Source organism: Petromyzon marinus, chromosome 28 (genome assembly GCF_048934315.1).
Source record: "Petromyzon marinus isolate PM22_M1 ecotype Great Lakes invasive population chromosome 28, UKy_Petmar_22M1.pri1.0, whole genome shotgun sequence".
Lineage (NCBI taxonomy): Eukaryota > Metazoa > Chordata > Hyperoartia > Petromyzontiformes > Petromyzontidae > Petromyzon > Petromyzon marinus.
Genome location: NC_133694.1, coordinates 1,129,619 through 1,273,030, shown reverse-complemented (window position 1 = coordinate 1,273,030; position 143,412 = coordinate 1,129,619). Strand labels below are relative to the sequence as shown.

Sequence of the window (143,412 nt, the reverse complement as noted above, 5' to 3'; positions counted from 1 at the left end):
CCCGTTATTATAATGTTGATGATAATAACATCGTAACAGGACGGCATCGTGGCTTTGTGAGAATTTTTTTTAAACATAAAATAGTGTAATGTCTTGCTTGAATGAGGCTAGACGAAGCAATGGGGTTCTCTCGGACACACCACGGCGCGGCTTTCACGTTCCCTCAGTCACCTCCGTGCCATATTATAAAATAGACCACTTCGACTCGGCATTCAAAGCAGGACGCTCCTGGAGATATAAGACTCGGCCGAGAACTCCATCGACGCTCTCCGGGCCTATCGCGCTATCGTGACAAGACAGCGCGCTACTGTGTGGGGGGACCGCGGGGAAGTTTTCAATCCCAAAGCCTCACCCCCCCCCCCACCACTCATCACTCCGAATCCACAGCGACCGCCGCAGCCCGCCCCCGGGTCTGCCTGCGAGGTTGTCGACCGCCTCGTCGATGCCCAATCGCCGGTGTTGTCGACGATGACTAGCAACATCGACATTCCGTCACGAGGGTTCATCCACGCGCGCGCGCCTCCCTCCCTCCCCTCGCCATTGCGTGGCGAATGAAGCAGGCGGCGGGGACGGCGCATTTATGAATGAATATCACTGCCTCGTCCTGAAATGACCCCGCGTGGAGCCGGAGCTGAGTCATGGTCCCCACGCGCCTTCCCAGCCAACCAGAGCAACCACCCCGCACAGGAAACCAGACGGGTTTCTTGTGAGTCACTGTGAAATAGCAGCGAGACATTTTTATATCTGTGGTTGCTGTTTGTTGTTGTTGTTGTTCTAATAAAGGCCTTCACTGTTCTTGGATACGAACAACACGTGACGCGGTCCACCTGGGTCCGTACCCCAACAACGCTCTAATGGCTCTGGGTGGGGGGGGGGGGCGGAGGGAGTAAAGTCGCGACAGCGATCAGGGGGCTCACGGTGGCTGTGTCACAGAGACGCGGTCGGAACGTGTCCCGAGCAGGGCACGTGGGAGAAAGCAGCGCACCTGGGCTGGGTGGACGAGGTGCCACCTGAAGCACGCTCTTCACGTAACTTGGTTTTAATCTTTCGCGGGTAGAACCCACTGAGCTATGTGCGAGCTCTTCTTCGAAGGCGACGAGGCCGCAACATTAAAGATTAATTATCATCGAAGTGGCTTTATGATCATCATCATCATCACACGTGGTAATTTATAGTCGCAGTCAAATCATCTCAACGCATGTTTTTTATCCCGTGAAATATCCCACGTGACCATGGAGAGAGAGAGAGAGAGCACGTCAACTCCTGCATAGCAGGCGAGGAGAGATGACTTCTCGTCACGTGGCGCCCCGTATCAGAATCTTTATTTGGACTACAGGCGGAGGAACCGGACAAGCTATGAAGCTCTTTGTCAAAGATGTCCAGTGGAGGCGGGTCAGAAAGTTACAACAACAATAAAAATGAAAACAGAGTAAGAGTGCAACAATAGAGAAAAGGTAAGCAGCTCACAAAAAATAAATAAAGGATGTACGCACAAATTGCATAAGTAAATACATTCCTGCCAATTTTCAACACTAAATACAAACTGGGGCAAGGCATCAAAACAACAACAAGAACAGCCCCAGACCACCCCAAGGCAACTTCACACAGTCCCTCAATAAAATATCACATTAAAAATGGACTTTAAAAGATCCCTTTAAATATATAAAAACATCGATTTAACGGAACAGAGCAAGTATGATCATAAATGCACATCAGGGCAACTGTCTGAATTTGTAACAACAGATGTTGGTGCTTAGCTGTTCACATTAAATACAAAGTTCCCCTGTGTAGCCTTGAGCGGGATTTAACGACACAAAACCCTCTATTATGCTTGAGCAGACTGTGTTGGGGCAATTCCTGTGAGCGAGCAGCACCACATTGCTCTCCCAGGCACGAGCACAGCGACTAGCGTATTGACCGTCTTTGCCTTTCACTACACTGACGAGTGACCTAGAAAGCACGAAACAATACCCGCTCCTTGCGCTCGTGACGCAAAGACATCTGATAGCGGGCGCCACGGGCACGGGGAGAGAGGCAGGGCGAGAGAGGCAGGGAGAGAGGCAGGGAGAGAGGCAGGAGAGAGAGGCAAGGAGAGAGAGGCAAGGAGAGAGTCGTGAGAGGAGATAGAAAACAGGCGGACCATAGACATGGATTAGGGAGAGAGCCAGCTATGGCTCTAGGGTTTGGTGTTACATGTTATTTCTGCAGTTTATTATTAAAAATTCGGTCACAGTCCCTATGATCACTGTTACATTGCATTTATGGCTTTATGTTGGTGATTTCGAAACGTTTTTTGGTTTGGCCATGTTTTTCTTTATTGTAGTATGGAGTTAGACTGATGGCCTTAATCTTAGTTGTCTTGTGGTTGTTGTTGTTGTTTGACTTGCATCCCACTGGGATTTTTGCACACAGCGTTGGTGTACGGTGCTATTTCAGGAATTATTTGATGTTTTTTTTCCTGGATTTTCTGTTTGCACAGTCACAAAGTCACTTTAAGATGTTTTCTTGTTCATGTTTTTGTTTTTTGTTTGTTGCGGTTGCACTCGATTCAAGAGCCGAATGGCTCACAGGGCTATACCAAATAAATGGAATAAATGGAACTATGAAATGGGTGAGAGAGAGAGAGAGGGAAGGGGTAAGAAGGAGGAGAGCAGAGCGTGAAATCTTTCATTTAAAAAGGGAGTGGGGGGGGGGCACATAAAGCAAACCATTAGAAAAAACCGAAATGATGAACAAAACAAAGTGCCAACTACACCGGGCATCTTCTTGTTTCCTCTGATCGTAAAAAAAAAGAGACAGGCAAGAGAGATAGGCAGGGAGAGAGAGGCAGGGAGATTGCACAAATCTCGTCCTGGCGATTACTTGATGTCGTTTCAATTGAAACGTTTTTTTCCAAATTTGCTGAATTCGGTTTTGAGAATTGTTATTTAGCTTGCCCGTGAGCTGAAACAATAACCATCGGCGCCTTAAACGCGTGCACATGCGGCAACTGTTTGACTCTGCCGGGTGGCTGAGGGTCTTGACGACACAAAGCCGCTGTTACCAAAGCTCCCACCCGCAGACCCCAGCGCCGAGAATGACCACCTTGGTCCTGTCCGCTACTCCCGCAGTGAGACACAGCTCACAAGGTGCTGTCCGCTACTCCCGCAGTGAGACACAGCTCAGAGTCACCTCGTGGGGATCGCTCTGCCTTGCGATATTCGGAAGCCACTGGAGCTATGCACTTTGAAATCATCATCATCTAGATGGACAAACTCGTTTGTTTAGAACCGTGTTTTGCGTGTGTTTAGTTCGTTGTCCTTCCCCGCACCTCCGATTAGCACGGTTGGCTACGCACATTGAGAGGGATGTTCCTAAGCTGGTCGCTGGATCGTTGGATAGCGTTCATCTCCGCGGGAGAGCGAGTACTCGTGGCCGGCTGGCTGGTTGGTCAGGGTTAGGGTTAGACGTAGAGGCAGTTTATCATTGGTTCATACGCTTCCTCCGCTCTCCCATTGCCGTATTCGGCCCTTTGTACGGCTCGTTCGCCTCTCGATTGTTGGGCGTCAAACGGCACGGAAACGCGTGGCCGGCTGTCGATGTCCCACAACGTCAATGGCAAATTCACCGGGGCACGGGCCTCGAAGTGCCCTGTGCCAGAGAAACGAGGCGCGCGATGAAACAAGAACGCCACTGGCTCCACTTCCAGGACCGCTTGGGCAGAGGGAGCCACTCAACGTGTGTCGGAAGCACAGGGTCTGCATTTTCCGAATTCGAAAAAACCAACCCTCAAAGTCACTAATTTGAGAAGATGCATAGCAATCATTGCACCCTGCCATTTGCACGAGGCAGGAGTCTCCAATAAAGACCCAGTGAGGTTGTACCGATCATCAAGCGTGAAGCTGCATGGGAAAGTGCACGTCTGGAATGACACCGAGAGACACGAAGCGCGACACGAGAATCAGAGATCATGCGCAAGTTTTGACCACGTTGACGACAAATAAAGGTGACGTGGGCTTAGCAGCCCGCGTGGATAGAAGGGACGATGGCCGGTGGTTTAAGACCAACAGCGAGCAAGTGGCACTCAAAGCAGAGAACATGTCGGAGAGGACGTACGCTGGGGAGACGGAGCGATGAAGCCGGCTCGTGTGATGAAGAGCTCGATTGTTGATATTTTCAAGACAGCGAAAGATTTGTGACGGTTTGGGGAGGCCTTTATCCAGCCGAGGATAGATCATGGATGGTGAACGACAGCGTTAAGAATTGACTGTGTCCCATCATACGAATGAGGAATTTCCACCACTGGCTCTCGGGACGTGATGGAGATGAGCGATGGCTGACAACCGTTTGGGAGAGATCCGACCTCGACCATCACCGTGTCCCTGTGCCAGGTGGTGGAATGAAAGCGGCCATTCAGCTCATATCACGTCCTTGCAAACGCATCAATTGGAATGAAAATGTTTTATAGAAGCCGAGTTAGAATCTCGCGTTTATTTCATGCCACGACGAGCGATCACTCGAGGGGATGACGAGACACGGGGCTTGGCTCTGCGTGTGTGAATCCTCTGCGAAGGTGACCTACTTCCACACGGCACACAACAACACCACCACGTTTATAAATATCTACACCTCCCATGCCCCTCCCCCTCCTCCCCCCCGGCTTTTGCCGTGCAGATTGAACGTGCAAGCAAATCGTTGGCATTGATCCGTAGGCTTACGGAATTCCTTTCTGTGCCGTCGTCACCGTTATTAACGCAATTAAAGAGACGCGCTCCGGCCACCTACCAATTTCGCAGCGACCGCAAGCCTGTGCCTGCCTGCCTGTGTCTGCCTGCTTTGCCCGCTGAGCTCGTCGCTATGGGTTAATTCTCGCGGTAAATACACGCGCGGAAGGAGCTTTGTTGAACGGTTTGTGAACATCCTGGGAGGTCATCTCCTCTAAAACCCTGGCGGGTGCTGCAATTAGAGATGAGTGGCTTGGTGACATCACACGCGTACATACCCGTTCGAGTCGGTATCGACAGTCTGGTAGACAAGAGAGATCAGCAAGGAGGCTTTGGACAGTTTGATGGGGTTGAAAATCAGGCGGGCATGGATTTCTGAAAAAGGAAATGTTTATTTGAAAACGGATTTACGGAACGGGGCGATTTGGGAGAGGGGATTTATAAGCATAACAAGGGAGACATCCGTGCAGATGTTTGTGAAGCTGTGAGTCACAAGGAAAGAGACCTTGGGTCTCTGAGTGTGCGGAGGCTGTCAGGCATCTCAAGCGCGTGCGTTTATTCTGGGTGTGCCTCTGGCTTCCTACCACACGTCACGCGTGTATAAAACTCATCTATGGAGTTGGACAAACATCCCGAAATTATACTTACAGAGCTCGGGCAATTGTTCGCGCCGGTTCTGGCTTCCTTCCGCTCCCGTCTGGACATCTGTGAAATAGAGCTTTATAGCTCATCGGATTCCTCCAATATTAATACATATTCTCAATCTGCGGTTTCTTATGCCTCCGAATCGTTATTTCTCTCTCTGAGAGTGAACGAAGCCCCAGCGCGCGTTACCAACTCGTCTCATTATATTTATCTTATTTCTGAGGAATTGTGGAGCCGGCGAGCGTACAGCGCTGCGAACGCAGTTGCTTGAACATCCTTGGGCAAAAGCCAACCCCCCCCCCCCCCGAGGAGGAATCTTGCCAACCTCACAAGGTCACGCGACGTGGCGAGCGTCGTTAATGCAACGCAGCTGAGGGCGCCCACCGTCGCTGCCGGCCTAATTGGTTTTGCGGAGGACAACACTGAAAGGCTACACCGAGGTCCGTGCGCAGTCGCCCTGGTGACGCCTGCGTCACGTGCGCACGCGGACGCACGCGCGCGCACGTGAGCCGAGAGCCCACGTGAGCGCACGCGCGCGCACGCACGCGCATGCGTACGTCGGCTCGCGTAATCCACCGATTCAGAGTCTAGGCGCAAAGGCGTGACGCTAACGAGGAGTGGCGGGCGGGAGGAAGGGAGGGGAGGAAGGGGAACGCCATTCCGCCAGCGCGCGCGCCCACGTCGCGCACGATCGACGCGTGGAACCCGCGCGCTGTACCAAGCGCCGGACCCCCCCCCCCCACCACCACCTCGGCTTTTCCGGCGCCACGGGAATTGAGAATGAATCGATGGTCGCGTTCGAAGGGTGGTGAACACCGCTGGCTGTCGGGGTCGCGTTGTCTGCCCGAGTGAGCGGGGCGAGCGTTCGGCTTGGATCGCGTGGTGGGCAGGGAGGCAGCAGGACGGCAGTGGACTCTGCGATCCCAGAATACTTATTTGTACTGGAGGAATCCGATGAGCTAATGAAGCTATTTTTCGCAGATGTTCATTCGGGGCGGATGCGGCCGTTACAACAACAACTATTACAAAAACACGACTGGAGTAAAAAGTAGAGGATAGCTACGAAAATCACTCCTAAAAACTAAACAGTTTTATATAATCAGGTAAGGCTCACTGAGCTATTAGCTTCCTTTTCAGAAGCGACCTGGCCACAAATGACTGCTCAACCAAGTGGCTCATCACGTGAAAATTTATAGCAGCCAAATACTGTCAATAATACATCATGTGTATACAGGTGCGAGCGTCGTCCGCTCGTATGCGTGCGATTCCTGCGGTACTCTGGGTTTTATTTCGCAAACTCAAATTACTTCGATTCAATTGAATCGGCAAAAAAATATCCCAAATGCAGATTCCTCTTGGAAAAATCGCACCGATGAATACTGAATAAGGATTTGCATTTATTGGGCGCTTATACACCAGCATCGCAAATCTCCTTACATCACGCCTCTTCTCGATCATTCCAACGCCCAGCATTTGTGTAATTTTTTTTCTTTAGCCTTGTGAATTATCATTATAATGAGTAGTATTATAGACCAAGGACTTGGTTTGTTTGGGAAGAGCTTTACACTGTTCAACACGACCACAATTGCAGCAGAAGGTAGCACTAACTATAATAACGCCGATTCCTATGGCAAACCATTAATTAAAAAGGCGTTGAAAAAAAACTAATATATTCATCGTCAGTTCTTTGCGGTGAGTAATTGCTGTAGCAATTTAACTTTTTATTTGGCAAGGTATATAGCTCATTTTCAGAAGCGACCTGGCCACAAATGATAGCTCAACGAAGTGGCTCATTGTGTGGGCATGTGGATCAGCCAAATCCTCTAAACGAATGTTTTTTTTTAATGTGGAGGGGGAAAAAAGGACCTGGCGAAAAAAGCCACGGGATCACGGGAAGAGACGTGCAAACGCCAAATATACAGACATCCCCAGGGTTGGGATAGAACCCACAACCTCCTGTATACCAGGCAAGGCAGTGAACATCTTGAGGTAGTTAATGTCAATGGAGGAATCCGATGAGCTATGAAGCTCTTTTTCATAGACGTCCAATAGTTTTCACAGATGTCCGATGAGACCCACCATGGTGGGAAGCCAGTACACAAACGTCTGATTGTGCTGAAAAGGCCACACTCTCAGCTCTGTGGGGTTGATGGCCAACACAGGCCACTGGGATACTAGCACAGTAATGTCGCCTTTATCTGGACGTGCAATGTGTGCTTACGATATCCTGTTGTGCTTTGCGGTATAACAAAAAAAATACCTGTTTGTGTGCATGGGTATTATTAGTGTAAAGCATGGACTTGTTATAAAGTTAGGCTCCTTAGGGTATGGGTAAGACTATTACTATGGTAATGTCTAAGCTTGTTAGCGGTAAGGGCCTGGACTTGTTAGGGTCTGGGTAAAGGGTGACCTAATTACATGCACAATTTATTTCTGCATACAATCGGCTTACAATCAATTCGGCAAAGTATTTTGCTGCAGTGGAAATTGATTTTACAATGGAAATCGATTTCAAAATCGTTTTTTAAATCGATTTCCATGGTGTGACGTCTTCATTTGAAGTCTGCTGCTGTCACGATACAGGCCGCCTATGGCCCAGGTTATAAAGGTGGCCATGCTGCTGTCTGCAAAAAAAAAACAACCACGGAGGGATTTTATTTTTACCGAAAGAGTTAAGAATATGAACCACGGAGGGGTTTTAGACTTGAAGCAAGCAGGGTGGTGGAGTGGTCACACTCATGACGAGCAACATATCCACCTGGGTTCGATTCCTAACACTGGGCGTCTTTCAGTGTGGAGTGTGTACTCTCTCCCTCTGTTCTGCATAGATTTCCTCCAGGCTCTCCGGTTTGCGCCCAGAACTCATCACACAGATTGTTGCTGGTGTTGGCAAAACATCCCGATGCAGGATTCGTCGGCCTCAGTGTGGCTTTCCTGGCTAAACAAGTAACTATTATATTCATTGGTATTACTTTCCAGTCAATACCTCCAAGCCATTGGCGTTTTGGCAGCAATATTCAATCAATGAATGTTCTGACTTCACGCAAAAGCCGCTGCGAGATTAACCTCTCCCGTGGGGGCGTCACTGCGAGCCTTCATCACGCTGCAATCGTCTCGGCAGAATATCCAACTGGTGCTGTCCAGCTTGGCTCGCCGGCCTCACAGCCACGGCCCTGCGCGGGAATGCCGACCGCTGCTGCTGCTGCTGTCCTTGTGTTTGATGATGATGCTGCTATTGTTGTTGTATGTGATGCTGCTACTGTTGTTGTGTTTGATGATGATGCTGCTGTTGTTGTATTTGCTGCTACTGTTGTTGTGTTTGATGATGATGCTGCTGTTGTTGTATTTGCTGCTACTGTTGTTGTGTTTGATGATGATGCTGCTGTTGTTGTGTTTGCTGATGCTGCTGTCCTTGTGTTTGATGATGATGCTGCTGTTGTTGTATGTGATGCTGCTACTGTTGTGTTTGATGATGATGCTGCTGTTGTTGTATTTGCTGCTGCTGTTGTTGTGTTTGATGATGATGCTGCTGTTGTTGTGTTTGCTGATGCTGCTGTTGTTGTGTTTGCTGCTACTGTTGTTGTATGTGATGCTGCTGCTACTGTTGTTGTGTTTGATGCTCCTGTTGTATTTGCTGCTACTGTTGTATGTGATGCTGCTACTGTTGCTGTATTTGTATTTGCTACTACTGTTGTTGTATTTGCTGCTGCTACTGTTGTTGTATTTGCTGCTGCTACTGTTGTTGTGTTTGCTGCTACTACTGTTGTTGTATTTGCTACTACTGTTGTATTTGCTGCTACTACTGTTGTTGTATTTGCTGCTACTGTTGTTGTATTTGCTGCTACTGTTGTTGTGTTTGATGCTGCTGCTACTGTTGTTGTATTTGCTGCTACTGTTGTTGTATTTGCTGCTACTGTTGTTGTATTTGCTGCTACTGTTGTTGTATTTGCTGCTACTGTTGTATTTGCTGCTACTACTGTTGTTGTATTTGCTGCTACTGTTGTTGTATTTGCTGCTACTGTTGTTGTATTTGCTGCTACTACTGTTGGTGTATTTGCTGCTGCTACTGTTGTTGTGTTTGATGCTGCTACTGTTGTTGTATTTGCTGCTACTGTTGTTGTATTTGCTGCTACTGTTGTTGTATTTGCTGCTACTGTTGTTGTATTTGCTGCTACTGTTGTTGTATTTGCTGCTGCTACTGTTGTGTTTGATGCTGCTGCTACTGTTGTTGTATTTGCTGCTGCTACTGTTGTTGTATTTGCTGCTGCTACTGTTGTTGTGTTTGCTGCTGCTACTGTTGTTGTATTTGCTGCTGCTACTGTTGTTGTGTTTGCTGCTGCTACTGTTGTTGTATGTGATGCTACTGCTGTTGCTGTTATGGTGGTGGTGGTGGGAGAGGTCACGCCGTGCCTGGAGGCCGTTCCAACGCCGCTTTCCCCTCTCGCCTGAACGTGGCGGCGTTCGGCACAACTCGTCGGGTGCCAGGGCTCGTGCCGCGTCGCCCCGCCACGACCCTCTGCCTTTAGCTGGACATGTCGACATGCAGAGAGAGACCCGTCACGACTCTCTGCCTTTAGCTGGACATGTCGACATGCAGAGAGAGCCCTGTCACGGCCCTCTACCATCAGCGGGTCACGTAGACATGCAGAGAGAGACCCATCATGACCCTCTGACTTCACGTCGACATGCAGAGAGAGCCCTGTCACGACTCTCTGCCTTTAGCTGGACATGTCGACATGCAGAGAGAGACCCAGGCACGACTCTCTACCATCAGTGGGACATGTCGACATGCAGAGAGAGACCCGTCACCACCCTCTGACTTCAGTGGGACATGTCGACATGCAGAGAGAGACCCGTCACGACTCTCTGACTTCAGTGGGACATGTCGACATGCAGAGAGAGACCCGTCACGACTCTCTACCATCAGTGGGACATGTCGACATGCAGAGAGAGACCCATGCACTCCATGTCAGTGGCTTGGCTGCTGTACCAACGCCTTGTTCAATGTTGTTTCAACCGAGTAGCTCCCCCTTCGCCTGACCCAATATGGTTGTCTGAGAAGTAAAATGTTATGAATAATGAACGTCGATATTTTTTAAAACCAATTTTCCATTCCGTGAGGTATCTTAGCTCGCTAAGTGCAAGCGAATTTAAACAATTCCATGGGTGACGTCATTGTTGGCGCTCGCTGGTTGCTCTTGGCAACCGCATTGTGTACCCATCAGTGAGTTTATGAAGGTCTTCTATGTCGTTCTACGGTACCATACGGATTTAAATTGTATCGTAGTTATGTACTATTGCCATATTCATACGTGATTACTCACCAACAAAAATATAATTTCGCACATTTGTAAGATAGCACTTCCACAACGACTGTCGACGGTCGTCTTTTATTATAAACAACGACTGTACAGCTCCATTTTTTCTCCAGATCGCTTGCCCCTCTCTCTCCCTACTGCCGTGATGCGCGCTCTCTGCCTCCTCCACCATCTCGGCGTCCCTCTCGTCCCTCTCTCCACGCTCGCCGCTGGCTGGCGGAGAGCGTGGAGGAGAGAAGCTTCGCTGGCAGTCCGCCACGTGGCCCTGGCGAGTAGAGGCAGGCGACCCCGAGTCCTCTCACTGCCTCTCCTTATATTGCTCTCGGCCGAGCTAAGCCCCGCCTCCAGCCACGCCCCCTCGAAGAACCTTCCCGAAGGTTACCGTACATTCCCACGAGCTCCGCCCGTTACCTTTGGCCCCGATGGAACCCTTCCTTCCGATTGGATATTAGTTACCCAGCAGTGACTATGCAATGACCCTTCGTCGCCCCATAGATGGCGATCTCTCATTACACATTTATAAATCATCCCACGTACACTCCTGGGACATTGCTACGTACTAACCACGTAGTACCACGTACTAGCCATGCAGTATCACGTACTAACCACGTAGTACCAAGTAGTACCCCCAGGGGGACCGCGTACCCCCGGTCGAGAGCCCCTCTGCTCTACGTCATAGACACCCTGTGTATGTCAGTGGCTCTCTGTGCGAGTCTGCGGCTCTCTGTACCATCAGCGGAAGCTCTTCCCGCGTAACCCCAACAGATGTTGTGTCCCGGTGCGCGGTCCGCCTCCACCTCCGTCGCCGGGTGTCCCCTCGTCTCGTGTCTCTCAACACAGCGTTCCAACCACGACACCACCGCTCCACGCAGTTGACGCAACAAAGACAACAACAACCGCCAATCACCACTGTGGCGGTGACATCACCACGACGCTTGTGCCAGGCTATGTGCACCTTGAAGCCACATGAAGTGTCGAACGCCCGCTGGCAGGAGGTCACGGAGCAGACCCAGGTGCCACAGGTCAACTGACTGAGACGACTGTCTGATGCACAACCTGTGCCTCCTACTGTGCCAACTTGCTGTGCTTTAGCCACCCGGCGTACCGCTCGTTGTTGTGAGCGTTGCTCCTCTGCCCTCCGTTATTGTTGGAGGGCGACTGCCTCCAACTGCCCAGAGGCGTCTTGCACGAACCTCCTCCACAGAGGCCGATCTTGACACCGCTGGTACCAGTCATCGGCAAGTCCACTCAGCTCCACGTCCTCCTGTACCACATCACTCCATCTCTTCTCTAGCCCGTGCCACGCTCATTTAGCACCCTTTATCCGGCCGAACAAAAGCTGTTTAGGCATGCAGTGATTTGGCAAGCGGCTACATGGCCCAGTCAACGCAGCCTTGCCTGCCGGAGGAGCTCACCGATGGGACCTTGCCCAGATCTTTCAAGGATTTGTGAGCTCCTCACACAATCCAGCCTGGTTATACCCAGGATGGATTGTAGGCAGGCAAGCCTAAATGTTTCCAATCAAAAAAGATGCTCCATTAGGGGGGTCCACGTTTTGCAAGCGTAGAGAAGGGAGGGAATGATCGTGGCCGAGAAGATTTGAAGCTTCGTGCGGTGCGACAGACTAGGTAGCTTCCACACAGCGTTACGCAACCGATGAAAAGATAATGCCGCTCGACTGATTCTGAGTGAGACTACTGCTGTCAAACAGGAGCCAGTCATGAGCACACTGCCCAGGTATGGGAAACTCTCCACTCTCTCCACAACTGCCCCATCACCGATTGGGAGTTGTGGTGGTGGAGTGCCTGATGGTACAAAATACCCAGGCAGGTGCTCAGTTTTGATGGGGCTGATGGTAAGGCCCGCTCCAGTTTCAGCAGCAGCGCCTCCAACTTCTCCTCTGAGAGAGCAGCAATTACCAAATCATTGGCATACATAACGTGGTTGACCAATAAGGAGCCATCCCTTGACCGAACCCAGGCATCGATCAGCCTCTCATTGTATCTGTACCAGATGGAAATTCCTCTGGTCGAAAAATATGTTAAATAATGTGGGAGCCAGAGGACATCCCTGTCGAACCCCAAGGTGAACAGGGAATGGTTCCGACTCCCAGCCACGTAGTTTTACCCAGGCCCGCTCACCATCATGAAGGTCCTTAATGATCGTGAGCAGAGGGTCAGGGCCTCGGAAAGCACGAAGAACAACCCAGAGCCCAGGCCTACTGATCGTATCATAGGCCTTGACCAGATCAATAAAGCAGAGATGTAGATCTTGTTGGAATTCCCTACACCTCTGCTGTAGCAAACGGACTGAAAATATGGCGTCTGTGGAGGACCGCTCCTTCCTGAAACCACATTGGGGCTCCGCAAGCCTCTCCTCAGCGTGCCTGGTAAGGCGATGTTGAATAATCCTTGCCAGGACCTTTCCCGGCACACTGAGGAGTGAGATGCCCCTGTAGTTGTTACAGTCTGTGCGGTCCCCCTTCTTAAAGAGGGGGACCACCAGGGGATCCTTCCAATCCTGCGGAACCCGTCCAGTGGTCCAGACTGTTGTTATGATGTCATATAGGGCGGTCTGTGCACAAACGCCATCCTCCCTCAGCATTTCGCTTGGGAGATCATCTCTGTCCGGTGCCTTTCCTGGTCTCAGACTGGATCTTTAGTACTTCCTCAATAGATGGCATCTCAGACAGCGACTCACAGGGGGTAACTTCTTCCTCCAATATTTGAGGCACTGCAGTCTCAGCAGGGTCATCCCCACTTTGTCCCACGATGTTTTCCATTTTGAGGGATTTTCCCTCCCCCAGGACTTCACAGATATGCTCAGCAAATCTGCAAACCTCTTCCTGGGGGTCGGAGATTTGATCACCATTTTTTTCCCTAATGATGGTAATAGGTGTGGCGCTGCAGGTTACTTTTTTGATGGAGTTAAACATGGATTTGTGATCGCGGGCCATTGAGGCAGACTCCATCTCCTCAGCAAGCCGCGACCACCACCCATCCTTGCAACTCCTCACAGCTCTCCGAACCTCCAAGCGAAGGCTGTGGTAAGCCTCCTCATTCTCTGATGTGGGATGCTGTAGACGATAAAAGTGGGCCTGTCACTTTTTCTCAGTCATCCTGAATACCTCCTCTGTCAGCCAGGGTCTCTGGGGATGTCTGGACTGCGTACCCAAAGCAGCCATTGCAGCTGCCTGAGTCACAGTCCTAAACCTCGCCCATTTTACCCTCGACATCTGGAGGAGTGGGGGACGATGCCAACCCCAGCCGCAAGCGCTGATGAAATTCTCGCTTGCAACTTTCATCAGCTAGCTGAGATCAGGCCACCTTAGGCGTTTGTAACCACCGAAGTGGCTAAATGGGGCTCTGGACGGGTGCGAGGGGCCGGGGTACCACAAAACCATGTAACAAATATTTAATTAATAAGCTTGTGCCAGAGGACCCGGGGGGACAGTCGTCTATGACGTCTCCTGGCCAAACCCCATTTGGCGGAGCCAGCCGATTGAATCTTTACCCTCGCGGCTCCTCCAGAAACAACAAAAATCCACTACGGATGGCCACGTGGAATGTTCGAACGCTCATTGTGAAGGAAAGGCTGCCACTCCTCTGTCGGGACCTGGACCGGTACCGCCTGGATCTCTGTGGTATTTAGGAAGTCCGGTGGACCGGCTCTGACTCCACTATAAGGGGTGGACAGTCATCTATTTGGGGCAGGAGACTACCAAACGACAGGGAGTGGCTCTTCTTCTGAACAAAAGAATGAAGGGGGCGTGGGAGCGTGGCGGTGAGGCAACAAAGACACACAACAACAACAACCGCCATTCGCCACTAAGTGGCGGTGACATCACCACGATGCTTGTGCCAGGCCATGTGCACCTTGAGGCCACGTGAAGTGTCGAACGCCCGCGGGCAGGAGGTCACGGGGCAGACCCAGGTGCCACGGGTCAACTGACTGAGATGACTGGCTGGTGCACCACTTGTGCCCCCTACTGTACCAACCTGCTGTGCTTTAGCCACCCGGCGCTCCGCTCGTTGTTGTGAGCGTCGCTCCTCCACCCTCCGTTGTTGTTGGAGGGCAACTGCCTCCAACTGCCTAATAGCGCCCTTCACGAGCCTCCTCCACAGAGGCCGATCTTGATACCGCTGGTACCAATCATCTGCAAGTCCACTCAGCTCCAAATCTTCCTGTACCACATCACTCCCTCTCTTCTCCAGCCCGTGCCGCGCCCATTTAGCCCCCTCGATCCGGCCGAACAAAAGCTGTTTCGGCATGCGGTGGCTGGGCATGCGGGCTACATGACACAGCCAACGCAGCCTTTCCTGCCGGAGGAACTCACTGATGGGACCTTGCCCAGATCTTTCAAGGATTTGTGAGCTCCTCACACAATCCAGCCTGGTTAAACCCAGGATGGTTCGTAGGCAGGCCAGCCTAAATGTTTCCAACCGGCGAAGATGCTCCATTAAGGGGGTCCACGTTTCGGAAGCGTAGAGAAGGGAGGGAATGACCGTGGCCGAGAAGACCTGAAGCTTAGTGCGGAGCGACAGACCAGGTAGCTTCCACACAGCGTTACGCAACCAATGAAAATATATTGCCACTCTACTGATTCGGAGTGAGACCTCTGCTGTTAAACTGGAGCCGGTCATAAGCACACTGCCCAGGTATGGGAAACTCTCCACTCTCTCCACAACTGCCCCATCACCGATTGGAAGTTGTGGGGGTTGAGTGTCCGATGGTACAAAATACCCAGGCAGGTGCTTAGTTTTGGTGGGGCTGATGTTAAGGCCCCATCTCTTAGTGGCATGCTCCAGTCTCAGCAGCAGCGTCTCCAACTCCTCCTCCGAATGAGCAGCTATTACCAAATCATCGGCATACATAACGTGGTTGAGCAATAGGGAGCCATCCCTTGACCGCACCCGGGCATCGATCAGCCTCCCATTATATCTGTACCAAATGGAGATTCCCCCGATACAGCTATTGAAGGCTTCACAAACTACGTGGTCAAAATAGATGTTAAATAATGTGGGAGCCAGAGGACATCCCTGTCGCACCCCAAGGTGTACAGGGAATGGCTCTGACTCCCGGCCACGTAGTTTTACCCGGGCACGCTCACCATAATGACGGTCCTTAATGATCGTGAGCAGAGGGTCAGGGACTCCAAAAGCACGAACAACCCAGAGCCCAGGCCTACTGATGGTATCATAGGCCTTGACCAGGTCAATAAAGCAGAGATGTAGGTCTTGTTGTTATTCCCTGCACCTTTGCTGTAGCAGACGGACAGAAAATATGGCGTCTGTGGAGGACCGCTCCTTCCTGAAACCACATTGGGGCTCCGCAAGCCTCTCCTCAGCGTGCCTGGTAAGGCGATGTTGAATAATCCTTGCCAGGACCTTTCCCGGCACACTGAGGAGTGAGATGCCCCTGTAGTTGTTACAGTCTGTGCGGTCCCCCTTCTTAAAGAGGGGGACCACCAGGGGATCCTTCCAATCCTGCGGAACCCGTCCAGTGGTCCAGACTGTTGTTATGATGTCATATAGGGCGGTCTGTGCACAAACGCCATCCTCCCTCAGCATTTCGCTTGGGAGATCATCTCTGTCCGGTGCCTTTCCTGGTCTCAGACTGGATCTTTAGTACTTCCTCAATAGATGGCATCTCAGACAGCGACTCACAGGGGGTAACTTCTTCCTCCAATATTTGAGGCACTGCAGTCTCAGCAGGGTCATCCCCACTTTGTCCCACGATGTTTTCCATTTTGAGGGATTTTCCCTCCCCCAGGACTTCACAGATATGCTCAGCAAATCTGCAAACCTCTTCCTGGGGGTCGGAGATTTGATCACCATTTTTTTCCCTAATGATGGTAATAGGTGTGGCGCTGCAGGTTACTTTTTTGATGGAGTTAAACATGGATTTGTGATCGCGGGCCATTGAGGCAGACTCCATCTCCTCAGCAAGCCGCGACCACCACCCATCCTTGCAACTCCTCACAGCTCTCCGAACCTCCAAGCGAAGGCTGTGGTAAGCCTCCTCATTCTCTGATGTGGGATGCTGTAGACGATAAAAGTGGGCCTGTCACTTTTTCTCAGTCATCCTGAATACCTCCTCTGTCAGCCAGGGTCTCTGGGGATGTCTGGACCGCGTACCCAAAGCAGCCATTGCAGCTGCCTGAGTCACAGTCCTAAACCTCGCCCATTTTACCCTCGACATCTGGAGGAGTGGGGGACGATGCCAACCCCAGCCGCAAGCGCTGATGAAATTCTCGCTTGCAACTTTCATCAGCTAGCTGAGATCAGGCCACCTTAGGCGTTTGTAACCACCGAAGTGGCTAAATGGGGCTCTGGACGGGTGCGAGGGGCCGGGGTACCACAAAACCATGTAACAAATATTTAATTAATAAGCTTGTGCCAGAGGACCCGGGGGGACAGTCGTCTATGACGTCTCCTGGCCAAACCCCATTTGGCGGAGCCAGCCGATTGAATCTTTACCCTCGCGGCTCCTCCAGAAACAACAAAAATCCACTACGGATGGCCACGTGGAATGTTCGAACGCTCATTGTGAAGGAAAGGCTGCCACTCCTCTGTCGGGACCTGGACCGGTACCGCCTGGATCTCTGTGGTATTTAGGAAGTCCGGTGGACCGGCTCTGACTCCACTATAAGGGGTGGACAGTCATCTATTTGGGGCAGGAGACTACCAAACGACAGGGAGTGGCTCTTCTTCTGAACAAAAGAATGAAGGGGGCGTGGGAGCGTGGCGGTGAGGCAACAAAGACACACAACAACAACAACCGCCATTCGCCACTAAGTGGCGGTGACATCACCACGATGCTTGTGCCAGGCCATGTGCACCTTGAGGCCACGTGAAGTGTCGAACGCCCGCGGGCAGGAGGTCACGGGGCAGACCCAGGTGCCACGGGTCAACTGACTGAGATGACTGGCTGGTGCACCACTTGTGCCCCCTACTGTACCAACCTGCTGTGCTTTAGCCACCCGGCGCTCCGCTCGTTGTTGTGAGCGTCGCTCCTCCACCCTCCGTTGTTGTTGGAGGGCAACTGCCTCCAACTGCCTAATAGCGCCCTTCACGAGCCTCCTCCACAGAGGCCGATCTTGATACCGCTGGTACCAATCATCTGCAAGTCCACTCAGCTCCAAATCTTCCTGTACCACATCACTCCCTCTCTTCTCCAGCCCGTGCCGCGCCCATTTAGCCCCCTCGATCCGGCCGAACAAAAGCTGTTTCGGCATGCGGTGGCTGGGCATGCGGGCTACATGACACAGCCAACGCAGCCTTTCCTGCCAGAGGAACTCACTGATGGGACCTTGCCCAGATCTTTCAAGGATTTGTGAGCTCCTCACACAATCCAGCCTGGTTAAACCCAGGATGGTTCGTAGGCAGGCCAGCCTAAATGTTTCCAACCGGCGAAGATGCTCCATTAAGGGGGTCCACGTTTCGGAAGCGTAGAGAAGGGAGGGAATGACCGTGGCCGAGAAGACCTGAAGCTTAGTGCGGAGCGACAGACCAGGTAGCTTCCACACAGCGTTACGCAACCAATGAAAATATATTGCCACTCTACTGATTCGGAGTGAGACCTCTGCTGTTAAACTGGAGCCGGTCATAAGCACACTGCCCAGGTATGGGAAACTCTCCACTCTCTCCACAACTGCCCCATCACCGATTGGAAGTTGTGGGGGTTGAGTGTCCGATGGTACAAAATACCCAGGCAGGTGCTTAGTTTTGGTGGGGCTGATGTTAAGGCCCCATCTCTTAGTGGCATGCTCCAGTCTCAGCAGCAGCGTCTCCAACTCCTCCTCCGAATGAGCAGCTATTACCAAATCATCGGCATACATAACGTGGTTGAGCAATAGGGAGCCATCCCTTGACCGCACCCGGGCATCGATCAGCCTCCCATTATATCTGTACCAAATGGAGATTCCCCCGATACAGCTATTGAAGGCTTCACAAACTACGTGGTCAAAATAGATGTTAAATAATGTGGGAGCCAGAGGACATCCCTGTCGCACCCCAAGGTGTACAGGGAATGGCTCTGACTCCCGGCCACGTAGTTTTACCCGGGCACGCTCACCATAATGACGGTCCTTAATGATCGTGAGCAGAGGGTCAGGGACTCCAAAAGCACGAACAACCCAGAGCCCAGGCCTACTGATGGTATCATAGGCCTTGACCAGGTCAATAAAGCAGAGATGTAGGTCTTGTTGTTATTCCCTGCACCTTTGCTGTAGCAGACGGACAGAAAATATGGCATCTGTGCACGACCGCCCTTTCCTGAAACCGCATTGGGGCTCCGCAAGCCTCTCCTCAGCATGCCTGGCGAGGCGATGATGAATAATCCTTGCAAGGACCTTTCCCGGCACACTGAGGAGTGAGATGCCCCTGTAGTTGTTACAGTCTGTGCGGTCCCCCTTCTTAAAGAGGGGGACCACCAGGGCATCCTTCCAATCTTGCGGAACCCGTCCAGTGGTCCAGACTGTTGTTATGATGTCATATAGGGCAGTCTGTGCACAAACACCACCCTCCCTCAGCATTTCGCTTGGGAGATCATCTCTGCCCGCTGCCTTTCCTGGTCTCAGACTCCGGATCGCCTTCAGTACTTCCTCAACAGATGGTACTTCAGCCAGCCACTCACAGTGGTGACTTCTTCCAATATTTGAGGCACCGCAGCCTCAGCAGAGTCATCCTCACTTTGTGCCACGATGTTTTCCTGGCTGAGTGATTTTCCCTCCCCCAGAACCTCACAGAAATGCTCAGCAAATCTGCAAACCTGTTCCTGGGGGTCGGAGATTGGATCACCGTTTTTTCCCCTAATGATGGTAATAGGTGTGGCGCTGCAGGTTACTTTTTTGATGGAGTTAAATAGAGATTTGTGATCGCGGGTCATTGAGGCAGACTCCATCTCCTCAGCAAGCCGCGACCACCACCCATCCTTGCAACTCCTCACAGCTCTCCGAACCTCCGAGCGAAGGCTGCGGTAAGCCTCCTCATTCTCTGACGTGGGATTCTGTAGCCGATGACAGTGGGCCTGTCGCTTTTTCTCAGCCATCCTGAATACCTCCTCTGTCAGCCAGGGTCTCTGGGGACGTCTGGACCGCGTTCCCAAAGCAGCCATTGCAGCTGCATGAGTCACAGCCCTAAACCTCGCCCATTTCCCCTTGACATCTGGAGGAGTGGGGGACGATGCCAACCCCAGCCACAAGCGATGATGAAATTCTCAGAAAACTGAGACCAGGCCACTTTAGATTGGAATGGGGTCCTGGGTGTACACCCACCACCGGAGTGGAAGAATGGCAGGCGCATCTTACAGATGACTAGTCGACGGTCAGAGGGAATATCAGCTCCACGGTAGGTCTTGGTGTCAAGGACATGGGCTCGCATCTGCTGGTCCGTCACTATGTAGTCCAGCAGATGTTCTTGCTTGAACCCGGCATGTATCCATGATGTTGTGTGGATGCGCCGATGCCGGAACAGCGTGTTGGTATTTACAAGCCCATGGTCTGCACAAAAATCTAGCAGCCTCCTACTGTTGTTATTGAGCTGATCTGGCCCATGCCCTCCAATCACTCCAGACCAGGTGCCAGCATCATGACCATCTCGGGCATTGAAGTAACCCAACATGATGACTCTATCCCGAGGTGCCACTTTAGCCAGCACCTGTGACAGGAGGTCATAGAAGGCATCTGACTCATCGACTTTGCCTGCATCCCTCCACACACACACACACAAACGCTGACATACCGATACCAATACATGGCCATTCACCACGAAGTGGCGGCGGCGACGTCACCACGACGCCTGTGCCAGGCCAGGTGCACTTTGAGGCCACGTGAAGTGTCGAAGGCTCCCTGCTAACAAGAGGAGGTCTCGGGACAGACCCAGCAGGTGCCACGGGTTGGCTGAATAATATGACTGGCAGATGCACCACCAGCTGTACCCCCTACTGTGCTAACTTGCTGTATTTTATCGGCCAGGCGATCAGCTCGTTGTTGTGAGCGTCGCTCCTCTGCCCTCCCCTGTTGCTGGAGGGCCACTGCCTCCAACTGCGCAGTAGCAGCAACGTCCTTCACGAGCCCCCTCCACATACAACACAAATACAAAGACACACGCGTTCACACTCACAACCAGACAGAGCCATCATCATCATCACAGCCCCTTGAAGAGCTCCCGTCCCTTGACCGATCCCCATTCCCCCTCGGGGTGTTCCCCTTCTGGCCAGACCATTTAAAATCACCATGTCGTCCCTACTCGCTCAGGCCGCGGTGGGTGGGTGGGGGCGGTTCTGAACTCGCTCGAACTGATCCCGGTCGGCTTGGCTGCGTCTCGGCTTGCGCTAAAGAAGAAGAAAACCGACCAATCGCGTAAGGCCTCAGCGTGATACACCTCCCGTCGGCAGCCAATCACGGCGTGGAAGTTGAGGTGGGGGAGGGGGTATATGGCCCCAGTGGACAATGATGTGGAGGGGGGGGGCGGCTTGTGACGCACGTCGGGACACGCGACGCGGGGTAGGGGGTGGGGAGGGCCCTGGGAGATGCCGCGGGCCGATTCCGACGGACGACATTCACGTAACGGGAGAATGCGGCCGCCCAGCTCACGGCAGCCGAGGAGCGGCGGCGGTGCTGGTGGAGGTGGCTACTCTGCTGCTGCTGCACGTGGCTTGGCTGTAATCCATCGCTGTGTGGCGGAGGCAGCAGCGAGGATTGGTGGATCACCGCACACGGATGTGGCTTTGAAACTCCCTTCCCGTGGCTTGCCAGGAGAAGGCGGTACGGTGGGTGGATTGATCGCCATCAGTTTCCAGCCGTACGGGGATCGAGCGTTGCCCCCACGCGCGCGTGTGGGGTTTCTCTGGGGGCGCTCTGATTTCCCCCCACTTGTATAAACACCCAATAATTGAGAGGAATATGCGTCATCCTATCTGGCAATAACAGAGATGTTCAACAAGCAAATAGACAACTCTCATGAGGCGTCAAGTCCACATCAACCACACATACTCGTGGCAACAAACACATCGCTTTGTTTGTTTACCAGGTAAGGCCCACTGAGCTAGGTAGCTCTTTTGCGGAAGCGACCTGGCCACAGATGATAGCTCAACAAAGTGGCTTTACATCGCGTGCACATTTACAGCAGCCAGGTACTCTAAGCGCGTCTTTCTAAATGTGGAGGGAAACACCGGGGGACCGGGAGAAGAATCCACGCGGGGAGAGAGACACGCAAACTCCACACATACAACGGGCGTCAGGGTCGTGGCACCACACCTCTCCACCGTGGCACACGCAAACGAACATGCTCTGATTATAATATATGCATTGTCTTCGAAGATTGCCTGAAAATATATTTAAATAAAAACCTTACGGAGCACCAGCTGGAACCTCATCTAGAAAGCGTCCTCCGACTGGGTTTGGGTTTCCTGAATGAATAAGTAATTCTTATTATCATTAATTTAAAGGCTAAAAATGAAGTAGTGTATTTGGGTGAACGTGTTTGTTAAAGGTCTGAACTTTGAGAGCATCTGCGGAAGCCCTGTCTGGCTGCGTCCACAACAAACCCGAGCCCCCTCCGCTTCTCCCAGGAATTAGAATTCTGATCGCGACGAGAGGCGGGCTGCCAATCACGACCCTGTGACCTTTGCAAAGGTCGCAGCGCAGCCAAGCAGAGTCACTGCACGCAGCAGTTTTACCACTCGTGCTTGTGGCTGCATGTGTCTGTACGTGTGCGTCCACGTGCGTTTGTATGTGTGGCTGTATGCGTGTGACCACGTGTGTCTGTATATGTATGTATATACTTTGAACGTCTTTCGCACCGTACGTAACCGACCGTGATAATCAGAGGTGCGGTCTATGTGCGTCTTGTGTGCGGGAGAGCGGTCGAGTGGTGGTTAGCGCACTGCACTATGAACCCGGCGACCCGGATTCGTTTTCCGCTCACGGCCGCCACCAGTGACGATTATCTGAACCGGTCCAGGTCCTCCCCTAGGTCGACTCAGCCTCAAAATAGTACCTGGTGCGGTGTGTAAACATCGCCACAAGGGAGACAAAGGCGGCCGGGGGCGGTGTTCGCCACCGACCCCCTCGTGTGTCATGCTGGCCTTAATAGGTGCTCGCTAACAGCATCTTCCCCTATAGCCCAAAAGCCCTGTAAGGTCATAGAGAAGCTCTTTGACTTTGTATACAATCTATATGCAGCACCAACCTTCATCCAATGCCGATACGCTCGTCCAAGTCTTATCAGTGGCTTAGCATTGATAAAGGTTGTTACTTTATTAATCAAAATATCAATTGTATTCATATTGCAAATGTAATCTGACAGATTGAATGTCTGAATCCTGTTTGGTCAATAACGCCCCAACTTGCCCTTTGTGACTACAAATGGAGATGTTTTGAGCACGGTTAATGAGAACTGCAATAACAAGGAACCGTATATCTCACACAAAAGATCACACACACACAGTCACCAACAACTGCTATTCACCACTAAGTGGTGGTGGTGGTGACGTCATCGCAGCGAATTTGCCAGGCTCAGTCGACTTTAAAGCCGTGTCAAGTGTCAACGGCTTGCTGGCCGCATTGCTGGCCAAGTTTTTTTATTGGGTTAACTTGAGATGACTGGAAATGTACTGCTGGCGCTCCCCCACTGCGTCCACTCGCTGTGTTTTAGCCGCCCGTGCTCTTCTTGTTGTTGTGAGTGTCGCTCCTCTGCGCTCTGTTGTTGCTGGTGGGTGGCTGCCTCCAACTGCTCAGTGGCAGCGTCCTTCACGAGCCTCCTCCGCCACAGAGGCCGATCTTGACACAGATAGTACCAGTCATCTGCAAGCCCAATCGGCTTCACATCCTTCCTGTGCCATATCTGCCTATTTCTTCCCAAGCCTGTGCTAAATCATTTTAGCCATTTGGACATGCGGACTATGTTACCGAGCCAACCCAATCTCACAGATGGGACTGTCCAGATCTTTCAAGCAACTGTGAGCTCCTCACGCAATCCAGGCAAACCTCTATATTTTAATCTCGCTCAGGTCTTTCTGTGACGGTTGTGGCCGAGAAGACCCAAAGCTTTGTGCGGAGCGACAGCCCAAGCAGCTTCCACACACCATTACGTAGCCAATGATAATGCGATGCCATTCTACTGATTCTGACGAACACCTCCACTGCCAAGCCGCAGCTGGCCACGGGCTCATGACTAATGTCACAATACTCGTGAAGAGTCGATGGGATGGGGTGGTCGAAACTAAAGAGTACCCAGGCAGGCGTTTTAAGTCGAGTTGATGGGGGCGCCACATTTTTTTTGTATCAAGCTCCGGGTTCAACATTCAGCATTCAGCAGAGCCTCTGACTCCTCTGAGTAGCCATTACCAGATCATGGTTGACCATTAGGAAGCCAATCCCTTGACCAAACCGGGGAATTCATGAACGCGTCCCCTTGTATCTGTGCTACGTGAAATACCTCTGGTACAGCCGTGGAAGATTGCATGAACTATTTTGTAAATAAAGAGATACAAAGTCGAGTAGGGACAATCTCTGGTCCGTCCAAAGATGACGACGAAATGGCTCCGACTCCCCGGCCAGGGAGCTTTACCCGGGCGTGCCCACCGTTGTGAAGGTCCCTTGGCGACTGCGAGCAGAAGGTCAGGGTACTTTGTAGGCCAAAACACGAATTCACAGAGCTCGTGGATGTCACAGACACATGTCCCCTTGGGCCTCCAGTGAATGCTTACTCATATTTTCCTTCCGTTTTTTTTTAAACACAGTTGCCAAGCACAGGCCCCAGAGGCCGAAAATATGAAGCGGTCAGCAACAAACAGCACTATCCCAGCTGCGGTAGACACGAGTTAACGCCTCGCTTGAATTGAGCAAGGTCATTATAAGAAATTAGAGGAAAGAAACGACCAGGGGTGAATTCTGAAGTGGAGCAGTGCGAGGGAAGAAGCAGACGGAGAAGCGTTGTGATCTCCAGCGTGGCGCGTGAGTGGGTGAGTGGATAAGTTAGTGGGTGAGTGAGTGGGTGAGTGGGTGGGTGAGTGAGTGGGTGAAATGGGTGAGTGAGTGGATGAGTGTGAGTTGGTGGGTGAGTGGGTGAGTGAAATTGGTGAGTGGATGAGTTAGTGGGTGAGTGAGTGGGTGAATGAGTGGATAAGTTAGTGGGTGAGTGAGTGGGTGAGTGAGTGGGTGAGTGGGTGAGTGTGTGAGTGGGTGGGTGAGTGAGTGGATGAGTGGGTGGGTGAGTGAGTGGGTGAGTGAGTGGGTGAGTGGGTGGGTGAGTGGGTGGGTGAGTGGGTGAGTGAGTGGGTGAGTGAATGGGTGAGTGGGTGGGTGAGTGGATGAATGGGTGGGTGAGTGAGTGGATGAGTGGGTGGGTGAGTGGGTGGGTGAGTGGGTGAGTGAGTGGGTGAGTGAGTGGGTGAGTGATTGAGTGGGTGAGTGAGTGGATGAGTTAGATACTTATTTGAGGCTGAGTCGACCGATGGGATGCACAGGACAGGTCCAGATAACCGTCACTGCTGTTGGTGGCCGTGAGCAAGGATCGAACCCGGATCAGTGCGCTAACCGCTCCCCACACCGAGACAGAGAGACACACACACACGGCTAGACATGGTTATTATCTCAACACACACGCACACACACACGCGCGCTCACTCTTTCCAGGCGCCTTCTGGAAGAGTTTTGCTGCCTCTCATTAAAGGTGCACAACAAAGAGGCGCTTTGTGGTGGGAGCCACGCTCACGAGGCAGGCCGGCGCGTGTCCGCGTGTTCACGTGCACGCGTGTTCACGTGCACGCGTGTTCACGCGTTCAAGCGTACAGGCGGGACGGCGAGTCGACAGAGCCGACTAATCGATAATTAACGCCAACGAGTCGACAGAGCCGACTAATCGATGATAATTAACGACGGCGAGTCGACAGAGCCGACTAATCGATGATAATTAACGACGACTCCGTTCCCGGTCGGTTGCTCTGGCCACATTTACAGACGGCCGCCTCGTGAAGGCGGGGAACCCCGGCAAGCCACGCCCCAACGCACCGCGGCCGATGGTGCCGATGTTGTCACCAGGCAACGCCCATCACCTCCCGTCCAGCGGCACACATTGCAACAGCGCAGGCCAGCGGCAGTGCCCGAGCGAGCCATGCGGTCAGCACCAAGCCCAGCCACCCCCAGTGCCCATGTGAGATGACGTCAGCCTACGGCAGCTCCAGTCCGCCTGACTCCACGCATGAGTGGCTGGTTGGTGAGGGTCAGTGTTGGTTGTGTTATGCCAGGGGCTGGTTGTCTCGTTGGCGAGGGGAGTGAGTGGGTTCACTGCGGTTTGCGAGGGAGGCGAGGCCAAGTGGTATGGTGGGCGTGGTCGTGAATTCCTCGCATGCTCAAGTTGCATTTATAGCTGGACGCACGCGACCCCCAAAGACGGGAGAATGGATGTCACAGGACCACCGAGTGATGTAACGTCAAATAAGATTGCTGTACATGGGCCTTTGGAACCTCTCCCGTCCCTACCTCTCCCCTCTCGTCTCACGCTACTCCCCTCCACGCACTCTCCTACCTCTCATCTCACTCCACTCCCCTCCACACTCTCCTACCTCTCATCTCACTCCACTCACTCTCCTACCTCTCATCTCACTCCACTCCCCTCCACGTACTCTCCTACCTCTCATCTCACTCCACTCACTCTCCTACCTCTCATCGCACTCCACTCCCCTCCACGTACTCTCCCACCTCTCATCTCACTCCACTCACTCTCCCACCTCTCATCTCACTCTACTCCCCTCCACACTCTCCTACCTCTCATCTCACTCCACTCACTCTCCTACCTCTCATCTCACTCCACTCCCCTCCATGCACACCTGGCCGTTATTGACATACCAGCGCTGATGTTTATGAATATGTCGTTCCTGATACTCATTTTAAGCCAAGTTGACCTAGGAATTACATATGTGCAATCTAAAAAACACATCCTCTTTAAAATACTCTGATATTTGTTTTTGTTTGTTTGTTTTACACCCTGAATATATTCCAACCGCACTGGCAGTGTCGTGAGCAGTGCACCACCTTGCGTCAGAGAGCGACACGGGAAGAAGCTGTCAAAACTGCTTCTCAAGTCGCTGGGATGGCCTCTGTCTCCACTCCAACAGACACACGCAGCACAGACCCCCGAGAGAGAAACAGACAGAGCGTTCGTCACTATCTGACGATGACATCTTGAATGCTCAGAGCTGGATTTAGTCAAATTAAGTGAAAACCCAAAGTATGTATTTTTTAATGCAGTCATTCGTGACTAGGCTGAGGCCACCGATGTCACTCTGCGTGATAATCGCGGGCAGCTGAAAATCAGATTCGAATGTGGAATATCGCGGCTCAATGCAACGGTGGCTAGGAGATGTTAACTACATTGCCTGGTATACAGGAGGTCGTGGGTTCGACCCAGACCCTGACGCCTGCTGCTGTATATTTGGAGTTTGGATGTTCTCCCCGTGGTCGCGTGGATTTTTCTCCGGTTTTTCCTTCCACATTTAGAATCAAAATGGACGCGTTGAGAGTATTTGGCTGCTATAAATTTCCACGCGATTAGCCACTTGGTTGAGTTACCATTTGTGATAACCAGAACGCTTCTAAAAACGATCTATATAGCTCAGTGGGCCTTACCTGCAATAATAAAAAAGTGTAATTCATGTCCTATGTGAAACTCCTGAACCACGTGCCCACATCCATTTGTTGCGATCAATATTCCGCTGGTTAAGCCAGGAAAGCCTCACCTCTTGTCCAGGAGGGTCCTGCCAAGTTTCGTCAATCGGGAGCGGCGGGGGGGGCGATCTTGCTTCCACGTGTAACACCAATCGATGAATTTGTCAGTAATGGGATGTTTGGCAAACACCAATTGCATGTTGGTTTTGCTTTGGGAGGATACCCGTGCAGAACAGGGAGGGTGGTAGTCTGAATCGAACCCAGGCGCTTCTTGCTGTGAGACACACGCGTTACCACTCCGCCCCCCTGCCGCTCCATATATAGGCATACTCACCATCAACCCCTGCCATTGTGTCATAGTCAAGTGGTCCATTTGTACTACAGCATCAGAATGGGGGTGTCCGAGAAGTCGCTCTCGACACCGTTGTGACAAATTCCACGTGGGTCCCATGAGACATGTTTAATATCTCAAGACCACCACCACCCATGCCATAGGTGACATCACACCCATACCCACGTGTGTGTATATAAATATACAACTGCATATAAACAGTCTGCTACAATTACTGGAAGGTCTGAGAAGCCACGTGTTGGAATAGCTGGCCGGGCGCACGCTATAATAAGCCAGTGAGCGTGACGGGACGCAGGTACCGTGCCCCTGCGCTCTGCGACTGCCCAACAGAACCGGCAGCTAAATTCGGCTGGGCGCGAGCAGGTGGTGGGGCCAGTCGCCCGGACAGATACCCTCTTCCCAAACTCCAAATGTCAGAAGGTCCTTCCCATCCCCCTCATCCCCCTCACCCCCACCACCCCCTCAAATTGCCAGCCAACACCTATCCATAACCGCGCAGGCTGGGCCTGGGTGGTGTGACTGTTGCTAAATTTAGGCCATTGCGCCCAGGGCTTTTAAAATATTCGTGGGCCAAAGTTGCTCCGGTGGGGAGTTCACGATGCCTTCGTCAGGGCAATGAGTTCAGGCACCGCCGAGTTCCCGAGGGGGGGGGGGGGGGGTTCCGATCCTGGGTCGGAACCGGGTTCGCAAGCGGGCCGAGTCTGGCGGCCTCGGAGCCAGTCGCATTGGCACGGTTGGTTACGTACGGCGCAGAAAAAAGTTCAACGCAAAGTACGTACAGTCGCCAGGCACCGCGCGAGACGACTCCGTCTCGCTAAACCCGCTCTGCGCCTTATTTGGATGCATTCCAGCACGGGAGAATGAAGACATTTGCGGTTCGATTGGCACGCGATGAGAACGTCTCGGGAGCAGGGCGCGCGCGAGGTGGTGCAGCGCCCCCGGGTTGTCCGTGAGAGTCAGGCGAAGGGACTGCAAGAAGTCGCTGGATTGTGTCATTGTCCAGAGGTGATGCTTAACCCAAGGGGTGAATGTACACGCTGCTTCGTGCAGACAACAACAACAATATCTCCATCTCGTGACACGAGGCCAAAAACACAAAGAGTGAACTGGTTGTGGAAAAAAAGACGAAAAAAACCCCCCACACAGCCAGGTTGCTGGATGGTTACGGAGACTCATCATGGTGAGATGTTAACTACCTCGCCTGGTCCACAAGAAGGTCGTGGGTTCGGTGCTGACCCTGCCACTTGTCTATTTGGAGTTTGCATGTTTCTCTCGCCATGGTCGCGTGGATTTTTTTCAGGGACTTCCATTTTTCCCTCCACATTTAGAAACACGCGTCTCGAGAGTTTGGCTACTGTTATAAATATCCACATGATGATAAGCCACTTCGTTGAGCTATCATTTGTGATAGCCAGGTCGCTTCTGAAAACGAGCTATATAGCTCAGTGGGCCTTACCTGGTAATATAAAATGAAAAATAGTTTAATTTTAATTTTAGTCAGAGCTACGACTGAGATCCTGGATGTGGCTTTGAGCCACTGGTCGTGAAACAAAGTTCTCAAGTGTAACGGGTCGACCATCTCAGATGTGATTCCACTGATGCGTTTGTTTTTTACGTTTAGATCAGCCGAGCCCAGCTCTCAGTGCGACTGTGTTTAGGCTCTTTGACGGACGCTGTTAAAGGGCAATGACGCATCGTACTGACAAGTAATAGAGGCTGACTGAAGTGGGTGATACAGTGATGAAGTACAGAGGAGACAAGGATCTGTTTCACCAATTAAAATGGAATACATTACATCTTTGGGAAATCAACTTGCGTGTTTCTTTTAATCAAACTTTTTTTTTCAAATTATATTTTGGACCGGTTTTGAATGTTTGAGCCTCATCAGCAACGTGTGGTCAGCTCCATGATGGCTCTGGACTGCCTGGTGCTGCTACACGAGTTTTGTTGATGAAACTCGATTCAAGAGCTTCTTAGCTCACATGGCAATTCTAAATAAACTGTTCAAACTGTTCAATAAACTGTTCAACCACGAACACCATGCCACTCGGTCAGGGCAGTGCAGCAACGTGCCACTAAATACCCAAATAGGCTAAATCATTTGGCTCTGGGGTTTTTCAATCGCTAATTTATTTATCCCTTCGATCGATTTGGCCAGGTTTATAAAGGCCAAGTCCCTCATAGCAAAATAACTTTATACTAAAGTTTGAATTGTTTAGGATAATTTTTAACAGAGTTACAGTATCATGACCCCAGGTTACAGGCAGACAGACGTTGGAAAGCATTGAAAGGCGCGTGATCCGTAATTTATTTTTGGCTGAGGCAGCTTGGTGGTCGTTTTATGCCAAGATTCTTGTCTTTAACCTTCCACTATCCGACGAGATTGTCACAAATATAGACAATTGCATTGGCTGCGCGAACCTACAATTTCAGTTGATAAAAAAATAATCATACTTAGGTGCATGAACTTGTGGGCCTTCTGAACAAATACAGCGTATATTTTCTCACCTTCTGAAATTGTATAGCAGCAGCAAAAACCCTGGACTGGTTTCTGAGGTTGTCCGGTCACTGACCCCCTCACTGAGAATCGCACTGCCCAGCTGGTTCATAAATTTCCTCTGCACGTGCCAGACAGCCTGCCGTGATGCCGGGCCCTGCCAAAGGAGCGACATAATTGATCGTCTTGACCACGTGCTCCCTTCACAATCCTACAGCCTGGGAAGAGACGATGCCAACACAGGCGAAACACGAGCTACGGACTGCCTGTCCCGCCGTGATGCCTTCAATCAATCCAATCCCGATATTTATAACCAAGCGAAATCTCGCTAGCTTGCAATTCAATGCATTGTCACGATTCAATTCAATAATTGGGGGGGGGGGGTTTTCGCCACTTTGATTAACGCGGTGCTTTTAGCATTTGTAGGAGTTTATGTCCACTGCCCATGCTGTTCTGTGTGCGGGCTGGTTGGTTGATGGAGGAGGGAGTTCCCAGCACCAGTTCAGATACCAATTCCACACCGATGCCAGCTACGGCGGGGATTCGAACTCGAGTGGTCGAGCTGTTGTGCGCAGTGCACGACTCACCGTGACATTGCTCCGATGGTGAAGAATTTACAAAACCGTGATATGCCCCTCGCCAATAATTGATTGAGGCACACAAGTCTACGTATGTGTGCGTCTTCAACGTGATAATCTATTCTCATCCAGATATCACTGCAATATTGAATGCCCATTAACCAAGCACCGAACCCAAAGTACACACGTCCTGATGTTGAAATGAAAACATTCGGTGCACACCTCCATGTCCCACCAATACAATGCCACGTGGATGTATATGCGACCGCGTCTCAAGACGCTGCACATAACACAGGCGGAAACAAATGTGATTTAAATTACTGACAGAAAGAGGCAGGCAGTCGTCAAAAGGGAAGAACCAGAGCCTGGACTTAAACAACGCCACAATTATCACGGAACGAGATGTTTAGATATTTAAAAAAAAAGGTTTTTTTGTATGTGTGTTTTAAGCGATCTGTTTACCTTCTCTATACTTTGCACTCCTTCGTGTTTTTTGTTTGTTGCCGTAACGTTCTGACTTGCCCCTACTGGACATCCGTGAAACGGAGCTTTATAGCTCATCGGATTCTTCCGGTATAACCACTGATTCTGATAGTTGTGGGAGGCACTACCTTAGCATGATATTCCCACGCGAGTCTCCTAGTGGGGGACGGTGGGGGGGGCAATCGCCCCCACCCCCCCCCCTCTTCCATTCCCGTGGCACCGCGTGTGCGATAAACTCCCAGCCTCGGCCACGTGAGCCCCCCCCCCCCCGCCGCGACCCCACGTGTGAGTGACGCGACGCACGTGACGCTGGTGGAAGGGGGAGCTGAGAGGGCGCGCTCCCAGTCTGCATCACGCGCTTTGCCTACGTCTGTGCCCCCCCCCCCCCTTCTCTCCCCCCACCGCCCCTGCTGCACCTTGGGGGATATTTTAGGAAAGAGCCACGGCAGTCGTTCAATAATTTATAAAAGTTGGATATTTATTTATTTATTTCCCACCCCACCCCCCCCGCTCCAAGGAGTCGTTCTGAAAGCTCCGCGCGCGGCACGGAATCCGAAGCGCGCGCCATCGCCGGTTCGTCGTTCCGCACGGATGCGCGAACGGAGACAGCCGCTCGAGCTACGGCAACGAGGACGATGATGATGATGATATTAATAATTGAAATGTATAATGCGCATTTCATCCCAGGATCTCGATGATGAGAACAAGAAACGCAAACACGCCCTGCGGACACGCGCCGACATTATCTGGATCTGAATATTTCGACTGGAGGAGGCATCCTCCGATGAGCTATGAAGCTTTTTTTTTCACAGAAATGTCCAGTATGGGGGCAAATGAGCAAGTTACAACAACACCAACCAATACATAAACACGATTCGACTGCAAATGAGTGGAGGAGCGGTTCGATAATCGCGCTGAGATCCATCGCGATTCGCCGGAGCGATCCGATCCAAAAAGCCATTATTATTATTATTACAATGCCGATGAATGTCGCAGCCCCTAGTAACTGCTTTGGGTCACATGAGCCTAAGACATACAATGCATACTAATCAAAAACGCATTAACTGTTGCTCATGAAATTCAATGTATTGTGAGCTTGAGGATGACTATTAATCGATGCTTTGTTACATCCCTTAATGCCAACATTTAATTACTTTACAGCCCTTTGGCAATCCACCGATGGATAAAAAAAAATGTCATCACTGTAAGTCAGGAATGACATCCTTCACGGATGGGATCAGATCACGAATTTTGTGTACTGTATTGAACCGGACCTGGATCTTGTGTTTGTTTAGAATTTTGGAAATATTTTTAGTAACGCCTGCTATATATGGTAGTGTGATGGTTTTGACGGGAGTATCAAGTGGTTGCTTCTGTATGGAGGGAGAAACAGCTTGGCGGATGGTACGGTCAGAGTAACCATTCCTTTTCAGGGTCAGGTGTACATGTTTTAATTCACTGGTCAAGTGTTGGTCCGAAATGCAATGAGCCCTATGGTATAAAGTTCGTGATCTGATCCCATCCGTGAAGGATGTCATTCCTGACTTACAGTACCCCGGGGTTTACAAATTGAGTTGTACCTGCGGTGATTGCTATATCGGGGAGACAAAGCGACATGTCTCTGACCGAATTCGCGAGCACAAATCAGATTTGAAACACGGCAAAACGAATTCTTCTGCCGTGGCTGATCACTTACAACGCTGTGGGTGATCACGATATAATTTTCTCCGATACCAAGGTTCTTTGCAAACCCACGGGTTTTTGAGATTTGTTCACGAGGCAATTCAGATCTTCAAACACAGACACAATTTCAACCGAGAAGATGGTTTCAAATTAAGCAACCATTGGAAAGATGTTCTAAATCCAACTAAACATTAAACTAATTTCAATGGTACAGTATATTTTTTCAAGTAGTGGTACCCCATACTTTCGCAGCTCTTATAAATTCCCATTTCACACCATCAATAGGTAAACCCCCCCCCCCCCCCCGCACCAAACGGCAAGTCCACTGGCACGTACACCACCTCTTTTCTAAAATCGGCCAATCAAATGCAATTTTTTATGCTAATTTCTTTGTCAGGACACCTTGTTTGCTCGCACACAGTTTAAAGGTCCGCGGTCTGAGCGTGGTTGTGTTTCGCTAAATTTTCCTGTTTGATTTGTACTAGGTGCCTCGGTGAATGTATATGCTCTGACTTTAACATAGCTATTTCTGTGACCAGTTACAAGCTAATCACTCAGCTATTTCAATGCTAAATGCTATGCTAATTCCTTTGTCAAGGGGTGCCTCTGCGGATTTGTATACTTTAACTGAGCTATTTAAATGAGCCATTTCAATGCTAAATTATATGCTAATTCCTTTGTCAAGGCGCTTTGTTTCTTCTCACACAGCTTAAAGGTCGTGATCTGAGCGTGGCTTTTTTCACTCCAGCGCTGTCCTCCAGACAGTCTCGTCCCTTCACCTGATGAAGGCCGCTTGTGTTGTGGCCGAAACGTCGTGATTTTTGTTATTTTATATTTTTTTACCTACGTGACTTTACCCAATAGAACCAAAGAGTATGGATCCTAGCAGTCACGAAAGCTTTAAAATCCATATTTCACCTCTCTGATGAATGAGGTTTGGTTCAGATATCACTCAGCGCTTGACTCGGGTCAGCGGGTTCAGTTGAGTTCGCTGCGCTATGCTGGGCTACTGCCACACCCCGAATGCGCACAGCTGCTCTGTGTCGACAGCGCTGCCGCGTTGTGCCGAGCTGGGCTCCCGTGCTCTTTGGCGATTCGATCGCGCCTACAACACCAGGCAAGCCAGAAGGAGCATTTCATCAACAGCCCACACGCACACGCGTCGGGGTGCCTTTTTTAATATAAACAAACGCTGCTGGAAAACATTGCGACTGAAGGCTCGTAGGCTGCCAGGCTTACGTGGTGCATCTTATTCTGTTGTTAAAGAGAGAGAGACTTTGTCTTCTTCTTCTCGATTTCGTCCCTTAAGCGGTCTGGCCTTGGCTGTCAGACACGAGGATGAAGTTTCACAACAGATACAAAAAAAACCACAAGAGAAAACAGCGTCACGTGTTTTGTAGCACAGCCCTCGATTACATCCATCCAGGAGACCCTCACTGAGTCTCAATACTCATCTCCTCGGCAGGGTTCTACAATTACACGGCTCATCGTCTTCAAGCACCGTGACCTCTCCCACGTTCGGGACAATGGCCAAATCCTTCATGCGCGTCTCTACTTCACTCCGTGCAGTGACTGCGTCTCGCAAACTGCCACATAGCGACCGCTGCGTCGTCAGACCGAAGCTAAAACGACGCGATTGGACATTTAATGTTCAATTCAGTGGGGGGGGGGTTGTTTTAACCACGTGCCGGAGGGACACGGGGGGGGGGGTGCCCGGGACAAATCCCCCAGCGACGGCGCTCGAGGCCGCGATTGAGCACTCGCAGCTGCGCCGTCTTAGTCGAGAAGGTCCACATCGCTTCAAATCAAGATCGAGATCAAGATCGAGAAGGCCCACATCGCTTCAAATCAAGATCGAGATCAAGATCGAGAAGGTACACATCGCTTCAAATCAAGATCGAGATCAAGATCGAGAAGGTCCACATCGCTTCAAATCAAGATCGAGATCAAGATCGAGAAGGTCCACATCGAGGCGTCTGCGAGCGCCGGGGCTGCGCCGTGACGCAAAATTGTGTCGCCTCTGGCGGTGACGGCGGCGGCGGCGGCGGCGTCGTCCCCGTGAGCTCGCGCGGCACGCGGCACGAGACCGCTCCCCTTTCGCCGGGACACGCGACACCCACCGCGCGTCAGCAGACACGTGCGCCGTGTCTCGAGATGTTTACGTTTTTTGTAATTTCCATGCCTCCCCGACCCGCGCGAGTGCGCGCGTGTCGCTAAACACAGCGGCGAGAGGGGTGAGGGAGGGGAAGAACTTCCTCGGAGTGAACCCTGAGACCCCACAAGCTTGCAAGGGTGAGCGGGGTTTGTAGCTGAGAAGGTCGCAGCCCAGGGCCTACCGCGTGCACTCGCGGCATCACGAGGAGTCATCTGAGAGGAGGCCGGCAGGCTCCGGAGTCAGCGCCGCCGCGGTGGCTAGGAGATGTTAGCTACCTCGCCTGGTATACAGGAGAACGTGGGTTCGATCCCGACCCTGACGCCTGCTGCTGCGGCTGTATATTTGGAGTCTGCGTGTCTCTCTCCCCGTGGAGAGAGACCGACTGGATTTTTCTCCGGGTCTTCCATTTGTTCCCACATTTAGAAACACGCGTTTCGTGTATATGGCTCCTGCTATAAATATCCACATGATGATGAGCCACTTCGTTGAGCTATCATTTGTGATGGCCAGGGCGCTTCTGAAAGTGAGCTATGTAGCTAAGTGGGCCTTACTTGGTAAAATAATATAAAATTTTATTTGGATCTTGGGTTTGAATCTTGACTTCAGCCACCCAGCCAAAATGAACGGAGATTGTTTGACCGAGACGAGTTGATGATCTCATGGTCGTCATATCGTATTTGTTGCCGTTGCTGCTGTTGTTGTTATTGTTGTTATTGTTGTTATTGTTGTTGTTGTTATTATTGTTGTTATTGTTCCGAAGACCTTCGCCGTTCTTGAAAAGCCGCGTGTGACACAGTCCATCTGGGTTCACGTGCCAACAAACATCGGCAGCTGTCTGCGCGCTCGCTCGTGGCTATGTCAACGAAGCTCAGTCAAGTGGGCTAAGAGTCAGCTTGGAGCCACGTGTGACCACGCCACCTTCTGCAGCGAAGCAACGTTGAGCTTCTCAGCTTGGTCACCAACGATTAGACGCAAAGAATCGTAATTAAATTAAGCTTCTTCACTTAACGTGCCTATATCCCATCTCTGATGATTAAACAAGAGTATGTTTTTTTTTTTAATCGCCTGCAATCTAACAAACACTTCTCTGAAATTGAGACATGTTGTAAGGTGTGTCCACAAGTGTATGGGTAAAACATGTTAACCGAATGAACCTCTGAAGTCCTTCTGTGATATCACCTTCTGTTGACCACTCTCTAACAGGGGCTGATGAGTGTCTCTGTTTGCGTTCCGAATGGACGTTTCGTCCCTCGACACAAAGCCGGCAGCACGATTGGAATAAAACTGTGAGGCAAATACAAAAGAAACGAAACCATTAAAAGTTATCAGTCGTGCTCGCATCGTGCCGCCCTGCGATCCATGTAGCCACTCAGCCTGCAATGTTGTCAACCCACAGAGACATGAATGCGGAGAGAAGCACAGAGGAGCATAGAGATACACAGAGATTCACGGAGATGCACAGAGATAGACACAGAGATACACAGAGATACACAGAGATACACAGAGATGCACAGATATACACAGAGATACACAGAGGAACACAGAGATACACACAGAGATACACAGAGATACACAGAGATACACAGATATACACAGAGATACACAGAGATACACAGATATACACAGAGATACACAGATACACAGATATACACAGATATACACAGAGATACACAGAGATGCACAGATATACACAGAGGAACACAGAGATACGTGCATTTAAACAACCACATTCTCCTCTGCTGCCCACTAGGTATAGAACTCCCTTCCCCAGCCATCTGTGCTACACATTGCCCCTGGTCAATTTCCTGTGCTCATGATTGCTTCTCTGTTTCTCTCTGTAAAGGAATTATGCCCACTGCTTCGGCACAGCATATTCAGATGCGGTCAAATTTAGATGCTATATAGTATAAATGTATACACATTATAACGTGATGTAACAGAGAGACACAGAGGCATGTACAGTGGCCAGACAGAGACAAATTAATACACACAGGAGTGGCAGTCATGCAGAAGCACAGAGGCAGGGGGAGAGAGACACATACAGACCGCTCCCGTTGCCTCTCTGGCGACACCGAGCGCCAGGGACACTTTGTTCTGCCAGGGATCCATGCCATCCTGGCTGCCTAGGTCCTGGCTGGCATCCTCAGGACAGCTTCACCAACACTAATCATGAGCCAAGACCACAGAACCTGCCGCTGCCCAAGCAAACATTCCTTCGCCCCCCCTCCTCTGCCTCCCTGCCACTACCCTGTCCGATTGTAACCCTCAACCTGCTTTTATTTGGCTCTTCCCCTTTCTGCCTCCCGACCCGTGGCCCGTGCCCTCCTCCACGCCCCCCGCTTCTCGCTCCGCAACGCTGCCGCCTCCGATCCACCCCGCGCCTCGTCCGTCACCGAGTCGTTGGTGGTGCTGCCCCGGCGGCCTCTGAAACTCTTTGCTCGAGACTCCCAGCTGCCCACCCCTCCCCCTCGGGCACGAATGGGCTCTGCTCTCGCTAGACTCCTCCGCAGCTTGCTGGAGAAGTGTCCCCCCGAGGTTGACCTGGGACGTATCGGTGCTCTCCCGGCTGCCCCTGGCGCTTGTTGTTGGTGCTGGGTCTTGGTTATTATTCGTCTCGGGCTATGCCGTGGTATTGCTCTCTCTTATTTAGATGCTATATAAATTTAAGTTGTTGATATCGCGTGTATGTATAAAACCATCCCTGTTCCATTACGCAGGTGGCAGACGCGCGCGGTTTAAAGTTACCCTGGGCCTTGGGTAATACTCAAATGTGGTCCCCCGTTCCAAGCCTTTGGGTCCCGTCCTAATGACCTCCTCCAGGGCTTCTGTGTCAGAATGAGACATTTTTTTTAAATCAGAATATTTATTTAGACTGAAGGAGGAATCCGATGAGCTATGAAGCTCTTCGTGACAGATGTCCAGTGTGGAACCCAGGGGCCCTGTACCACTGGACCCTGACCTTTCACGATGAGTCTGCAATGAGCATGCAACGAAACTTCTTAACGCAGTCAGAGAAACAATGCAATGTTAATTTGAATCGAAATAATCACATTTCATTTGTGTAAGATGCATAACTTACCAGTTTACAAAACGGAAAATGTTTCAGCTTAAGAGCCATTGGCAGAAGGTGACCTGGTCGCGTTGTCAACACGCAGAGATTAGCTCCTCGCAGAATCTCTTTCTGTGTCGCTGGCAGACTGGACCAGGCACGTGACTCGCGGCCACAGCCATCGCGAGACGAACTCTGCTTGTGGTGCACAAGGTGCCGGATATTTATTCCCGATCGCCAACCCAGATAGACCCGGTTGAAATGAAACCCTGTTTTCACGCTACCTTCCTGATTATGGAGAGCTAATTACCTGCTATTGCTCATTCAACGCATCCTAAATACGTGAATACTGCTCAGACGTCTTCACCCTGACCGTGAGAATATTTTTTTTTATGAATAATGCACAATATGTGAAAGTTGTTGTTTGTAGATTTTTTTCCAATTGTATTTTATTCACTTCAAAAGCAGATGTCCATTCAGAAATCTCCCTGAGCAGTGCAAACACCACAACGTGTTCCCTTCAAGCCACCTCTCATTCACAGTCGGGGCGCTGCACTTTAACTTTGCCTTCGTGATGTCCGTCACATGGCAGGCAACCCCGAATGTAGGCAAGTTTAATGACCATAGCTGGACTTTAGCGAAATAAAGTAAAACAAAAATTGAACTCCCGACACTTGAGCACCGGGTTTAGTCAGAAAGAGATTCAGTGAGGAAGCCGGAATCGAACCAAGAATCTCAGATTCTCTCTCTCTCAACGCTTCGAGGACATCTGAGTCACCCAGACAGCTCTTCCTTTAATGAGGCCACCTCATGACGTAACACAAGAAAAACACTTTTCTTCTGTTCTATAGATTGCCTTCTAAAGTTAAGAGTTTACGTAAGAAGTGTTACGTGAAATATTCTTGACGTGCATTTGCTGTTGTTGTTGTTGTTCTTGCGTCTGCCTCCGCAAACCGAAGTATTTCTTGGAAGACACTGCTTTGTCTGAATGGCCTGTTACATGCTTACCTGGAAGAAATAAAGGATTTAGACAAGCCCGCACACGAACAAAGCACGCACGCACACACAAAAGGTAACTGGAAACCCATCATTTTGCCAGCGGTCGTTAGGAACACGTGGGTGTTGTTGTTGTGTTGTCGGCGTCTCGTGCGACCGGAGTGGAGCAGCTGTGGGGGATCACCTCGGGCCCGGCGCCGGGCGAGCGAGGGGCACCTTAATGAGGGCGTTGTGTGAACAACGTGGCTCCACCCTCGTGGCTCCACCCTCGTGGCTCATCCTCGTGGCTCCACCCTCGTGGCGCCATCCCCGTGGCTCCATCCTCGTGGCTCCATCCTCGTGGCTCCACCCTCGTGGCCCCATCCTCGTGGCTCCATCCCCGTGGCTCCACCCTTGTGGCTCCACCCTCGTGGCTCCACCCTCGTGGCGCCATCCCCGTGGCTCCATCCTCGTGGCTCCATCCTCGTGGCTCCACCCTCGTGGCTCCATCCTCGTGGTTTCATCCAAAGTGGCTTCATCTTCGTGGCTCCACCCTCGTGGCTCCACCCTCGCGGCTCCATCCTCGTGGCTCCACCCTCGTGGCTCCACCCTCGTGGCTCCACCCTCGTGCCACCACCTCCTCCTCACTCCCTCGCAAATCTCCCAGCGCCGCACGTCACCGGGACTGATGCGTGGCTCTCATCAAATAATAACGCAGAAAGCCCTTCTGGACTTTCCATTTCACGCCTTCGTTTTTAAAACATCTGGCGAGCATCGACGATGCCACTATTTACTTTCCATTAAACACGACGGCCGCTCTCAATAGCCTGCACAGGGTAAAGTTACAAAACATTTATCCACATACTTTAAATACATAATTCGTATCCAAACCATATAAAAACACTCAACATTGTTGACGCTTTTTTCATTATATGTGAATGTACACTTGGCAACTAAACACCGTCGTGAAACATTTAAAATATAACACAAATTACACGCTACCCTGAACAATAACAGCGACATCAGGGGTGGGTGGAGCGGGCCGGTAAATCCATTTTCTTAACCAATCCCCGTTATTTACATGGAGGGTAAATTTAACGTGATTTGTATTACTACACTAGCCAAACAAATCCACGTTTAGTTTGTTGTCCTTCCGCACCTCCGATTAGACTCACAGAGATCCATGGACTGACACAGAGACCCATAGACTCACACAGAGACACATAGACTCACACAGAGACCCATAGACTCACACAGAGACCCATAGACTCACACAGAGACACATAGACTCACACAGAGATCCATGGACTGACACAGAGACCCATAGACTCACACAGAGACCCATAGACTCACACAGAGACACATAGACTCACACAGAGACCCATAGACTCACACAGAGACACATAGACTCACACAGAGACCCATAGACTCACACAGAGCCCCATAGACTCACACAGATACCCATAGGCTCACACAGAGATCCATGGACTCACACAGAGACCCATAGACTCACACAGAGACACATAGACTCACACAGAGACCCATAGACTCACACAGAGACACATAGACTTACACAGAGACCCATAGACTCACACAGAGACACATAGACTCACACAGAGACCCATAGACTCACACAGATACCCATAGGCTCACACAGAGACCCATGGACTCACACAGAGACACATAGACTTACACAGAGACCCATAGACTCACACAGAGACCCATAGACTCACACAGAGACCCATAGACTCACACAGAGACCCATAGACTCACACAGAGACACATAGACTCACACAGAGACCCATAGACTCACACAGAGACCCATAGACTCACACAGAGACCCATAGACTCACACAGAGATCCATGGACTCACACAGAGACCCATAGACTCACACAGATACCCATAGACTCACACAGAGACCCATAGACTCACAGAGATCCATAGACTCACAGAGACCCATAGACTAACAGAGAGACCCATAGACTCACAGAGATCCATAGACTCACAGAGACTCATAGACTAACAGAGAGACCCATAGACTCACACAGATACCCATAGACTCTCACAGAGACCCATAGACTCACACAGCGATCCATAGACTAACAGAGAGACCCATAGACTCACAGAGAACCATAGACTCACAGAGACCCATAGACTCACACAGATACCCATAGACTCACACAGAGACCCATAGACTCACACAGAGACCCATAGACTCACACAGATACCCATAGACTCACACAGAGACCCATAGACTCACAGAGAACCATAGACTCACAGAGACCCATAGACTCACAGAGACCCATAGACTAACAGAGAGGTCCATGGACTCACACAGAGACCCATAATTTGTTGTCCTTCCCCCGCACCTGCGATTTGCACTGTTGGCTACGTACGGTGCAAAAGAAGTTCAACGTATACACACGTGCACACACACGTGCACACACACGTGCACACACACGTGCACACACACGTGCACACACACGTGCACACACACGTGCACACGAAGCTGCTGTGTCCGTGTGTGCTGTGTGGGGCAGTGGAACCCCGCACGGGGTTTGTCGGTTGAGGCACTGCGCGTGTGGAGACGCGAAGGCCGCCATCACCTCGAGCGTCTTTGCGGCTTTTCACAGAATGTTCAGACAGTTAATCGATGAGCGGTGTCTTCTCCGAGTCCACGGTTATAACTCTCGTAAAATATGACCTCGCGTAAATAAGGCATATTCTTTGGTGATACTGCGTTTGGCAGTTGTGGCACAAATATACAAAAAACATTTAAACCCTGAATGCATTCGTTCATAACGAAATAGCCTTAAAAGGACAAATACATAATAGGATACATTTCTGACAATTATCCTTTTTCATAACAAATGGATGAGAGTGAGCTCGTGGCTGAAGGTATAATGACAATAAAAATGATGATTTAAAAAAATATATTTATAACGCGCACACATTTTGCGCAAAGCCGACCTAATTTGTCCTTGCGCATAGCCCACGACGCGGGAAGGGGGTCATTAAATACACAACAGCGATTGGTTTATTGGCCCGGGGGTCTTAGCCCCCCATCCAGCAACCCCTTCCCCCACCCAGCACGAAGTGGCGATTATCTCGAGGCGGTGACGTCTTCTCGCGCAGAGCGCTGCGCTATGAATAGACCACGCAGACACACGCCACTGACGCACGCGTGTCTCCTCCTACGCCTCCTTGTGCGCGCGCATCTCCTCTGCAAATAGCCGACGAAAGTCGACCCCCCCTCCCCCCATAAGGGCTCCATTTGGTCCGAGCCAAATCAGCCTCCCCCTGCAGCGGTGTGCGGTGGTGGTGGTTGATGGCGGCCGGGCGTGGTGCTGGCCACCCCACCCCCTGGCGTTCCGTGCCGGCCTTCATAGGCGCTCCCTAACCGCACGTGCCCCAACAGTCTGTTAAGGCTATACGGGGGATCTTTATCTTTGGTGGTGGTTAGTGGCTGGTGGTGGTTGCAGTGGATGGGCCAATCCCCCTCAATCCCGACCGCCCCAAGGACACCGTGACCTTCAGAGCTGGGGTTGTTGGCACCTGTCCTGATGTTCCCAGCAAAATGAAAACAAACCTTCATTGCCTGAAGCATTGAGACTCGGGGAGAGCTATTGAGGTAAACCTACGGAGCGTGTTGGAGACGATTGTGGAGACACGAGGAGAGTCGAGAGGAGACGCTGAGACTCCGGCGTAGCTGGGAAACCGGTCCCATATTTGTAAACCCCTTATCAGTGCCCGACCTCATTACAGACCAATGCAAACTTTATTGGTCACCCCGTGCCCTCATGAATCTCAAAGTTCATCCGACAAAGTCCCATCACGAGGGAGACACACAACCAAATAGAACAACATGTTTGTTGCCCGTCTTGAAACGGCTGTACGCGCTATGGACCTGAATGAAACTCAATGTCCCTGTACAAGAATGCGGGTAAACCGTATGGGTTGACACGGTATGCGTTGCAGACTCTGCCTGCTTGAACAAATGTTTCTTGATAATATTTGTCTGGAAAGCCATTATTTAGATGGGCTACAACATGCTGCATTCTACTTTTATACTCACATGTGGAGAGACGCAACTGAGCTCTGCTGAGGTTTTACTTTATTTTGGGGGTTTCTCCCTCCCCCCCCCACCAGGATAATCATTTATGATAGAGCTTGTCAATTCTGGTAAATCTGTAAGCATTAAACAATCCAGGTTTCCGTCAGTCACACGCAATTGTCCCCTCCCCTGGTATCACGAGACATCTTCCTCCCATGTTACCCCGACTGCTTTCTCCTGGGATGATGCGCATCAGAGGTGGCAACCCTCCTCACAAGGGAGCCACGCAGAGCCGTATGGCTCGATTTTCAGGAGGATCCTGTCGCTACATTGTGTTTCTATTTTATTCAAAGATGTTTTCAGCCAATTAATGATGGCGAGTTGTGTTTATAATACAAGGGGTGGGGTGAAAACTCCCACAAGCGCAAGGAGGCAACGCTCTATCCCCGTGCAGATGGAAACAGATGGAGATTAGTCCACTTGCTGCGCTGCCTTCTGGCGAGCCAGGGCACGGCACCTCCTCGACACCCACGGGAAGGGAGTTTCAAAACATTTGTGCGATCCACAAAAACCTCGCCTCCTCGGTGCTGGACTAGAGGCGGCGTGCATAGCCATCGCTGACCGGGCTGGTAAGTGAGGGCTCCACCCAGCCTTCGTATGGAGGCAGATTTACAAATGCTCACCGAGCGTGCCCATGTCTTTTTAACACCAAAATAAACTTTCTTATTGGCTAAATTCTTGCCAGTGCGCATTCAGTGAGAAGAATGTTGCCATAAACCCCCACTATGCGTGGCTGAACAAAATCACAGACAAATAGGGATCATTCTATTGGCTATGAAACCTACATTTTAACTTACAAACATGTATCGCGTTATTTTTTTCAGGCGCTTTCTGGCTGTATTCGTTGCTGTGAGGCTCTGCGACCGAGAGATTTCGTTGAGAATTCTGATCCTGAACAGGGAGGAGAGGCGGAGTGATGGATTTATGTCACGAACGAGAGTGGTGACGCCGACGAGGAGAGAATTTCATCCAGCAGTGAATTGGATGCTGCTACTAATTATGTTTGTGTTGTGGGCCTCCACTTTCCATTGCCGCTATGAGTCTCCCCGTGTTTCCGTGGCTATCCATGCGTGTCAGTGAATCTGCTCCGTGACTCGCTCCACCACCCTCCCCACGACTGCACAATTATATCCACACCTCCATGCCAATGTCTGTGTCTCCGTGTCTGTCTGTGTTTCGACGACTTCTTCTGTGTCCCCACGACTCTTCCTGCGTCTCGGTGATTCTCCCCACGCCTCTAAAGTCTCCCTCCCCAGCGTGGCATCTCCTTTGCTTAGGGGCCTTGTCGCGAGCTCCAGACACCCGCGACTGAGCTTCGCCCGTCTTATCTGAGAAACCACGTGGGTGCGCGCCGAACGTTCGAAAAGGGAGGCCGCTTCGTTGCATGCAAAGTGCTGTGCGTGCTCTGAATGCGGCCCACGTCCCTCAGATCTTCACACCGCTTCCCTCCGGGCTGAAACTTAAACTCGCCCCTGCCTTGTTCATTACAAAAAAAACTCAGAACATTCATCAATGACACCTTCGATTAGCCACGGTTGGCTACGTACGATGCGAACTAATTTCAACGTACATACATACTGCTCAAAAAGGAAAATATGTATAGGTAATAGACGTTTCGGACAGTGCCCTTTCACAGATTGTAAATTACCGAGATGCTGGGTTCTAACCCCAGGTGGCCGCTTGCGACTGACCCAGCTGATCCATCCCTCTGTGCAGATGGTCTCAGCCAGGTTAGCAATGCCAGCACACACACAAAAAAAACATTGAGTTAATTTGCCACCAAATGTGGCTAAGCTCACCTGTCACGGTTGAAATCTATCAAATTATCGACTCACTCCTCGCATGCGACCCACCACTGCGTTTGATGTCTTCTTTTGATCTCGAGCAAGAATGTGCATTGTGTTTTTGATTAACGAGATGCCACTGACACAACCACGACTCGCGACAATTTGCCGTATGGCGAGCGAGGCGAGTCGCCCCGCGCCTGTACGGGTCCACTGCTCTTTCATCTCGCCGTGTTGTTTTTTGTGGGGAGCAATCGGCGGTGGTGCCTGCGCCGTGCTCTGAGCCGGGTGACGTTTGATGAGGATTCAGCAACTGCGCTTCTTGAATGCGTGTGAACATTTTGTTATTTATATTCTCCACAACGACGCTGGTGATTATTTTGTGTAAACATTTGAGTTCTCTCCTCTCCAGGCAAAGGTTTCATCTGAGTACGATGCAGCGCCTCAGTTTCCTCCCTCATGCCAAACAATACCATTAACATGAATAAATAATTGATTTATAGAAGTGGATGAATGCGACCGCGTGGCAAGAAGCTTTCCGGAAACAGTGGGCATTTCTTGATTTTATTTTACAGAAAGGCAGTCCGTTAAAAACATGTGTAAAGAGCAAAGTCTTGATTCTCGATATGAACAGGGGCATGAAGTCGATGACACAGGTGGCTAGGAGAAGGGAGTTCCAGACACTGGGGTCAGCAGAAGAGAATGAGCGACCTCCCACTGAGCAAAACATGACCGAAGGCTTTCACATAAAATCTTGCGTGTTGGAGCTGACAGTACAGAGCACATTACGTAGCATCGAGTGAGATGAGAGGGGAGAGGTAGGAGAGTGCGTGGAGGGGATTGGAGTGAGATGAGAGGGGAGAGGTAGGTTTGGTCAAGTGAGAGTAAAAGTCTGTGGTAGATGTATATAATGGTGGGACTGGGGTGAAGCCTCTCGAAATGAAGTGATTAATCGATTAATGTCTGGTCTTAATATCCGTTCACAACACACGCATCAAATCACACGTGGAAGAACAGATGCCTTTAAATCAATGTCGTATCTAAAGGATTCAAATGACTCAACCAGCCACGAGAGGCCACTGACACAACCACGACTCGCGAGGATTCACCGCATGACGAGCGAGGCGAGTCGCCCCGCGACTGTACGGGTCGCGTCTTACCCACACAGTGGCGGCAGCTGCCCTGGGGTCACCCCGGGAGGTGACCCCGGGAGGTGACCCCCGGGAGGTGACCCCGGGGGGTGACCCCAGAAGGTGGCCCCGCAGGGTCACCCAAAGGAGGTGACCACGGGAGGTGACCCCGGGAGTTGACCCCTGGAAGTGACCCCGGGAGGTGACCCTCGGGAGGTGACCCCGGGAGGTGACCCTCGGGAGGTGACCCCGGGAGGTGACCCTCGGGAGGTGACCCCTGGAGGTGACCCCGGGAGGTGACCCCGGGAGTTGACCCCTGGAAGTGACCCCGGGAGATGACCCTCGGGAGGTGACCCCGGGAGGTGACCCCGGGAGTTGACCCCTGGAAGTGACCCCGGGAGGTGACCCTCGGGAGGTGACCCCGGGAGGTGACCCCGGGAGGTGTCCCCAGGGAGGTTATCCCGGTTAGTGACCCCGGGAGGTGACCCCAGGGAGGTTATCCCGGTTGGTGACCCCCGGGGCGGCCTCAGGAGGCCTCGTCAGGGCCTCGTGGTACTTTGCGTGTTTTGTCAGCTGCATGGAGCTCGTTAACCTTTAAACTGTTTCCGGCTTAAGTGCTATTGTTGTTGTAGTTTAACAAATACAGTGTTGTCAGAGTGTGCTGGTGGCGTGTTCACGGGAGTGGTGTTGAACCGTTGCGTGGCAGGTAATGGGCGTTCACCACGGGAAATGGCTAAAGATCTCCGTCTCGACGAAACAGGAAACACATCACGCATCGCGTCTCTGATTAGCACGGTTGGCTACGTACGGCGCGAAAGAAGTTCGACACACGTAGGTACATCGCATCGGCGATTAACGCTATTCTACCGTTGCCTACGATGGCAGCAGCAGCAGCAGCAGCGATGCTGATGGCCACGACGAGAAGGCTTCAGCAAAGAGAGAGTTGGTGTCGTGTCGCTCTTCCTCCTCCTCCTCCTGGGTTGAAGGAGCTCAGACCACAGTGGGTTTACCGCGCGGTCCGTAGTGTGGGTTGCATGGCCACAGTCGCTCTGCTGTGGTGTGCCTGTAATGTGTCTCAATGTGTCTGTGTGTCTCTATGGGTCTCCACGTATCTCTATGTGTCTGTGTGTCTCTATGGGTCTCCATGTATGTCTCTATGGGCTCACTGTGCGCCTTGTAGTGTGGGTTGCATGGCCACAATATCACTACGGCTGTGGCTTTAATGTCCCATGTATGAAGGAGGAGATGTAGCGCAGGATCGGCTGTCGATGCTCTGCTGCGGCTTTTGAGAGCTATACCGGAATCTTAGAGAAACGGTGATGGAAGTACCAGCGCGTGCCCTTCCCCCCACCCCCCACCCCCCCAAATAAAAACCATCGACTAACATCCATCTCGACGGCGACACGTCCCGCAATCTCCCCCTCTTTGTGTTCTCTGACCCAGGGTCGTTCTATCGATCGATCGATCTCATCCGCAGCGCCCATCCGATTCCGCCGGGTACCCTGGACTCGTGTGCAACTTCGTTTGTGCGAGCGAGCGCTGCCTGCGCATGTCGTTCGTTTAGTGTCCCTTGTTGTTGTTGTTTTGTTGTCCACTCGCTCCGCATCGTGGGGTCACAACCAGCGCAGCCGCCCGCGTGAAGCGACCTCAAACCGGTTGGCGCGCTCCGCTCGGAGCGTGGAGGGGGGCGGGGGGGTCACGAAGCGACCTGGACAAGGCTCCCGCTATTCCGAGCCACTTTTCACTTAAAGTTGCCTTGAAATAAAAAAAAATAGTTACGTTTTTATTTTGATACGGTATATTTTGAAGTGATTTCCTTACCTTTTCCTATACTTTGCACAACTTTCGTGTTTTCTATTGCTTGTTGCTGATGTTGGTGTAACGTTTTGAAAAAGAGCTTTCTGGCTAATCGGATTCCTCGTGCAGGATGAATAAAGATTGCGATTGTGAACTCGCTCAGCCACGAGGCTCGGCGTGCCCGGAGCCATGGCGGTCAGCATCCCAATTCCTGCTGTGGAGGGAAAACCTCAATGGGTGAAGCCACACAACATTTGTAATCACTTATCCATCTTTATACTCTCCAACGAGTCCCTGAGATATTCGTGGACTCGCCTTCTAAGCACTCCGAGGTAAAGGCTGTGTTCCCGGGCTGATCGCGATTTTGCCACTGCAGCTCCTAAGCTTTGGAACAACGCTTCGCCTTTAATAATAAGACAATCAGAGTCGTCAGGTAGATTGACGTTCCTGTCTGTCTTGAACACTCACCTCTGTAAATTTCCCTTCACCTGGCCCCGCTAGTTATGGACGTTTACCCTGCAGGTTCCGTTTCTTTCCTGCTTTCTATACGGATTACATACGCCACTCTACAAATGCGAATAATAATTAATTATGTATGCCACGTATAGCATTTCGATGAGGGCCGCTTGTGTTGTGGCCGAAACGTCGTGAGAATTTTATTGTGTTATTTTATTTTATCAATTTATTATTTTATTCTCATTCTACGTGGTGACTTTACCGAAAGAACCAAAGAAGATGAACCACGTATAGCAGTCAAGCAATTTTAGTTTTGAACGTCGCCACTTTTATTCATTGCCACTGCCTCTGTAACAATCTACAACAGGCCGATATTTTGGGCAATGGGCCTTCTTCAGAGTAGTGTGAAAGTCGTTTTATCTGAAAGGGGCCACTGTAACACGACGTGCCCCGCGTGCACGCGCACGTTATTAGGCAGTGGTAATGATGGAGGTGACGATGCTGTTTTTGGCGTGAGTGCGTGCGCGTGTTTGTTCCTGAGGTCTCAACTCACACAAACCCTCGCTTGTCTGGCAAAAAAACCCCCAACAACCCCCAACCCCTCGTGGTGCCAGCCGGTGACACTGGGGTGTGTTGTGAGCAGTGTCGCTGGCGGAGAGGCTGCCGTGAGGTGGCCGATTGCCATGCTGACGGGTTCACCCCCACCGCAGTGGCAGGCTGAGTCTCTATCCTGGTGCGAAAGCCTGGTAACCACTACCAGATTACACCGATTTTTTTTCTTTCTCCAAAGCACCACACAATATTTACCAGCTAACCATTCACTGTTCAGCTTCACGTGGCCTCACATTGAACCTAGCCTGACACAAGTGCCACCGAGACGTCACTGGCACGACAACTGTTATTGTTCTTCAGGTCTCGGTCATCTCATTGCACTATCTGTCTGCATGTTCTTCCCTGCCGTTGCTAATTGGTAGCCCGAATGCAACGTGCCTCTGCAACAGGTGTGTATGTCATGCAAATTTTTGAACGTGATCATTAATCTGACAACACACACATTTCGCATATCTCATCTAATTGTATATTTGTAGAGCGTCCTCGCTCAAGGCGCTTGATGACATAGCTTGCAAAGCGGTGACGCGGAGTGGAATGATGTAAATGGCACGGACGTGCTACAAGGATTGAGGAATGAGTAACAGCAGCGATCGAGGGGTACTTGGGGATCACGCAAGGGTAGAGGAGGGACGGGAAGGAGTGGAGGGGCGAGACGAGAGAAGGGAATGGATAATGGAGGAGAGGCGAGGTTTCAAGAGAGGAATCGAAGGAGGTTAGTGAGGTGGACTGCTTCATGTACAAGGGAAGTTTATTCCACGAAATTAATGTTTTTACACATCCCATCAGCCAGACAGCCTTCTGGGAGTGCATCATTTCATCAGCGTTGGGACAACACAAGGACGCTTTGGGGAGGTTTCGGAATTCTCATCGGATCGTCCGAACCAATGCTGCTGAACTGAGCTCGACGCAAAACTTTACAACAAACGAAACGAAATAATAATTCGTTGTGTGGAGACCGTAAGAAACAAAATAAATACGCAGACGAGTTGCAACGTTGCCAAACCTGTCCCTCCATATATATAAAAAATATAAAATAAAATGTTTATACATTTTCTTGGGAGGAAATATCTTCTCACACAACGACCCGAATGTTGGTGGACGTCAAGGATTGTTTTCCCTGCCTGCTTGCGATCGCCGATTTTTTTGAAAATAACTCCGTAGAGCAGCGCACGCTTTGACGCGCTGCTTAACAGCGGCAGCGGGAAAATCTTTAAAATCCTCAAGCATCTTCTTAAGGAGTGAACGATTTAGGTCACAGCAATGGGAATTTACCTCCACACCCTCCCCCCAGCCACCCGGAAAAAAAAAACCCCCGTTGAAAACACAATAACACGAGTGCTTTAATATCTCGTTAATGCCCTCTAAGCCGATTGGGCCCATTCCGAGAGGGCCCACTGGAGGCCTTGGCCCCCCGTGAGACCGGCAGCCCAAGTAGCGGTCGCCACACCGCCCGCCGCTCCCCATCGCCTCGCCTGGCTGAGCCCTCAAAACCGCGGGGCCTCTGCCAAGTGGCCGCGAGTCCAGCGGAGCAGCCGGGCGGCACAGAATTGTTTCCTCTTTTCACGTGGAGGGAAATAATCGAATCAAACAACGTATGAAAGTGCACATTTACGTCCAATCGTGTTTCCCATCAGTCACCGATTTAACGACCATATTTTAGATAATTGAACGAAAACAAAAACTCTCAAGTAGTGGTGCGACTGTGGTCATGCAGAACGACGCATTACGCAATGCCCCGATCCACAGATACGAAGGAGACATCACAGCGACGACGATGATGAGACACTACTCCACTTGCTCCTCACGCCGTTATCTGGGCTTGGCCACCTGAATGTGAAATTGTCGTTGTCTCTGCATCGACATCAGAAGCCCGTACGGAAGAAGGAGAGGAATGACCGCGTGCGTGCAAGGTCAAAGATCTCCCGTATAGCCTTAACAGACTGTCGGGGCAAGTGCTGTTAGCGAGCACCTATGAAGGCCGGAACGGTACACGAGGGGGCGGGGGGCCAGCATCACGCCCGACCGCCTTTGTCTCCCTAGTGGCAATGTTTACACACCATACCAGGTACTAATTTGAGGTTGAGTCGACCTAGGGGAGGCACAGGGCCGGTTCAAATAATCGCCACGGGTGTTGGCCGTGAGCGGGAATCGAACACGGGTGGCCTAGTTCATGGCACAACGCGCTAACCGCCAGACTACCGCTCCCCCGTACAGCGGCAACAACAACAACACGCGCACACGAGCTCACGCACGTACGGCCACAGCCGCCCCGATCCGGCACTCCAGTCGCGCCACTCGCTAATCACGTCGCAGTCGGTCTGCTTCATGACGAGCCAAAGCTCTCCGGCTAACGAGCACAGGGGAGGGGAGAGGGGGGTGGAGTTCCCACGGCCTGTCCGCCCCCCTGCGCAATACGGCTGCTCCGCGGATGAGTGGGAAATGACCACGCTCACAAAGCTGGGGCCTACTCGCCCCGTCGCTCTTCATCAGCAGTACCGCGCCGTGACTGGCGCGCCCAGCCGTGGGAAACAACAAAGCATTTGCTGAGAACACAGAGAGAGAGACAGATAAAACAAACCTGAAAAATGGAACGAATTATGAAAAGTGCCAGAGGTGCTGATGTTAGGGCCAGGGTTAGAGTCAGTGGGAGGGCGAGTACGAGTGGCTAGGGTTTGGGTCAGTGGGAGGGCTAGTACGAGTGGCTATTTGGCTAGGTTTAGAGTCAGTGAGAGGGTTAGTACCAGTGGCTAGGGTTAGAGTCAGAGGGAGGGCTAGTACTAGTGGCTAGGGTTTGGGTCAGTGGGAGGGCGAGTACGAGTGGCTAGGGTTTGGGTCAGTGGGAGGGCGAGTACTAGTGGCTAGGGTTAGGGTCAGTGGGAGGGCTAGTACTAGTGGCTAGGGTCAGTGGGAGGGCTAGTACTAGTGGCTAGGGTTTGGGTCAGTGGGAGGGCTAGTACTAGTGGCTAGGGTTTGGGTCAGTGGGAGGGCGAGTACTAGTGGCTAGGGTTTGGGTCAGTGGGAGGGCTAGTACGAGTGGCTATTTGGCTAGGTTTAGAGTCAGTGAGAGGGTTAGTACCAGTGGCTAGGGTTAGAGTCAGAGGGAGGGCTAGTACGAGTGGCTAGTTGGCTAGGGTTAGGGTCAGTGGGAGGGCTAGTACTAGTGGCTAGGGTCAGTGGGAGGGCTAGTACTAGTGGCTAGGGTTTGGGTCAGTGGGAGGGCTAGTACTAGTGGCTAGGGTTAGGGTCAGTGGGAGGGCTAGTACTCGTGGCAAGTTGGCTAGGGTTAGAGTCAGTGGGAGGGCTAGTACTAGTGGCTAGTACTAGTGGCTAGGGTTAGAGTCAGAGGGAGGGCTAGTACTAGTAGCTAGTTGGCTAGGGTTAGAGTCAGTGGGAGGGCTAGTACGAGTGGCTAGTACTAGTGGCTAGTTGGCTAGGGTTATCGTCAGTGGGAGGAGTGGTATGAGTGGCTAGTTGGTCCGGGTTAGTGGTAGGACTAGTTCAGTAGAACTAGGGATAGCGCGTGCAGAGTGAGTGTGCCATGCCCACGGACAGCGTGCCACTTATCCGTAGTTTTTTTTACGTGTGGGAAATGTTCACTTCTGTTTATTCAGATTCTCAGGGCTACGTAAGGGGACACTATTGTACGGTGGTGGAAAGGATTTTTTGAAGGCCTGCGGCAAGATGCCAGATGAGGGCCTCTCTGAAGTCCCCATGGGCCTTTCTTATGGCCCCTTTGGATGTGGGACCAGGGGCCAACTACCCCACCTGCCCCCCTCCTACCCCCCCTCGCCGCCCCGTCCATGCCACCACAGGACAATGGGCTCGTTACTTGCGGCTTGACGACGCCACGAAGCGGCGTCTGGGGACGTGACACGCAGCTCTGTCGTGTGTTTGTTCAAGCTCGGGTTCGTGTGAGTTTATTTGGCTGCTCACTGCGAGGGGCCGTGGCACCAGGGAAGGGCCCCAAGAGACATCGCCTCCCCCCGCCCTCCACCTCGCCCCCCTTCCTCAATGGCTCTCGTCTTGTCGACAATGTTGCCACAGTGACCTCACTCCAAGATCGTTGCTGGAATAAAGGAATTCCTCGTGGCTGGCTCTGGTCGCGACCTTTTCCACTGTGGACCGAACCGCAGACGAATTTCTCACTTGGTACTCGGCCTGTCGCCAACACTGCAGAGTCGACCTCGCCACCTCAACCTCACCACCTCAACCTCACCACCTCATCCTCACCACCTCAACGTAAACTCGGGATGTCGCATACCCAATGCTCCCTCTAGCCGGAGCGATTTCCCGTCGCCACCACCGCGTCTCGTAACGAGCGGAAGCCGCCGTCTCGTGTGGAGCGCTGTCGCCTAGCGGGCTGCAAGCTGAACGTCCAGACGAATTAAAGCGTGATCCACGGCTTTGTATTCATCCGGCCCCTGGAAAATGACACACGCGCACACACCCACTCACACGGAGTCACGGGGCCGAATAAAGTTCTGTTAATTTGCAACAAAAATCCCCAACGAGTGGAATCCCGCGCGGAGATGGCGCGGCGGTATTGGTGTCACCGTGCCAAACTTTGGCCCGGTCCCAAAACACACAGACACCCCCAACCATAGCGCCACCCATCCTTCCTCCTGGCTCCACCGCCACCAAAACCGCCACCACCGCCACCACCACCACCACTGCCACCACCACTGCCAACACCACCGCCACCAGTACTTGTCCCCAATTGACAAGGAAACAATAATAATAATGAATGTGATATTCCTTCGGTATGTGCACGGAATGTGCATGGGACAGCAGCGCTAATTCACTCGTGAAGTTATAATCCCTGCAGCACGAAGCCGTGCCTCGTGACACGCACACACACACCGCGCGTCGGGGATTTGGACGATTCACACAATCGAGCCTTTAACGAGTCTCCCAGGGGAGCAAGTACAAGTTATTAGAGAGATTTATTTTATTATTATTCTGATGATGATTAAACTTTGCTTGTTTATCCCCCCCTTTTCTTTTGAGGTCTGCCGTGACAAAAACAAGCCGCGCCAGGTTCCTGCTCGCCTGCCGAGATGCCTCCGAAAGCTTTCCTGCACCCCCCCGCCCCCCACGTTTCCAAGCCGTGATCAACGCCTGCCTTCACGCGGCGCCTTTTTCCCTGCTCGAGCGCTCGGTCGAACAACAGAAAGGGCCATCGCTTTGTTTCTCCTAAACCCCGGCGAAGTTGGAGCGAGGTGAGTTCCGTAGCCGGTAGCTAGTTCCAGAGTCCTGGACTGGTCGTTGACACTGAGCAGGTGTTTGAGACCCCGGTCCCTTTCAGTTTGTGTCTCCAATCCAGAGGGTTTTCAGATCACGCATCTGGAATGTAAGGCACCACCAACCACGGAGTCTATGAAGATGACGATGGTGGTGGGTGCCAATGTGGCCTATTTTCAGGAAACGTGAACTCCTACTACAGGGCTCTGTCATGGTTCATGTCATTAGACGCCATGGGAAACTAATGGCAATCCACCGTTGTGAAATTGTGGCCAAGCAACGATGGCCCATAGTTGTGAATCCAAAGAGACACAGAGATACATACAAACTCACAGAGATACATAGAGACCCATATCTATACATTCAGATATACATTTTTAAAAACAAGCCACAGCAATGCGGCTGTGGCCATGCAACCCAGCCTACAGATCGCACAGTGAACCCACTGTGGTAGTCTGCGCTCCTTCAACGGAGGAGGGGGAACAGCAAAACGACACGAAGCCTTATCATCGTGGCGAGCAGACATCGGCATCTAACTCCTGAACCACATCGCTGCTGCTACCATCACACACAAGAGCAGCATCATCGGTTGATAAGATAATTGAGGCGATGCACACAGAGACGCGTACAGTTATGGGCCTGCAGGAACAGACGGCCATGGGAATTAACCCACAACTCATGCACGTGTGCATTCGTACACGCGTTCACATGTACACACGTGCATGTGTACGTACACACGTGCATGCAAACACACGTACACGCATCACCCCGGTTAAGGGTTAGGCTTTTATGTCACGTGAGAGTTGTCCTTCTGCCTTCCGTTGATAAGAAAACATCATACCGTAATGTGAAATCCAGTTACAAATTTACTGGAAACTGATACGGACTGCGATAATCGTCACATCGCGAAATTTTATATCGCAAATGATTCGGCGGCATCCCCGAAATGGGCAGCACAATTTGGGTCCATTGTGAACACAGGCTTGGTGCTCCCAGCAGGTCTTGCATTGCCACACCACGTGGTCACCCACATTCAGATCTGTGGCCATGTCTCGGTGATCTGAAACAGGGCTCTGTTCATATTCTATTGTCTTCTTGCATGTGGCAGCACGTTCAGGAGCTCACTGTCGAGGTCTGCTGCTGGCCACCGCGAGAGGGCTTCAGCAGAGAGAGGGTTCGTGTCGTTTTCTGTTCCTCCTCCGTTGAAGGAGTGAAGGCCACAGTGGGTTTATTGCACGGTCCATAGTTTTGGTTGCATGGCCACAATCGCACTCCTATGGTTTGGTAATGTTAAGTGGCACTCAAGGCATGCTGGGAAGACCAATCTTGTGGTCACAATCGTAACTGTTGCTGCTGCTGCCCAATCGAAGAGGTCAGAAGTTGATGATTACCCGAGAAGAGCCCATTGTGATGGACAGCTCTCTCTCAAGGGCCACGTGACCCTTGATGAAAGGGCGGCTGTGAGTGGTGTCGTCAAACCATCCTGCACACATCGTTCACCATCCGGGAGTTTCCAACCTGTGTGTTTGGGTGGCAAGGATTGATTTATACTGTATCGAGATCTAAGCTGGTGGGACTGCGTTCAACCTCGTTTCAGCAGATGAGTAGACCGCGACAGTTTCGATATGGACAGTCCTGCTGAGATAGATGTCCACGTTTAGTTTTCAGTGTGAAAGGTGACAACCCACTCTGCAGGACCTTACGTGGCACGCAGCACAGTGTTACCCAATAACCACAAACACCGTGAGGCCTTAAAAGAAAAAAAATATATATAATAGACGCCGTTTGAGTCGGACTGTTATTGGTGCTTCTTCATAGCCCATTACCAGAGAGATCCGTGGAGTTGGGAGACAACATTAACATCACGGGCACTAATGAGAATTATATTTTACTAAATGTGTATCTGATCAGAATTTTTGTTCAAATAGGCGTATGAAGTCACACGAATAGTAGCTATTGAGTACCAGCCAAACATATTCAGTAATCAGGAACGTGAAACTACTGTACTCAAAGTAAAATGATAAGAGTTCTTGCTGGCACGACGCATTGTGGGTAGGCGTGTTATCGTAGCCAACAAGCACCCGGAACCCGTGGCTTGACGGTCGCCACGGTGGCTAGGAGATGTTAACTACCCGCCTGGTACACAGGAGGTCGTGGGTTCGATCTCGATCCTGGCGCCTGCTGCTGTATATTTGGAGTTTGCGTGTTTCTCTCCCCGTAGTCGCGTGGATTTTTCTCAGGGCCCTCTAGGTTTTCCCTCCACATTTAGAATCAACATCACGCGTTGAGAGTCTTTGACCGCTATACATCTCCACGCAATGAGCCACTTCGTTGGGCTATCATTTGTGGGCAGGTCGCTTCTGAAAAAGCGCGATATAGTTCAGTAGGCCTTACTTGGTAACATAGTATAATAGCAAGGCCACCCCCGTGTTTCTGTCAGGCCATCTCTGAGACGTGACGCCCGCGGGGCATCGTGCGTACCCCGTGGGCGCGCAACTCCCTCTTTTCGCGTGCCCCCCCCCCCGCCCCCAGGGCTGCTGCGAGTGAGAACGCCATCAATCTCTTGACATAGGACTCCCTCTGCTGGCTCCTTCCTCAAGGGCCCCACTTGAAATAAACAGACGCCCGCCCTCCCCCTCCCTTCCCTCCTGCGAGGGCATTCTTTAACAAGCCACATCTTCACGAATGGAAAACATTAAAGACGAGCCACAGATGTGCAATCGTGGCCAGGCACGGCGAGCTATGGGCCTCGATATTGTAAACTACTCTGCAGTCTGCCCTCCTTCAAGAGAGGAAGAGCGGTGGCGCTGCGGTTGGCGACCTGAATGTCGATTCCCGCTCACGACCACCAAAGGACAGTGGCCAATATCGGAGCCGGTCCTGGGAATACCTCCAAGGACGACTCAGCTATAAATGAGTACCTTGTGCGGTGTGTATAAAACATCAGCACTGGGGAGAAAACTGCGGTCGGGAGTGTTCCTGGCCACACCTCCTCCTCATGTGTTCCGTGCCGGTCATTCTTAGGCGCTCGCTAACAGAAGTTGGTCCAACCGTTCGTTAAAGGCTGCACTGGGGATATTTTGTCTTTGCTATGTGTCAATGGACACCCGAGCACACGAGATGATCCCATTTCAAGGGACTGTCCAGGAGAAATATTGTAATTAAAAAATATATATAATTTGACCAACTTACCTGCGAATCTAGAAATGCCACCCGATCTCGTTTGATCTCGGAAACTGAGCAGGAGTTGAGCCTGGACAATCCTCATAAGTGCCATCGGCTTCTGTGAGACCACGATTTTACTTTTGAACAGCAGAGGGCAGTGCAGAAAACTGCATAGTTTTGGCTTCTCCCAGCTGCTGCTTTTGTCGTTTTGGTAATAAGTCACGCTGACAAATTCGATTCCTATCATGGTCTCTTGAGTTATCTCACTTGTCTACACGACATCAATTTGAACTCACCCAACGACTCACCCACGCATCCATTCACTCACTCAGCGACCTACCCACTAACACACTCAAACCTTCAATTATTCACTCAACTCACTCACAGGCCCGCTCACACACTCATCCATTCATTCACGCACTCATCGATTCACTCACTCACCTACCTACCTCTCCACCCACACAAATTTCCAGTCCCTTCCTTGTTGTACTTTTTAATTTTTGCCTTTATCATTTTGGTGACACAAGTCACTCTGGAAAATGAGACTTCTACCCTCCTGGTCTCTTGAGTTCTCTCCACTGGTTACACGGCATATGCTTGGAACCTACCTCGATGGCTCCGTGTGATGGATGATGATACCTCGGGGTGAGACTGTGTTTCGCAGCACAGACAGGGAATTAGTCCGCACCGAGAACCCTGTACAATTGATGCGCCTCCCATCTTCCAAACACACAAACATAATCACGAGCTCTACATAATCACGAGCGTCATTCTGCAAGGATAATATACGCAACAGAACAGACGGGCAGACAATATCTTATTCACAAATCCTTCTCTCCACGTTCAAAAAAGTATTTCTTACATAATCCATCAGTTCCATGGCCTTCTGGGAGTGCGAAATATCAGTAGCATCGACTCAGCACCGGCAACACTCTGGACCGGTTTCGAGCAACCCTGGCTCTGCTGATGAGCCACTGCACGTCAAGGCCAGTCCATAGGCTTGGTTCTGGCGGACCACGATAGCTAATATTGGAGGTGTTTATTGACCAGAACATACTAAGCGCCGCCTCTGCTTCACAGCGGATGTTAGAGATCTCCCCCAGACGTCATTCGATACGAGTAGGCCATCGTGTGCCGGGCGCCACGCTCCAAACCGGGCACATTTGAAAATGAAACGTCGCAGCGAAACGCTCACAAGTGAGATCACACTCAGCAACATCGCTTCCTACTGTCAGCATACATCCAACTGTGAACCACAGAATCGCCTTCCTTCGTGGTGGCTCTGGAACCTACTCCCACTGCACATAAAACAATCATCTTCACTCACCACCAAACCCCTCCTTAACCACTGCAACCTGTCCTGTCACCATACCTACACTGCCACTTTTAATAACAAACCCACTCTTTAATTCAGCCACTATCATCTTCAGTACAATGTTATTTCTGTAAGCGCATTAGAATAAGGCGCTATATGCATCTATATGAGACAAGTACCTATAATGTACTAAATCATCATGATCATCATCATCACCATCAGCCTGAAATGTCCCCTCCGTTTGCCATTGGCTGAGGTCGGCACAGAACCCATCTAGGCGAGCGCAGGGGGTGGAGTGGAGAGTGGAGAGGGGAGTGTAGGGGAGAGTGGAGAGGTGAGGGGTGGAGGGGGTGGAGGGGAGAGTGGAGAGGTGAGGGGTGGAGGGGGGTGTGGAGGGGTGTGTGGAAGGGGGGGACAGGCGCCTTGGAGGGCAGCGCAACACCCGATCTGACCCAAGCAGGGCCATCGCATCGTGACCCCGGGGTCATCGCTACAGGGAGTGGTGATAACGAATCACCGCCTCGCTCTCGCTCGCCAGGTGAGCGACACGAGGGCCGAGATCAGATTTCTTTTTCATAAATACTGTTTTGAAAAGCTGTTATTGTCATACCGTGTCAACCCATACGGTTTACCCGTATTATTGTACAGGAAAATTTAGTTTTCAGGTCCATACGGCGTACGGCCGTTTCTATACGGGGCTTCGTAGGATGAACATTGACATGTATAAGGGCACGGGGTGATCAACATGGTCTGAATTGGGCTGTAATAATGTAATCACTGATAAGGGGTTGACAGGTATGAATGATATATGTTTTATTTTTCAAATAAAATACAATTCCTCCTTTTTTATATATTGACAGGAAAATAACAGCGGGGCCCATGCTGTGGATCCAGCCAACCACGGGCAGTGAAGGAGGGAGCGGTGAAGGAGGAGCGGTGAAGGAGCAGCGGTGAAGGAGGAGCGACGTGGTGATATCTGTGCGCGAGGAATCTCTCTCTGGCTCTCTGGGCCTCCCGGACAGCGGTGGCGGCGGTGGCCGAAGCGGCTCAGCGGCAGCAGAGGGCTCGGCACTCCTCTGGGCAGGGCTGCTTTGGGCGTCACGCTGCACGGGGAGGTGCTGGGAACGGTGTGGGGGGGGGCTGTATGAGCGCCGTGAGGAAAGAGAGAGAGAGGTGGTGGGGCGGGGGGGCACGAGAGGAAACAAGGCACCGCCACGGGAAGCGCTTTCTCTCTCCTCCTCCCGCACCCGTCCCCGCCCGCCCGCCCGCCCGCTCTCCCTGCAACCTGCGAGCCAGACGGCCTGACCTCCTGCCGCTCCCACAAGTCCACGCCGAGACCCCCATCTGCGTCGTCCGTCCGTGACGACGGAGCTCACGTGAGAATCCCCCCTGCCGCGCGTGCGTCCCTCCGTCTCTCTCGCCCGCCCGCTCGCTCTCTCGCCAGCCACCGCTTATCGACCAGCCCGCCCGCACGCCACGAGCAAGCACCGAGGCTGTGTGTGCTCGGCTCGCGTGTGGTGCGTCCGCCTGTCCCCTTTCTCTTTGCTGTGATACCACAATCACGAGCGGCGCTGAAGAAAGAAAAACATCCAACGGAACGGGTCGGAGCTTGTGAGCTCGGTGCCGTGGGGACAGCGTGGGGAGGGCACGTGCAGTGTGGGGGGTGGTTGGGGGTGGGGTGGTGGGTGGGGGGTGGGTGGGGGGTCTGCTTGCTGTCAGACGGGTGGGGGGCGCGGGGGAGATGAGTGGGGGGGGGGGGTGAGACCGGCCCGGTCAGGTGGCACCTGAGACGAGTCGGGTTGGGTGTGGGGCCGAGGGCTCTCATTGCTCGCTCAGACTGAGAGCCGGCACGAATCATCATCGCTTGGGGGGGTTGGGGGGGTTGCGATCACGCCGCTTGAAGTTTCCAGGAGGCACAAGCGAGAGGGATGGGTGGGTGAGCCTGGGTGGGTGGTTGGGTGGGAGTGTGGAGGAGTGGGTGGGTGGGTGACCCTGGGTGGGTGGTTGGGTGGGAGTGTGGAGGAGTGGGTGGGTGACCCTGGGTGGGTGGTTGGGTGGGAGTGTGGAGGAGTGGGTGGGTGACCCTGGGTGGGTGGTTGGGTGGGAGGGTGGAGTGGGTGGGTGACCCTGGGTGGGTGGTTGGGTGGGAGGGTGGAGGAGTGGGTGGGTGACCCTGGGTGGGTGGTTGGGTGGGAGGGTGGAGGAGTGGGTGGGTGACCCTGGGTGGGTGGTTGTGTGGGAGGGTGGAGGAGTGGGTGGGGGACCCTGGGTGGGTGGTTGGGTGGGAGGGTGGAGGAGTGGGTGGGTGACCCTGGGTGGGTGGTTGGGTGGGAGTGTGGAGGAGTGGGTGGGTGGGTGACCCTGGGTGGGTGGTTGGGTGGGAGTGTGGAGGAGTGGGTGGGTGACCCTGGGTGGGTGGTTGGGTGGGAATGTGGAGGAGTGGGTGGGTGACCCTGGGTGGGTGGTTGGGTGGGAGGGTGGAGTGGGTGGGTGACCCTGGGTGGGTGGTTGGGTGGGAGGGTGGAGGAGTGGGTGGGTGACCCTGGGTGGGTGGTTGGGTGGGAGGGTGGAGGAGTGGGTGGGTGACCCTGGGTGGGTGGTTGTGTGGGAGGGTGGAGGAGTGGGTGGGGGACCCTGGGTGGGTGGTTGGGTGGGAGGGTGGAGGAGTGGGTGGGTGACCCTGGGTGGGTGGTTGGGTGGGAGTGTGGAGAAGTGGGTGGGTGGGTGACCCTGGGTGGGTGGTTGGGTGGGAGTGTGGAGGAGTGGGTGGGTGACCCTGGGTGGGTGGTTGGGTGGGAGTGTGGAGGAGTGGGTGGGTGACCCTGGGTGGGTGGTTGGGTGGGAGGGTGGAGTGGGTGGGTGACCCTGGGTGGGTGGTTGGGTGGGAGGGTGGAGGAGTGGGTGGGTGACCCTGGGTGGGTGGTTGGGTGGGAGGGTGGAGGAGTGGGTGGGTGACCCTGGGTGGGTGGTTGTGTGGGAGGGTGGAGGAGTGGGTGGGGGACCCTGGGTGGGTGGTTGGGTGGGAGGGTGGAGGAGTGGGTGGGTGACCCTGGGTGGGTGGTTGGGTGGGAGTGTGGAGGAGTGGGTGGGTGGGTGACCCTGGGTGGGTGGTTGGGTGGGAGTGTGGAGGAGTGGGTGGGTGACCCTGGGTGGGTGGTTGGGTGGGAGTGTGGAGGAGTGGGTGGGTGACCCTGGGTGGGTGGTTGGGTGGGAGGGTGGAGTGGGTGGGTGACCCTGGGTGGGTGGTTGGGTGGGAGGGTGGAGGAGTGGGTGGGTGACCCTGGGTGGGTGGTTGGGTGGGAGGGTGGAGGAGTGGGTGGGTGACCCTGGGTGGGTGGTTGTGTGGGAGGGTGGAGGAGTGGGTGGGGGACCCTGGGTGGGTGGTTGGGTGGGAGGGTGGAGGAGTGGGTGGGTGACCCTGGGTGGGTGGTTGGGTGGGAGTGTGGAGGAGTGGGTGGGTGGGTGACCCTGGGTGGGTGGTTGGGTGGGAGTGTGGAGGAGTGGGTGGGTGACCCTGGGTGGGTGGTTGGGTGGGAGTGTGGAGGAGTGGGTGGGTGACCCTGGGTGGGTGGTTGGGTGGGAGGGTGGAGTGGGTGGGTGACCCTGGGTGGGTGGTTGGGTGGGAGGGTGGAGGAGTGGGTGGGTGACCCTGGGTGGGTGGTTGGGTGGGAGGGTGGAGGAGTGGGTGGGTGACCCTGGGTGGGTGGTTGTGTGGGAGGGTGGAGGAGTGGGTGGGGGACCCTGGGTGGGTGGTTGGGTGGGAGGGTGGAGGAGTGGGTGGGTGACCCTGGGTGGGTGGTTGGGTGGGAGTGTGGAGAAGTGGGTGGGTGGGTGACCCTGGGTGGGTGGTTGGGTGGGAGTGTGGAGGAGTGGGTGGGTGACCCTGGGTGGGTGGTTGGGTGGGAGTGTGGAGGAGTGGGTGGGTGACCCTGGGTGGGTGGTTGGGTGGGAGGGTGGAGTGGGTGGGTGACCCTGGGTGGGTGGTTGGGTGGGAGGGTGGAGGAGTGGGTGGGTGACCCTGGGTGGGTGGTTGGGTGGGAGGGTGGAGGAGTGGGTGGGTGACCCTGGGTGGGTGGTTGTGTGGGAGGGTGGAGGAGTGGGTGGGGGACCCTGGGTGGGTGGTTGGGTGGGAGGGTGGAGGAGTGGGTGGGTGACCCTGGGTGGGTGGTTGGGTGGGAGTGTGGAGGAGTGGGTGGGTGGGTGACCCTGGGTGGGTGGTTGGGTGGGAGTGTGGAGGAGTGGGTGGGTGACCCTGGGTGGGTGGTTGGGTGGGAGTGTGGAGGAGTGGGTGGGTGACCCTGGGTGGGTGGTTGGGTGGGAGGGTGGAGTGGGTGGGTGACCCTGGGTGGGTGGTTGGGTGGGAGGGTGGAGGAGTGGGTGGGTGACCCTGGGTGGGTGGTTGGGTGGGAGGGTGGAGGAGTGGGTGGGTGACCCTGGGTGGGTGGTTGTGTGGGAGGGTGGAGGAGTGGGTGGGGGACCCTGGGTGGGTGGTTGGGTGGGAGGGTGGAGGAGTGGGTGGGTGACCCTGGGTGGGTGGTTGGGTGGGAGTGTGGAGGAGTGGGTGGGTGGGTGACCCTGGGTGGGTGGTTGGGTGGGAGTGTGGAGGAGTGGGTGGGTGACCCTGGGTGGGTGGTTGGGTGGGAGTGTGGAGGAGTGGGTGGGTGACCCTGGGTGGGTGGTTGGGTGGGAGGGTGGAGTGGGTGGGTGACCCTGGGTGGGTGGTTGGGTGGGAGGGTGGAGGAGTGGGTGGGTGACCCTGGGTGGGTGGTTGGGTGGGAGGGTGGAGGAGTGGGTGGGTGACCCTGGGTGGGTGGTTGTGTGGGAGGGTGGAGGAGTGGGTGGGGGACCCTGGGTGGGTGGTTGGGTGGGAGGGTGGAGGAGTGGGTGGGTGACCCTGGGTGGGTGGTTGGGTGGGAGTGTGGAGGAGTGGGTGGGTGGGTGACCCTGGGTGGGTGGTTGGGTGGGAGTGTGGAGGAGTGGGTGGGTGACCCTGGGTGGGTGGTTGGGTGGGAGTGTGGAGGAGTGGGTGGGTGACCCTGGGTGGGTGGTTGGGTGGGAGGGTGGAGTGGGTGGGTGACCCTGGGTGGGTGGTTGGGTGGGAGGGTGGAGGAGTGGGTGGGTGACCCTGGGTGGGTGGTTGTGTGGGAGGGTGGAGGAGTGGGTGGGGGACCCTGGGTGGGTGGTTGGGTGGGAGGGTGGAGGAGTGGGTGGGTGACCCTGGGTGGGTGGTTGGGTGGGAGTGTGGAGGAGTGGGTGGGTGGGTGACCCTGGGTGGGTGGTTGGGTGGGAGAGTGGAGGAGTGGGTGGGTGACCCTGGGTGGGTGGTTGGGTGGGAGTGTGGAGGAGTGGGTGGGTGACCCTGGGTGGGTGGTTGGATGGGAGTGTGGAGGAGTGGGTGGGTGACCTTGGGTTGGTGGGTGGTTTGGTGGGAGTGTGGAGGAGTGGGTGGGTGACCCTGGGTGGGTGGTTGGGTGGGAGGGTGGAGGAGTGGGTGGGTGACCCTGGGTGGGTGGTTGGGTGGGAGGGTGGAGGAGTTGGTGGGTGACCCTGGGTGGGTGGTTGGGTGGGAGGGTGGAGGAGTGGGTGGGTGACCCTGGGTGGGAGTGTGGAGGAGTGGGTAGGTGACTCTGGGTGGGTGGTTGGGTGGGAGTATGGAGGAGTGGGTGGGTGACCCTGGGTGGGTGGTTGGGTGGGAGGGTGGAGGAGTGGGTGGGTGACCCTGGGTGGGTGGTTGGGTGGGAGGGTGGAGGAGTGGGTGGGGGACCCTGGGTGGGTGGTTGGGTGGGAGGGTGGAGGAGTGGGTGGGTGACCCTGGGTGGGTGGTTGGGTGGGAGGGTGGAGGAGTGGGTGGGGGACCCTGGGTGGGTGGGTGGTTGGGTGGGAGGGTGGAGGAGTGGGTGGGGGACCCTGGGTGGGTGGGTGGTTGGGTGGGAGTGTGGAGGAGTGGGTGGGTGACCCTGGATGGGTGGTTGGGTGGGAGTGTGGAGGAGTGGGTGGGTGACCATGGGTGGGTGGTTGGGTGGGAGTGTGGAGGAGTGGGTGGGTGACCCTGGATGGGTGGTTGGGTGGGAGTGTGGAGGAGTGGGTGGGTGACCATGGGTGGGTGGTTGGGTGGGAGTGTGGAGGAGTGGGTGGGTGACCCTGGATGGGTGGTTGGGTGGGAGTGTGGAGGAGTGGGTGGGTGACCCTGGGTGGGTGGTTGGGTGGGAGAGTGGAGGAGTGGGTGGGTGACCCTGGGTGGGTGGTTGGGTGGGAGGGTGGAGGAGTGGGTGGGTGACCCTGGGTGGGTGGTTGGGTGGGAGGGTGGAGGAGTGGGTGGGTGACACACTGGTCACCAGACGAACACTGGTGAATGGTCGGGGAGCACGGGAAATGTGGTTTTATACACACGTTATTTGGTCTGGTATAAATAGCAAAATAATTCAACACACCTGTCAATAATGTTGCGGCCTTATAAGGTAAACATTTAACAATAGCCAACGTTTCGGGCAATGAACCTTCATCATGACGTACATTTGCCATGAGCTGAAACATCGCGTGTGATATATCTTTCCTATTGAGGCCACACACACACGCGGCGTTATTGACAAACGTGTCGAGTTTGTTGTTGCTTGTGCACCACTGCCAACACAACAGCAGCGGCGGCGGTATCACCAAATAATGAGTTGCATTCTGCGATGGCTTTGGCCTCTGGAGGCCATGGGCTCACGGCATGTCGCGAACCTGTACGTGGGAGTTTGAGTGAGATGGCGGGGCGCCTGTCGCACGGGATATCTGGGTGCCAGCGTTAGGAGTTCATGGTCAGGCGACTTGACACAATGCCCCCCCCCCCACTCTTGCGAACCGTGTCACAGGGTCTATAACGTCCACGTTGCAGTGGACAGAGCTGGCTGGCTGGCAGTGAGCAGACACCCACAGTGGCTCAGGAATGCGTGCGTGTGTGTGTGGGGGGCGGTAGTGTAGCGGTTAGCGCACTGCGACCCGAGTTCGATTACCGCTCAGGGCCACCACCAGTGACGATTATCTGAACCGGTCCTGGGTCTCCCCTAGGTCGGCTGAGCCTCAAATCAGTACCTGGTGCGATGTGTAAACATTGCCGCTGGGGAGACAAAGGCGGCAATGCGTGGATACTGGCCACTCACCACCTTCTTGTGTCGTGCCGGCCTTCATAGGTGTTACTCTCTTACAGCACTTGCCTCAACAGTCTGGTACGGCTATACGGGGGATATTTGTCTTTCCATTTAGCACTAGGCCCTTGGACAAATATACATCGTACCGACTCGCAGCTCATCGATATTTGCTTTACCAGTTATATGAGCTCTAGCGTCACACTCTTTAAAAAGTTACCAAAACAACTGAGTTGGCCAAAAATCCACTGTCACGTTTGGATTCGGCACCCTTCATACGTTCCGGTAACTTTCTATGTCTAAATGTAAATGTTGTGGGTTTACTCTCCAACACACCGGTGTGCTGTACTAGTAACGAATCGGCATGTTTTGTTTAAACGACAAACCTTACTAATTAGCTGTGTCGGGTAGTGGTGGGTTTAACGATACATTTATATATTTACGCGAGTTTACCCAAAAAAACTGTCTATTATGAATGTGTATGTCTAAGTTTAAACGCAAAAGAACTGAAACTTTTTTGTCACGGAATTTTTTGGTGGCAACATTCCAAAATTGTAGGCTTTAGAATTTCCTATTGCCTAACCCTTCCAGAACATTCTTCGAACTGAAATCTCTCGGTCAAGCCTCGCGACCCATGTGCTCCCGTATCAACAATTCTGCGCCAGTGGAGAGAACAACAATTCCACATTTCTATGACAGGGCCCAGGTTATTTGTAGTGCTACTGCTGTCGTGGCTGGGTGTGATGGCCGGCGCGTGCCTGGCGGAGATCCAGCGATTTCGTGGCATTCGTTTATTCAGCTCTTGAGCCAGCTGGCCAAGATTGGTCAAAACTTAACCCACTTTGCACGCAGTCTATGTATATCTCTCTATGTATCTCTGTGTATTTCTAAGAGTCTCTAAATTAATTAGTTTATTACGTTTTAGAGCCAGCTGAGCCAGGATTAATAAAAAAAAACTTTCCCCACTTTTTTACCCAGGTAAATGGAGAGGAGCACAGACTGAGTGTTTATAAGCTAATATTAAAACGAACAATACCATAGATAGGGTGGATAAGAGTCGGTGACTGCAATTTATACAATTGGGTCTGATAAAGAGTTTTTAAAAATCTGACATTTTAAATTGGCGTGTGAATAGTTACATATAGCTATTGAGTAACAGACACACCTTTTAATAATCAAAGCAATCGCTCTATTACTAAATAAACTAAATTTAATTAGAATGTAAACTATCAAATGTCAGTGGCACATTGAATTGCGGGTTGCCTCGCTTCGGTGAGGTCGGAATAGTTCGTCTCATAGCAGCACCAACCAATGGCGCGTGCGCTCGTCCGTCACGTGGCCACAGCGACCGCCCAGTACTGTACAGCCTTGCCCCGCCCCGCCCTGGCACAGACGAGAGGTGAGGGGCGGGGGTGGGGGCGTGAGGGGCGGGGGTGAGGGCGTGAGGGGCGGGGCTTAGGGGTGAGAAGAGGCAATTGAGGGGGCGGGGCTTGTGAGTGAGGGGCGGGGGATTAGGTGTCAGGGGTGGAGGTTAGGAGCGAAGGGCGGGGCCTGTGTATAAGGGGCGGGGTTTGATGGGCGGGGCGTGGGGGGCGGTGCGGACCCGGCATAGAAGCCAAGTTCGATTCCCGCTCACGTCCTCCAACAAACCAGCGACGAATATCCACCGGTCTTGGGCCTCCCCTAGGTCGACTCAGCCTCAAATGACTACCTGGTGCGGTCCGTAAACATCAACCACGAGGGAGACAAAAGCGGCCGGGCGTGGTTGCTGGCCACCCCACCCCCTCGTGTGCCGTGGCGGCCTTCACGGGGTTGCCCGCTGACAGCACTTGGCCCCAGAAGAAGTCTGTTGAACAGGCGACACGGGGGGAGATCTTTGGGGTCCTGTGGGGCTGGGGGGTCGCTGGGGGGGGGGGTTCTTCGTGGCTTTGCGAGTGGGGGGCGGGGCGTGTGGTTGTAGGCGGGGCGTGTGGCTAGAGGGCGGGGCGTGTGTCTATGAGGAGGCGGGGCTAATGGAGGCCGCCAGACTCGACCAATCGACGGTCCGCTTTGACAGATGCCGCCTCCGCTGCTTGGGTGAGAATTTGGCATTAGCCTTGACATTTGGTAAAGCAGCCGTTGTTGTTGTTTGCTGCCGTTTGCTGTTGTTGTTGTTGCAGTGGCTGGTTGAATCAGGTGCACGCACGCAGGCGCCTGTGTGTGTGCGTGTTGAGCCCTGCCGCTTGCTCCGTTAGCGTGGAGGCGGCCTGCGCCAGGCTCCACAGCTGCTCGGCGTGAGCGCTGCGCGCTACTGTACCTGCCGCTCTCGCTCGTTGTGTCGGCTGTAAGGCGCATCTCGGGACTTTAATACATGACGTCTTTTTAATTGTCGCTATTCAACAACAATTACGATCGCAGTCATGGTTATGTACGCGCGTGTCACGTGCGCGTGTTGTATTTAAAAGTCACGGCTCTTCACAAGTCCGCTATTCGGATTATTTCTGTACAGTGCTTGCTGGTGGTCTATGCTGCTGCCGCTGTGTGCAATGCTTTAGCGATTTACTCCCGTGCGATTTATACAAATGCAATTATTGTCGTTAACACGTGATTATTGTCCTTGCAAAAGAGACATTAAAGTGTTGTGAAGATCCCAGTTCTTAAGTTCGCGGGGTTTTTTTAAATTTATCAAGAACTGGTTTTGGATCTTCCTCGAGGTCTTCTCGGCCTTAAAACGAGTAGCTGGAACGGTGCGTAAACATGCAATGTTGGCTACGTACGGTGCGAAAGAAGTTCAACACGCGCGTGTGCGTTACCAGCTGACGGCCGCCGCTGCCAACGGGAGCGTGTGGCCGCGCTTGGGTGACGCTCATTGCGCTTCCTGAAGCCCGCGGCAGGATTCCAACCTTGACGTCGATGTATCGCGGGCTTCCTTTTGGCTTCCATCATGGAACGCCAACCAAAATAACAAGAAGAGACGAATTTATCTTCGAATTTGGTGAGGGGGTGTGGGGGGGGGGAAAGCCCGCAATATTTCGAAGAGCCGCAATGGAACGCGAACACGTCCGAGACCCGTGGGTCCATAATAAATGACGGCACGCGAAGCAGTTCCCGAAGGGAGCCGCAGGTTTTCCGACCCCTGGGTTAGATTGCCGTGTCGGTGTTAATGCATTTCTTTTACAATAACCCTCCACCACCCGACAGAGCCAATCAGGTTGCCACGTCACAGGCAAACGTGCCAGTTGAGTGAGTTCTTCAGCAAACCCGAAGGTTTTTAAACGACGTTTCACTGCAGAGGATAACCAGCACCATCAGGTGTTTAACAAGAGCCAGGCTCTTTTTAAACATTTCTCATCCGGTCTTGCTAACAAACCGAATCAATGGGCGCATTTGTCCATGACGCAATCGCTTGGTTTGGTTGGCTGTGTCAGGTGTTAGAGGGTGATCGTTAAACATTGCCATTATAAATTTCGATTTAAAGCTTTCGTGACTGCAATGATTCATCTTCTTTGATGAATCCCTACCAGACAGTCTCGTCCCTTCACCTGATGAAGGCCGCTTCTGTTGTGGCCGAAACGTCGTGAGAATATTATTGTGTTATTTTATTTTATCAATTTATTATTTTATTCTCATTCTACGTGACTTTACCGAAAGAACCAAAGAAGATTGCCATTATATTGTATCTACACGACGGTATGATCCAAAATAAACCAATTATGAGTCATGATACCGGCCGTGAAAGCCTTGCGTATATAAAATCGACCCAATGACATAGCTGCTACTCACTTGATGTCTGTAGAGGGGGAGAGTCACGGCAATGTCAACGTCGCTCGCAGGTGATGCTGGAGGAGCCGCGTGGGCGCCCGAGCTCTGGATGGCAGTGGAGTCGCGCTCATCCTGACCGCATAAAGGGCCTGCGCCTCCAGGACTGGCTGCGTCTCCACGACCTCGCCAGCGCCACCAGCACCGCCGCCACCTCCGCGGCTGTAGCCCTTTGCGTTCAGGTGCTGGGCGGCTGATTTATTGTAGAGGTGGGTGATTTAATAACTTGACAGCCGCGAGATATTGGGACGCCCGCACACACAAACGCTACCGTCCCTCTTTTGCTACCGCACGTTGAGCCGGGGTTTAATTTCAGTCGGGTCTTGTGAAAATGTATCTGCACCTGGCACACCACATCCAGAATACCACTTCTCACGACGAGCTTTGGCTACTCCTAGTAGCGTGTGCCACCTACTCCATTCTATCTACCGAGATCCCATATCTCTTGCAGAGTTCACACTCTAGTTACAAGATCCACCGTTACAGTCTCATCACCACCACTTCCTCCTCCACCACGCTCTGGTTTTAGATCTGCCCCTGGCCGACAAGGGAAGAGAGTGAAGAGTTATTAGAAAATGCCGATGTTAGCAGGTGTCGGTTTTTTTGGTCATGTTATCAAGCTAAATAAATATATATTTACATGTATGTTATGTTGAACTTCTTTCTTTACATGAACATAGCATGCATTAAAGACAAAGGTATCCCATGTAGCACTATAGGCAGTGAGCCCTAATTAAGACCAGATTAGTTTACATTGGGTGGCGTGGTCAGCACTACACACACCCAGTTACCTCTGTCTCCCCATCGTCTCTGAGTCGTGACCAGGAATTGCACTGACAGCACAGCAACGCAAGTAGCAAGGCAAGCAATGCAATACAATTGTAAAATACCATTGACACAACTACGGGATGTCGTGGGATTTTATATCGTATCGTGAAAAATGAAATCATGGTATATCTACCAGGACCACGCTCTTTATACAAAGATCTCCCGTATAGCCGTAACAGACTGTTGGGGCAAGTAGTGTTAGCGAACACCTATTAATGCAGGCACGGCACATGAGGGGGTGAGTGGTCAGCACCACGCCCAGCCGCCTTTGTTTTCCCCTTGCTGTTTACACATTGCACCAGCTACTCAATTAAGGCTGAGTTAACCTAGGGGAGGCCCAGAACCGCTTCCAATTTTCACCACTGTTATTTTATAGTGACCAGGGATCAACGTCGGGTCGCCGGGTTTGTAAAGCAGTGTGCTAACCACTGCGCCAACGCTCCACAACCCTCAACGTACACACAACGCGTGAATTCACCAGCAGTGAGCAGAACGCCACTGTCTCCGTGCGCACCATTCCCACAGGCTCCGCAGTGCCGGCAGCATGGACAGCGAGCAGCTGGCGCCGCCCGCCTCCTCTGTCAACTCATCTCCGTCCTCCTCTTCATCCTCCTCTTCCTCCTCTTCATCCTCGCTCTCGCCGGGGCCCGTCACGCCCTCGCCGGGTGGGAATGGCGGAGGCAGTGGTGCCGGCGCGGCGGCGGCGGCGGTGGCGGCGGCGGTGGCGGCGACGGTCGGGGTCGGAGCGGGCGCCGGTGGAGCCCTGGCCGCGCCCCGCTCGGCGAGCAACGGGGCCGTGCCGGCCAGCCCCCCCGCGGGACCGCCGGGCGCCACGGTGGCCTGCGCCGTCGCCGGCGCCGTCACCAGCGTGACCGGCAGCTGCGGCGGACAGGGGCCTCCACTCTCCGTCTACGACCGACAGACGGTCCAGGTGGGCGAGTCAAACGCGTCCTTCCACACGACGGGCCCATCGGGTTAGATCGGGGTTTCCCAAAGCACCAATCCTCGTGACCCAACGCCTCCTACGCCTTTCAGAGTTTACTATTTTATTTGTCAGTCTGCTGCTGGTTAAAGGTCTTCCTCTGCCATTTCAATCATGGGCATTGTTTTGTTTGACCGTACCCTCACTGCACTGATTGGTGCAGGTCGGTGAAGCGGGGTATTCTGGACCGGTGCAAGTGTCACTCGCCACTAATGTTAGCCGCGGCCGGGAACCAAAACGCAGGCCAGCAGGTTCATAGCGCAGTGAGCTATCCACTGCGCCGTGCCGTTCAAATTAAATATAAGTTGTTACATGTTGCACATGCCGGATGATTGCTCATCTCTTGCTGCCTGACACAGACAACGCCAACTTAGATTAAGACGGCGACTGTGTGTGTATGTGTTCACGTGCGTCCCACGTGACGTACAGAGCGTCGATTCAAATTAATCCCTGCTCTAAACGCGTCACCTGGGGAGCTGTTTAGTAATCATCAGGCACTTTCAGCGTGCCATATGACTTAATATTTGTTTTAACGGGTGTAAATTGGTAAAGTGGGACGTGTACCATGTTAGGTCGCGAGAAATGGAGTTTGTGTTGCCCTGGGTTAAACCACGGGACGCACGCCACACCGAGCTCACCACACGGTGACTCTGTCACCCCACACAACGCACAAGGCAGCGCGTTATTAATGCCCTCGCTTATCCAGGAGAGGGCCCAATGGACAGCGTCCATGCCTGTGGTGGCTGGGCAGCTCTGGTGGGAGAGGGATAGTTCCCTTTCAGAGGTGCTGAGCCGGCACCACTGAGGTTCTGGGTTCGAATCTGGGTCACTGCCCACTGTGATGAAACCGACTTGATGGTCTCAGTCCAGAAAGCAATAATTGCACGAAAGACATAAAATAAATAAAACTCTCTTGTGAAATATAGGATTTCCCGCAATTTGGCTTATTCCAGCTCTGAAAATGAATAATAATAATAATAATATTTATAATAAAACTATTTAAATGCACACATTACAAAAGGTCAAATTTACAGTTGCGGCTCAGAGTTTCCCCACGGAGCCACGCTCCAGCTTCCTACTCTCGTAGGCCTGACGAAGCAGGTGAGAGGAGTCTTCTTACACGTGGTGCTGGATGTGATGCTGATGCTGCTGGTGCTGCTGGTGCGGCAGCAGGGTACGCAGAAGCGGGGGATGCGATTCCACAGCGATTGGAGCAGCCATGGAGAAGCGACACTCAGCCAGCACAGTCTTGGCTTGGGAGGGCATCGCGAGAGAGCTGAGGGATGAGGTCCTGAGTGGCCGAGGGTTGATGGAGTATCCCCGTTTTTCAGGGGAGGACGGCCAGATCATGTGGAGGATCATGGATGAGAGCGCGGTGATGACAGAGGATGGGTATCTTGAACTCAGTCCGTAGACTGATGATGAGTGAATTCGCATAAAAGGTTAACACCTGTATTCTTGCCGGAAATGGAAAAAGCTTGTTCTTATTTCATCATCTTGGTGCCGGCAAAAAGGGTCCCATAGTTAAACGGTTTCATTGACGCGTGACAAACACTCTTAGCAGGGCATGTCCAAGGTGCCCCAGCTGAAACGCCCTTAGCAGGGCATGTCCAAGGTGCCCCAGCTGAAACGCCCTTAGCAGGGCATGTCCAAGGTGCCCCAGCTGAAACGCCCTTAGCAGGGCATGTCCAAGGTGCCCCAGCTGAAACGCCCTTAGCAGGGCATGTCCAAGGTGCCCCAGCTGAAACGCCCTTAGCAGGGCATGTCCAAGGTGCCCCAGCTGAAACGCCCTTAGCAGGGCATGTCCAAGGTGCCCCAGCTGAAACGCCCTTAGCAGGGCATGTCCAAGGTGCCCCAGCTGAAACGCCCTTAGCAGGGCATGTCCAAGGTGCCCCAGCTGAAACGCCCTTAGCAGGGCATGTCCAAGGTGCCCCTGCTGAAACGCCCTTAGCAGGGCATGTCCAAGGTGCCCCTGCTGAAACGCCCTTAGCAGGGCATGTCCAAGGTGCCCCAGCTGAAACGCCCTTAGCAGGGCATGTCCAAGGTGCCCCAGCTGAAACGCCCTTAGCAGGGCATGTCCAAGGTGCCCCAGCTGAAACGCCCTTAGCAGGGCATGTCCAAGGTGCCCCAGCTGAAACGCCCTTAGCAGGGCATGTCCAAGGTGCCCCAGCTGAAACGCCCTTAGCAGGGCATGTCCAAGGTGCCCCAGCTCGTGTGGACAAGGGGACATTGTCGGAACTTCAGAAGTCATGCTGTCATGGCATCTTCCAGACAATCATTCTTCCCACCTTTGGGAAATGCAGATGCTATTTGTATTTGCACAGGGTGGTGGACTGCTATCTGTAGGATTCGAATTGGAAATTGCGTTTCATGGCGTGAAGCAAGTGGCGTAATTAGAAATACATTTAGAAGGAATAAAAATTAAAATGTTAAAACTAATATATAAAACAACATTGCGTTGTCTCACATTAGACCATCAGTACTATGTATGTAATTTTTTCGTAGGTTTAGAGAAAAATCATTATACCTTGTAGATTAAACTCTTGGACTTTGACACGAACAAATGATGGCCCACACTTGCGAATGATTTCGCAGGGTGCTTGTCTGCCGTCGCCTGAGGTCGTGTTGAGCGCGAGTGGAATTTCGTTATCGTCATTTAAAATACGTTCTCCGTTCCTTGGCAAGGTCACAGCCCAGGTTGCTAATCAGCGAGAGAGAAACAAAGATGCGCCGTTGAGCAGCGCCTAAAAAGTTAGGGTCCTGACAATACAACGTGCACGCCGGCAAGTCAGCCGGGCGCGGCGGGGCGAGTGAATAGGCTAATGGATGACGGCGGAATGAAAGGAAATGTTAAATAAGTGGCGACTTTAGGCTCTCGGGGTCAGCGTCGACAACAAAAGCGATGTTAAGCAAATGAGAAAAAAAAGCGCTGATAAATGCGCGTGCGCCGGAGCAGCCTCGCGCCCGCCGTGCCCTCCGCCGCCCCCTCTCTCCACTCCACGGAAGTTGCCGAGACGCGGGGACAGAGGGCGAGTACGCGGGGGGATGTGGGGAGACGGTCCTGGGTGGGGGGGGGGGCACAGAAGAGGACAGAAAGACGGGAGGAGGGCACGCAATTTTGGGGGACGGCAAGACGCTGGGTGAAAGGGGGCGGATGCTTCCCGCCCGCTGCCTTTTTATTGGGGCCCTGCTCTATGCTGCCGGGTCGCCGGGGGTCACGGGACTTTTTATGGGATTAAAGGGCGGCCGGGCCCGGCCGGGCAGGACCGGCATTCCCAGCATGCCGCTCACTTTGCGGACGATAAAAGCCGGCGGGTTTCGCATCGCAGGTCGCGAGAGCGCGGGTGGACGGCGAGCATCCCGCCACAATCGCTCCATGCGCCGCCGTGCTCCCGTGGAGGAGCCTGAAAAAAACCGGGGGCCGGCCGGCATCGGTAGCCTTGGGGGCGAGCCGGGTCGAGGGTGAGCGCCTCCCGCCCCGATCGTTCGTTCGCGGGGTCAACGTTAAAGCCGTGTTCGGGGTAAGCGCACTCGGACGCCGCGAGCCTCAGCCGTGATCTCTCGGTGCACTTCTTCCAAGCAAGGTTTGCTAACTGCGCTAGAATTCCCCTCGTTAAACGTGTGTAAGGTGTGCACGCCGTATTTGTTGAAGTGCGTACCGGTGATACGAACCTCTGTAGTTTTAACAACTTGCGTGTGTGTTATCGGTCAACGGCGCGCGGGATGCTGTGGCGTCGTGACAAACGGGGGACATTCGTTATCCGGATAGCATTTGTGTTTGTTCTTTTGTTTCATATCAACGTGTAGAGTCACCACGGATTGACGATTTCACGAGTGACATCATATGCCACAGAGAACCAGACTCTATGATTTACAGGGTTCAGTGGTAACGCACGAGGCCGAAATAGGCACGTTTCAAGAGCGGCAAAGCGCCGTGATAATAATAATTATTGTTATAATTTATAATTATTAATGTGAGGTTTAATTATTCCCTGTCAGGGCGCTGCGTGTGGCACCACGGTTTCCTGTCAGTACATGACGCCTTTGTAAATCGATGCAAGCAACTGAAATACGTTTTAAATATAACACGAGCAACGTGCATGCCCTTGGGTCTTGCCCATCCATCCCTCCAGCCAGCAAAACTTGTAGTGCGAAGAGCGACTGATATAAGCTGGCCAGCTGGCTCGGCGGTCGAGCGAGCGGCTCGCAAGCAAAAGGTTGCAAGTTAAACTCCTGGTTTGGGGGATGGGGTTGGCTCAGCCCATCATTCTTGCTTGGTCAATAAAATGCTTACCACATGTTGGAGAAGTCAGCAATGGTTTTCCTATGGAGAGAATTGCCCCCACCATGGGAATGTGGAGTTGCCACCACTGGCTGTGACAGGGCTGTAAACGGGAGACGAGCACCGGTGCATCGGTGCTCGTTGGAGCTGGAGATCATGCGTACGTTTTCTTGACGAAAAATATCATCACTCCACTCCAATCCCTCACCCGGCAACCGACACGTCCCAGATTTCACTTCTACAAACTCTCATGGCATCACCGATAACGCTAACAACAACAACTTAGGCCACAACACAGCTCAAGTATGTGGAAACGTTCCATCATTGGTCGATTTAAAAAGCAAAACAATCCACTGCATCGCAGCCTTTTGTTGGCAGCTGCAGCCCCTACTATGTTGTTGCGGTCCGCAGTCCCCCCTCTTCCCTTTGTGTGCTTTAATCCCCACCGCCCCTCCCACCTCAACCACAAACTCAGGGTCAGAGTTCGCGAGGTCGCCCCCCCCCCACCCCAAAACCCCGTTAGTCACCGGGAGTCAGCTTTTATGTGGAGTCACGTCCGCTCACGGAGGGTCGCGGGCTCGCTCTGCGGTCAGCGGAGGTGCGGGGATGAGGCATCGCGCTCTCGTGTGTCGTTAATAACTGGCGAGCGGGGGGTAGGAGGGGAGTGAGGAGAGGTTAGGTTAGGTGGGTTCGCACGGGGGGTCCAATGCCGGGTTCCACTCGCCCGTGACTAAAACCGCATTTTGAAGCATAGGAAGCTGAGAGTCTTGAAGAAGTTCAACATACATACAAACGTTGGTTTTATCAGGATGCGATAAGCACTCAGTGGGACGCTAAGAGATTAATTGTTTAGCCTGGGCAAGGAGACAATTGACGTGACGTCAAAATTAGTTCTGCGGTGTCATTACGAGGCTGTTCTTCGACACGTGACGCTAATCGCACAGTCGGAATATGTGTAGAAGGTAAAAGCCAAATGACAAACATAAAAAATATACATAAAACCCAACGTACACACCACTCCGACATATAATCCGCCTCCCCGCCAAACGCAGATTTCTGATGCAGCGCCCCACTGTGTCGGAGGAAATGAGGCCAACGCCACGGCCAGCACCGCTCGCTGGGCCAACGGTGGCTCCATGGCCACGTGGTTTGAAACAAGCGTGCCTTCGTCCACGGGCTGCTACATGAGCGCCCGTTTGGCTCAAACTGAATGCGTGCTTCCGAACAATGCCGTATCCCCATGGGCACTGCCAAGCACGGCGTTCAGAGCATTAATGGTCTCTGGTCCTTTCCAGCAAGGCCCGGATCTTGCCCCAGACACGTCGTGGGCTGTGAAGCTGTGTGGGCACAGAATGCTCTCTCTCCATCCCCCCCACCCCTACTCACAGCCTACCCTCCGTGGCCGGTGGGAACTGCTCTTAATAATAATAACAAACACGATTTATAGCGTACGCATATTTTGCAAATCGGACGCAACTTTTAACAACTGAAGTGCGGTGCCAGAGCTAAATGTCCCCTTGTATACCACCCTGAATGGGTGAGAGCATGAACCTGATGAGAGCTTGAACCTGGTGAGAGTATGAACCAGGTGAGATCCTGAACCAGGTGAGATCCTGAAACAGGTTAGGGCCTGAACCAGGTCATAACCTGGACCAGGTGAGCATTGAACTGCTGTCTGAAGGTGGATGATGGTGCCTGGATGCTGCTGTGCCTGTGCAGGGGGTAGGGAGTCACAGATGGCGTGTAAAACAGGCTTGGGTCAGGCCAGGCCACGGCAAGCTCTACTTTTGTTGTGATTACTTCTCTGCCATGGTTTCTAAACAAAAACACGGCCTTCAACGGTGTCCCAAGCTAGGAACACCCTCCACAGTACGTGTGTACACAGGAACACGAGAGTACATGCGAGTATACGAGTACCCTCGTGTTCCCATGTACGCACGCACGTACCCTCGTGTCTTCGTGTACTCACACGTACCCTTGTGTACCCACACAGGCCATACAACAGGCGCTGCACCGGCAGCCCAGCACCGCAGCGCAGTACCTGCAGCAGATGTACGCGGCGCAGCAGCAGCACATCATTCTGCAAACAGCCGCCCTGCAGCAGCAGCAACAGCAGCAACAGCAGCAGCACCTGAGCAGCGCACAGCTGCAGAGTTTGGCCGCGGTGCAGCAGGTAAGGCGTCACACCTGGCCGTCGCAACTCACCCCGGTGAGGGTGGGCACATTGGTGATTTTTTGTAGGGGACTCGTGAACCGCACGCCCCTCTCGTTAATGAACGGCCGTGCCCCCCATGTGCCCCCCCCCCCACCACCCCTTGAGATGGCTGGGTAGGTCCAATTCAAGAAAGGTGCAAACCCAAAAAGCTATGCTTGTAACAATTTTGGGGTTGTGTTTCAATACAGCAATCAAGTTTTTTTACTCTTTCAAACGAAGGTTCAGACTAAGCCAGTGCTCTTTATTGCAAGGCCAGAGGGCCACGGCAGCCCCTGACGTGCAGCCCCCGACAGTACACAAATGGTGAAAACACCCCTTGCAGGCGGCGTGGCGGCCCTCACACCGACGATGTCTTATCGGCCAAAGTGGCCCCCCTCTGTTCATCTGCCTGTCCGGTTGTTTCTTGGTCCGTCCGTAACTTGGGGGTGGGGTGGAAGGGAGGAGGGGCAGCGAGTGGCGGCTATGATAACTCTCGTAACGATGATCCAACAAAAAACAAACTTTCGTCTAGAGTTGCGTTGCTGTTATAGACCCGCTCGGTTGAAAACCAGTGAAGTTTATCGAAGCGTTACCCTACACTTGGAAACACAAACGTCAAGCAGCCAGCAACAGACAGCACTCACAAAGTTGTAATCGATAATAGTTAATTTATTGTCAGAGTACATGTGTTTCTTGAATTGAGCACGGTTATTATGAGAGCTTGGGAAAGAGATGAGAGCGATGGAAGGAAATTCCAAAGTGGAGCACTGTGAAGGAAGACGCAGAGAGAGAAGCGAGGTCACCTGAAGTGTGGCGAGCGGGTGAGCGAGTGGATGAGCAAACGGGTGGTTGAGCGAGCGGGTGTATCGTCGTGACCTGCGGTGGAGTGAGCGAGCGGGCAATTGAGCGAGTGAGCAAGCGGCTGAGCGAGTGTGTCGTGACCTGCAGTGTGGTGCTTGAATGTTCCCCTCTCACAGCAGGGGTGAGCAACCTTTGCCTTAATGAGGGCCGAGTCAGACATTCAAATACCCTTTGGCTGTCCACGCATTAGCGCATACCTTGGCGTTATCCATCAATAAGGTGAACGATAATTAGAGCTCGCCTTTACAGGTGACCGAGTGCGGCTAATATTAGAAATGAAGCGTTATTGCCAAATTGAAAATATTTCCTTCCAGTACCTGATGAGTGCCGCTGTAAGTTACTTGTACTGACGGATGATGTGTGTTGCTTGTAGTGACGGATGATGCGTGTTGCTTGTAGTGACGGATGATGCGTGTGTTGCCTGTAGTGACGGATGATGCGTGTGTTGCTTGTAGTGACGGATGATGCGTGTTGCTTGTAGTGACGGATGATGCGTGTTGCTTATAGTGACGGATGATGCGTGTTGCTTATAGTGACGGATGATGCGTGTGTTGCTTGTAGTGACGGATGATGCGTGTTGCTTGTAGTGACGGATGATGCGTGTTGCTTATAGTGACGGATGATGCGTGTGTTGCTTGTAGTGACGGATGATGCGTGTGTTGCTTGTAGTGACGGATGATGCGTGTGTTGCTTGTAGTGACGGATGATGCGTGTGTTGCTTGTAGTGACGGATGATGTGTGTTGCTTGTAGTTACGGATGATGCGTGTTGCTTGTAGTGACGGATGATGCGTGTGTTGCTTGTAGTGACGGATGATGCGTGTGTTGCTTGTAGTGACGGATGATGCGTGTTGCTTGTAGTGACGGATGATGCGTGTGTTGCTTGTAGTGACGGATGATGCGTGTGTTGCTTGTAGTGACGGATGATGTGTGTTGCTTGTAGTTACGGATGATGCGTGTTGCTTCTAGTGACGGATGATGCGTGTGTTCCTTGTAGTGACGGATAATGCGCAAAGTGTCGCGTCTCGTGCGGGCGTGGGCTGGAGGTTCACCTCTCCTGTTTTACAGCATCCCACTAGGTGGCCATTTACAGTTTGGGCTCTGGATATAGACGTAATTAAGACCGAAACAGGAGGACTTCTTCACAATTCTGGCTAATGTCCTGATGAAGCTGGTTGTAATCACGAGCGAAACGTCGTACTCGAATTGTAAATGTTGTGGGATTTACTCTCCAACACACAGGTGTGCTGAAGTAGTAACAAATTGGCACATTTTGTTTACGTGACAAGCCTTACTAATTGGGTGTGTCGGGTGGTGGTGGGTTAACGACACATTTATATTTACATGATCTAGTCCAAAAAAACCTTTATTATGGATATTTGTCGCGAAAGCCTACATATTAAAGCGATATAATTATTATTCTGCTTGTTTACCCAGGAAAGCCTCACTGAGTCTTGAGACTATTTCAGGAGGATCCTAAAACGTGGACCCCGACGCCGGCATGCAATGGGCTCCTCTACTACTGTTACTACTTGGGTTAATACACACAGCGCAGTATTTACCAGGGCGGGCGCTGGAGTCGAACCGTGAACCTTTGCAACAAGCGGCGAATGCTCTACCCTTTGGCAAAATTACCACTCGAAATAGGTGGGTGACTCCCCCCAAAAAAACGGGAAATTAAAACTTGGCAGGACCCTCCTGGAAAAGTCTTAAGACTCGGTGAGGCTTTCCTGGCTTCACCAGCTGAATAGCGAATGTAACAAATGGATGTGGCCACGTGGGTCAGGAGTTTGACATAGGACTTAAACTACACTTTTTTATTATTCCAGGTAAGGCCCACTGAGCTATGCAGCTTTTTTTCAGAAGCGACCTGGCCACAAATTATAGCGCAACAAAGTGGCTTATCACGTGAATATTTACAGCAGCCAAATACTCAAAACGCATGTTCATTCTAAATGTGGAGGGACAAACCGGAGCAGCAGGTGAAACATCCACGCGACCACAGGGAGCAACACGCAAACTCCAAATATATAGCATGCATCAAGGTTGGGATTGAAACCACGACCTCCTGTATACCAGGCGAGGGAGTTAAACATCTCCAAGCCACCATGGCACATCCTGGAAATAAGGAGACCCCCCCCCCACCTTGGTGCCCCCCCCCCCGCCCTCCCCCCTGTGTGATGTGGCCTTCAATGGTCACTGTGTGGCGGTGGAATTTCAAGCCAGAATGGTGACGTCGTTGTCAGTGACTCATTAATGCAATCAGGGGTTTAAATATCCACCTTCAGCCCTCCCATTGCCTCACCAGAGGCATTTCACGCTGAATAATCTAATCTGCAGCTCCCTTTACTCCTTAAAAAAAAGGTGACAATATAAACGTTATTTATTTTCCATGCGGTTACCGATTTTGCAAAAAGAAGTGATTTGAAGCGAGCTGATTTAAAAGTCTTGGCACCGTTTCCGTTTACAGTGCGGCCCGCTGGGCCTGCCGTGGTCACCTGAGCCCCCGTTGCTAAGTAACAGACGCCGTCACACGCTGCCTTGAGAGGTTAGATCCCGTACTCCCGCTGGGTAATGTGGCCTTCTCCTTTTTATTGCGTAAATTAAAATAACTCAATACTTTTGTCAATAACAATGTGGCCTTAAGAGGACGAGTATATACAGTGAGGGAAAAAAAAGTATTTGATCCCCTGCTGATTTTGTACGTTTGCCCACTGACAAATAAATGATCAGTCTATAATTTTAATGGTAGGTTTATTTGAACAGTGAGAGACAGAATAAAAACAAAAAAATCCAGAAAAACGCATGTCAGAAATTTTATAAATTGATTTGCATTTTAATGAAGGAAATAAGTATTTGACCCCCTCTCAATCAGAAAGATTTCTGGCTCCCAGGTGTCTTTTATACAGGTAACGAGCTGAGATTAGGAGCACACTCTTAAAGGGAGTGCTCCTAATCTCAGCTTGTTACCTGTATAAAAGACACCTGGGAGCCAGAAGCAATCAATCAGATTCCAAACTCTCCATCATGGCCAAGACCAAAGAGCTCTCCAAGGATGTCAGGGACAAGATTGTAGACCTACACAAGGCTGGAATGGGCTAGAAGACCATTGCCAAGTAGCTTGGTGAGAAGGTGACAACAGTTGGTGCGATTATTCGCAAATGGAAGAAACACAAAAGAACTGTCAATCTCCCTCGGCCTGGGGCTCCATGCAAGATCTCACCTCGTGGAGTTGTAATGATCATGAGAACGCTGAGCAATCAGCCCAGAACTACACGGGAGGATCTTGTGAATGATCTCAAGGCAGCTGGGACCATAGTCACCAAGAAAACAATTGGTAACACTACGCCGTGAAGGACTGAAATCCTGCAGCGCCCGCAAGGTCCCCCTGCTCAAGAAAGCACATATACATGCCCGTCTGAAGTTTGCCAATGAACATCTGAATGATTCAGAGGACAACTGGGTGTAAGTGTTGTGGTCAGATGAGACCAAAATGGAGCTCTTTGGCATCAACTCAACTCGCCGTGTTTGGAGGAGGAGGAATGCTGCCTATGACCCCAAGAACACCATCCCCACCGTCAAACATGGAGGTGGAAACATTATGCTTTGGGGGTGTTTTTCTGCTAAGGGGACAGGACAACTTCACCGCATCAAAGGGACGATGGACGGGGCCATGTACCGTGAAATCTTGGGTGAGAACCTCCTTCCCTCAGCCAGGGCATTGAAAATGGTTCGTGGATGTGTATTCCAGCATGACAATGACCCAAAACACACGGCCAAGGCAACAAAGGAGTGGCTCAAGAAGAAGCACATTAAGGTCCTGGAGTGGCCTAGCCAGTCTCCAGACCTTAATCCTATAGAAAATCTGTGGAGGGAGCTGAAGGTTCGAGTTGCCAAACGTCAGCCTCGAAATCTTAATGACTTGGAGAAGATCTGCAAAGAGGAGTGGGACAAAATCCCTCCTGAGATGTGTGCAAACCTAGTGGCCAACTACAGGAAACGTCTGACTTCTGTGATTGCCAACAAGGGTTTTGCCACCAAGTACTAAGTCATGTTTTGCAGAGGGGTCAAATACTTATTTCCCTCATTAAAATGTAAATCAATTCATAACATTTTTGACATGCGTTTTTCTGGATTTTGTTGTTGTTATTCTGTCTCTCACTGTTCAAATAAACCTACCATTAAAATTATAGACTGATCATTTCTTTGTCAGTGGGCAAACGTACAAAATCAGCAGGGGATCAAATACTTTTTTCCCCTCACTGTAATAGGAGACGTTTCGGGCAATGCACCTCCTGCAGAAAAAATCACTTTTGCATTCCGTGGTGTGTGAAGGGTTGCTGCCGTGGTGTAACGGCTAAGTGCGCTGGACTTGCAATCCGGAGATCGCCGGTTGGATTCCGTCTCCTGGTGCCTCATGGGTTCACCACGGTTAGTCGGTGATTGGCAGGTGATGCGTGGTGGGGTACAATGTGGGTACATCCACCTCTTCCGACACGTCTGGTCAACGTGTAAGAGTCGACCAGAGAGCCTCTTAAGTTCGCTCTATAGTTGAGGCCCTTCTGCCAGCAGTGGCGTGAGCAGGCAATTGTAGGGCTGCGCCTTTACCCTTGGCAGGCATAAAGCAAACTTTTGATTATATTTTTTTACGTCACTTTGATTAGAATGGTGCCTAAAAACAGGCTGCTAGACTGTGGCCTCGGCAGCGAGCGTCTGGTGTGACTCGTATTTTTTTGCAAGGCTCAGAGACTGCAATAAAATACCATGAGACTCCACTCAGCCTGAAGGAATTTGGTGGCAATTGTGGACATTCAGCTCCTGTTAGGGTTCCCACCCTGCACTGGCTCCCATATCACACAAGGTCCCCCCACACACAAAGTTTACCCGCATCGCCTTTTGCAGACTGTTGTTATCATTTAAAATCCAATCGACCTATGGAAGGCCCAGGACTTGTTCCGATATCACTCACTGCTGATGTTAGCCATGGCTGGGATTTGAACTCAAGTGACCAAGTTATCAGCACAGTCCGCTAACCACTGCGCCGCCAACCCCCCCCCCCCCCACACACACACAGACACACACAGGGCGATAGGATGTTACAGAGGTTTATGAACGCCTTTCAAAATGGCAACCTGAGTTTTGATGGTGCGGGAATACCGGCGTTTGGGAAATAATTCTGGACTCCTGTGTTGCAAAGGTCTACGCTGGGACCTGACCTGCACCTCCCGTGCTGGTTATCAGTTGTCAACCCAGGAGGTGTCCGAGAGGCTGATCAGCACGTCCTCTGTGACTCGGCTTCTCTATCACAGTGGATTCTTATTTCCATCCTCGCACTCTCCTACCTCTCCTCTCTCATCTCGCTCTACACACCTCCACACTCTCCTACCTCTCCCATCTCACTCTAATCCCCTCCACACACTCTCCTACCTCTCCCCTCCCATCTCACGCTGGTTATTTGGTAACACATGCTCTCGTACTTTCAGATCTATACCTAATGTTAGGAGCAGCGACGGCACAGTGGTTTGAACGCCGCATTATGAGCCTGGCGATCTAAGTTCGATTCCCAGTCACAGCGATAATATCGGTGTCGAATGATATCTGAACCGTACCTGAATTCTCCTTTACCAGCCAGCTTGTACTGCTCAGCGCGGTGAAGTCTGTCAAACAACCACTGACCAACACAGCATCATGGGAAGGCCATCGTCGAGCAGTGACATTGACAAAGGGCTGTACGTGATTAATTCTATAATTGCCAGTATGTTAAATTGAATTGCGAGAATGTGTCGCTCCTCCAGACGGGTATCATCTCCACCCCGTGTGACAGCCGCCACTACTCTCCGCTGACAATTAGTGTCGCGTTAAAAGCATCGACTGAAGCGAAACCCATCCTGCTCGTGCGTCTCACGATCTACAGAGAAAACAAGGGGCAGTTCTCCCTCCGCCTTGACGCACCCGCCCTCCCTGTGCAAAAGACATGTTCTACACTTGTCCCATCGGCCACACGGCCATCACGGGAGTGAATAATTTGGGCAGCATTGGTTCAAGGCAAGGAAAACTCTGATAATATAATCTACAAAACAGAGATTTCTCGAAGAAGGCCTAGTTGGCCAAAATGTCAGTCTTTATCTCCTCTCGGTGACTGTCAAAAGAAAACCCCTCGGTCTCTGTCATTACGGTGTTAATCAGTTGTACAAGGTGGCACTGAAGCGGCCACTTTATACTTTATATTGGTGGCCTTATGCACATGTACAGCCCTTTGTAAACCCGCTGCTGGCTGCAAGCCTCTCTACGCCGTGCGGGTCGTGAGGGTTATATGACCATACTTCACCAGGCTGATCGGAGGCGGGGACGTTGAATGCGCGGAGCATAGACAAGGCAGCATAATACAGTACAACCATATATATAGCAACCTGCTTGTGGTGCACGATGGGCAACCATCCAAGCAGGCGCCAGGCTCAGACTCCGCTTAGCTTTCTTGCCATTTCCTGCCTAAAATATTTAAAAAATTCACTAACACATCGGATGGACTTTTTATTGAGGTTTTACAATAATGTCTAATAGTGTATTGTATTACATTGCTCTGTTTTTTTCTTTTGATTACCTTTTCTTGTTTCATTGTATGTAATGGCAGAGATTAGGGATTAATAAAGTATAACCATAACCACAATCATATAAACAGAAATCTATTTTATAGCAATATATGGACATTTTGACCATATTTTAATTTTGGGGGTCTGTTTCCCCCCCAATATATATTATAATTACGGCCTTGCCGGGGTCTGATGAAATGGGGGCGCATTCCCGGCGGTTTGGTCATCGGCCGTGAAAGTTATTTTCGTTCGTGATTCATTCATTCATTCGTGGGATACTACCGAGAGCGCAACCGCCGAACGGTGCTTCCAGGCATAGGCACGCAATGAGTCATCACCCCGCTCGCTGCGTGATTCACTCAATTGTCACGATTCTATTCAATAAATGTGTTTTTTGTGGCTTGTTTGTACGGGCCCACTCGTACTGCTCGCCTCGTCTGTACTGCCTGCCTGGTCTATACTGCCCTGTCTCTTCGATACTGTCTGTTTCTTATGCACTGCCCGCCTCATCTGATCTGCCTGGTCTCGTCTGATGTGTCAGTCTCGTCTGATGTGTCAGTCTCGTCTGATGTGTCAGTCTCGTCTGACCTGCTTGTCTCAGCTGCAACCTGTCTGTAACGTCTGTCTTCTCTGCCACTGCCTGCCTCAGGTGCGATCTCTTTGACACAGGTCTCATTTGTAACTCGTGCCTTTTGTACTCTCTGGCATCTGTAGCAGTATATGTTTAGACTTGTGTTGTGGCCTGCCCGAGTCCGTTGCAGTCATTAGCCAAAAAGGGAGTACTGGATGTAGAATTTTCCCAAATTGAATGCGAGTGATTTCTCTCGCGAGGGTGGGAACTGCCGTGAGCAGCGCGAGGAATCAACTCCGAGCGGATGAATCGATGTATCGAGGCGAGATGCTCATAAGCGCACGGGGAGAGGGGGAGGAGGAGGAGAGGGAAAGTCGACGGTGAGAGGGAGGGGAGAGCAGAGAGAGAGAGAGCGTGCCAGGGTAGGCAGGAAGAGAGGGAGAGCGAGAGCTAGGGGAGAGAGAAGCGAGAGGGTCGACAGGGAGAGCCAGAGGAGGGAGAGAGGGGAAGACAGAGCTAGATGAGAGAGAGGGGGGAGACGGAGAGAGAGAGAGACATCGCGCGTGCTGTCAAGCCATTGAACCAAGCCGGCGGACGTTCCCTTCCGACCCGTCCCCTGCCTGGGTTCGACTCTCCGTTGCTGGTGGGGGAGGCGGGGTTAGGGATAGTGGGTGATGGGGTGAGGGGGGTAGCGAGGATGCGATGGAGGTGCGTGTAACACTGACGGAGGGCGAATGCCGGGTCGTCATCAGCGGGGACGAATCGGTGGGCGCTCCGTGCCTCTCCTACCGCTCGTTGCACGCGTCAGCTCAGCAGGTTCCTATTGCTCGTGCCGGGCACTGCACACACGGATACGGCGCTGTGGTTGCGGGGGTATGGCTGTGTGTGTACCGTGGTGTGGGTGCAGGGGTATGGGTGTGTATACTGTGCTGTGTGTGCGGGTACTATGGTGTGGGTGTAGGGGTATGTGTGTGTATTATGGTGTGGGTGTAGGGATATGTGTGTACTGTGGTGTGAGTGTAGGGATGTGTGTGTACTGTTATGTGAGTGTAGTGATATGTGCGTACTATGGTGTGAGTGTAGGGATATGTGTGTACTGTGATGTGGGTGTAGGGATATGTGTGTACTGTGGTGTGGGTGTAGGGATGTGTGTACTGTGGTGTGAGTGTAGGGATGTGTGTACTGTGGTGTGAGTGTAGGGATGTGTGTATTGTGGTGTGAGTGTAGTGATGTGTGTGTACTGTGGTGTGAGTCTAGGGATGTGTGTACTGTGGTGTGGGTGTACCGTGGTACGGGCGCGGGCTATGAGTGCTGTACAGTAATGTAGTGTGTGCTGTTGGGTGGGTGCATGTGTGTGTGTTCATGTACTACGGCGTGGGGTAGGGTAGTGTAGCGGTTAGCGCGCTGCGCTAACCCGGCCACCCGAGTTCGATTACCGCAGTTCGATTCCCGAACTCACTCAGCCTCAAATGAGTACCTGGTGCGGTGTGTTGTAAACATCGCCACTGGGGAGACAAAGGCGACCTGGCGTGGTGCAAGCCACCCACCCCTTCGTGTGCCGTGCCCGCCTTCATAAGTGCTTGTGAACAGAACTTGCCCCAACAGTCTGTTCGAGGCTATACGGGGGGTCTTTTTGTCTGCACGTGTCCCTGTGTGTGCGTTCGTGCGTGTGGTCGACGTAGAGATAGACACAGTGAGTGTGCCGGGTTTTTTTCTTCTGCGGTCCTTTGGTCGTTAACCTTTGCTAGCGGAGGGGTTACATACCTCTCTCAGCACATCAGAGCACCCGTTTGCCACTGGTGAATGTGAGCTCTGAGGGTTATTGGTCAATTCACTCAGCCTTTCCCCCCAATGGCGCGGCTCACAACGTACTGCGCGTAGTGTTACCGTCTGACTCCTCCAAGAGGAGCTCGGGATTGTTTTGCCAGACTGTTGTGGGTTCGTCTCCCTGTCAACAGGAGACTAGGAATTGGTGATTGGTGGTTGGCTTACACCCCCGGCGAAGATGAACATCTGTGGAAGAGACGCAGGCAAGGCCGATGATGAGTCGGATGCCTTCTGTGGCCTCGTCTTCCAGGCGCTGGCCAAAGTGGCCCCTCGGGATAGTCATCTTTATTTGGTGAATTTAATGCTCTAATGGGTTGTGAAGCGAGCACTTGGGTAGGAGTATTTGGAACGCATGGGTCAGATCAACACAACAATAATAGGAGGCTGATAGATTGATTTACACCCCATGGGCTTGTAGTTGCCAACACACTGTTTCGTCATTGGCGCATTCCCACATCTTAGATGCATGCTGGGTCCAAGAAATAACATCTGTCGGACGATGTAATGAACAACTAATGCGTACCCATAATCCTGACTCTAGGATCTACCATGGAACCTGATCTCTCCACTGACCGTTGGCTTGTCATCTGTAAGATCATTCCATTACACCTTCGATTGGCGTCGTTGGCTATGTAAGGTGCGAAAGAAGTTCAACATTCATACTATGGTGGTGGGTGTCCACCTAGGTCTCCGTTCAAACTCAAAGGATATCTGATGAAATTTGCACGTGGGAATTCAGTCATTGCTTGCAACTAGAGTTTGCATCTTTGGCCCGTGCTGCCGATCAGGAATTGGTGAGGTCTAGGCCCATGGCTAGTGCAGCTGCTTGAGCTGAACTGGGGTATCCAGTACAGCTGCAAGGTTCCAAGATGCTGTTTGGCACCGCAAGGTTGAGTGGTGCTGAGGACATGGAAACTGCCTTAGTGGCACAAAATCACTAATTAACTCTTTAGTTCCGTGAATAAAACATAACCTGCAGCATATACACTCATTTTCCCATCCATATGGAGAAGAAGAGTGCCACTCATCTGTTGACCCCAATGGGCAGGTCTGTGACAGTGAGGTCTCGAGGCACGGAGAACCCTGTCAGACCGTACGTAGCCATCCGTACGTATTGGAGGATGCTACCGGACAGTTGGAGGCAGGTGGAGGAGCAACGCTCAGACCAACTAGCGGAGCGCCGGGTGGCGAGAACACAGCGAGGTGGCACAGTGGGGAGTGTAGGTGGTGCATCTGCCAGTCATGTCATTGAATTTATAACAATTGGTGACCTGCCAAACCAGCCTTTGACACTTTTTGTGGCCTCAAAGTGCACCTAGCGTGCCAAAAGAGCTGCAATGGCATTGCCACCACTTTGTGGCGAATGCTGGTGGTGGTTAAGCGTTGTCTGTGCACGTGTGTGACCACTGACAACTGCCAGAAATTAGCATTTCATACTGTGTGTGAGAATGTGGCTAGTAGTGGCCTGAATTCGATTCCCCTCACAGCCAACATCAGCGGTGATTATCTGATCCAGTTCTGGGCCTCCGCTAAATCGACTCAATCGTGAGGTGTGTAGTAAACATCAGCACTGGGGATACAAAGGCGGCTGGGCATGGTACTTGCCACACCACCTGCTCGTGTGCTTTGCCAGTCTTACTGGGTGCTCATTAACGGAACTTGCCCTGGCGGTGTTGTAAATGAGGAACGAGTCAATGGGTTTTCGTCTCGTTACACGAGGAGCTGATATTTGCCCTGTGTCCAGAACGTTTATTTCAAAGGAATTGCCAAAACGTCCCAATACAGAGCCCTGATACAAAAAAAAAACAAAGTCTGGAGGCTTTCCTGGGTAATTATTAACACGTTCAGGATTTCATTGGGAAATAGAAAATCATACGCTCGTGTTGCGTCGACTGGACAGCGCACTGCCATGTATTGAACATTACATAACGTGACTGCCACTGCACTTGTTAGACGCATTCAAGTGACATCAGTCCTGCCGCACGGTGTTCGCTAAATATGGTACACCACCATGCCTCAATGCAACGCGACTGTGTAAAGTCGCGTTCACGTGTTGAGTTGTCGGCGCGAGGAGCGGTGGCACAGTGGTTGGTACAATGTGCTACAAACCGGTTACCCGAGTTCGATTCCCGCTCGCGACCAATAACAGCGTCGAATACTGTGGATGAAGCAATCCTGGGCCTCCCCTAGGCCGATTCAGCCTCAAATGAGTACCTGGTGCTGTGTGCAAACGTCGCCACTGGGGAGACAAAGGCGGTCGGGCGTGGTGCTGGCCACCCACCCCCTCGTGTGCTGTGCCGGCCTTAATAGGTGCTCGCTAACAGCACTTGCCCCACTGTGAATGTCTTGTGCGCATACCTGTGTGTCATTATATGTATCCGCACAGGTTTGTGAATTAGACAGTGTGAATTTCATTGCTGGTGCCTGTGTGTGCGTGTCATTGTTGTACCATTGTGTCAACACGAACGCGTGTGTCAGCCTGCATTTCACTGTGTGCGAGCGAGTTTGCTGTGTGAGCGCATGTGCATACTACAGCATATACAGTTGTTATGAAGCAACGTTAGTTTTTTTATGTTGCTGCTTGTACAACCCCATGCAGCATCTTTGGCTGTAGGTTACATAACCTCGCTGCAGTGTAGAGCGTGACCTGGCCGTCTGTTGTATCGCCACAGACAGGCTTTAAAGCTGACGTGACACCCAGTCCACCCACTCAGCTTTAGCCCGAGTAGAACTATGGGAAGATCCAGAACGTACGGTCACCCAAGCTCTGTGATCACGAATCCAAACCAGGTGTTTGAGATAGATTCATATTTGTGGGGTGGCGCCGCGGTTAGCGCATCGCACTCTTGACAGCCGGCAAACCTTGAGTTCCATTTCCTCCCACAGTCCCCAACAACGCTGATGAATATCTGAACCTCCCCTGGGCCGACTCGGCCTTTAAATTAGTACTTGGTAACAAGGGTTGTGTGTGTTTAAAGATCACCCAGGCGTGGTGCAGGCCACAGCACCCCATCCCCCTCTCTGGCAGGCCTTAATTGGACATTCGCTAACAGCACTCGCCCCAACAGCCCGTCAGGTTCATGGTAGCCCCTGCTTGCTCACCCACAGCATATCCATTATTATTAATCATTTATGCTCATACCAGGATACACATAAGAGGTGTGTAAATAATTCACCCTCACCACGATGTGATAAATCGTAACAGTTCCGTCGAGGGGGTCTCTTCTTGGCAGAGTCTCCTTCTTCCCCCGGATAGTTTCCGTGTCGTGTTAGCGCAAGTGTAGTCATCAAATCAAGATCGCAAGTGTAATATTTAGTCATAACCTTTCGTAAATTGTACGTAAGAAAAAAAAGGAATCCTACACGCGCAATGCAATGCATGCATCGTAAGTTGAAGAAACACTTTTAACATCAATTAAATCGTATATCCATAATGCCGTACATAGCATCAGTGCAATACATTGACGATCGTTGCTCCGACTGCTTTACGTCAACCACAAAAGCGCGTGTGTACAGCCCTTTTTTCTCAATCCACTGCTGGACGGGGCCCTAAAGCCTAGCCACGCCGGTCGTGCGGGTTACTTCGCCATGCGCAGACATGGGCGTATAGCACCGCAGTACAACAGTGAACTTTGCTGCGTTGATTCTAGATTTAAAGCTTTCGTGACTGCAATGATCCACACTCTTTGGTTCTATTCGGTAAAGTCACGTAGGAAAAAAAATAAAACAACAAAAATCACGACGTTTCGGCCACAACACAAGCGGCCTTCATCAGGTGAAGGGTCCAGGCTGTCTCGAGGACAGCGCTGGAGTGAAACACAGCCACGCTCAGACCGCGACCTTTAAGCTGTGTGCGAGGAAACAGAGCGCCTTGACAAAGGAATTAGCATAAACATTATCCATTTGATTGGCCGACTTAGCATGATGAACGGTGTAGAGGTGGTGTAGAGGTGGTGTACATGCGGGTGAACATGCCGGTTGGCGAGCAGCAACTCCCGGCATGCCCATCTGAGGACGAGCCAGGCTGAGGCCGGCTTGGCTTTCTGAGATCTTACAAGATCGGAGTGCGTTCAGAGTTCTTTATTCAAAGGCTTTTTTTCTGTAGGCGGACGCTTCGGAAATGTAGATTCATGGTTGCGATTCGAGGCAAAGAAGTCACACGGCGGCAGTGACTACAACACACCACCACGGCGACACTACCAGGATGAACGTCTGTACAGCGACGAGCTCTTGTTTCTGATCGCACCTATCCACTGTTAACATCGCGCATGACACAAGCGCAGCTCGATGTCTGTTGTCGTCTAAAGGGGTTTAAAGAGTTTACATCAACAAGGTGATGCATTCTAGATTTGAAGCTTTCGTGACTGCAAGGATCCATACTCTTTGGTTCTATTCGGTAAAGTCACGTAGGCTTGCTGTCTTCACTCCAACGCTGTCCTCTGGACAGTCCAGTCCCTTCACCTGATGAAGACCACTTGTGTTGTGGGCGAAACGTCGTGATTTTTTTGTTATTTTATTTTTACCTACGTGACTTTACCGAATAGAACCAAAAAGTAAGGTGATGCATGCATAGGCACGATACACCGTGCTGAATAACCTGCACGTGGGAATGCAGCTGGTTTGAATACCGTAGAATGCACATTCATAATTGTATTTTTTTTCATATATAAACTTAATTCTGGTCTACAATTACAAATGATAAACTATCTTAGTCACAGCTAAAAGGCAGAATACCTAATTGCTGCTGTTACTGTACAGTAAATACATCCGAGATGCGTTCTTGGAGTGCCTTAAATTAAAATAGACACGGTCGTCTTTTTATATATGTGTGATGTTTGATTTTGTTTACAAATCCCATCAGCCATGCGGACTTTTAAGTGTTGCGTCATTTTAACAGCATCAGTTCAAAAACAAGAACAACGCTGGCACCCGGGATCGATATTTGGGTTTCTCATCAGCAGTCAGCTTCGCTGGCAATCAGTTCCAGCGACTGGCCGCATGTCTATCGACAAAAGGGCCCTCTCTGTTAGACACGAGACACAACATCCCCGACAATAAACACCAAACTAGCGAGAGACGAACACAAGACGGCTTACAGCAGCCACGACAGACGAGGCAGTACACATTGCTAAACTGTAGACAGTATATATCGGACAAGACCAATAAGAGTGATCTACAGAGAAGATATACCAGACAGAACAGATGGTCCACATGAGACAGTATATACTAGGCAGTACACATTGCTAAACTGTAGACAGTATATATCGGACAAGACCAATAAGAGTGAACTACAGAGAAGATATACCAGACAGAACAGATGGTCCACATGAGACAGTATATACTAGGCAGCACAGACAGTATACATGAGACAGTATATACAAGGCAGCACAGACAGTATACATGAGACAGTATATACAAGGCAGTACAGACAGTATACGTGAGACAGTATATACAAGGCAGCACAGACAGTATACGTGAGACAGTATATACAAGGCAGCACAGACAGTATACATGATACAGTATATACAAGGCAGTACAGACAGTATACGTGAGACAGTATATACAAGGCAGCACAGACAGTATACATGAGATAGTATATACAAGGCAGTACAGACAGTATACATGAGACAGTATATACAAGGCAGTACAGACAGTATACGTGAGACAGTATATACAAGGCAGTACAGACAGTATACATGAGACAGTATATACAAGGCAGTACAGACAGTATACATGAGACAGTATATACAAGGCAGTACAGACAGTATACGTGAGACAGTATATACAAGGCAGTACAGACAGTATACATGAGACAGTATATACAAGGCAGTACAGACAGTATACGTGAGACAGTATATACAAGGCAGCACAGACAGTATATGAGACAGTATATACAAGGCAGTACATACAGCATACATGAGACAGTATATACAAGGCAGCACAGACAGTATATGAGACAGTATATACTAGGCAGTACAGACAGTATACGTGAGACAGTATATACAAGGCAGCACATACAGTATACATGAGACAGTATATACAAGGCAGCACAGACAGTATACATGAGACAGTATATACAAGGCAGCACAGACAGTATACATGAGACAGTATATACAAGGCAGCACAGACAGTATACATGAGACAGTATATACAAGGCAGCACAGACAGTATACATGAGACAGTATATACAAGGCAGCACAGACAGTATACATGAGACAGTATATACAAGGCGGGACAGACAGTATACGTGAGACAGTATATACAAAGCAGTACAGACAGTATACGTGAGAGAGTATATACAAGGCAGTACAGACAGTATACGTGATACAGTATATACAAGGCAGCACAGACAGTATACGTGAGACAGTATATACAAGGCAGCACAGACAGTATACGTGAGACAGTATATACTAGGCAGTACAGACAGTATACGTGAGACAGTACATACAAGGCAGCACAGACAGTATACATGAGACAGTATATACAAGGCAGCACAGACAGTATACGTGAGACAGTATATACTAGGCAGTACAGACAGTATACGTGAGACAGTATATACAAGGCAGCACAGACAGTATACATGATACAGTATATACAAGGCAGCACAGACAGTATACATGAGACAGTATATACAAGGCAGCACAGACAGTATACATGAGACAGTATATACAAGGCAGCACAGACAGTATACATGAGACAGTATATACTAGGCAGTACAGACAGTATACGTGAGACAGTATATACAAGGCAGCACAGACAGTATACGTGAGACAATATATACAAGGCAGTACAGACAGTATACGTGAGACAGTATATACTAGGCAGTACAGACAGTATACGTGAGACAGTATATACAAGGCAGCACAGACAGTATACATGATACAGTATATACAAGGCAGCACAGACAGTATACATGATACAGTATATACAAGGCAGTACAGACAGTATACATGATACAGTATATACAAGGCAGTACAGACAGTATACGTGAGACAGTATATACAAGGCAGTACAGACAGTATACATGATACAGTATATACAAGGCAGCACAGACAGTATACATGATACAGTATATACAAGGCAGTACAGACAGTATACATGAGATAGTATATACAAGGCAGTACAGACAGTATACATGAGACAGTATATACAAGGCAGTACAGACAGTACACGTGAGACAGTATATACAAGGCAGTACAGACAGTATACGTGAGACAGTATATACAAGGCAGTACAGACAGTATACATGAGACAGTATATACTAGGCAGTACATACAGTATACATGAGACAGTATATACAAGGCAGTACAGACAGTATACGTGAGACAGTATATACAAGGCAGTACAGACAGTATACGTGATACAGTATATACAAGGCAGTACAGACAGTATACGTGAGACAGTATATACAAGGCAGCACAGACAGTATACGTGAGACAGTATATACTAGGCAGTACAGACAGTATACGTGAGACAGTATATACAAGGCAGCACAGACAGTATACGTGAGACAGTATATACAAGGCAGCACAGACAGTATACATGAGACAGTATATACAAGGCAACACAGACAGTATACATGAGACAGTATATACTAGGCAGTACAGACAGTATACGTGAGACAGTATATACAAGGCAGCACAGACAGTATACGTGAGACAATATATACAAGGCAGTACAGACAGTATACGTGAGACAGTATATACTAGGCAGTACAGACAGTATACGTGAGACAGTATATACAAGGCAGCACAGACAGTATACGTGATACAGTATATACAAGGCAGCACAGACAGTATGCATGATACAGTATATACAAGGCAGTACAGACAGTATACGTGATACAGTATATACAAGGCAGTACAGACAGTATACGTGAGACAGTATATACAAGGCAGTACAGACAGTATACGTGATACAGTATATACAAGGCAGCACAGACAGTATACATGATACAGTATATACAAGGCAGTACAGACAGTATATACAAGGCAGCACAGACAGTATACATGAGATAGTATATACAAGGCAGTACAGACAGTATACATGAGACAGTATATACAAGGCAGTACAGACAGTACACGTGAGACAGTATATACAAGGCAGTACAGACAGTATACGTGAGACAGTATATACAAGGCAGTACAGACAGTATACATGAGACAGTATATACTAGGCAGTACATACAGTATACATGAGACAGTATATACAAGGCAGTACAGACAGTATACGTGAGACAGTATATACAAGGCAGTACAGACAGTATACATGATACAGTATATACAAGGCAGCACAGACAGTATACATGATACAGTATATACAAGGCAGTACAGACAGTATACGTGAGACAGTATATACAAGGCAGCACAGACAGTATACATGAGATAGTATATACAAGGCAGTACAGACAGTATACATGAGACAGTATATACAAGGCAGTACAGACAGTATACGTGAGACAGTATATACTAGGCAGTACATACAGTATACATGAGACAGTATATACAAGGCAGTACAGACAGTATACATGAGACAGTATATACTAGGCAGTACATACAGTATATACAAGGCAGCACAGACAGTATACATGAGATAGTATATACAAGGCAGTACAGACAGTATACATGAGACAGTATATACAAGGCAGTACAGACAGTACACGTGAGACAGTATATACAAGGCAGTACAGACAGTATACGTGAGACAGTATATACAAGGCAGTACAGACAGTATACATGAGACAGTATATACTAGGCAGTACATACAGTATATACAAGGCAGCACAGAGTATAACTGAACATACAGTATTTGCCTCTGCAAACCAAAAAGAATCGATTCTGCAATATAATATGAATCGTGGAAAGTAATCGAATCACTACCATCATCATCACCATCATCACCAGCAGCGATCGCCTCTCCACGTGAGTGTAAAATGTGACGTCTTGCCGCGTGTGATGGTGATGATGATGGTGATGATGGTGGTGATGATGGTGATGATGATGGTGGTGATGATGGTGATATGGTGATGCTGATGACGATTATTGCTGATGGTTCGGGTGATGGAGGTAACACGAATGATGTTCGTGATGAAGCTCGTGGTGGTTGTGATGATGGAATGATGATGGTTATTACGAAGATGATGCTGTTGGTGATGACTGATGTATCATTACGGTTAGGAGTATAATGGTCGTGAATGTTGTTATGAAGGCGTTGATGATGTTATCGACAGTGCCGATGACGTTGAGGATTAGTTTGATGATGGCGATGATGATAATGAGTATTATATTATAACGATGGCACTCGTGGTTATAATAGGACAAGGACACGTTACCCTACCCATGCACCACGCACTGTACGTGGCAGGAAGTAATCAGTGAGCATGCGATGTGGCGTTCGTACTTGTGTATACTTACTTACCAATACCACGGTGTTCACTACTTACATAGCACACACAGCCAGTATATACCAATACCACGGTGTTCACTACTTATAGATACAGAGCACACAGCCAGTATATACCAATACCACGGTGTTCACTACTGACATATACAGAGCACACAGCCAGTATATACCAATACCACGGTGTTCACTAATTACATAGCACACACAGCCAGTATATACCAATACCACGGTGTTCACTACTTACAGATACAGAGCACACAGCCAGTATATACCAATACCACGGTGTTTACTACTTACAGAGCACACACAGCCAGTATATACCAATACCACGGTGTTCACTAATTACATAGCACACACAGCCAGTATATACCAATACCACGGTGTTCACTACTGACAGATACATAGCACACACAGCCAGTACTTACCAATACCACGGTGTTCACTACTTACAGAGCACACAGCCAGTATATACCAATACCACGGTGTTCACTAATTAGAGTACACAGCCAGTATATACCAATACCACGGTGTTCACTACTGACAGATACAGAGCACAGTCAATATACATGTACTGCACCACGCTACTCGCGACTTGCAGATGCAACGCAGCCAACATATACCAGTATCGCGATTCACGCGACTTACAGAAACGGACCGCACAGCCCATATACCGGTACCAAGGATGCTTCACGACTTGTATAGAGAGCACACAGCCCATATACAAGTACCACGCAACGCACTAGGTACCACCACAGCGTGCGAGATACGTCGCGGTTGCATTGGTCAACTTAGACGAGAAACGAGCACTCATCGATGCACGGCATCCGATTCGTTTCCTGCGTACACGTTGCCCCGCTAACCAAACCACCCGACAGGGGCACGGCTCTCGGTAGCTCGGCAGCTATGGGCCCGGTAAGGGGCCGGGATGGGTGACTCTGCCATGCATAACAGGTGTTATAGGCTGCGACGGAGCTATCGGCAACGGGCAGCGCAACACCATGTTCTTACACTGCACTTTTATTCACGGCGTTCATCGAATCCCGGCACTGACCACCGTGGTGAAGTATGGTTAAATTACCCCCATGACTCGCACGATGCGGAGAGGCCTTCCTATCCAGCAGCAGCAGTGGGGTGGACAAATAAGGCGGTGCATTGCACTGCATGAGACACGGGTGGCGGATGATGAGCGGTGGCATTGTGACCCCGGCTACCTGCCGAGTCCCAATGTCGCCCACGGCTAACGTCAGTGCCGAGCAATGCGTACATTATTACGATGGCTTAATGCCACCATGGATATCTCATCACGACGCGGGCTATCATTTAACCGCAATGTTAATTTAATACGTAGATTATTAGATGGAACTCAACAATTTATAGAATCCCTGGGGGGGGGAGGGGGGGTCGTGGTGAACTGACCTACCCCTGTAGACTGCTAGTAGTCGCGTGCCCATTCTACTACAGTACCAGATACCTGGGAACATTTTACTCTGAAATTAATCCCACCCTTTCGGGCACCGTGGCGGTGTCAGTCGGGGGCTCGCTGGCAAGGTCACTGTGAAAACGAACCTTTCTCTCTCACCGTTAATAATCAAGCAAAGGCACACCGGGTGATGTTGAGTATTGTAAGAATGAATTTCTACTGTTCATTTAAATCTGCGCTAATATCCATATACCACACCTGTTTATTAACAAATTATATAGTATTATCCTTCCCTTCAACATTTTCATCGAGTCTCAAGACTGCTAAGGATGTTTGACCAATACTGTTGTGTGTGAGCCCTAATTATTTTTTGGGTTAAGCCAGGTAATGATCTGGCCACGTTTCTGCCACAAGATCCTCCACCACCCTACATCACCAAACAAATGCAACTCAACATTCAATTGAGAATCTTAACATTGGCAGCAGAACCTTCTTGTCACATGAACCATCGGGAGTATTTCAGTCGTTTATATCGCCGTGATCGTGAACCTGACCTCTCTGTGACCCTGCAGCTGATTGGACGGCCCCAAGCGGTGACATCGGCAGCAGGGATTACCCAGCAGGCCGTGCTGCTTGGGAGCACAGCCCCCTCGTCGCACACGGCCAATCACATGTACCTGCAGGCCACGCAGATGGTGAGGTTGAGCACCCCACAGGAACACTGAAAAATAATTAGGCAGCCAATCAGAAGTCCTTACCCCCCTCCCCCCTTTGACCTACGTGGTTGTTGTCACACCCATTAGCCACACGCTCTAAAAAGGTACAGGTTAGCGTGCATTACCAGGAATGTTTTTTTCCTTCAGAGAATTAACATTCATTTGACTGGCATTAAGTTCAAGTGGGTGGTGCTGATGTGTCTTCAATAAGTGCAGAACTAAAATATTTCCCTCAAATTGATTTATTCAAACTTTGAGAACTAATAATGTAACTTTGATAATGTGTTTTATTACATATATTTTTTAAGGCCAAAGTGTTATTGATGAATGCGTGGAGTTTTTAAAAATACATTTTGTGCACCTCTGCCAAGGCAGCAGCAGCACCAAATACTTTGCGGATAAAGAGACCTAAATTAGTGACTTGACGTCGCCGTCAGAGGCTGTTCTCTGACACGAGGTGGTACACCGCTAGCTGGAAGAGTTGCAAGGCCGAATAGCCCTCGTCTCATGTCAGAATGGTCCCTGTCCCGGCCCTCGTGACTCAAGGCCCAGCAGAGCACACCCGTGCAGGCCGGCCGCACACTGGGCAGCCCCGTTCCGCTCTCGCTGCAGCTCATCTTCACGCCCGCCGTCACCACGCTGCAGCCCGAGGTCACCATGGCAACCGCGGGCTCCGCTGCGGCGCAGGTAACCCTGGCGATGCGCGGGGATAGCTTGCGCTCTGTCCGTCCGTCTGAGTGTACCCTCTTGTCTGTTCGTCTGTCCTGTCCATCTTTCTGTCTGTCCGTCCATCTGTCTGTCCGTCTGTTCGCAAAGCCCCATTGGGTGAAAATATAAAGAACATGCAGGTTCACCTGACACCAATGTCAATCTCAGCAGCATTGAGATGCTGTCAGAATAGCAATAATTTACCGACCTTTATCAATCCACTGCTGGATGAAGGCCTCCGCATGCCTCATAGGGCACGCACGTTTGTATCCTGTTTTTGTTCTAATTAGCACCTCGTAGCACGGTTGGCTACATACGGTGCAAAAGAAGTCCAACATACTTAGCCGGGTGTGCCACTGCCTGTGCCAGGTGCAGAACCTGGCTCTACGAAGTCAGCAGGCGGCCGTGTCGTCGTCATCGTCATCGGCGGCTGCGTCGTCGTCGGCGGCGGCGGGGGCGTCCGCCACGGTGGGGGCCGGTGGCCCGCAGCCACCCCAGAGCGTGCCGCTCAAGCCGACCGCGGCCGGCCAGTCCAAGCCCCCAGGCCTGACGAAGCCATCCGGCCAGGCCACGTCGCCCAAGACTGGAGCGGCGGACGAGGGCTGGCGGAGGGGCGACACGGGCAGCCCGTCGTCGGGGAACATGGCCGGCGCCACGCGAACTCCGACCCCCGTCGCCTCGTTGCCCGTCGCCACGCCGGGTGAGCGAGCGGGTTGGGGGAACGCGCGCGGGGGCGCTTTGGGGTCGCGTCGTTGGCGGCATATTAGTTGAAGCCCATTGCTAAGCTCGACGGTGCGCTCACCGTCGGTCCTGCCCGACAGATACAAATCGCGTGCAGGTCACATGCGACTGTTGTGCTGAGCCTAATGGAGGCAGCACAAATGTGAAGGCAATGATGCAAATGCGACGACAAAACTGATGCAAAAAAATATTGGGCTTTGGAAATTCGAAAACTTTACGAAGAAGGTCACCCTTGTGGCGTTGACGATGGTGTCGCTGTATATTCTGCGATTGAGTGATTTGCAGATAATTTATCAGCTTTGGAATATTTGGCCAACACGCGTTATAGTGTTTGTTGTTTTTAGTTATGCAGAACATGGGCAGAACATACGACCTCCACACAGAAAGGTGCCCAAGTAGGGCATCGAACCCAGGCCATATTGCTGTGAGGCACGAGTGTTACCACAGGGCCACCCTGCAGCGGGTGGTCGGTAACCACCCTAATTGAGCAAATTAGCCTCTCTAACGATCTTTGCGCCACTGACCTCCGTTCCAGCCGGCATGATCGGGGCCGCCCAGCACCTGATTTCCTCGCAGCAGATCCCGCACGCCCAGCCTAAGCCGTCGCTGCACGGCCAGCTGCACGTCGCACCGCAGCAGCACCGGCCCGCGTGCCCCGGCCAGCCTCCGCCGCCGCCGCCGGCGTCGCCCGCGTCCCAGGGCCGCCCGGCGACGCCGCACGGCGCGGGGTCGGCTTCCGGGCCGCAGGCGCCCACGCGGTCGCCCACCCCGCAGGCCGTGGCGCGGTCGCCCACGCCGCAGCTGCAGGGCTCGCCCGGCGGCGCCCAGGCCCTTCCGCAGCCGCCGCCGCCGCCGCCGCCGTCGTCGGCGTCGTCATCGGTGACCGGGCAGGGCAACGCGCAGGCCCAGCACGCGGTACGTGGCGCGAGTGGGGGGTCGCGGCCGCACGCTCCAGTGAGCTCACAATCAAGGTTTTTTTTTGTTGTCTTGGGTGAGATCGCATGAATACAAATGTGTCGATAAACCCTGCCACCACCTGGCAAAGCCAGTTAGTAAGGTTTGTCACGTAAACAAAACATGCCAATTAGTTACTACTTCAGCCAGAATTGTGAAGAAGTCTTCCTGTTTCCGATCTTAAATAAGCAAGGTGATGTCATCACGTTGAGCCTATCAGCTGCAAAGATCACAGGGGGGTTATTGTGATGATATGAATTACAATTGGTTATGTTAATCTGAGAACATGCAGTACCTATTACCGGTTGGGTTAGTCGCGGTTAATTAACAAACAATAGATTGTTAATCAGAGAATACGCAAGTGCGCTGTGAGCGGGATCGGACAGTCGTGCGACTGGGTACGGAACCACCTGCCCCTGTCACCTAGAGGCGGCAATACAGCAAGTAGCTCTCTTTTCCAGCTGGTCGGTACAAGTCCAGGCTCCACACCTTCCTGTTTTTCACTTCCGATGACCGGCTGCCTCGCTCTCTACTGTGAGCTAAACAACAGCACCAGCGCCAATTCCAATGACTTTAGAATTATAAGCACCTCTCTCTTCATGCTGTTGTGAGTGAGAATTATCTTTGTGCCACACTCGTGACCAGTAGTCAGCTTTGGCCCATGTTCTATCGGCTTGGGCATCTCACTTCATCGGGAGCAAATTACTTGGTTCACCAATGGTGGGGATTATATGATCGCAAATGCTTAGCAGGAGACTGAAAGCAAGGTAGACTGAGCCTGCCCTAGGAGTACAGTGGGTTAATGTCCAGGCCGTTATTTTTGGCTACGCAAAGTCACAAGCCGGTTTCGTTTTGGGATTGTTGGCTTTCTAGCCCCTCTAGAACACGGTTAGCATGTGCATCGCTGTACGTATTGTGATGTCGTTGCAGTTTGCCTGATGTTCTTTATACGCTTACCGATTTGCTGTGTTCAGCACCGCAGAGGGCGCAGGAGGTTTGACCTCTGAACGTAGGAAATAGATTTGTCGGTCCCACTGTGTCCGCTAAGCCAGCTGTCGGCATGAAGTCACGACCTTGGCGAGGCTGCCTCTGTTATGCATCTCACACCAGCGCTCGGGCGAGCGATGCTGACTGGGATGATGCCCGCTCTCTTGCCTTGGTCATCGTTTTCCCATTATACCAACTCGGCTGCGGGAATTTTTAACACGCCACATTTGTCGACGGCACAGAAAGCTGAAGTTCAAGGTTGAACATTTTGTGCTTCGCTGAATTTTACCGTTGCTTTCCGAACGCGCTTTTGCACGGTTGTGTCGTGACGGCACGGTCGCGTCAACGCGCGTGCGCGCGTCCGCCACAGGTGATGCCGCAGCCCCTCGCGCTGGTGCAACCGCACGTGGCCCTGAGCCAGAGCCAAGCGTCGCGCTCGCCTCCCAGCACCTGCGACGCCCACCACCACCACCATCACCACCACCATCACCACCACCAGCAGCAGCAGCTGCAGCAGCACTCGTCAGCACCGCAGGCCCTGCTGCAAGGCCACAAGGCCGAGCAAAGCATGGCCACCGCTCAGGGCCGTCAGGGTGGCCACCAGACCGCGCCGCCGCTGCCAGGCGGCGCTTGCCGGCAGGCGGTGGCACCGGCGGCCTCCTCCTCCTCCTCGGCTTCTCTGCAGGTGCAGGGCGGCAGGCTCACGCAGCCTTCGCTCCCGCCGTCCGCTCCCCAGTCGCCGGCGGCGCCGGGCCGGCTGGCGCCGCAGCCACAGCAGGGGATGGTGCAGGGCCAGGTGAGGCAGGCACAGGTGCAGCCGCAAGCTCAGCAGGGTGCGGCCAGGCAGGGCCAGCCGGCGCCTCGTCCCGTGCACGGCCCCTGCTCGCACCAGACGCTGCCCACGTCGGCGCCGGCGGACGGGAAGGCCAGGGACGTTCTGCCCACGCTGGTGCGGGAGCAGCCCCTGGGGCAGCTCGCGCAGCCCCTGGGGCAGCTCGCGCAGCAGGGCGGCTACGGGCTGCTGCCGCCGCCGCAAACGGTCGCCATGAACCTGCAGGTGCAGTCGACGACGCAGACGCAGGCCGGATCGGTGAGCATGGGGGGACACACGTGCACTGTGTGGGGCGTGGGGGGCACGCACTGTACGGGGCACGCATAACAGGAGGGAGTGAGGCAAAACTATTTAAATGTGCATAGTGAATAGATATATTTCTGTTTAAGATTCATGGTTTCCTTTGGGTTAGATCGTGTAGGCATAACGTCAGATTGATATGAATATTGATCATGAAAGTCTGCTTGTAAAAATTTACATTGATTTACTTTGGAAAGACTTGCTGAGTCTGAAGTCTGTGTTTACAGGAGAGTCCTAAATTGGAATGTCTGGCAACTTCCAAAAATGAGATTTTGGCATGCCGAAGTATGCTGTAATACCCGAGGGAAACCAACACACGTCCAGGCCAGACACTCAAAAGCTCTGCACAGATAGATTGAGGTATCCATTATCACCTGGCCACCTCAAAGCCCAAGCCCACAACTCCTGGGAAGCCTCGGAAATCTTCCAACCGAGATCCAGTTACACCAGCAGGCACGTGAGGGTGATTTTCCCACGTGGAGCGCGCTCGATTTTTTAGGCAAAATTATTGAATCTTAGAATGAACGAAACCCGATCTGAACTTTTCCTGGTCCACCCTTCTTCGGCAACCTGTGCTGACCAGCAAGGGGAACTCCAGTTCAAACTACGCACATAATTGACTTGGCATGGGGAGCACTTGATTCATTAGCAGTTGAATTATGAAGGAAATACTGCCGCTTATTCCTCTATAACTCTTCAAGTGCGCCAGCTTCATTCGTCACGCCCAGTGTCCCAGTGTTGCTACACTGGGCGTTGGTTTTCACCGTTGTTGAGTGGCGTTAAAAAATTGATTTCCGGCTCATATGAGCATTGGTGCATTGGTGCTCACATCGCCTCTTTAAAGCCCTGCAGAGCCGGTGGTGGAAATTCCACATTCCTATGACAGGGATGAATCTGTCCATAGGGCATCCGCTGTTGAGTTTCCCACAAAGTGGTACTCATGTTATCCACTCCGGAGAGATGATGATGATGAGCTGAGTCGAGTACCCCAACTCGGATTTGAACTCACGCCCTTCCGCATTGCTTGCGAGCCGCTCGCTTGGTGGAGTCGTCTTGGGGCGAATGTGAGCCTCCCCCGTGCAGTTCCTGTAGCACTGTCATGCCTGTAAATACGTGAATGGAAATCAAAGTGAAATGGTCCGTAGCTGTGCCGTTGCATAACGGATGCGTGTGCAAGCATGTGCGCTCGTGTGTGTGTGTGTAAATATGTGTGGGGTGGGGGCGGCGGCGGCAGTGGCGGCGCAGCGGTTAGCGCATTGCGCTAACAACTCGGTTAGCGCAATGCGCTAACAACTCGGTTAGCGCATTGCGCTAACCGAGTTCTATTCTCAGCCACGGGCAACGTCGGCGGCGAATATCTGAGCCGGTCCCGGGCCTCCCCTAGGTCGACTCGGCGTTAAATGAGTACCGGTGCGGTGTTTAAACATCGGCACCGGGGAGACGCGGCCACTGTGCCGGCCTTAATAGGTGCTCGCCAATGGCACTTTCCCCAACAGTATGTCAAGGCTATCGGGGGAAATTTGCTTGCGCACGCCGTACACGTGTGTGCTTTGCGCTCGTTGCAGTCTCGTGGAGGGCGGGAGGAAGGTCGCGTCACCACGGCGACGGGGAGCCCGGGAGAGAAGCGCTCGGTGACGCGCAGCCCCACGCCGCCCCCTCCGCCCCTCTCCCCCGTGCAGCAGCCCGACTACCGGCCTGACTCCCACACGCACGGTCAGCACACGCACACAAGCACGGACTCGCACACGGGGGACACGGACAAAGATCCCCCGTATAGCCTTCGCACACTGCTAGGGCAAGTGCTGTGAGCGAACATCCTATGAAGGCACACGAGGGGGTGGGTGGCCAGCACCACGCCCGACCGTCTTTGTCTCCCCAGTGGCGATGTTTACACACCACACCAGGTACTCATTTGAGGCTGAGTCGACCTCGGGGAGGCCCAGGACGTGAGCGGGAATTAAACTCGGGCCGCCGGGTTCATAGCACAGCGCACTAACCGCTACACTACCGCTCCCCACAACAATACACTCACTCACCAATTCACACATTCACTCGCTCACTCCCCATCATCATAATGTACAAACACACAGTCAGCATGCGTCCCTACACACATAGAAGTGTAGTAGCTGTACAACAATAGAGTTTGCTTTACTGCTCTCTCTGCTGGTCACCGTATAGCCTCACAGCACATATGGCAACCTGGAATGTTTGGTAGCTACTCGGCATAGAGAACGGCCAGATGTTAAAGGCATAATTCTAACGGTTAATAAAAAAGCGGGTTTAGACAGAACATGTCACTTATCAGAATCAGCATTTGTATTTGTACTGAAGGAATTCGATGAGCTATAAAGCTCTTTCTTACAGACGTCCACTTGAAGGAGTGATGGCCCGTGGTCGAGATCGAGCGATTAATTCAACTCGCTTGCCCGATGGATCGATGCATTGCAAGACCACGAGCGATGGCCCGCGATGGTGATGATGATAGTAGTGATGCTTGTGGCCCCATGCTTGAAGTGGGTAGACATTGACCAACGTGGGTTCCGCTGCCTTCCCGTGACCCCGCAGACAAGGAGATGGACACGGGCGACGACGCAGCTCCCTCCATCTCGCCCTCGGCGAAGAGCCCCGGCGTGACAACCACGACGGCGCACCTGGCCGACGAGTCGATGGACACCACCGAGGAGGCCCCGGCGCCCGGCGGCACGGGCCCCGAGAGCGTCTCCGCGGCCCGAAGCGAGACGCCGCGGCCGCCCCAGGCGATCGTGAAGCCACACATCCTCACGCACGTCATCGAGGGTTTCGTCATCCAGGAGGGAGCTGAACCCTTCCCCGTGAGCTCCAAGGCCAGAGGCGCTTGCGTTATGGTGGGGGAGGGTGGCGGGACCTTGCACATCCTCAGTCCAACAGACACGAATACATTTCAGCGCAACTCGATTCGTTTGTTGTCATTTAACAATGCCGCGTGGCCTCGGAGAGCAAAAAGTGAATAAACTTAACGGAGGCCGTGCCGTGGCAGCGGCTCGCCAGCCCGCGGCTGAAGCTGCCATCGGCCTGCGTCAAAAAGCCGGCGGGTAATGCCGTGCGTTTAACCGCGCAGGTGGGCCGTTCCTCGCTGCTGGTGGAGAAATCCGACAAGGGCCGGCAGCCGGCGCCGCCAGGCTCCACGCCGTTCCCCTCGGACGACAAGTCTCCTCCGCCGGGACCCGACTCGTCCGACTCGGACATGGAGGGGCTGAGAGAGATGGGTGAGTGGGGGTCGTGAGGTGGGCGAGTCGGGTCGGTGTGACCCCACGTGCCGGTGTGACCCCGCGTGACGGTGTGACCCCGCTTGCCGGTGTGACCCTGGCCATCTGTGTGTGCCGTCAGGAGGGGAGCCGGGCCGCGAGGTCGACATGATCCAGTGCGAGTTTTGCCGGAAGATCGACTTTGCTTTCCGCTTCCGCCGCTCTAAGCGCTTCTGCTCCATGGCGTGCGCCAAGCGGTGAGGCTCGCACGGAGACTCGGACTCGATACGCAGACTCGTGGGCTCACGTGGAGACGCGGACTTGGTACGCAGCCTCGTATAGAGACGCGGGCTCGCTTAGACTCGCTCACTTCAAGAAGTGAGACAAAGCGAAGTGCGCACAAATTTTTGTTGACGCTTCTGTGTGCGTGTTTGCACGTCTGTAAGTCTGCATGCTTGCACCCTTGTGTGTGTGTGTGTGAAGAGTGGTGTCAAGTGGTTCATGCACTCAGCAACGAACCCAGCATACCTGGATTCGATTCACAGCCCGAACTCACTTACATCAGTGACGAAATATCTGAACCTTAAGTTCAGATATTTCGTCACTTTAAGTTGAGCCTTAAAAATATATACACGTGGAGCAATGTGTAATCATCAGCACTGCGGAGCAGTAGTCCAGAGGTTAGCACACTGTGCTACGACCCCGGCGACACGAATTTGATTCCCGATGACGGTCAACATCGGTGACAAATATCTGAACTGGTCCTGATTCCTCCCTAGGTCGACTCAACTTTAAAATGAGTACTTGGTACGGTGTGTATAAAATATCAGAATCAGAGTCTTTATTTATAGAAATCCGACGAGCTACGAAGCTCTTTTTCACAGATCTCCAGTAGGTGAGCGGGTCAGCAAGTCACAACAACAACACAAAAAATACATCTATATCAGTCTTTGGGAGACAAGGGGAGCCGGAGCCTGTTGCTGGCCACCCATCCCCCTCGTGTGCCGTACAGAGCCTTCGTAGGTGCTACTCACGAATAGCACTTGGCTCACGAGTCTGCTGAAGGCTACAACACGAGGTGGGGGGGGGTCTTTGTGTTTGTGTGCGCGAAGCTACAACGTGGGCTGCAGTAAACACGTGGGGCTCTTCGGCCCCGCGCAGCACGACCACGTCTCGCAGCGCCGGGAGCGCGCGGGGCAGCGCGGGCGGCAGCGCCGCAGCGCCATCCACCCGCTCGCTCGCACGCACTCCATGCGCCAGGTGCGATCATCATCATCGCTATCTTCATTGCCATCGTTATCATCACCATGGCTACCATTATCACCACAATCGCCATCATCATCGCCACCATAATCATTATATGCACCGCCTTCATCAACATAACTATCATAATTGTATCACTGCCACCATCATCATTACTACCAACATCACCATCGTCACCACCATTATTTTCATTGCCATCATCACTCCTGCCATCGTCATCATCGTCATCGTGAATGATAAGTCATCACTTCCATCATCATAATAGCCAGCGTCATCATCACTACCATCACCGCCATCACCCTGATTATGGTAGCCAGTGTAATTATCATCATCATTACCATCATTTCTACCATCATTGCAATTATCAGCACCATTATTATCGTTATCACGCTCCATCACTACAATCATACAATCATCACCGCTATCATTGTCCACCACCACCATTGCTGGAGTCATTGAGTGTTGATAACGAGAGTGATACCTTTTATCCAGGATAGCCTCATTAGAGGGAGATTAAACCACCATCTCCTGGTCACCGTGCAGCCTGCTCACGGCCGACACCAGCGACGATTATCCGAACCGGTCCTGGGCCTGTCCTAGATCAACTAAGCCTCAAATAAGTACCTGGTGCGGTGTGTAAACATCACCACTGGGGGAGACAAAGGCGGCCGGGCGTGGTGCCAGCCACCTACCCCCTCGTGTGCCATGCCTGCCTTCATAGGTGCTGCTCACTAACAGCACTTGCCCCAACAACAGTCTGTTAAAGGCTATACGGAGGACCTTTGTCTTCCCTGGCACCGGCAGCCTGTGGCGGGCGGTGGTGTCGGCAGTGGCGGCGGCAGCGGCAGCGGCGGCGGCGATGACCGACCAGGGAGCGAGCAGCCGCACGCGGACCGCGCCTCGTCTCCCTGTGCCACCGTCGCCATGACGACGCGGCGGCGGCAGAGCGAGCGCGAGCGCGAGATGCGCGACCTGGCGATGACCGAGCCGTCGGAGCCGCACGGGGAGAGGTTCTCGCACGAGAGTCCCAGCCGCTGGAGCGTCGAGCAAGTGTGGGGGTTCATCCACTCGCTGCCCGGTGAGCGTGGGGGTCACCGGTCCTCCGATCCCCCCAAACCGGCTCCCGTTCCATAAATTTCAAGATCCTCCATGGACTTGAAGTTAGTGGCCTTTAAGTGGCTGGATGAGTCGTTTGTACCCATTATATACAGCATGTATTCGTTTAAAAGCATCTGTTCTTCCAGGTGTGATTTTATGCGTGTGTTGGGAACAGATATTAAGAAGAGATATTAATCGATGAATCCTGTAATTCCTAGTTGTCTACACTGTGGGCCAGCGTTGTTGTTGTGTTGATATATAGTTTTTGTTGTAACTCTGCGAGCCTGCGTTGCTATGTTGTTGTTGTCTTGTTGTTGTAACACTGTGTGAGGTCACACCGCGCTGCCTGTCACGCGTTCCAGGCTGCCAGGAGGTCGCAGACGAGTTCCGAGCGCAGGAGATCGACGGCCAGGCCCTGCTGCTGCTCAAGGAGGACCACCTCATGTCGGCCATGAACCTGAAGCTGGGCCCCGCGCTCAAGATCTGCGCTCGCATCAACCTGCTGAAGGACGCCTGAGATCCACCCTCCCCGGGCCACTCGGCCTCCGAGCCTCTCCGGTTTCCCTGCCTCTCGGTCCCCCGGTTCTCGGCTTCACAGACTCAAGGCTTGAGAAGTTCTCCTTACGCTCGGACCCATGGCCTCCGTGGAGTTTGGACCCGCGGCTGCGAGGGGGGTTTAAGAGACGAGGGAGGTTTTTCAGCCTCGTCAATAATCGGACGCCCGGGCTGGAGCTGCGTCTGGGCTGAGATTTTTACCGAGCGAACGTGAAAATGGAAGAGATTAGAGAGCGACCCGACAGTGCGGAGGGTGTGGGTGAGAATAAGGGGGTGGGAGGGAAGGGGTGGAGAATGTTCATGCTCGTCCATGTACTCGGCGCAATTACATTCATGTAGCAAAAAATAACAACTACAAAAATAGTTTTATACGTATGCGGTCGATATGCCTGAGAACGATGAATGAATGACGATATCGTTTCAGCTTCGCTTCGCACCGTGTCATCCACCATGCTTGCGGTTGCACATTGGAGCTTGTGTCTGTGCTGCCTGGCGACGATCGGCCTCAAACATCTCGCCGCCTTCTCCTCTGGGGCCATCACGACAACGGGGAGGAAGTGACGGCGTGGATGCGGGTGGACTTAACGGCGTTGACCGGATGTGGCCTCCTTTGACATTTCAATACCACCGGGTACCTTGGTCGCCACAAACCGTGGTTTGGTCGACTTGGCGCCGCCAGGATCTCGGGAGACTTGGATTGCAGTGTCTGTGTTTACGAGATGGCCGTGTTTTATGTCAACGACAACAACGACAAGAAAAAACTAAAACTGCACGGAAGATTTTGAGCTGACAGCGCGCATTTGAGACTCGTGCCTCTCCTGTACAGGACACCGCTCACGTTGGATTCTATTCTATTTGGGATTTATATAACGCCCTTTCCAGGGCACTTGACAACACAAGCCGACGGCGGTACACAAGGGGCAAAAGGGGAGCAACGGGTGGGGTGGAGCGGCTGTCAGTGGGAATAAGGGGGGAGTGTGATGGTGAATGAGAGTGACAGATGGGTGCATTGTGGATCAGAGGCAGCAGGGTATGGGGCACATGCGTGAAGTGTTGAGATAGGTGCTATGGTTGGGCATGGATGAGAGCAGGTGAAGGGTGGTAGGGGCAGAGGTGTGGTGGCCGGATAGTTGAGCTGATTGAGGAGCACAGCGGAGGGCTGAAGGAACGATGTGGTTAGGTGCACGTAGAGAAAGCGAGACGTGAGAGCCGGGTCAGGAATTTGGGTCGTAGGAGGAAGAGAACCGGGAGGCTGGGAGTGGGTTAGAGGCGGGGGAAGGAACCGGTAGAGGTGGAGGCAGTGGAAGAGAGAAAGGACCTCAGGGCAGAGCGAAAGGAGGAAAGCGAGGGGGAGAGTCTAATGTGTGGAGAGGGAGTTTGTTCCATTGCAACGGGGCAAGAAGAGAGAAAGATTGAAAGCGAGACTGGGCGCAAGGGGTTGAAGGAGCAAGTGAGAAAACTGGAATGTTGAGATTGGAGGGAGCGTGAAAGGGCACATAAAGAGGTGAGAGGGAGGGGCGGGGGCAAGACCGTGCAAAAAAGACAGCGGTAATAGACAGGAAGCGAGTGAAGTTGTCGAAGGAGAGGAGAGCAGTGAGATGTGTATGGAAGGTTGAGTACAGTGTGTGTAGCTGCGTTTTGGATGTGTTGGAGAGGGATAAAGGCGTAAGTGGGGAGACCGACCAGGAGTTATGTGCATCAATCGAGACGAGTGAAGGCAAGGGGGAGTGTACGATGAGTTTGGCAGCGGTGGTGGTGATGAGGGGGCGGATTTTCCTGATGTTGTACAGATGGTAATGGCATGTGCGAGTGGTGTTGGCAATGTGGGAAGTGAAGGAAAGAGTGGACTCGAAGGTAACGCGAGTAAGGGTGGAAGAGTTTGGGAAGAGGCTAAGGGGGGGGGGGGGGGGTGAAGGAGGGGGGTGAGCGAGAGGATGAAAATAAAAACACCGAGGTTTTGGAAGGATTTAGGGAAAGGAAGTGTTGGGTCATCCACACTTGTATGGGTGTCAGGCAGGATGAGATGCGGAGGGAAAGATCGGGGGTGAATGATATGAAGGAGAAGAACATTTGAGTGTCATCAGCAAATGTGATAGGAAATATCCCAGGAAGAAAGAATAGACTCTCACGTCCAGGCAAAGGTATCGGCTCCAAGTCGTCATCGTCGTCATCGTCGTCAATAGCCGCGCTTTATATTTTCAGTGTCGCTTAGAGTTGCAACTTTAAAAGAAATATATATTGAGTATGGAGCGATAATTAGCGACAACAAACAAACATGCAACGGAGTGCTTTCTTTAACAAAAGCCTTAACTATTTTCCCGTGACGCTACAGGCTGCTGTGTGTAAGGCCAGTGGCCTCGGTGGGCACTTTGTTGGCCGGACGGCGGTCTCTCCTGCGTGGTCTCGTGAGCTCGTGCCCCTGTGGGCGCCTGTGGTGCCACTCTCCGCCGTGACGCCGCGGTGGAGAGTGGTGCCACTCTCCACTGCAGTGCCACTCCGCCATGGCTGCACTCTCCACTGCAGTGCCACTCTCCGTGCATCCCGGACCAAGTTTGAGTCGTGGACGGAACGCCGCTCAAAAACATTGATAATGACGGATAAAATGGGAATATTTTTTTCCCTCTCCGATTTTAGCTTAGAAATTAATTACAATAGTAAACATTAACACGCACTTATATTTGTTAAGGTTTCAAGCGTATGTCGGAGTGTTTGCCGTATCTTGGCTTTGTCTCGTCTCAATGGTCTTGGCTTGCCGAGCTTGTAGAGGGACCGGCTGTCTCTACGACAGTAGCCACTCGAGTGCCACGCCGCTGAGTGGATGCTGTGGTGCCACGACGGGACTCTGGCCCCATGTAGGCCTTTTTGCCGCCCTTAGGCCTTAACTTGGCAGACGATGGCCTGCAGTCGTCGCTGTGAGCACACGTAGGTTGGCTGGCAACAGTGTTGAAACGTCTGACCGCTACGCACTTGAGCGGCGCACTGAGATTGCTATACCGCAATCATTACTCCAGCCTTAACGCGAGTGCTCACTTTTTACCCGTAAGTCAAGACCTAGCCATAATAAATCATTTCCCATTGCTCTGCCGTCACATTCAACTTTGCGCTTACCCTACTATCCTAATCCGAACCCGTGTATTTTGTAACCCAGGTGAGAACTCGTAAGAGACCAGCATCGTCTCATTTGCAAGTGAGACCCGGGTCACCAATATAACCCTAACGGTAGTTGAAACAACGACCGCTACAATAACACTAACCCAAACATAAGTCCCTAACGCAATGGTCACCCAAACTAAATCTACGGCCACCCGCAATTGCCCCTACCCAACCCGTAGCCCGACCTATAACGATGGCCTTGGATGATGTTAACATTTTTGCAATGAAGAGGGCCTCGAAACCATATCTGGCTGAATTGGCGTCGCCTTTCCGTATCCTCCATGGCGATCACGACGGCACGTGCTCACCCGCACAGCTCTGGTCCGCTGCGGACTGAGAGCCCGTTCACCTGCGCTGTACCGACCAGACGGGCGACGATTTCCTTCTCACTGCCTTGTGCGGTTCGCCTATGGCCACTGAGTGAGTCGTCGCGAGGTTTGTGAACCCAGCGAGAGGGCCCTGCCCAGTTTTCCCACCGCAGCCGCCTGTGAACTGTTGTCAGGCCACGTTGGTGGTGTAGCATGCCTGGAATGGGTCCCCCGGTGGAAAGAATGTGTGAAGAAACTCCATCGCAGGTTCCATTTTCTAGATTATTTGTTTCACGATAACATTTACAAGGCGAGCGTACGACTCACAAGTTTCACAAGGCTATCTGCAGCCCCGGTGGTTTCCACCAGATTAATCTCGAACAGTCCTTCTTGATGGTTTCCACCATGTAGATCTCCAACAGTTGGCCCCGATGTCGTCCACCTGCAGTCATCCTCGAGCCAGAGCCTCGAGCGTGGACCTCGCTGCCCCTTGTATACCCACTCAGCCACGCCCTGGTAACTTCCAGCACTTTCCTCCGGTAGATTCCTCCGGCAGACTCCACCTGTCTTCTACTTCACTTGTGTCCACCCATTTCCACTCACTCCACTATAACACTTGCCATGTACAGTATTCTACAAATATAATGGGGGGGGGGGGCGGTCGCCCAATCTCTGATTTGCCCGCTCTTCGTAGTCTTGATGCCTTTGGTCCGTGGGGCCTACATCAGCGGTGGGCAACTGACATCTCCCAAGCCGCATGCGACTCTTTAATCCACGACATGCAGCTCTATCGAAGGGGCATAACGTGGAACGTACTGTCACAGTAGTAAAGAATAATCAGTCTCTCGTGCTGTGCTGAAAACTGTATATATATACACACACACTAGGCTCTGTGCAGAACTCATGGGTACGTTTTGGCTCTTGGTCTGTTACAGGTTGGCCACACGTGGCCTATGCTCTCGACACACCTACGCCGCTCGGCCATGTGACTCGCTTCGTAACAAACGCTAGCCGCTTCTGAACGGGCAGTCTGGGTGGCTGATGCTGCACGAACGTAGATCGGCCTCGCAAAACCAACACCACCCAGCCAGGGCTGTGCATTCTCAGTGCATTCTACAATCCACACAAGCCGTCACCCAACAGTGGGACATCTTTAGCCCACAGGCCGTGACTTCTTTTTATATGGCCCGTGGCCACGTGAAGGCCACCACTTACAAATCGGCCTGCAAATATATATTCATCTGTCACTGCAAACATCTTGGGGAATATTTTCAACCTGGCAATCTTCCTCGTTGGCTCGCTGATGTTCATGTAGCGCAACAGGCTATCGTTTTTACATTGACACGATTGAGTCGGGTAATTGCGTCGAGGAGTAGCAGAGTCGTGCATCGCCACTGGGAGGATGCCTCCTTGGTATTTGTGAATTGGGAAGATGGCAGCCTCCACGCGGCTCGCTCTATTGAGTGAGAAATCGCCACGAATGCCCTTAAACCCGGTGACTAACATCGAGCGACGATCTCCCGGTCTCCAGAACAGCGACTCGCTCAACCTTGCCATAACGCCGTGTTTGTAACTTTAGCGACGCTCGGTCATTTCTGTCGCTGCACGGGCCTCCCTTTATACTCGGTCGACACACACGCTAATATTTGCATTCTTTTTTATATATATAAAGCTAAGCTTTGTGTCGATGTACGTTTTGCCTGCTGAAGGTATTTGAACGTCCCGTTCGGCCCTGCGCAGGAAAAAAAGGTTCTCTGCTGCTGCGATCGGCCAAAAACTGTGGCCAGAGACAAACTGGCATTGGCCACGTGGCCGGGATAGGCCCCTCACCGCGGGCAGCACTTGGTTCGTTTTTGTTTGTAGTGTTTTTGTGCTTCAGCTGCTGTTGAGCAATGAGGGTTTGTATTAAAGAGCCAGCGGTGAGTGGTGGCTTATCTGGGTCAAGTGAGGGGTTCAATTCCACCCGTTTCTGCCTCCTGTACGTCCTCTGTGTCGCTCGTGATTTCGGTGCAGTAAAATAAACTCCCAGTCACCTGAAGCGTTGTGGGCATTTATTTATTTAAACAGTTGCTGAGCAAAGGCCCAAAACGTCAAATGGCCAGCAACAAACAGCACTTACATCAAAGCTGCCCTTTAATTCAGCGAAGTTGTATGCGTTTGGGAAAAGCTACGTTGACGATGATGATGGGAGAGGAAATTCCTAAGTGGAGCAGCGCAAGAAGCAGATAAAAGTAAAGTGAGATCAGATTCCTCGAGAATAAATAGAGATTCTGAATGAGTGGATGGTTGAGTAAGTGAATGGAGCTTTATAGCTCATCAGATTCCTCTAGAATAATCAAGGATTCTGATTCTGCGTGGGTGTTTGAAGTGAGTGAGAGGGCAGAGATGATCTCCCAAGCGAAATGCTGAGGGAGGGTGGCGTTTGTGTACAGACTGCCCTACATGACATCATAACAACAGTCTGGACCATTGGACGGTTTCCGCAGGATTACAAGGATTCCTTGGTGGTCCCCCTCTTGAAGAAGGGGGACCGTAATAGAGGTTTTTTGGGTTAGATCGCGTAAATATATAAATGTGTCGTTAAAACCCGCCACCACCCGACACAGCCAACTAGTAAGGGTTGTCACGTAAACAGAACTTGCCAATTCGTTACGAGTACAGCACCGGTGTGTTGGAGAGCCAAGCCATTACATTTACAATCTGAATACGACGTTTCGCCAGTAATTACAACTAGCTTCATCAGGCGACAGCCAGATTTGTGAAGTCCACCTGTTTCGTTCCTTATATAGAGGCGTCGATGTGGTGACCACGCTTCTGCGTTCTTGCGTCACGTGGGAGGGGGGATTACTGAGTCAACGTACATTATGCATGTGCATTATGCGAGTCCTTTGATCTTGTCCCTCCTGTCCATTGTGTGTATTAAAATATCCGTACCAACGGTAATCCCTATTGAAGTATGGTGGCCTATATAGGCATGCATTTAAACAATGTATTATTTGATTATTCGCTTCCACGCAGCACTAAGTCGGTAGGGTTAACCGCACAGATTGTAACAACTACAGGGGAATTTCACTCCTTAGTGTGCCGGGAAAGATCCTGGCAGGGATTATTCAACATTGCCTTGCCAGGCACGTTTAGGAGAGGCTTGCGGAGCCCAAATATGGTTTCAGGAAAGGGCGATCCCGCACAGATGCCATATTTTGTCGCGTCTGCTACAGCAGAGGTGTAGGGAATAACCGCAAGACTTACATCTCTTCTTTATTGACATGGCCAAAGCCTATGATACCATTAGTAAGCCTGGGCTCTGGTTTGTTCATACTTTCGGAGTCCCTGACTCTGCTCACAATCATTAAGGACCTTCATTATGGTCAGCGGGCCCGGGTAAAACTATGTGGACGGGAGTCGGAGCCATTCCCTGTTCACCTTCGGGTGCGACAGGGATGTCCTCTGGCTCCCATATTATTTAACATCTATTTCGACCACGTACTTCGTGAAGTTTTCGATGGCTGTACCGGAGAAATTTCCATTTGGTACAGATACAATGGGAGGCTGATCGATGCCCAGGTTGCAGTCAAGGGATAGCTCCCTATTGCTCAACCACGTTATGTATGTCGATGATCTGGTGATTGCTGCTCACTCAGAAGAGGAGTTGGAGGCGCTGCTGCTGAGACTGGAGCGTACCACTAAGAGGTGGGGCCTTACCATCAGCCCCACCAAAACTAAGCACCTGCCTGGGTATTTTGTACCATCGGACACTCCACCCTCTCCACAACTCCCAATCGGTGATGGGGCAGTTGTGGAGAGAGTGGAGAGTTTCCCACACCTGGGCAGTGTGTCCAGTTTAACAGCAGAGGTCTCACTCCGAATCAGTCGAGCGGCAATATCTTTTCATCGGTTGCGTAACGCTGTGTGGAAGCTACCTGGTCTGTCGCTCCGCACGAAGCTTCGGGTCCTCTCGGCCACGGTCATTCCCTCTCTTCTCTACGCTTGCGAAACGTGGACTCCCTTAATCAAACATATTCCCCGGTTTACAAACATTTAGGCTGGCCTGCCTAAGATCCATCCTGGGTTTAAGCAGGCTGGAATATGTGAGGGCAAGGTCCCATCGGTGAGCACCTCCGGCAGGCACGGCTACGTTGGCTGGGTCATGTAGCCCGCATGCCCAGCCACCGCATGCCAAAACAGCTTTTGTTCGGCCGGACAGAGTGGGCTGAACGGGCGCGGCACGGGCTAGAGAAGAGATGGTGTGATGTGGTACAGGAGGACGTGGAGCTGAGTGGACTTGCCGATGACTGGTACCAGCGGTGTCAAGATCGGCCTCTGTGGAGGAGGCTCGTGAAGGACGCTACTGGGCAGTTGGAGGTAGTCGCCCTCCAACAACAACGGAGGGCGGAAGAGCGACGCTCACAACAACGAGCGGAGCGCTGGGTGGCTAAAGCACAGCAGGTTGGCACAGTAGGGAGCACAGGTGATACATCAGCCAGTCATCTCAGTCATCTCAGTCAGTCGACCCGTGGCACCTGGGTCTGCCCCGTGACCTCCTGCCAGCGGGCGTTCGACACTTCACGTGGCCTTGGCGTGCACCGTCACTTAGTGGCGAATGGCGGTTGTTTTTGTTGCACCCTGAATATCGCCTATCGATCCGCCCCTACTGGACATCTGTATAAAAAGAGCTTCATAGCTTTTCGTATTCCTCCAGTCTAAAGATGTTCACTCTGATTGTTGCCCTGGTAACCGTCCGCTTGCTAGCGTCTTCTGGAAGACCGCGAGCGGCAACTGAACAGGGCGGAAGAATCTTCCGGGAGATTCTTCCGGAAGATTTTGGAGCGACGGGCGAACCCGACGGAAGTTATCTTCCGGAAGAATCTTCCGGAAGACAACAGATGTGGGCCGCGTTCGTTTGGTGCGGCTGAGCAGGCCGCGAATGAATGAACGGTAGAAATCTTCCGGAAGAGGAAGAGACGGGAGCGAGCAGAGAGAGACTCGAAGAACGATGGGCGCCTTGGTGAGGACGCTGCCGTGGCTACTCGCCGGTTCTGTGCTTCTCGTCGCCCTCTCCGTGCCCCTCGTCGGCTCGTGGCTGCGCACGAAGCGCTACGTCTTCGAGCCCGAAGAGGTGGCGAGGGTGGCAAAGAAATATGCGGGTGAGCGGCGACGCGGGCGCGTCCCCGAGAGCCGGCGGGAGGGTAGGCCCCCCTCCCAGCCTCGCCCTCGCTTAGATTCTCTGCCGGACAGGGCGGCACCGGGAGCGGCGGAGCCCCGAGGCCCGGCCCGGGGTCACTCCGCACGGGGTTTGGACCCGCATCCGTACCCCAGTGTCTCAGGGGTTGCGGACCTTTGTTTCACCTCGGGGTTAATAACCCCAGTGTCTAAATGATCTTGTAAATATGTTTGGAAGACAATGCCCTTGCGTTGTTTTCGCCAGATCCCGGTTTAACGCAAAAGGGCTCGAGACGCGTGTGTTGAATTACCTGCAGAGTGCGGGCGGCATCCCGTTTTGTGTTCTCGCTGAACAGGGGTGCCACGTTGGTGAGATGTTAACTACCTCGCCTGGTGTACAATGAGGTTGTGGGTTCGAGCCTGACCCAGACGCCTGCGCTATATTTGGTATTTGGATTCTGCACGTGTGTTTTTTTTTTCTCGGATCCTCCGGTTTGTCCTTCCACATTTAGAGTCACGCGTTTCGAGTAATTAGCAGCGATACATTTCCTCGCGATAAGCCAATTAATTGGGCTATCATTTGTGGCCAAGTCGCTTCTGAAAAATAGTTTATAGACCGACTCCTTGTGTCCCCTTCCATTATCTGATTTACACAACCGGGTGGCAGCACTTTCCCACTCTCCCTGCTAAACCAATATTTGTAATTCTCACACAGGTAATTACTAAATTTGGGGGAACCGAGTGCAATGTGATGGGTGTGTTTTTTCTCAGTCTTTTGTGACCCAGACTGAGATGATCAAACTCGCTACACTTGAGAAGCTGGTTTAGTCGCAAGCGGCTGAAACCTGGATTAGAACCCAGGTCTAAGCGGTGCGAGCTCAATGCTTGAGACCTGTGAGCCACTCGGCCACCTAAACTGCGCTGTTTTTTGAACACCTGCCCTTTAACCCCATGTTCAGTGCCACGTTGCCTCTTGAAAGCCGTTCATTAATGATCCACCAGATCACCCGTGTAAAATTGCGAGCTTTACTCGTGGGTCCTACGACTCAAACAGCCAGGGAGGTTGACCTTGGCCTACGGAATCTGCAAACGCGCGTGTGCATTAATCTCAGCCAGGAGTGCGCCTTGATGCGTGTGCGCTAAGGCGTTGGTGTACGGTGCTTTTTTCAGGAATATTTTGCTGTTTTTTAATGGATTTTCTGTTTGCAGTCACATAGTCACTTTAAGACGTTTTTCTTGTTCGTGTTTTTTTGTTTGTTGTGGTTGCACCCGAAGAGCGGAATGGCTCACAGGGCTATACCAAAATAAAGAAACTGAATTTGTTGTTGCACAGATCGCATGTGTAACGTACCGTTTCTTGTTTCGTTGAATGTACTTTTGCTTGGAAGGCACTTTCACGATGTTAGACGTACATCTCAGACACTTTTATGTGAGCGGGTAAGCTTTAATGTAATCTGAAGTGGCTTATTTATTTGGCCATGGAATGCAATTCCATGGTTGTCGAACGTACAAAATGACTTCCGCTTCCATGCTGGAATGATGGTGGTGATTGTGTATTCATTGTCACGGTCGTGTCGAGCCATTAAATTATTTCTGGTTTGTTCCATCCATGTATTTTTTTACAAACTACAATGACACACCGTGCGGATTATAACGTTAATTTTTTAATGTTGACTGTGAGGTTGCCTAATTTGCAAAATTGCCTTGGTGAGTTATGACAAAACTACACGACTGAATGTCATTGTTATACATGGCTTACCACCGATTATTATGGTGCAATCGATAAGTTTAAATATACACGACATTTACACGTCAATGTCACACGCCTTCGCCAGCACGGTTTAATTTCCTTTAACACGCTCCTTCATTTCTTGTACGGATATGCATTGAGTAGCGACTATAAATCGATGTCTAAGTTGTAAATCCAGCCACTGGCTTTAGACACCACGGGTGAATTGGCTGAATGAACAAGTCCTCGCTTAACGCGTGGTATACACACAGCAACGCGTTTTCGCTCCAACGCATTCCTTCCATTTGGGAACACTTTACGCAGAATGCGCACCTCGTTATAACGCGGGCCACGCACCATTCTAACGAGGAACGTGGACCGTTATAACGCAGGTTCCGAGTGGTCAATGACGAACTACTTTCTTGGGCTGTGCGGCTGAGCGGTATGATACAGGAATGCGGCGGCATACACTCAGTTATTTGTGCCACCATCTTACCTTGTGTGAGTAGTACTTTGTATCTCGCCAAACATTATCGTTACTTTCTTTATGGGGAAATAGTTTTTGCTGAACGCGTTTTTCGCTTCACGAAGCACTTTTCAGGAATGCATCTTCTGTTTTAAATGAGGACTTGCTGTACACTATTATATACGCGTGCGGTGTAGGACTGTTGGGGCTGGTTGACTGATGTTTGGAGACGGCCGCGTTCATGACAGACATAGGCAGTGACTTCAGCAAAATTCTGATGATCCTGTGCGATTGAGTACATCGACTCTTATTTCCCCAGTCTGGCTTCAGTTTAATAATATTAACAATAATGAGACATCCAAATTGCTCCGAACGCGCCGGATGTCATCGCAGCTCGGAAGCAAAGCCGCGTGCAAGCCTGACGAGTACTTGGGTGGGTGACCACCGGGGCTCGTCGGGACGTCATTGGCACGGCGTTGCGAGGAGTGCAGCAGAAGGAAGTGCGGTGACCCATGACCTCCCCCACCTCACCCCTCCGGCAGGGCTGGACCACGACGCGGCGTTCGGAAAGGTCGTGGCGGAGCTGCGGCGGACGCATCCGGGGCACGTGCTGCCCGACAGCGAGATGCAGTGGGTGTTTGTAAATGCAGGCGGTTGGATGGGCGCCATGTACCTCCTGCACGCATCCCTCACCGAGTACGTGCTGCTCTTCGGCACGGCGGTCGATACTTCCGGGCACTCCGGTACGACTCTCAACCCTCCCCGACCGCCAACGCGCGGCCTCCATCCCCCCCCCCCCAACCCGCACGTTGTTTTGGATGTTTGCGACTATCGTTCGAGGCCGATTTATATCGGAACAAACGAGCGGAACGGATGATGTTGACGAGACAGACAATGCAGGTGAGGGAGACGATTATAAAATGAGACACTCGGACGAGACAAACTATACAGATGGGTCACAATATGAAGGGGACAGGACAGGTGAGAGCACAGACAGGGTACAAGTTTCAAGGTAATTTTCTTGACCCAGGTAAGAACACACGAGTACAGGGCAGTCTCATTTCCAAAGAGTGACCTCTATCATCAAGCCGGCAAAAGACAAGTAACAAAAAGAAACATGTTTAGACATGGCTAACAAGATCGTTTCTTCATCACCACCTCCTCCAGTGACATCCCCCATACCCCCCGCTTCATCCCCCCCTCACCCCCACGCAACCCGAGTCGAGGTCGCCTGTCGTGCGGGATGAATGAGGCAGCCCGGAGACAAAAATGACGCTGATAAATCACCGTCCACGTCTTAATGCACGGCACGCAGCGTCCCCCGCGTCGGAGTGCGCCTGTCCCTGTCCTTCAGCGGACCCCACCGGACCCCATTGGGTCCCACCGGGTCTCACTGGGGGCCCTGACGGATTGGACTTTCGCGGTAGGAAGACAACGTAGTGGCCAACCATTGGTTTAATTTCGATTAGAAATTTCGAGCGGCACTCGGCATGGTACCCCATAGGATTCCATCCGATTCATTGGGATCGCTTCTCATTTGTATCGTCTCATTTGTGTCGTCGTATTGTCTTATATAGCTTATTGCTGCTCGCGGGAAACGTTCCGTCTCGGTGTGTGGTGGTGCAGGCCGCTACTGGGCGAACATCTCTGACACGATCATATCAGGGACGTTCCGCCAGTGGAAGGAGGGCACCACGAAGAGCGAGGTATTCTACCCAGGTGAGCCAATCGTCGTCCCCCCCCCACGCTGTAATCCCGGAGGTTCACATCTACTGATTTAAGCCGCGTTCTCAAGTGCGGCGGAGAATTTAACGGTCACGGCACGGTCACCAATGACTACACACACAAAAATCGTCGGATTAAATTTGTTTCTGCACGCAGTTTGGCTGAATTGCAGCTCTAGGGATGAAAATGATCAGTTTAGTTGTCATGCAACAACACATTATTCTGTAGCAGGAGGCGTGAGTGGGCAGGTGTCACTGCGCACTGGAAGGAATTTCAAAGGATCTCACGAGTAGTTACATGACATCCGCTTCTGGACTATTCTCTAACATGAAGGCTTGCATTGTGCTGGAAAAAATATCCGGTTGTGAGAAATGTGGAGTCCTCTTGTCCACATTTATTTTTCTGCATGCCCTATTAACTGTCGTCACGCGCCCCTCTTTCTTTCCATCTTGTGCCCCCCCACGTTGCGCCTGCCCCCAGGCGACACGATCGTGCACGGCGCGGGCGAGGCGACGTCCGTGCAGTGGACGGCCGGCACATGGATGGTGGAGTACGGACGCGGCTTCATCCCGTCCACGCTGGGCTTTGCGCTCGCCGACACACTCTTCAGCACGCAGGACTTTCTCACCGTATTCTGGACGCTGCGCGTGTACGCACGCGCCCTGGCGCTCGAGATCACCACCGAGCTGCGTGACGCCGGCCTGCTGTGACGCGTGACGTCGCCACCCCCCACCACACCCGCAATGGGAAAGCGATCGGTAGTCGGAGGGGTGGCAACAGACAGTGTGGTGGGGAGGTGGGGCAAAGAAGATGCAGGGCACACGGTGCAAGCAAGTTCCAGTCCTGCACGAACCCTAATTCGCCAATAAGTCCACCAGTACCGGCCATCCCACTGGTCCTAATCCGAACTAGCAAACTTTCCAACCAGCCACCCACTCCTACTGCCCTCCCACTGGCCATAAACCCAACCTACCCAACGAGTTAACCAGAAACTACGATGGACACTAGGTTAAGTTAAATAGCCGAGTGTGGGGCTCTTGGAAAGTTAAAGCGTTCGCTGCCGAGCCCAAACCTAGCACCCATTAATCTATCCACATAAAAATCCAACGAAAGAGGAAGTGAATCGAGGCACAGGCGGTATTGACAAACGGTGAATGAGTCTCACCCCCGACTTGCCTCGTGTCCTTCGTAGTACCAGCCCCTCCACTCACCTTAGTAACTAGCCACCAGTACAAGGCCTCTTGCTGATCTTAATCGAATCCAATTTGACAACTAGCCACCCATTATCCAGCTCTTCTTATCCCCTACCTCCTGCACTGTCATGGCCCCCTTTCACTTGAGCGTTGCTTCTCTGTTGCGGTGTTCACTTGTCTACGTGTGTGTGCGCGAATTGTCCCATTGCACGTCACAAGGGAGGCGCTGCAAATCTGCACTTTGATCCCCCCCCCCCTGCGGGTCACGTGGGGGACTGTGTGATTGGCTGGTCAAGTCTGCTGCGTTGATATTCCTGCTGTTTATATGTCGGTCATGGATTTTCTGTCTGCAGTCCTCGCAAAAGGAATCCTCACTGGGCTTCTAGATTTACGACCGCCCTACATTATAGGATGTATCACGAGTTGATGTCTGGTCACTGATGACTGAACAGAAAAAAATCCCATTGCATTACATTTGGTTGGGCGCGTAATTTGGCGAAATTCCGGCTCTATTGAATTAAAAAATATATTTTTCACTCGTGCGACCAAAATTACTCTCATGGCAGAGCGTGTGGAAAAGTGCTGGCCTCTGCTGTGTACCAGGGAGGGCTGTACTGTCCACTTCCATGGGGCCACTCGAAAGTCCACATTGGTTGCGCCATCTCTGCAACAGATCCAAATGAAGAACCTAGTCTAATGACATTGCAACGATTGCACGGTCGGGATATAATTGGTGGAAATGCAATAAAATGTTCAAAGGTAGGATGGGCGAACTGCAGGTTGAAGTTCCTGTGTGACTGCACACCGAGAACCTTTTGGGGGGGCCCTCTATTTGACTTAGCGGTCAACGTCCAACCCTGTGCAGTGTTGAGAGGCTGACTTTAATCCACGTGTGCCAGCGCTCATGGGCAAGTCACCAAGGTGGCTTTTTGACTGAGCAGATCTCATGCTGTGTTGGTTTGAGGGCTGCATTGCTCCTGGCCCTGTGTATTGAAAGCTGCTACCTACCCCAAAAGTCGTTGCTGTTTTGTGTTTAACGTCTGATCATATCTGAGCCACAAGCAAGGGAACTGTGACAAACTAAAGCATTTAATAATTTATTTTAGAATACCTGATTACTCTTAATTAATCGGTGATGTCCAATTACTTATTTGCAGTGGTGTGGAAACATGCTGCTAATGAGCTCACAAGGTGGGCGGGACCCATTGGTAATTGGTTTGCGGCTGGTTAACTTACCAGTGGTGGCATAACCAGGCATTGAACAATTCAGCTTGGCAACACTATTCGAGTATTTCGTGACTTAGTCGTCGTGCGTGCGATGTCCATGAAGCACTTGTGTGTAGTACAACGAATTGACTTTAATATTAAGCGTTGCATTGTTAAGTGGCTAACCAAACGCCGCCACTGCTGAATGTCTCCCCCCCCCCCATCCCATGCTGTTTGCCGTCGTTTCCCTGGGGGGAGGGGGACACGGATGGAAAGAGCAATAGCGACCACGTGTCACGGCTTGTGCTGCTTTGCCTGGTCAGGTTCCCCCCACCCACTGTCCAGCTGCTCAGGCCTGCCTGCCTGATAGGTTTGGGGCATAGGGTGGGTTTTGGGGGGGGGGTTGACTGCTGCTGGGTGTTGGTGTGTCCTGTTGGTTTACAAAACATTTGTCTCGATGACGTGGGGGGGGATTATGTAGGTGTAATAAACGAGTCATCCATGGACAGCTTGTGCACGTTTTATTTTTTGTCCACAAAGTGGGTGATATATAATCAGCTCTGCAACAAAGCAAAACGGAAATTGATTCAAATTAACTTAAAAGTACTTTCTAAGGTAATGCTACAAACAAAGCCATCACTATCTTACAGGTTCTCTTTAATACTCACATTTTAATGCAGTAAAAATCATAGTTTAGCCACTGTATAAACGGCTGCCAAAGCCTGAAAAAGTTTCTGTAAAAATGTTTTTTTTTACAATTGCTTACGAAAGAAAAACTGAAGATTGCATCATGGGATGGGTCGGTGTCAATTACAGGGCAAGGTTGGCAATCGCACGTTTCCAAAGACAAAACGACCCCCTAACTTATCCGTTTGCAAATCGAGTGGGATTTTTGGCGACGATTATTGTTCCCCCCACCCCTGGTCCGATGGCGTAGCTTGTTGTGGAGCCGTCGGCCGAGAGGAGCGGTTTCTCGAGGTTGCTGCTGCTCGTTGATTGGTGGCTCACTTGTAGTAGCGATGAGTCTGGCTGTGCTGGATGAAGTGGTGCCGTTGGGTCTGCTGCTGTTGTTGCTGCTGCTGTTGCTGCTGTTGCTGCTGCTGTTGTTGCTGGGACGCCGGAGAGAACGTGGCCTGCCCAACATACCGAGACAAAGATTCCCCCCCCCATAGCCTTAACAGACTATAGGAGCAAGTGCTGCTAGCGAGCACCGGTGAGAGCCAGCACGGCACACCACACGCCAGCTAGGGGGACACCCAGACCCGGTTCATATAACGGTCACTGGTGATGGCCATGGACAGAAATCGAACTCGGGTTGCTGAGTTCGTAGTAAAGTGCGCTAACAGCTTCACTAGTCCCCACACACATGCAGGCTCTCTCGTGCATGCAACAGCCGCCATTCACAAACTGACGGTGGTTGTTACCACAGCGCTCGTGCCAGGCTAGGTGTGCTTTCACGCTTGCTGCCAGGTGCTATGGGTTGACCTGATAAGACTGTCAGATTGTGGAATGTTCGTGTATGCGATGAACACAATCCCGCCAAACTTTTAGTGTGCGTAGACAATGCCGAGACTCACCGAGTGTGACGGCTGTGGGGGTGTGCCGCTGTGCTGGAAGGCCCCGGGAGAGGTGGGCCTCGTCTGATGGGGGTAAATCATGCCGGACTGGAAATCACACAAAGCAATGCACGCACACACACGCACGCATTCATTACCACCTCTTACGGGCAAGCAGCTCGACTCGTGCAAGAGCGGCAGTTTTTGCGCGTGTGTTCACGGGCGCACTGCACCTTGGCGGACGGCAGGGACACCTGCAGCTGGGTAGGCTGCAGCAGCGTCTGTCCTGCGTGCATCGACTGGGGGTGCAGCGATCGCAGCGACGCCTACGCACAGACGGGGGGAGTCGCGCGTGACAACATGCGCTCGCAAACACGGGTAAATGGGCGAGAACGGGACTGGCGCTGGCTCACCGAGTCTGAGAATCCCGACTGCTGGTTGGCGTGCTCCAGCTGCTTCTGCAGGGGCATGCTTGTCGCCGGCGCTAGGTACCCTGCCCATCGCACACGTACACGCACACACAGACACGGCTCAGCCACAGAGGCGCTGTTGTCGTGGTTGCCACTGGCGTTTGCGCGTTGGGTGCGCGGTGTAGGCACTGGGCACTCGGCCTGTAATGTTCCATCGCTTCTTACGCTTGCGACAAAGTCAACTCGCCATTATGCAGGGTAATAGTGGCGGGGATAAAAGAGAAACCTGCCAAGTCTCAAGACATTTCAGGAAGGTCCTGCCAAGTACAGGGCGATGTTGCTGCTATGTGTAGTCCCAATTAAGAAATGTGAAGGTACATTTTCAGCAATGGGATGTTTGCCCCATACCAGTTGCATTGAATGTTTTGTTTTAGCTATGGGACGAAACCCATGCAGAATAGGGGAGGACAGACAAACTCCACACAGGAAGACGCGACTGAGTCTGGAACTGAACCCAGGTCCTGCTCGATGTGAGCCACGAGTGTTACCAACGTGCCACCCCGTTAAACCTACACGAGCAGTCTCTTCGTCGTCGATTATGTGAGTGTGCGTGGGATGTTTGTGCGTGTCTCTACTTGAGTCCGCGCGCGAATGAGCGAACGAGTGCGCACATGCAAGAATACGAGAGGCGCAGACAGGGTCACACCTTGCTGGGGAGGGAACTGGGTGTGCACGGTATATCCCGTCTGCTGGTGGGACACGTAGGGAGGGTAGGACTGGAAGGCAGACGCCCCTGCAATGGGGGGGGGGGGAAGGGAAAATAATATTTTTGCTCGATGCTTGGCATTCATATTATCGTGACCATCGCAACTTCCACCACTCACTATTAAGTGCGCTCATTACTACTTCTCGTTTTACGACTGCGTTTACCTTGGAAAGCCTCCCCGATATTTTTGCACAGTAGAGAGCGATGTTGCCGCTGTGCGATGCCAATTTATTAATTTGCAGGTAATTGTATATGTTCTTTTTAGCTATGGGAGTAAACCGGAGAATCCGGAGGAAACCCATATCGAACACGGGGAGAACGTACAAACTCCACACAGAAAGGTGTCAGAGTAGGGAATCGAACTCGGGTCCTTCCTTGCTCAGGCACAGGTTTACCAGCGAACAAAACAATGAGCTTTACTTGAGTTGTTCATGAACCAGGCTTTAAGGGTTAGGGTAGGATGGGTAGGAAAGGGGTCTTTGCGAAACGGCAGTGTTGCCACATCTGGAGATTTCATTGTCGTATCTCAACTCCAGGATGATATCGTATTTCTTGGAGAAATTATCATACAAAGAAAACCACGCCAAAGCATCCTTAATATACAATTATATTGCCGTAAATAGCAAATATTTGTTTTTGCTTCAAGCTAAGTTCCAAAGAAGAATCAATATCCTCTACATAACACAAGGCAGCCGATGAAGGAATGCTCTGGGCGGGTGTGTTGAAATGTACGACAATGAGTAAATAACGTATATTTTGGCCCCTCACAATTACACAAGGGCCGAAATGATCGTACAAACGTGGTTACATTGGCAACACTGCCCTCCGATGTAACAGGCACACACACTGGTACAATTACACGCGTGACAACACACGTACGCTCACCTCTGATTGGCTGGGAGCCGGCTGGGTAGGTGGCAGGGACAGCCTGCCCACCCGTGTAGGGCACGCTGTGCTGCGATTGGCTGCTGGCGTAGGAGCTGTGCCCCGATTGGCTCGTTTGAAAATGTGCGTGTTCGGGCTGGCTTGACGTAAACGTTGTCTGGCTTGGGTAGGCCCTTCCCTGCATTGGGGGAAAACAAAAACGTCTCAAATGCCACTTAGCAAAGCACAAGCAGTCTCATGCTGTAAATTAGGCTCCCCAAGTGCGGCTGTTTTGAATGTACGGTAACGGATAAATTGACACGCGCTTTAAATTGTTAAGCGTCCAATAGAAAGCATAATAACGACGCAGGACTGTGACGGCTAGTGTAGAGAGTCCCGGCGTCTTACAGCCTGGAACACACAGCCTAGGCAACCCAAGGCATGTGTATACAGGATAAGAGCCCTCGAGTTTTTGGGTTGTGCACCTTCCTTGGCCCCTACCGTACCGGGATGGTGGTGTGGCTGTAAAGTTGGTTCTTTGGCCGATCTCCCAGCAGCCCGTGCGCTCGGCTTGGCGAGATGTGGCTTCCTGCACAGGCGCACCAACACGCATGCAATTCACAGGCAAACAGATACTCGTGCATAAGCACACACAAGCGCATGAGCAAAAACACAATTGCATAAGCAATAGCACACGTGCAAACAAATACACAACCACAGAACACACATGTATGCATGCAAACACACATTAAAACACACAAAGATCCCCCCATAGCCTGTACTGACTGTTGGGTCAAGTGCCATTAGTGAGCACTTATTAACACACGTGGGGTGACACGCACAGAAGCATATGCAAGCACATGCACACACACAAAAACGTGTAAACACACATGCAAACGAAACACACGTGTCATGCGAAACACACGTGTCATGCAAAACACACGTGCAAACAGACTACCACGTCCGCCCATGCACTTGCTGCTCTCCACGTGCACACGACAACAGCTCGCTGCACCGCTGGTGCAACGCGTACAGCTGCGCTTCCCACGACGCGTCACTGGTTCCACTCGCTGGCGCGCGCCCCTCACCGTGCATGATGAGGTGCGAGCCAGGGTGAACCGTCATGCTCGCTGGGTACGGCTGCTGGCTCAGTGCCGCCAGCTCGCTGCGGAATGGGGGAACGAGGCGCGGTGAGAAAAGCTCAATGCCGACGGGCAGTGCCACGGAGGTTTCCCTGGAAAGTGGTCATTTTATCGAACCCCGAGAGACGACGGGCCCAGTGAACCGCCTACCGTTTAGCACAGTTGGCTACGTATGGTGCGAAAGACGTTCAACACACATACATATAACCAGGATATGAGCTCGCAACCTTCTGAATGCGAGCCGCTGGCTCTGCCGCCAAGTCTACCCGGCTGCTCACAGACAGCTGGTAAATACGCAGCGAGACGTAACTCGTAATGGAATTGTCGCCTGCTTCTTTCGACTATGCAGGATTGACCCAAAATCTGAAGCAGAATCCTCTTGAGAAGTGTTGGACTCTTGTGTGAACAACGGACTAACGCTGTAGTGTGTGTGCCACGGTGGCGAGATATTAACTACCTCTAGATTTGAAGCTTTCGTGACTGCAAGGATCCATACTCTTTGGTTCTATTCGGTACCTACATTACCTAAGGGACTTTACTGAATAGAACCAAAGAGTATTAACTACCTCGCCTGGTATACAGGTCATGGGTTCGATCCCGGCCCTGATGCCTGCTGTGGATTTGGAGTTTGCATGTTCTCCCTGTAGTCGTGTGGATTTTTCTCCAGGTACTCCGGTTTTTCCCTCCACATTTAGAATGAACACACATTGAGAGTTTTTGGCTGTTATACATTTTCATGTGAAAAGCCACTTCGTTGAGTGATCATTTGTGGCAAGGTCGCTTCTGAAAAGGAGCTTTAAAGCTCAATGGGCCTTATCTGCTAAAATAAGAGTTTATAGTGCGCAGCGTGTAGGCTGTGGCAGGAGGGGCAGCCCTCACTTCTGTTCCTTGATCTTGGCTCGCCGCTTGTCCTCCTCATTGAGCACCTTCTTGAGCTGCAGGAAGAGCTGGTGCTTCTCATCCTGCAGGGCCTGCAGTTTCTCCTCCAGTTTGGCAATCTACAATGCCCGTAAGGACGTGACATTAAGCATCTCACGATCCGCATTTTACCTCGATAAACTTGAATGTTGTGCTCGCTGTACGTGCATCAAAAGTGTGCGTATAATTATCTATTGTTTACGTATTTATACAGAAATTGTATTAAAAAAGTATTTTATGAACAAGACGCAAGAAATGAGACAAACGTTATAAAGTAGAAGCCACAAAAACACACAAAAAATTATCGAATTGTGAGCCCCAGTGGTGAGAATTAGTTTAATTGGGGAAGGGGTGAATCGTTACATGCCATAACGCTCATTGTGTTTACACCAATAGCCGGGGACGGTGGTGCACACAGGAAATCCAGCATCTTGGCGGCGGCAAGGGTTAGTGGCTCACACAGATTTGTGAAACTTCCAAAGCTGCTGGGCCCGTAATGTGGCCAGGATATGGCATTATACAAAGTGGGTTTCTAAACCCGTGGCATTTGAGTTTTTAATCCCCTCCCCCCACCCCAGATTCCTCCCACATACACAACACTAATTATAAAATGGAACAGGCCAGACATTGGTGTTCTCCCAGATATATTTACAACATTATTACACCAACAATTACATAACACTTCGTGGTATGTCAGCAGTGTCAAGCATCAATCGGTTTAAAGAACACTGATCCATCTCCTCTGTTACAAGGGAGGCCCAGATAAAACATCGTCACATTAAGGCATATATTTGGAATATAGAGCTGGGCTCTCTGATTATTTAAGTAATCGATTACTCTACCGATTATCGGTTTGAGTCACTCGACCAATCGGGTAACAATGAAAACAATTGAATGAAAAGTATCACCTCTGTTCCCACGTGTACTGCTGGACGGGAGGTGGTGGGCGGGGCTTGGGACGTCATCAGCATCATCAGCAGTGTCACGCTGGGCGTGGCTTGTAGGGGGTTTCCCTCCTTCGGGAGGCAGGATGTCAGGGCGACCGCCAGTTTTAATGGAGCCCGGGTAATCGACCACAAAACAGGTAGTCGATTACAATTTTAGTCGATGAATCAACTGTCCCAGCTCTATTTGGGAGTGAGTCTCATTGTGGAGGTGCGGTTTCACAAATCTGGTCAGTCTCTCCATTACAACAGGCAGCTCACATTGTTGTAGCGGTGTAACAATTTACTCCCCGCATCGCGATTCAGGTCACGATTTTATTCAGGAATCAATTTATTTTTTACATTGTGGTGAATAGTAATGTCCTCTAGTGGCTGAACAGTTCACGTGAATCCCTTCCAAAATACATGAATCGAAAAAAAAACATTCTTACACAAGCGATTCAATACTTATTTCATGAGCTTAACGAGTCATTAATACACTGACACATGCGTATCAGTCTTTGAGATTTAATAGCTGCCGACCAAAATTTAACGAAATAATTACTTGATAGCATACTATCGCAATCCATAAGAGGTCATATAAAAGGTAACATGTTGCATGCCTCTGCTGCACAGATCGCAGCTGCCTCATGCACCCCTAATATCATGCGTCAGTGAAAATATAAGTGATGGCATGCACCCATTGCTGTTTCATGCTGTGCAGTGTAACGTGGCATTCACGTTATCCAGCCACTCACAACGGCATGATGATGAAAAACATGCATAGGTGGCCATGCGGCTCAGAGGTCAGAACACCAAGCTGGTACTGCTTTGACCTGGGTTGCAATTCAGGCAGCAGCCATGATATTAAACTAGGTTCTCAAGTGGAGAGAGCTGATGGTCTTGGGCCAGTCAACGACTGAAGAAAAAAACACTTTAAATCTGACTGAATTACACCTCTGAAAATGAAAACGATCAGTTTGTCAGTCATGCAACTAACACATCAGCGTGCAATGAAGGTGCTGCCCTCTATGTGGACCAAGGGCCACTTAGTGACCTTAGAAGTAGTTCAGTTATGTCCATTTCAGCGAGTCGCTCAAAAGCTTGCATGCACTGCTCGATTAACTAAATGGATTATTCATCTTATTACATGATGCCAATAGCATACCATTGGAGGATTTACACATTTTTTTAAGCATTAAATGCATTTGGTCAGGCCACAACGAGTCCAGTTGACTGTGGCTGAATTAACACTCTTTCAGGACGCCCACTCCCCCTCTCATTCGCTAACTCTCATCCCACTCTCTCTCTCGTGCCAGACACATACCTGCTCTCTGGTCTCCTCCAAGGACATGCGCTCTTCCTCCTCCTTCTTCCGCCGCCTCTGCTGCTCTTCCTTCATCTTCTGCTCCATGATCTTGTCAGCCTCCTCTTCCTCTGAAAAACCAGACAACACGTTCCTGGGAATGGGCACTGGCACTGGACACCAGTGGTACATTGGTGCGGAGGCACAAGGAAGCATGCAAGTGCTGGTGTCAGCCACTTGGTGAAAGGCACCGGGGCTCTAGCTTTTGAGGTGAGGAGTGGTGGGTGGAAGGGTGCAGTGGTGGGTGGGTGGGAGGGTGCAGGGGTGGGTGGGAGGGTGGAGGGGTGATGACTCACCTTGGCGCTTGCGCTCCCGTTCGCGCATGATGTGCCTGTGCAGCGCCACGGCCATCGTCTTGGTCATCTTGGGTCGTTCCAGGAGGGCCGGCATCTTGGAAGTGGTGTACGTGGCTCCGTGTGGGTCCTGCCACGCCATGGGAAAATCCCGCAGATTGTATACGTGAACACCACCACAGGTAGAAGCAGCTGCTAAATGCAACCAACACTACTGTAGCTCGCTTCACCATCACACCATTATCAAAATACAAGTGGCAAAGCCAACACATCAGGCACTTGATGATCGTAAGGTCTCTGTTGTCACTATGACCGTCAATGACGGATTTCCAAACATATTTTAATAATCACGCATAGCTCCATGAAGTTAGATATAAAGTTAAGCCAAACACCTCATTAATATTGCAAGCCTAGTTCCAGTGAATCAGATTACATGTAAAGCATAGCTCAGGTGAATCAAGATGCAAGTCAGAATGCATGCATACACAATGTTATATTGACTGATGAAAATATAAAATTACGAAAGCTCAAAGCAATTATAATCAATAAAATATATTGCAAGTTTAGTAATGATCAATTAAAATATATGTCAAACAATGATTGCTCAAAGTAATCAATATACGTCTGCCAGCATGGTTCAACTGCATAATTTCGCACGTAAAACACGCAGACATCAACAGAATTAGACATCATATGAGGTAATATAGCACGGGGTAACCAGGTTACGTGTTAGCCGGCACAACTCAATCGTTACCCCCATCACGTCACGCACAACTCAACGTAATTGTATTGCATGTTTACCTCCCAGAGCTCAAAATAATTTGAATACACGTGAGCGAGCATAACGCAAAGTCAACCGATTGCAATTTTGTGTTCGCGTATCTCAAAGTAATCAGATAACACGTTACGCAAAAGGTCATCAATGTAAACAGATTTGAAGCCAGGACAGCTCAGGAAAGCCAAGGCTGCATCGCAAAATAACCCTTTGAGAAATCGATACTTTATCTGGGCAAACAACTAACTCTGAGCTATATCAGAATAAGATTATTTATACTGGAGGAAAACGATGAGATTTGAAGCTCCTTTTCAGACGTCCAGAAGAGGCGGGTCAGAACGTTACAATACTAAAACACGATAGGAGAGCAACGTATAGGAAAGGTAAGCAAATTACTAAACTTTTTATTTCACCAGGTAAAGCCCAATGAGCTATTCGCTTTTTCAGAAAGCCACCTGGCCACAAATGACGGCTCAACGAAGTTGGCTCATCATCATGTGGAAATTTATAGCAGTCAAATACTCCCAACGCGTATCACTGAACGTTCCCGGTGGTCAAGATGTCTTCGCACCTCGGCATTGCCTTCTTCCCTCTGCTAATGTAACCGTTAACGATCTTAAACACAAACCAAACGCGACTACACTATGTAACACTATTTTTGTTCCTGGGTATTAAGTGTTATTTTCTAATTGCTTATGCCTCAAAGGTATAGAAAATGGCTCTTATTCCCCACAAACTTTGCTTTTGTGACACAAATGCACGTTTTTTCATTGAAAATAGGTAAATTTCTAAATATCACTGTCCTGGTCACAAATGCAAAGTTTGTGGTGAATAATAGCCATTTTGATTTAAAGCTTTCGTGACTGCCGATATTTATATTCTTGGTTCTTTCGGTAAAGTCACGAAGGGAAACAATACAATAATAAAAATATAAAACAATAACATTCTCACGACGTTTCGACTGCAACACAAGCAATCATCATCAGGTGTGAAAACCACAAGAAAAACTTTTTCAGATTTTCTTGCTGTGGTTTTCAAACCTGATGATTGCTTGTGTTGCAGTCGAAACGTCGTGAGAATTTTATTGCTTTATATTTTTATTATTTTATTGTTCCCCTTCTACATGACTTACCGAAAGAACCAATAATATAATAGCCATTTTCTGTACTTTTGAGGCATAAGCAATTGGAAAACACTTACTACCCAGGAACACATTTTTTATACTCTTTGGTTCTTTCGGTAAGTTTTTATATTTATTTTGTTACAGTCATATTGATGTGTCGTATAACTAATATAACGATGCACACACGTTATTTACTTAACAGTTAATGCCAATTCGCACAAAAACGTTGTTCGCATTGACTCACGCAGCACGACTGCTGCATCGCGCGGCCACTTATCGCATTGTTATTAGTATTTTATCGCGGTAGTGTGTAAGTTTACAACATAGTTGCCGGGTCTTCGCCGAGTGTTGTAGCTTAGTCGGCGGTTGCGCTGAGTGACGCGGCCCTTGAGGTAGGCCTCACCTGACAAGCCTAGTCGCCGCTCTCACAATTCGCGATGCTCCTTTCTCCCCGCCTCGTCAATCCTATCCTCACCTCCACGTTCTTTCTGATTGTCGCTGCTCTGTACGTGTTTGTTGTTGTTGTTGCTGGTAGTTGTTGCTGGTAGTAGTTGATGTTGTTGTTTAACCGCTGCTCCGTCTCAACGTCCTCCGCGTTCCGCCATCTTGGGAGCACTTGAGCCTCAACACGACCAAACCTCCAACTCTCGCGAGATTCGGAAGAGTCTCTGGCGTTGTTATCTGAGCTGCGACGCGAAGGCAAAGTCTCGCGAGAAGTGGAGGCTGTGCGACGTCACTCACTCACCTCGAGGGAGCGCGGGAAGGGGGAACGGGTGGGGGGGGGGGAACTAATTCATTAAGTGATGCATTCCTGGGCCCAATTATTTAGATTAGATTTAGATGTTTAACATTCATCCTTTTCTAGATTTGAAGCTTTCGTGACTGCAAGGATCCATACTCTTTGGCTCTATTCGGTATTTTTTTACCTACGTGACTTTACCGAATAGAACCAAAGAGTATTCATCCTTTTAATTATCCCCATTGCAATGCTGTGGTTTATTGTTAAATTTGAATCACAGTTCCTGTGATCACTGGTACATTGTTTTTATAACTTTATTTTGGTGATTTCGAAAACGTTTTTGGTTTAGCCATATTTGTTTGTTGTAGTGCAGAGTTATACTGATAACTTTAATCTAAATTGTCTTATGGTTGTTATTGTTTGACTTGCTTCCCACTGGGATTTTTGCACACAGCGTTGATACGCGGTGCTTTTTCTGGAAGACTTTGCTGTTTTTTCCTGGATTTTTCTGTTTGCGCGGAGTCACTTTAAGACGTCCCTTGTTCATGTTTTTGTTTGTTGCAGTTGCACCCGATTCAAGAGCCGAATGGCTCACAGGGCTATACCTAATAAATTAACTGAACTGAGTTCACACTCCATATCTCTCTGGCATCTCTGTGTGCTGTTCTTCTTTCGTATGGCACTGTGAAAAGCAACAGTTTACTGTAAAGGGTCATTGCCCAAAACGTCGCCTATTATTATATATTTTTTGTATCGTTCAAGACACACACAGTGTTGTTGAAACAGTGGGTGCTGAGTTATTTTGTTAATTGTGCTATGCACCACTGCCAACTCAACAGAATCACCACCAAATTTAAAACATTACGTCATTCCACCCGACTTCATCTGCGTGACGTCATCCGCCAAGTGACGTGATGTCATTCCCAGTGGATGCGAGGGGAGGGGGTAAATCACCCGGGGCAGATCGCTGCGCATGCGCACTGAACCCCCCCTCACCCCTCCCCTCTCCCTCTCTCTCCGGTGAAGATGGCGCCAGCAGTAAGTCTCCTCGCTCCGCGGTGTCCCCCGAATTTGCGTCGGCTCTCTCTCTCTGTTCCCCGCGTCCACCTCTCCCGGCACTCGCTCGCACAGTCAGCGGAGAGTATTCCTCACGCGACCGGGCAGGCATGCCGGGCGAGGCGGCGGGACCCGTCTCGAGGGGTTGATACCAGTGGGGGTGGTAGGCCCAGGCTGTAGGCCGCGTGGCACCGCGATGTGGCGAGGTTGCTCCACTCCGCGGTCAGAGGACGGCGGGGCTCGTCGAGGTCCCCCCCATGTGGGGCTTCGAATGAGTTTCGCTTTGTAATTGGGAGCCGCTTATTGACAACGCGGCCGTTGACTAAATCAGGCGGTCTCGCGCATGGTTAATGCCTCAATGGAGGCTCACACCACCACCACGCACAACCGGATTGTGATAGCGCGCTTTCGTATTAAGTTTTAGGGCAGCAGAGGGCAATGCAGCAGCGCATTGTGCTGTACTTTTATGTCCGCCAGGTACCAGTCTGGCGAAGCCTTGTGAATAACCCGCACGATGCAGCAGTGGATTAAGGGCCGTGCTTACGCATGTATAACACCACGCCTTGAGTGATGGTTTGCTTTAAATTACTTGGCGGAGTTTGGTTATGGACATTTTAAGTTGAGGGAAACTTTTTGTATGTACAGTATGTTGAATTTCTCTCGCACCGTACGTAAGCCAACTGCGCTAATCGGAGGTGCGGTCACTCAAAGAAGTGCTAGTTAAGTTTGACGAGTTCGTGGTGTCGGCTTACCCATGTGGTTTTGAACCTTTTTTTCTGGCCAAATGGTTCCGGTGCCACCGAGGCTCACGGAGTATCGAGGCAAGACCGAGGCACGGGCACCCTGAATCGTGTTTAGTCTTTACTTTATCCCTCTTTTCTGCCTCACGAAGAGAGTACTTGGGCCATCCTTATACGACTAAATAATGAAACAATCGATTAAATCGCAGCTGACGAGGTATAAATGCGTTCCAACAAGCGCCGTGGGACCACGGTGCAGCCATGAAATCGTTCACGTGGAAACTGATATTGTGTCTTGTGGTCGATGCAAGGGCCTTTTGGATTAAATCCTAACACGGGTTGATTTTTTTAAATATATTTTTGGCCTTTCATAATTACGTGCCTAACGTGCTTGCTCGATCGGTCCTCTCTGATTCAGCGCTCTCACAAGAAGCCAGGGGTGCAGAAATCCAAGGGTGGCAAGAAGAAGAAGCTGGTGCTGAAATTTACGCTGGATTGCACACACCCCGTGGAGGATGGCATCATGGACTCGGCCAACTTTGTAAGTCCAAACGCTGCTCTCCTCCACGCAGGCAGCCGTGAGCCCGGTGGTGGTGGCGGCTCACGCCTGTAATCCAGCACTGTGGGGGCAAGGTTTGGAGGATCGCACATGTTGCGAAACTTCCGTCTCATTGGCGTGGAGGAATCGTGATCCTGGCTCGCCAGGAGAAGGCGTGACAGCAAAAATGTGGACTTCACCTGTTCGATCTCTATGGGATAGAGTGTTTCCCCCTCGCACGCATGGATTCTCACCGGGCATTCCTGTTTCCTCCCACATGTAAAAGACTTTAATTGGCCAATAACACCATATTTAGAGTAGCGCAGATCTGTGTTAATTGTTTGTGCCGGCTATTGCATGGCTGCCTTCCTGCTTGCCAATGGTTCCTTCCACGTCTGAGATCTCTTCGAGAGTGATTGAATACTGTACAAGTTACAAATTGGAATTATTGTTAAACCACGAACGTTCACCATCTACATCGTACACATTCGGAACGTACACGTTCATTGATGATGCTTAAGCGCACCATATGTACGTTAATACTACTTGAAATGTACAGGTTCATGCTGCTTGATTAGTGGCTGTGGGCTACTGAATATTCTGCATATTCGTACAGAAGATGAATTCCATAGATTCATACCCCATGTAGATTGTGTTACACTAAAGGTAGAGAGAGGGGCAGGAAACATGCCATTTTCTCGTACAAACTAATGCAGAAAAAACATCTTAATTTTGTACAACATATTAAAACCCAATGAGGTTCACATTATTACATAATATTTACCTAAACAGTAAAGTAAAGTCATTTCTATAAATGTTAGTCTCCCTAATAACGTATTAATGTTTGTAATTTAAATTAAGTAACATTTTAAGACACTTTCATAGCCGAGTTCAACATTGCTGAAAGCTTTCCACATTAAATTACACTTCTCCTGAGGTGGTTGATTGGTTTGGGTCGGAGCAATGAGCAAACTCCACTAAAATCCTGGGTTAAAAATCGGGATTTCAGTGCCAGTTATTAAACCTGGTTGTGTAATGATTTGATGGGCTCGGTTTCGTAAAAAAAATACTGCACGAAAAAACTCAATTACATTTGATTTCTATTTAGTTGGGCCGATTTCAGCTGAGAGTGATTTTTTTATTTCCTTCCATGTGTGATGGAACAGATCCATAACAAAGTGCAGGAGAGAGTGCAGCATCTCTCACCTGTAGATAAGTGGAGATTGGAAGAGATCTTGGACCTATTTCTGTCACCTGTGGTCCATGAGTGTTCCACAGAGTTTAATGTCACTGGTAGCACAATTACAATAAAATGATGTAAGGAGATTAATTTTGTTGGGGGGTCGGGGTTCCGAGCGTAGCAGTCATAGCTGTCAGGGTCGCGAGTGACCTGGTGTGGCATTGCGTGTGGCCTGGTGTGGTGTGGCATTGCGTGTGGCCTGGTGTGGTGTGGCATTGCGGGGTGTCCTGGTGTGGTGTGGCGTTGCGTGTGGCCTGGTGTGGCGGGGTGGCCTGGTGTGGCATTGCGGGGTGTCCTGGTGTGGTGTGGCATTGCGTGTGGCCTGGTGTGGCGTGGCGGGGTGGACTGGTGTGGTGTTGCGTGTGGCCTGGTGTGGCGGGGTGGCCTGGTGTGGCATTGCGGGGTGTCCTGGTGTGGTGTGGCGTTGCGGGTGGCCTGGTGTGGCGTTGCGGGTGGCCGGGTGTGGCTTTGCTGGGTGGCCTGGTGTGGCGTGGCGGAGTGGCCTGGAGTGGCCTGGTGTGGCGTTGCGTGTGGCCTGGTGTGGCGTGGCGGGGTGGACTGGTGTGGTGTTGCGTGTGGCCTGGTGTGGCGTGGCGGGGTGGCCTGGTGTGGCGTTGCGGGGTGGCCTGGCGTGGTGTGGCGGGGTGGCCTGGCGTGGTGTGGCGGGGTGGCCTGGTGTGGCGGTGCGGGGTGTCCTGGTGTGTCGGTGCGGGGTGGCCTTGGCGTGGCGGGGTGGCCTGGTGTGGCGTGGCGGGGTGGCCTGGTGTGGCGTGGCGGTGTGTCCTGGTGTGGCGTGGCGGGGTGTCCTGGTGTGGCGTGGCGGGGTGGCCTGGTGTGGCGTTGCGGGGTGGCCTTGTGTGGCCTGGTGTGGCGTTGCCGGTGTCCTGGTGTGTCGGTGCGGGGTGGCCTGGTGTGGCGTTGCGTGTGGCCTGGTGTGGCGGAGTGGCCTGGTGTGGCGGAGTGGCCTGGTGTGGCGGAGTGGCCTGGTGTGGCGGTGCAGGGTGGCCTGGTGTGGCGGTGCAGGGTGGCCTGGTGTGGCGGGGTGGCCTGGTGTGGCGTTGCAGGGTGGCCTGGTGTGGCGTTGCAGGGTGGCCTGGTGTGGCGTTGCAGGGTGGCCTGGTGTGGCGTGGCGGGGTGGCCTGGTGTGTTGCGGGTCATTCGCATGGCACTGAACGTAGCTGTGGGACTAGGGCCACCTTCCCTAGTCCAGTCTAGGGTGCTCTTCCCTAGCACCCATGGTGCGCTGTGTCACGGGCAACAGGAGCAGTTCCTGAAGGAGCGCATCAAGGTGGACGGCAAGACGGGCAAAGTGAGCGAGCACTCGGCCGTAACGGTGGAGCGCAGCAAGAGCAAGATCACCGTCTCCTCCGAGATCCCCTTCTCCAAGCGGTGAGGGCGCGCACTGTCGACTTAAACCCCCATGGACATTCGCACCCTGGGCTTCGAATACTATATTTGTTGAATCCTAGGATACCAATATTACTTCAGAAATTACCCCCCCCCCCCCCCGACAGGGTCAGAATTAGGTTGGTTAGTTAAATTACTCTGGGAGGAGATGTAAATAATTTTGTTGTCTAACCCCAGGGTTTTAATTCTATGGGGATCAAATACCATTTCAGAGCACTGGCCTTGCCCAGTGACAATAGCCTTTGTGCTGTCACTGCCTCAAATATGTAACATGAAGCCATTTTTGGTCATTCCACCACTAGATGAGGGCCACGCCACGCGGGTGACTGTGCGGGTTATTTGACCTTCGCCGCATTGGTTGGTGAAGGCGTCGAGCGTATGAAGCTTAAATCCAATTACCTTTGATGCACTGCCCTCCTCCTTTGCCCACATCATAGGGCAGCCCCGCAGCAGTCTGACAACCAGACGTGCACGATGGGCTGACCGCGGTGCGCGAGGTCCACGGCATTGTCCGTTGTGTTTGTTTGGCGCCGGCAGCGTGTGTGACGTACCCAATCCTGCCCCGCCCTCCTTCCCCTTGACACCTTGGCAGGTACCTCAAGTACCTGACGAAGAAGTACCTGAAGAAGAACAACCTGCGGGACTGGCTGCGTGTGGTCGCCGCCAGCAAGGTCTCTTACGAGCTGCGCTACTTCCAGATCAACCAGGACGAGGAGGAGGAGGACGAAGAGGACTAAGCACTGGGCGTGCCCCCCTCGTTCTGCTCGCTGTCCGGTTGTTGCCCACACAATGCCAATAAAATGACTCGTGGAGTTTGAGACGGAGCCGTGTGCTTATTCCCTGGTCTTCAGCTGACGCAATGCGAAGATGGCCGTCTTGTGAGATTGCACGAGCGGGCGAGGTTGTCCACGTTGCAAAAGGTGTTTATACGTACATACGGTATGGTTTCCCTTGCCCGCACCTCCGATTTAGCGCAGTTGGCTATGTATGGTGCAAAAGAACTTAAACGTACAATGTGCAGTGGTTAATGTGCCGCAAAGCCAGAAATATTGCCGTCAGTTGCAAGTGGTAGCAGGGTTGGGCCTGGGCCTCCACAAGTCAACTCGGCCTTAATTCACATCAACGGGGCGGCCGTGGAATGACGCCACAGTGCTTGTTGTGGTGCCACGTGTTGCCATCACCTGCTGGCTTGTGCTGCCATACGTGGGCATTGTCTTTGCATGGGGTGGTCGATGGACAGCCTGCAACTAATTTCAGGCCACCCGCAGCACATCAGGCCTGCCACAGGAAAAGTATTAACTGCAAAATTTCCCCATGTCACTGCAGGCATCTTGGCCACACTAATCGAGGACGATAGGGGGGATGGTTTTGACCTTGCGATACTTTCTAACTTTAGTGCTGTACTTGGTCGCTTCCGTCACTGAGGGTCTCCTGCTTAGCTGCTGCAGGTGACTGAGCTCTATTAATGTGCAGCCCGCCCAAGGTATTCGGTCTTAGAAAATATTCTCCACTTGTTCCAATCACATTCCGACTTTTGGCAATTTGGATTATTTTGTACGGTGACTTGAACTGCAATGGCTATCACTTTTAATGAATCCTTCAATGGCGAAAATGTCTGCTGGCGCATTTAATATATTTTCCAAATCCATTTGGCGGTTTTCACGCAAGACGTGAAACCCATTGAATAAAAGATGCGTCAATGTTACCCTTGGGAGAGGTGCACTTGGAACGCGTGAATGATAAACCAGAACAGGAACACCTTCCTTGCGCGCACAGCCTGGTGTGTTCAATTGCCCGACGCATTTATTCACCAACCCTAATTTTTAGGCTGGTCTATTTTGTTTCATGATAGATTGAAGTTAACGTCCAGCATCCCCAGTCAGACTTCAAACGCTCCAGTTTCCTCCACACATGGGTCGTCTGTCCAAATGTATCCCCACCTTCGTTTGAATGCCACTACCTTCGAATTCTAAGACTTGAAGTGAGGGAGCGACGTTGCTGCGGTGTGAGCCCAATCGAGTCATTTGTAGGTACCTTCAGCGTTTAGATGTCTGGCGAGCACAGTTGACATTGCGTGTTTTGGCCTTGGGAAGACTGCAGAGACTGGAATAAACTCGCGCGTATCGAGGGAGAGTTTTATTGAGTTCCACACAGCCACCCGGGTCGGTAATCGAACTCGGTAACGTGCTGTGAGGCGCAGGGTGTTGCCACCGCCACTTTGCCGTCCATAATGGCACGGTACATTATTCTCGATTCGCTTTAAGGAACCTAACAAACATCGGTATTTCAAATACATGCTCTTGTTTAAAGTTCTAGTACATTCCCAAGCACTCTTCACAGGCCTGACATGCGTTTTTTTTTCCCATTCGCCCTTCATACCCACTGCAATGTTAAGTTTAAATATAGGCCGTGGTAGAGTAAATTGCGTTAGGAAACGTGAGTGGGCTTTGACAGGACGCGTGGCGAGACGCAGCTGGTCCCGTGGTCGAGACTAACAACAGAACAGCGGCCTAGGCATGGCACGCGTCCGAGAATAACGTCCAGGAAGGGAGATTGAGCGATGAATTGGTTCGTGTGCACGTCAAAATCAGGCGTTTTACTGCAGGAGGAATCCGGTGAGCTATAAAGCTCTT

General features: G+C 51.6%; 4 protein-coding genes across 16 annotated transcripts; 3 read left to right on the top strand and 1 right to left on the bottom strand.

Annotated features, from left to right (window-relative positions):
- Window positions 1-59,974: 59,974 nt before the first annotated feature.
- Window positions 59,975-115,482, top strand: LOC116946854 (uncharacterized). Of its 9 annotated transcripts, none has more exons than XM_032962065.2 (16): window positions 59,975-60,101; window positions 69,665-69,859; window positions 71,004-71,409; window positions 77,736-77,915; window positions 99,178-99,300; window positions 99,868-100,008; window positions 100,399-100,729; window positions 101,306-101,685; window positions 103,082-103,801; window positions 105,409-105,556; window positions 106,409-106,674; window positions 106,941-107,088; window positions 107,210-107,324; window positions 108,180-108,327; window positions 109,135-109,408; window positions 109,791-115,482. In XM_032962065.2, the coding sequence occupies exons 3-16, from the start codon at window positions 71,023-71,025 to the stop codon at window positions 109,943-109,945; spliced, it is 3,516 nt and encodes a 1,171-aa protein (XP_032817956.1). In that variant the 5' UTR covers window positions 59,975-60,101; window positions 69,665-69,859; window positions 71,004-71,022; the 3' UTR covers window positions 109,946-115,482. The 9 variants fall into 9 exon arrangements, with proteins under 9 accessions (XP_032817956.1, XP_032817954.1, XP_032817955.1 ...); XM_032962063.2 differs by having other exon boundaries at window positions 106,409-106,707; XM_032962064.2 differs by lacking the exon at window positions 59,975-60,101 and adding an exon at window positions 67,832-67,928 and having other exon boundaries at window positions 106,409-106,707.
- A 2,890-nt stretch (window positions 115,483-118,372) lies between these two features.
- Window positions 118,373-124,253, top strand: SIGMAR1 (sigma non-opioid intracellular receptor 1). Its single transcript, XM_032962062.2, has 4 exons — window positions 118,373-118,588; window positions 121,342-121,542; window positions 122,426-122,518; window positions 123,005-124,253. The coding sequence occupies exons 1-4, from the start codon at window positions 118,438-118,440 to the stop codon at window positions 123,232-123,234; spliced, it is 675 nt and encodes a 224-aa protein (XP_032817953.1). The 5' UTR covers window positions 118,373-118,437; the 3' UTR covers window positions 123,235-124,253.
- A 1,176-nt stretch (window positions 124,254-125,429) lies between these two features.
- GPS2 (G protein pathway suppressor 2) lies at window positions 125,430-135,724 on the bottom strand. 5 transcript variants are annotated; one of them, XM_032962056.2, is made up of 13 exons: window positions 135,463-135,724; window positions 133,165-133,291; window positions 132,830-132,939; window positions 131,488-131,595; window positions 130,541-130,659; window positions 129,608-129,684; window positions 129,026-129,108; window positions 128,541-128,718; window positions 127,596-127,682; window positions 126,893-126,972; window positions 126,713-126,805; window positions 126,501-126,587; window positions 125,430-126,056 (listed from the first exon to the last, which is right to left on the bottom strand). In XM_032962056.2, the coding sequence occupies exons 2-13, from the start codon at window positions 133,256-133,258 to the stop codon at window positions 125,928-125,930; spliced, it is 1,245 nt and encodes a 414-aa protein (XP_032817947.1). In that variant the 5' UTR covers window positions 133,259-133,291; window positions 135,463-135,724; the 3' UTR covers window positions 125,430-125,927. The 5 variants fall into 5 exon arrangements, with proteins under 5 accessions (XP_032817947.1, XP_032817948.1, XP_032817950.1 ...); XM_032962057.2 differs by having other exon boundaries at window positions 135,535-135,723; XM_032962059.2 differs by lacking the exon at window positions 126,713-126,805.
- Window positions 135,725-136,705: 981 nt separating this feature from the next.
- Window positions 136,706-141,597, top strand: RPL22 (ribosomal protein L22). The gene is made up of 4 exons (XM_032962055.2): window positions 136,706-136,836; window positions 138,013-138,135; window positions 140,634-140,761; window positions 141,372-141,597. Exons 1-4 carry the CDS (start codon window positions 136,825-136,827, stop codon window positions 141,514-141,516), a joined length of 408 nt encoding a protein of 135 aa, XP_032817946.1. The 5' UTR covers window positions 136,706-136,824; the 3' UTR covers window positions 141,517-141,597.
- The last annotated feature ends 1,815 nt before the right edge of the window (window positions 141,598-143,412 follow it).

Bases quoted from the DNA above. Each gene is read 5' to 3' on its own strand.
- LOC116946854 (XM_032962063.2), top strand. From the start codon at position 71,023: ATGGACAGCGAGCAGCTGGCGCCGCCCGCCTCCTCTGTCAACTCATCT. The intron at 100,730-101,305 runs GTGAGCGAGCGG...CCTCCGTTCCAG, and splicing joins GTTGCCCGTCGCCACGCCGG to CCGGCATGATCGGGGCCGCC. The intron at 109,409-109,790 runs GTGAGCGTGGGG...CACGCGTTCCAG, and splicing joins GTTCATCCACTCGCTGCCCG to GCTGCCAGGAGGTCGCAGAC.
- SIGMAR1 (XM_032962062.2), top strand. From the start codon at position 118,438: ATGGGCGCCTTGGTGAGGACGCTGCCGTGGCTACTCGCCGGTTCTGTG. The intron at 121,543-122,425 runs GTACGACTCTCA...GTGGTGGTGCAG, and splicing joins CGATACTTCCGGGCACTCCG to GCCGCTACTGGGCGAACATC. The intron at 122,519-123,004 runs GTGAGCCAATCG...GCCTGCCCCCAG, and splicing joins GAGCGAGGTATTCTACCCAG to GCGACACGATCGTGCACGGC.
- GPS2 (XM_032962056.2), bottom strand. From the start codon at position 133,258: ATGCCGGCCCTCCTGGAACGACCCAAGATGACCAAGACGATGGCCGTG. The intron at 129,109-129,607 runs GTGAGGGGCGCG...GCGCCTGTGCAG, and splicing joins CTCGCACCTCATCATGCACG to GAAGCCACATCTCGCCAAGC. The intron at 128,719-129,025 runs GTACGGTAGGGG...CCCCCAATGCAG, and splicing joins ACAGCCACACCACCATCCCG to GGAAGGGCCTACCCAAGCCA.
- RPL22 (XM_032962055.2), top strand. The intron at 138,136-140,633 runs GTAAGTCCAAAC...CACGGGCAACAG, and splicing joins TCATGGACTCGGCCAACTTT to GAGCAGTTCCTGAAGGAGCG. The intron at 140,762-141,371 runs GTGAGGGCGCGC...ACACCTTGGCAG, and splicing joins GAGATCCCCTTCTCCAAGCG to GTACCTCAAGTACCTGACGA.